General features: G+C 46.2%; 6 protein-coding genes across 19 annotated transcripts in view; 5 read left to right on the plus strand and 1 right to left on the minus strand.

Moving 5' to 3' along the window:
• The first annotated feature begins 2465 nt into the window (after positions 1–2465).
• bcor (BCL6 corepressor) lies at positions 2466–23292 on the plus strand. Of its 3 annotated transcripts, none has more exons than XM_080019359.1 (12): positions 2466–5604; positions 6987–7043; positions 7709–7868; positions 8979–9275; positions 10193–10465; positions 11341–11654; positions 13587–13877; positions 18702–18868; positions 19391–19536; positions 21049–21126; positions 21919–22072; positions 22174–23292. In XM_080019359.1, the coding sequence occupies exons 1-12, from the start codon at positions 2476–2478 to the stop codon at positions 22502–22504; spliced, it is 5397 nt and encodes a 1798-aa protein (XP_079875485.1). In that variant the 5' UTR covers positions 2466–2475; the 3' UTR covers positions 22505–23292. The 3 variants fall into 3 exon arrangements, with proteins under 3 accessions (XP_079875485.1, XP_079875486.1, XP_079875487.1); XM_080019360.1 differs by having other exon boundaries at positions 11344–11654; XM_080019361.1 differs by lacking the exon at positions 6987–7043.
• Positions 23293–25511: 2219 nt separating this feature from the next.
• atp6ap2 (ATPase H+ transporting accessory protein 2) lies at positions 25512–32347 on the plus strand. The gene is made up of 9 exons (XM_080019705.1): positions 25512–25617; positions 27008–27138; positions 27299–27427; positions 27673–27768; positions 28313–28450; positions 29054–29107; positions 29194–29343; positions 31116–31235; positions 31348–32347. The coding sequence occupies exons 1-9, from the start codon at positions 25548–25550 to the stop codon at positions 31540–31542; spliced, it is 1083 nt and encodes a 360-aa protein (XP_079875831.1). The 5' UTR covers positions 25512–25547; the 3' UTR covers positions 31543–32347.
• Positions 32348–38075: 5728 nt separating this feature from the next.
• On the plus strand, positions 38076–60622 carry LOC307244228 (uncharacterized protein). Its single transcript, XM_080019337.1, has 23 exons — positions 38076–38250; positions 39580–39671; positions 39879–39944; positions 40047–40144; positions 43089–43364; positions 43961–44052; positions 44449–44603; positions 45043–45367; positions 45685–45827; positions 46106–46258; positions 46533–46566; positions 47632–47859; positions 50337–50845; positions 55970–56097; positions 56189–56305; positions 56668–56784; positions 56894–56989; positions 57069–57301; positions 57838–57884; positions 57985–58028; positions 59036–59104; positions 59190–59340; positions 59445–60622. The coding sequence occupies exons 2-23, from the start codon at positions 39615–39617 to the stop codon at positions 59568–59570; spliced, it is 3264 nt and encodes a 1087-aa protein (XP_079875463.1). The 5' UTR covers positions 38076–38250; positions 39580–39614; the 3' UTR covers positions 59571–60622.
• Positions 60623–64732: 4110 nt separating this feature from the next.
• On the plus strand, positions 64733–82348 carry impg2a (interphotoreceptor matrix proteoglycan 2a; the record flags this gene model as incomplete). The annotated part of the gene is made up of 18 exons (XM_080019556.1): positions 64733–64811; positions 64892–65122; positions 66085–66251; positions 66358–66383; positions 66508–66540; positions 67689–67863; positions 69966–70024; positions 70177–70197; positions 70459–70497; positions 72280–72488; positions 75018–76033; positions 76401–76688; positions 76787–77006; positions 78300–78510; positions 79800–79988; positions 81027–81228; positions 81681–81760; positions 82271–82348. 18 exons carry the CDS (start codon positions 64733–64735, stop codon positions 82311–82313), a joined length of 3288 nt encoding a protein of 1095 aa, XP_079875682.1. The 3' UTR covers positions 82314–82348.
• A 22017-nt stretch (positions 82349–104365) lies between these two features.
• Positions 104366–132310, plus strand: abi3bpa (ABI family, member 3 (NESH) binding protein a). 11 transcript variants are annotated; one of them, XM_080018654.1, is made up of 23 exons: positions 104366–104857; positions 111693–111872; positions 112302–112370; positions 112496–112628; positions 113999–114177; positions 114428–114474; positions 115246–115294; positions 115763–115828; positions 116056–116133; positions 117587–118360; positions 118623–118700; positions 119207–119395; positions 120377–120442; positions 124432–124506; positions 125020–125145; positions 125401–125490; positions 125588–125797; positions 128940–129045; positions 129954–130033; positions 130460–130489; positions 130609–130767; positions 130879–131001; positions 131094–132310. In XM_080018654.1, exons 1-23 carry the CDS (start codon positions 104758–104760, stop codon positions 131207–131209), a joined length of 3123 nt encoding a protein of 1040 aa, XP_079874780.1. In that variant the 5' UTR covers positions 104366–104757; the 3' UTR covers positions 131210–132310. The 11 variants fall into 11 exon arrangements, with proteins under 11 accessions (XP_079874780.1, XP_079874777.1, XP_079874781.1 ...); XM_080018651.1 differs by having other exon boundaries at positions 104367–104857; positions 120374–120442; XM_080018655.1 differs by lacking the exon at positions 120377–120442 and having other exon boundaries at positions 104367–104857.
• Positions 132311–132740: 430 nt separating this feature from the next.
• tfg (trafficking from ER to golgi regulator) overlaps positions 132741–142877 on the minus strand; it is a 15784-nt gene continuing 5647 nt past the window's right edge. The window contains exons 4-8 of one of the 2 annotated variants that reach the window (XM_080019295.1): positions 140111–140257; positions 139218–139391; positions 138931–139071; positions 134017–134109; positions 132741–133937 (exon numbers count right to left, since the gene is read on the minus strand). In XM_080019295.1, the coding sequence (XP_079875421.1) occupies positions 133531–133937; positions 134017–134109; positions 138931–139071; positions 139218–139391; positions 140111–140257 (962 nt within the window). In that variant the 3' untranslated portion in view covers positions 132741–133530. Of the gene's footprint in view, positions 133941–134016; positions 134110–138930; positions 139072–139217; positions 139392–140110; positions 140258–142877 lie in introns of both variants that reach the window. The other variant, XM_080019294.1, reaches the window with a different exon arrangement.

Genomic DNA, 142877 nt, shown 5'->3' on the forward strand with positions numbered 1-142877 from the left:
ACCACTAAATAGTCCCAAGCTTTCCCATGTGCACAACAACAACGCGCCCTCCCTCCCTCCCTCCCTCTCTCCCCCCAAAGGCTGCAGTTGACGTGTGATTCAGCCTGTCGTTTGTGCTCGTCTGGCCTGTTCGTTTCGTGTAACGACCCGTCTCCGTGCGCGGGGTCGTGTGAGCGGTGCGCCGGGTGCCGACTTTTAACTCAAGATATTCAATGTTTTTTTTTTTTTTTTTTTAATTTCTATTTTATAAAGAAATTAAACAAATGCCGTATTTAAGCTTAGTAAAACTGTTTTTATTATTATTTTTTTTTTTCATGATTATTATGCAATCTTCCCCTCAACATAAGACGTAGCCTGCGAAATTTCCTGGATGTCCCCACCCCGGGTGATTAATAAAGTGATATCTTATCTTAAACCGGGACCCGGTCCTTCCTGTGGGTCCTCTAGCTGCGTGGGGGGTGCTGTGGGACGTTATTGGACGTTTACTCCGTGCGCGCAAACACGCGAGAAGAGCTCGTCTCGGTTCCGTCAGATGCGGATGTTGTTGAGGCAAGCCAAGCCCTAGGGATGGAGGGGGAGGGTGTGTGTGTGTGTGTGTGTGTGTGTGTGTGTGTGCGCGCGCGTGTGGTGGGGGGCAGGGTGGAGCTGCGCTGAGCGGCCGAGAGGGTGATTAATGGGCTGGAGGTCACGGTAATAAAAGTGGCGTGCCAGCGGCGGCAGCAAGGCTCAGGGGCGTTTTTTTTTTTCCGATGATCGAGGAGCCGGGTTTCTGTGCTGCTCTCAGCACTGCCGAGCACCACCAGGCTCCACTTTGACTATATTAGGGACCTTTACCGCGCCGCCTCTCGCCCACCTCATCCTCGCATGGTTTCTTCTGGCAGCGCTGCTTTTTCTCAGCTATACGCTCTGCTAGGCAGGACTTTGACATCCATCGGTTGGTTCGCAGTTAATGGTATAGGCCTACATCCCAAAGATGCACTCATGTGGAATGCACACCTTGGTTATCACCTTTTGGTTCCCAATTTTAATTACAATGAAATTGCTTTGTCGAGGTCTACGTTATTAAGTGTTTGACCTTGAAGAAATCGTGAAATTGCAGTCCAAAACACAACTTTTAATTTTATTACATGGATAAAAGGGGAGATTTGACATTGTTTAAAATGGCACACTTTTTTTGTTTTTACATCAGAAATCAATTTCAAGAATTTATTGTACACATGTCAGTGTTTTGTTGGAGTTCTTGATTTTCTAAGGCAGCCTTTTGTTGAAATCTCTGCAATGTCCTTATTTATGCAAAAAGGCTAAAACATGTTTCAAGATGTTGATTCGTAATTTTTTTTTTTTTTACTCTTAATTAATGTTTTGTTTATTTTTTTTATTTATATTGCACATGTGTGTGCGTGTGTCGGCTCTGTTATGTTTGTTTGCGAGTGTTTGTTGATCCGTGGCCCCGTGTCGGCGGGCGGTAAACGCTCTCCCCACCGTTGCGGCCTCTGATGTATAATCTTCCCTCGCTCTGCTGGCTCAGGCAGCGGAGAGAGCAGGTCAAGGAGGGCACAGAAACCCAGTGTGTTGAGAACGTGACTAAGGAGATATGGCCCCGCTGTGCACGTCTAGCCCACTGAATGGGCGGAGATGGGGGCCGTATGAGATGTTGGCAGGGGGTAGGGGAGGGAGGGAAAGGGTGTTGACGGATGGGGGAGAGCAGGGAAGGGTACACACCCGGTTCTTTTCATCTCTGGCGACTGCTTCAGTCCGGTGGATTGTCAGAGTGAAAGAGCGAGAGGAACAGTATTGATAACAAAACATGCAGGGAGCACTGCAATTGTTCTCCTTCCTTTTTGTCTTCGCCCCATTCCCCATCTTTCTCCTTTTGTATCGGTCTCTCTGGCATTAACACCTCTTACATCATTATATGAATTATTTTAGTTTTCATGCTGAGAATTTAATTGTGTGAGGGACTTTGTGTTCACTCGGCCCCTTCTTTTTCTTGTGCTAAAAGAAATACGTATTTAGGAAAACTGTCATTACAAAAGAGGGTGTGTGTGACAAAGTGTGACAAAACACTGACTGGTAACAGTTTGCTTGTCTCCACAGGGCAACATCTGTTCGTGATGTCGATGCTGAGACGAAGACCAACCTGGAACTGAGACAAGGGAACCAGATCACAGAAAACATGGCAAGTCCTCCTGCTCCTTATCAACCCTGTTTTATATAAACCTCTTATCAGTAGATTGTTGTGTTGTCCATTTCAATAGTGTGCATGTCAATGCCTAATTAATAAGATATATACAACTATACACTGTGCCTTGCAATTTCTAGACAAAGGCACTTTGAGAGTGGTATTACATTTTTTTTGTTCTGGAAGATTGGTGATTGGTTATTGAATCAGAGTAAACTGTTTGGTAGGCTTAGAGTAATGCTTTTCTTTTTATTCCCCTGCAGGTGGATGCGAGGTTAACACCACTGACAGCCATGGGGCTGGACAGAGGCACTCTAATGCGTGATAGCCTTCGCCTCCATGGTGGGGTGGTCTACCCAGGGATCAGAGCGCTGCCCGCTGAAAAGAGTCGGGAGGGGGCAGCTCTGCCCCTCAGTTATGGCAGGGATGGTCTCCCAGAGCTAATCTACAAGCCTGATGCCTCCCTGGATAGTCGCAAACCCACAAATGGATATCTTGGCCTATACAAGGGTGCCCCGCCAGGCTTTCACAAGCCCCTGGTGGTGCCTGGGGCTGGAGCCGAAGGCCTGGGTCTGGAACGCAGAACAGTGGGACCTGGGGAGAAGCCAGCATCAGAGCTCAGCTTGGCAGGCGCCGGTGGCAGCTACCTTCGTCTTCCCTGGCTGAGCCCCTACCCTGAAGCAAATATGTATCCCTTCATGGACTCCTCTAAGTATGCAGCCCTGAGCATGTACAAAGCCTCCCTGCTAAGCCAGCCCAACCCCTATCTGCCCCAGCACCTGGCCTATCAGTCTCTATGTGCTGCCCAGGGAGGCGGTGTGAATCCTGCTGCCTCTGCTGCAGAAAGGCTCTATTATATGCCTCCGTATCCTCCCTCACCTATTTCATCTCCCCTGGTGGCTCCCCCAATGAGGATTCCTGCAGTCACGGTGGCCCCCACTTCACTGGTGCACTGCCAGGACAAGGGTCTAAGTGTTGGTCCTCCGTTTGGACAACAGCTCCATCAACCTCACACTCAACACCACCAGAGTATAACAGATAGAGACAGGTCCCCCAACAGGAGCAGCAAAGTCAGTAGGCCCCCCTCTCGTAAGGGCCCCAATATCAATAACACTAGTGGTGGAGGTGGTACTAGTGGGGGAAATGGTGCTAGTGCTCCTACAGATTCATCTCCTCATGCCTCTACTCTCCTCCCTCACCCCCCCACTGCTATAATTGATGGTTCCCTGGACCTACAGAGGCCAGTTCCTAGAATGGGGCAACCGCCAACCTCTTCCACCTCTTTACTATCTGCTTCCTCCTCTCAGTCCATTCCTAATCCATACTCCTTGAGCAGCATGGCACCGGAGCAACCCTCTCCTGCTCGGCCCAGCCCCCATAAGCCCAGGCCCCGAGATGGCCAAACTGAGCACCACAGAGGTGCAGGTGTGGAGCGGAAACCGAGCAGGTCTCCGTCCAAACCCACTTTTGATCGGGTTGCCCACCACCCTTCAGCTACCAAAGACCCAGCAGAGAAGCCCTTGGACTTGTCTGGAAGGATGCTGGAATTTGGCCTGCCCCCTAATGGGTTTCCTGTTAAGATGGACGCTTTGGCTTCAGGGGCACGTTATGGACTGCCCCCCAGCCGGGAGATCTTAAAGGAGACCCTGTCCCTGTCTCCACCTACACACCCTCACTCTGTTGCCAGCAGCACTTCCTCCAAGGCCTCTGATAGGCCAGAGATAATTAGCACTTTACACTCCTCTTGGGTGGTGCCCACCCCTTCTCCCTCCCATGCACAGCACACACCTGGCTTATCCTCCTCCCCAAGACCTAGCCCAGACCCATGCCCTCCCCAAGCCAAAGGCTCCTCGCCATCCGTCATCAAACACAAAGGACTGGAGAGAGTTCTTCCTCAGCAACGCAGCTCATCCTGTCCAAGAATAGGTGAGCCCAACCACACCATGGCCTCCACTCAACACTCTGGCTCGTCTCTGGTCTCATCTAGGCCAATTTCCCCAAAGCCCAATGGTGATTGGGCCAAACATAGCCCCAACCAATCGGAGCATCCTCCTGTGTTAAGCCAACACAGGGATGGAGCAGACAAGTCCTCCCAAGCCTCCAAGAGAGGTGAGACTGCTCCAGAGGTTTCGTCATATAAAAGACAATGTTTGGAGAATGGTCACCCTGCTGGCCACCTTTACCTTACCCAGAGTGAGGCCTACCTAAACCACAGCTTGGCTTATGCCAATAGATACCTGCACTACTCTATCCCGGATGGCATGGCCCTCCACTCCCTTCCTCTGGCAGGGAAAGGCCCAGTTTATCCTCACCCAGTGTTGTTGGGAAGCAGCAGTCTTTATCCAGCCCACCTGGCAGCCAAGCACCCCATACCTTACCACAACCTCCCAGCTGCTCCTGGAGGGGAGTACCTCACCTATAACTCCCAGGAAATGGCCCATCCCCTAATGCAGCCTCATTCAGATGCCAAACCCCAGGACAGGGGAGATATCTGCCTCAAACCAAGGGTGCAAGAGAAGTCCCGGGGGCCCATTGACGAATGTGGAAGTAACAGAGACCGCTCTGGTGGAATGGATAGGTGTGAAGGGAGCCAAATGAAATCTGAGAGGGGAGCGGGGGAGCAGTGTGCCAGTCACACCAAACTGCCTTCTTCTGCATCCTCTAAAGAAAAGATTGTCTGCATTGACCTTGTTCACTCTGACACAGACATAGATTCGACCCAGACAGTTCGTAAGCAGCCTCATGCTCTCTCAAGCGCTAAGGTCAACCAAAATGAATGTTGTGACAACCAAAATCAGACAAGGACTGAATATGAGCCAAAACACCACCCCCATCCTCATCATTTCCCTCCAAGTCAGTGCCCTACCCTAAAGCCAACCCATGTTGATAGACAGCCAGAAACTGCCTTTGGGAGGAGAGAGAGGATTTCCCAGGATGCAGGCATTGCTAGTGTGGCATCTAGCCTTCCGCTGAGCTCCCCAGGGCAGTCTGGCCGGGGGGAGGAGAGTCCCCAAGAGCGGAGCCCCAGCCCAGATCTGGGAGACCAGGATCAAAGCACCTTGCGCTGTGCCCGAACTTCTGGGGAGCGTGGCTCTGGCAAGGACAAAGGGGAAAGGGAGAGACGAGCGCTTCCACATCTCCCCCATGCCTGCACTGACATGGGGAAACGGGAAGAGCAGGAAAATGTGCGTGACAGAGAATCTGAGCGGGAAGATGGAATTGTGGATCCAGAGGAGTCTCATGGAGAAGGAGAGGAAGAGGACGAAGACGGTTGTCATAACTCATCCAAAAGCTTTCGGAGGTCCAGCTTGGCCAAGAGGATTGCTAACTCCTCCGGCTACGTTGGCGACCGCTTCAAATGCGTCACTACTGAGCTCTATGCGGACTCCAGCAAGTTGAGCCGTGAACAGAGAGCCCTGCAGGTGAGACCATTAACACATGTGACAAGCAAAGCTTGGCTTAAATGCATTTAGGAACATCATATAGACTCTGAGCAGAAATCAAATGTGCAAGGATCCCTCCTCAAAAATTACTATGACTTTTTTTTTCTGAAAAATAAAATATCTGTTTCAAAAACAGTTTGGAATAATTTAGTAACTGTCACAGTACTCTCACAGTTTGTCACATGGCCACAGGCTTGACCTCCCTCTTTTGTTTGACATTGGTTCTGTGAGTTTGTGGGCAGGCAGCTAAAACCCTTTACCAGAAAAGCCAGTTAGCAGGGTGGCAGTTCAGAGGTTAACAAAGGCTGCCGTTTCTGTATGCTGATTAGGGAGCAGTCAGCGTAAAGGTCATTTCCACGTGCGTGCATGTTTTGCCCGTGTGTCTGCATTTGAGTAGCTTGGACCTAAAGTGTGCGTTAGTACTGACTGCGCTAGGGAGCCATACCGTTGGTGTGACTGTGGCAGCCTCATAGTTCACACCGCCTCTGGCTACGCTTAACCTAAAGGTGAGCAGAAGGGGCAGGGGGTAGCAATGTTCAAAAAGGACCGCACCCCCCCCCCCCCCCCCACACACACACACACACCCCCCCCCCACCTCGGCACCTGTCCTCCACAGGCTGGCTGCTCTCCAAGGACGTAAGTTTCTCCATCCCTTGGCTACAAGACTTCAGCTGCACACGCTCAACATTTAACTGACGCACATGCACAGTGACCAACAATTTAGTGTGCCCTTGAACTTAAAGTCCCACACCTCTGGCATACACTATTAAAGCGGTTTATTTAAGGCCAATAGTTGTAGTTCATCTCAAACATTAAACATGGGAAAACACTCAGACACACAAAACGCCTTATACAAGTTTGCCGACTGGCACAGTGGGGGTTATGATAATAGGTTGCATATGTCTGTCTATGTTGTGAACACAGCCCTGAAAACTGTGTTTTGTCTGTGTCATGCTTGCTGATGCAGAGACGCAGCACAAAGCTATCAAACGCCTTAATTCTGGACATCCGCAAATTGGATCTGGATGTTTTAGTTTAACGACAAATTAGACTACTGAAAGTCAATTACTATCGTTCATGATCGGAATTCACAAAATCAATTAAATGTTTTGGGTGTCTTTGGCTCAAATTCACCAATTTGGCTTGGTTGAGGAGTCATTTGATAACTTTGATGCTGTATGAATTGTTGACCTGTTGAATCATTTGATTTGATTGTCTGTTGCTCTGTGGGATTGTTTGGCTTCCTGTTAACTGTGTAAAGATGACTTGTGGAGAAAGACATTTAACATAAATTCATGAAAAAAAAAAAAAAACATGACATGATGGACAGATATATTGAGCCCCCCATTCTAATTGCTTAGATGGAAGTCATATCACGAGAGGAGAGTAATATAAGTCAACCTGCTGCTAACTGGGAGGTCAGTTCTTTACATTTCTTATCACATCTACCCCTCCGACAGGCTTTCTCTCCTCTTTCTATGTATTTCTCTGCACTCTCCCATTTATTTTCCCCCCCTCCACACACAATTCTCCGTACCTCACCCCCTTTTTTTTTTTTTTTTTTACTCCCTCTGCACCCCCCCCGACTCTCTCTCTCTCGTGCTCTCTCTCTCTCTCTCTCTCTCTCTCTCTCTCTCTCTCTCTCTCTCTCTCTCTCTGCCTCAGGGCTTAGCTGTATATGTTTCCTAGCCATGTTCATGTTTCAGGAAGGGAGATGCCAGGGCTAGGCCCCAGAGCGCATGGACTCACAGTGGCTGCAGTAGTCTAACCCATGTCTGGATGCCATGCTTGTGATTTATCTGTCTACCTCTTTGTCCTGTGTGTGTGCGTGAGTGAGCGCAAGTGTATTTTTTTTGTTATACTTGTTTTTGGCATTTTTTTTTTTTTAAAGACAATGTGTTTTCTGATGCAATGTTTGCTTCGGTAGCTGTTGAGACCAGATTGAGGCTTAGAGAGGTGTGTGTGTGCACGCACTGCAGGCAGGCGGTGAGTGGTTTTCATGGCTATCTGTGTGTGTTTTGTGCGTGTTTGCGCGTGTGTGTGTGTGTCTGTGTGTGGCGTGTGTGCACGGGCGTGTGCGCAGCGGGCGATGATGCGGTTCTCGGAGCTGGAGCTGAAGGAGAAGGAGGGCGGCAGTGTGTGTGTGTCTGGCCCGGCAGCAGGACGGGACTTGGCAGAGGGCCAGCGCAGGGAGCGAACGCTGGAACACTGCCAACACACCACCAGGCAGGGGGAGAGGGAGGGTGAGTAACGCGCACGCATGCACACACACACACACACACACACACACACACACACACACAGACGGGCAAAGTAATACGTGCACACCCACACATTTGCGAGCGAACGCTCTGGAAGGGACATGCACACGCACAGACAATGGCTTGCACATACTTGCAGCAAACGCTGAGGCAAGACCGGGTCACTCTCGGAAGACGCTACCCACCCCGCCGCACACGCACACAGAAACTTACACAACAGACGGCGAGAGAGGGTGTTTTTACGAAGCCTTTTGTGCTTATCTGCGCGTAGAGACGATCAGGAGCGGGGGAGAGAGGGAGGGAGCGAGAGAGAGAGAGAGAGAGGGAGGGAGGGAGCGAGCGAGAGAGCGCAATGGAAAGCAGGAGGGAGGGGTTGTGTCGGAGGGAGGGAGGGGGGTTACTTGCGTTGGCTGGGAGCCCAGCTGTGTGTTGGAGCGAGGCCGGGGCTGACGTGTGAGCCTAATTATGGCACGGAGAAAAAGAGAGGGAGAGGGAGCGCGGGCGGTGGGGGGTTGGGTGAGAGTCACGCTCTGTGTGGGAAGGGCGTGATGCGGTCACGCCGCTGGGGGAGGACAGGGGCCGCGGGCGGGGGCCGGGGGTGGTGACATGCGCAAGACGTTTTATCTTTTTTTTTTTTTTTTTCTTCCCCCCCCCCCCTTCCTTCCTCCCGTCCTCCCCCGCTCTGCTCTCCCGGCGCGGAAGAGGGAGCGGCGGCCCCCGGACCTTCACACCGCTGGCCTGGCTCGGCTCGGCTCACATCAGATTAAAAAGTCTTTACCCCATCAAAGTTTTACTGCCTGTCTTTAAAGGAGAATAAAAGCTGGCTGGTGTTTAACTGGTATTCTCCCTGCCCCCCCCCCCCCCCCCCCCCCCCCCCACCCATAATCACCACCCCAATCCCTCGTTTCTGACCCCACTGCTGTTTCTCTCTTCTCTCTCTCTATCTCTCTCTCTCTCCGCTTCGCTCTCTCTCCCCGTCTCGCTCGCTCTCTCTTCCTTTCATCTTCTGCTGCTTGTTTTTCTGCTTTCACCCCCACCCACCCCGCTCCCCCTCTTCCTCCCGCCCCCGCTGGAAACTCCTTCTCTCCTCAGGTGTCCACCCCCCTTACGGTAACAACCGCGTGCCGGTCCTGCAGCGGTGCGGCGGGGGCCACAGGGAGCCTCTGAGCCCGGGACACGGCCCAAGGGAGGGGCCCCGAGGCGTCCTGTGGGACGGAGCCGGGAATGTGACGTGGGACGGCGCGCCCCCTACCTTGGCGCCGGCCAACGGGCACCTTGCGGAGCAGCCCGGCCCTGGCTCGGGTCCAGCCAGGAAACGCCCTCAGGGCCCTGACGAGGATGAGGGTGAGAGGGCGTCCCACCTCGAGAAAAGAGCCAGGCTTTGTACCGGTGAGACATTCTTGAACTCGCGTTTGAAAGGCGTTTCCTTTTTTAATTTATCGCTTCTCTCGCTCGCTCGCTCGCGCCCTCCCTCGCTCGCTCGCTCACTTGCTCCCTCCCTCCCTCTCTGCTCATTCATTTCTTCCTCTGCTGCCGTTCAGTTGTCGTGCTCTCCGCTCCGGCGTATCTCTCATCCCTCTCTCCCGCCGGTCCCACCTCAAACCCCCCGCTGTCGAAACCCCTCGATCTTTGTTCCTCCCCCTGTCCCGTCTCTCCGTCGCTCTGTGTGGCAGCCAGCTCGGAATAGAGAAGTGTTTAATCCTGTCTTTAAGCGGAGCGCACGAGGGAGCGGGGCAGCCATTCTCTCTCTTCTTTCATAGCTGCCGTTCCTCCGCCGCCGCGCTTACCCACCCTCTTCAAAGCTGCTCTTTTCATCTCCTTTCTTTCTTCCCTCATCTGTTTGGGTTTTTTTTTTTTTTCTCTTTTTTCTTCCCTTCCTTCTCTGGCACGAGGTATTGCTTTCGCTCTCCTGGTGCTGGCAGACGAGTCGAATAGCCGTCCCCTGTGAATTTGAGGGGGGAGGAACTCTGTCTGTTTTTCTTTCGTTTTTTCACTTTTTTTTTTCTCCTTTCTTTCTATCCTCGTGTGTGTGTGTGTGTGTGTGTGTGGTGTGTGGTGTGTGGTGTGTGGTGTGTGTGCGTGCGTGCGCGCGCGCCTGGATGGCTCTTTTATGCCCTTTTTATAAAATAATAGATTGGATTCATTATTGTGTTAAACCCATTATTGTCATCTAAACCAAACGGTACTTTCCTTACAAACAACTGTGTGACTGGAAGAGTTTTATTCACATTTTACGTTACTGTATTTGTTATTATTTTCATGGTTGCCTGGGATAGCTTTGTGAACGCCGGCCCTTTTCCCTCCAGACGAACACTCCTGTCCCGCCGAAGATGACGATGACGAAGTGAGGAAGCTCAAGGTCTGCATCGAGCTGAAGGGTCTGCGGCTCAGCAAGCCCGGCGGCGGAGGCGCGTCACCCGACAGGCACCAGGACATCCGGCCATGGCCGCAGCCCCGTGCGGTGGGCCACGCCCCGAGCCTGTGGGAGCGCAAGGTGCGCGCGGCCGAGCTGGACGAGAACGCCTTTGCCCAGAGAGCGGAGCTCCACAGGAGGTGGAACTGCGAGAAGATTGGCAATGGTAAGAACAGCTCTGGAAATGAAGCTAGAGAGCGATGTCTGGTTTGTGGTTTTGTTTATTAAATGTAAGCTGTGGTTTATAAACCCGCTTTCAGGGGCTTCCCAAATAGTCACAGAAAGTAGAGTAGCGGTAAACTTCCTGCCACGGGGGGGGGGGGGCGAGAGGGAGAGACAGAAGTGTGCAGATTTGGGTTTTATGTTTCCGCGGAAACCACAGGGCTTGATTGGCAGTCGAGCCCTGTTTCTTTTTTTGCGCTCACCTTTTTCAAATGAAATCACCTTGGCAACTGCTGTGTTGTAACATGCCGCACATTTTTTTTTTTTATCAGCTTATACTGCATATAGCTACTACATTTGCGCATAATAGCATTAATAACATTTTATTAATATGACTGTATGAAGCACTTTTTAACAAACCGCTAGATTTAATGTTAATATTTATAGATGTATTCTATTCTACATGAAAGCCCATTTCTAAAACAATAAAGTTGAACCTTTATCGATATGGGGTCGTCGCCATGGCGTCCGTTCTTTAACGCCATTTTGACATTGCGGTTTCAAGGGCAATTTTGAATCTCAAGTGTAAACGTGTACCGTCGGAGGCAGAAACTAGAGGCAACCACACTTGTTTAAGGAGATTACTCACAGGAGTGCCCTTGTGGTATTGAATGTGTGTGTGCGCGCGCGTGCGGGTGTTTGCGCGAATCCCTTTCTCCTCCTTTCCTGTGCGAGCCAGCACGCTGCGCTCCCAGACAGCTCTGTGTGCTCATTAATAAACCAACAGAGGGTGAGAGATGGCCTTGCAATACCTTCCCATCCTCCCCTTCCGCTGTGCTTTCACACACACACACTCTGCCTCCCCCTCCCCCACCGCAGGAGCGCCCCCCGCCTCCCCGTTGCACCCCGCTAGCCAGCTGAAGGACAGAGCGCCCCCGACGGGCCCCGTCTCCGGCGACCGAGGCCCCAAGGAGCCCCGGAGGCGGCCCCCCTCGCCGCTCTCCGACCTGTCCGCCGGAGAGTCTCCGCCTGTCAAGCCCCGTCGCCATAGCGACACAGACAAGCCCAAGGGCAAGCGGCCGTGCAAGACCAAGCACACCAGCCAGAGGGAAAGAGAGAGGCGGAAAGAGGCCACGCCCAACGGGACGGGCCAGCGCTGCGCCACCGAGCCGCCGCCGACCGAGGACGACAAGGTGAGCGCTCGTCGTCTGGAGGTTTAGTGGCACCGGCGTAGCTTTCATCATGGCCGCTGGCGCCTCTGATTATGCAGGGGGTTGGAGGGCGGGGGCGGGGGTGTGCGAGAGAGAGTGGGAGGAAGGAAGTATGTTTACAATGTTTAGAGGGCTGCTGGAGCTTTGACCTCTTCCTGCCCTTAGCAGCTCCCTGTGGAGCCCCTTGGGAGGGGGGGGGTGTGTGTGTGTGTGTGTGTGTGTGTGTGTGTGTGTGTGTGTGTGTGTGTGTGTGTGTGTCCTTAATTGGTGAACGTGTGTCATTCTGTGTGTAAGCGAGTTCCAGGACCGTTGGTGTCTGACTGTTTGTGAGCATTCTTTACATAACGAGACAGCCAGGGAGCAATTGCACATTTTACTTGGCGGTGATCACCAAGCCACACACACACATCTTCACTCGCAGAGTGAGGAATGTAGCAGCCGCGGTCGAGTGTCTGAAGTGCCCGAGTTCAAAAGGGAAGGGAGGAGGGGGGGGAAAGCGACCACGGGGAAAAATTTGGGGTGGGGGAGGGTGGGAGGCTGTTTTCCGCCCGCGCTGCCTCTCAGCCTGACAGCTGCTCCGATGCCGAATTCCGCCGAGAGGGCACGCACTTCACACGTGCACTCACACACACGTGATCGTCAGCTTTGCTCGGGGGCCTCAGTTAGTTTAGTGTTTAAAGAAAAGTGACGTGTGTGTGTGTGTGTGTGTGTGTGTGTGTGTGTGTGTGTGTGTGTGTGTGTGTGTGTGTGTGTGTGTGTGTGTGTGTGTGTGTGTGTGTGTGTGTGTGTGTGTGTGTGCGCAAAATTTCAATCGCCCAATCCCGGGGATAGACAATTCGATCGTGGGGGGGGACAGACACAGGCATACGCAATGCAATACGTGGGCGTGGTTGATTCAGACAACATACTTCACAATGGGGTTAGAAGAACACAGTCACATACTACAGGCGATTTGTCCCATTATCAAAATAAGTATAATAAACAAAAAAACATTGATTATTTGTCCAGTACTTGTCTGTTTGAGCATTGTAATTGCCATGTAAAATGTTGAAAATAAAACTATTTTAGCCAAAGGCGAACCTTGGTAGTAAAAGGCAAATTAAGTTGTACTGACGCGACGTGCATCTCCTTCATGCAGTAAAAAAACCTTGTTTTGATGTTGTCATGGCACGGTAGCAGACGGGCAAATGTTGTAATCATCCGCGATCCGTCCAGTGAGTCATTTTAATTTCCCGAAGAAGCGCCACGTTCCTGTTCAACGCTCGCTCCCGTGCTCGCTCCCACGTGCAAATACGGCAAAGCACCGTGACGTGCTGCCTTGAAGTAGTTCCGCCGCCGCTTTGCGACACGAGGGGGACTGTGTGGGCAGCTGTCCGACGACGTGATCGTGATGTGTTTGTCATTGACGGACAGCAGATCCACCCAGTGAGACCGTGATTTCTCCGTCGTCTACACCTGCTCCCGCATGCGGATAACCTAAAATGTTGCCGGAAAGCAGTTCTGCCGCTGATTTGCGACATAGCAAATCAAATGCACCTCTTTAAACATGGACTATGATCGAACACGGTAAACTGCACTTGGACCGCTTCACCTCGACGGGATTTTCATGTGTCATTAGTGTCCTTCGGATATCGATGGAGTCGAGCGGGAATTGACGATTTAATCGTCAATCTGCCCAAGCCGTGTGTGTCTTCAGTACATGTATCCACATACAGGTTCTATATTCATTTCCACTTCAGCGCTGTGTTTTTCCACACAATGCCCTTGTTTATATATGTGTGTGCCCGTGCAGTGGAGTGAGTGTTTATGGCTTGGAAAGTGTGTCCTGCTGGTATTTTAAGTGACCTTCCTCTTTCTTTTTCTCTCCCTCCCTCCTCCTCCTCCTCTTCTCTCTCTCTCTCCGTCTCTTGGCAGAGCGAGCAGCGCGGCGCTGCGAGGAAGCGAGCTGCCTCTCCTAATCATTACCCCGGCTCTCCGGTCAAGCCCTGTGCCCCCGCTGCGCTGCGTCCGCCCCCCCCTCTCCTGCCGCCGCCCCAGGCTAATGCAAAGGGGGGCGTCCTGCTAGAGGGGGGGCCAGGGCCACGCGGGACCCCCCCTGCCGAGCCCCCCGCGGCGCGGCCCATCCCGCCCGAGGCGCGGCGCCTCATCGTCAACAAGAACGCCGGGGAGACGCTGCTGCAGCGGGCTGCGCGGCTCGGCTACGAGGTGAGGATCTCCTGCCGTCGCCCTCTCTCTTCTCTTCTTCACCTCGCTGTCTCACCCCCTCATCCCTCGCCCCTCCTCACCTCCTTTGTTCCTGCCGCGGGAAATCTGGCGAGAGATTGACGTGGTTTTTGATTTATTTTTATTTGTTACTTTTGTCTCTGTGTTCTATTCTCCCTCCATCTGTTCTTTTCTTCCCCTTTCTCCCTCTGTTTTTTTTTTTTTTTTTATCCTGTATCGTTTCCTCCCATTTCACTTTTGCTGGCTTCGCTCTCCCTCCCTCCCTCTCTCGCTCGCTCGCTCGCTCGCTCCCTCCCTCCCTCCCTCCCTCCCTCCCCCCCCCTGGTTTCCGCTCTCTCCCTCCCCCCTCTTTCCTCTCGGCGCTCTCCTCTCTTCCTCTCTTTGTGACTCAGATTGTCGCTGGCAACCCCTCCTCTCCCTGCCTGCCCGCCCGCCCGTACACACACACACACACACACACACACACACACACACACACACACACACACACACACACACACACACACACACAAACCTCCCCTCCTCGCTGCCGCGCGTCGCACTTTCGCATCTCATTAATTTTCTGTGAGGCGAAGTGTGACACGCATGCACGTGCGCGCGCGCGCAGCAGAGTGGTCGGTGGGATCGCTCTATGCAGCCTCTCCCGAGCGTTAGGAGGATTTTAAGTTTAATTTCTTTTTTAAATTTTTTTTATTATTTGATCATTTTACCCTCTTCTTCGTAGACACACACACACACACAACTGAAGAGGGACATTCTGTGTTCTTGCTCTCTCTCTCTCTCTTTCGGCTGTTTCTGAATGCTTTTAATTAACCTTGAATAGCGTGTGGCTGTCGACAGGTGTGTCTGTCTCCGTCCGTCAGTGAAACAAATGAAAAACTGTCGAGTGCGTTGGCGTGTGCGTAAGATCCCTCGCTCTTTTCGTTTCTTTTTTTTTTTGCGCCCGCGGAGGGGTCCTTGTGCCACTGCTAAATAGGTGTGCTTTTGTTGTTCCTGTTGGTGCTCATTAAGTGTGTGTGTGTGTGTGTGTGTGTGTGTGTGTGTGTGTGTGTGTGTGTGTGTGTGTGTGTGTGTGTGTGTGTGTGTGTGTGAGGTAAGCAATGGGAGTATAATCGTGTTCTAATGGCCCTCTAATGTGCCGTGGTGACTGTGGTTAGTGGTGGCGGCGGCGGCTGTTTTTCCCCCTCGCACGCACACACAGACACACACACAGGCAATTAGGCATGCAGGCATATGCGCGCACGCACACACAACGGCAGGGAAGGCAGCGTGCACGCACGGGGTGCAGCGCAACAGCGGGGTTCAGTCAGCCGTGCTAGAGAGAAGCTGGCTCGTCTCTGATTTATGCGTCTTTCTCCCCGAACGTTTTTTTTTTTTTTGCTCGCTCGCTTGCTCCCTCCCCCCTTTTTTTTTTTTTTTTTTTTTTCTTTTCCACCCCCCTCTCGCATTTTTCCCTTCCTTCGCTCCATGTGTGGAGAGAGGGGGAGGGAGGCGGGGGTGTTGTTTGCGCAGCGGTCAGCGCCTTGTTTGTGTAGTCTCAGGTTTTCTCCTCCCTCCCTGCGCTCTCTCTCTCGCTCCATCTCTTGCTCTCTCGCTCTCCCTCTCTCTCTCAGGAAGCGTGTCTCTCGCTGCCTGTGTGTGATAAGCCTGGGGCAGACCCCTGGGGCTCCCACACAGGCGCGCACACACACAGACGGGCACACACATACACAGACCTACACACACACACACACACACACACACACACACACACACACACCCCGACTCGGGCTCACGCGCATGTTACTGTGCCTGCAGCCGCACGGAGCGCTCATCACACAGCGCTGTTCTAGCGCCGCCAGCTCGCCGCTTATCGCACGCAGGCAGAGATACGAGGACTGCGCGTGCACGTGCGCTCGTGCAGGCGCAGCCACCGGGAGAGGTTGCGTGTGTGACCCACTCAGTGCGCCCCTGTATGCCCAGTCTTCATACGCTGCCCCCGCTCTCCACCCACTCGTGTCACCTCCCTACATAGACCTGCACATGCTACCTTGCCCGTGGGTACACACACACACACACACACACACACAAGCATGTCATCCGGCACACTCGTGTGCACAGATTCGGTGCCGTTACCCGGCGCCCGACACTCTGCATATTTCATGTTCGTTTAGTTTTGCGATTCCGTGCCTCTGCACATGAAAGCCCACTCTTTCTCTCTCTGTCTTTCCCTCTTTCCCCTCTTTATTCTCTTCTCGCGCTCTCCGTCGTCTGCCTGGCTCTCTGAGCATTTGAAATGGTAATGAGGAGAGATTCTGCGGATGTCTTCATCCCCCTCTTTTTTCTTTCCCTTTCTTTTGCTACCGTGGCACTGCCCCCACCCCACCCTCGAACACCCCACGCACCCCCTACACCCCCAACCCTCTGAATCTCCTCTACGTTCCTCTTTCCTCTACTCTCTCTACTTTTTTATGTATTGTATGTATTTTTTTCCCCCTATTCTCAAATTCTTGTCGGAAGCAGACAAAATTGGGGGGGGGGGGTTCCGACTTCTGCGGGCCGTTTTGGTTCTTTAAATTCCACCGTGAATTGATTGGTGTGTTTTGCTCGCCACCGGGCACGTAGCTGATGAGCGCAGATATGCTAAGTGGGATATTGATCAGGAACTGAAGTACTGATGGTAAATGTATTATACGTCGTTGAAAATTGTGGTTAACCCTTTTCTGCCCCCAGCTCTGCCCGGTCTGGCGTGTGCGTGTGTGGAGGTTGATTAACCTCTTATCTGCAGTTTAATTATGGGGAGGGGAGCATCTTGTCTCGGGGCGCCGCAAAGGGTCCTTCCTCCAAGCACCGAGGGCCAGGAGGGCTGGGCCGGCGCACACACCCGCTCCGTCGCTGCGCTTCTAATACACAGGCAGGGAGAAGCCCACACATCAGCTGTGCATGTGACGCGCATCAACACGCACGCACTCTCACACATCTGCTGTGCGCTCTGATGGAGGCAGCACTGCAAGGGGTTAAATGTCTGAGTGATGCATTGATTGCAGTCGAGCGCAAGGGAAGCATTCTAGAGAGGGAGATTAGAGGATGGAGGGAGAGAGCGGGAGGGACGGCGGGAGGGGAGGAAAGGGAGGAGGGGAGGGCGTCTCATTTTACTGCGGAGGAGTGCGTGTGTCTGCGTGCGTCTGGCGGGAAGCCGGGTCTCTTCGTGCTAAGCTCCTCGCTCTCTCGCAGCGATATTAAACACGGCTCCGGAGGTTTAGCGCTGTGCCTCCTCCACACGCACAGATAAAACTCCAGAGGTTGTGTGCAATCTCTACGGTCAAATACACACATGCATATCAACATGCTGTGGCCATCAATCTCTTTAGCGGTCTCACTTAATGGCACACGCGCAAACACACACACACACACACACACACACACACACACACGCGCACATTCGCTCACTCGTAGAGAGAGAGCGCGGAATCCCCCAGAGGGAAGCTTCGGCACGCCGCTCCTGAATCTCTCCCCGGCAGCAGACAGTGTTGGCAGCGAACGAGAAAATCAGTTGGAGCACCTTCCCCTCCCTGATCCCTCGCTTGCCTTTTCTTCTCACATATACTCCCTCCCTCCTGACCCACCCATTCACACACGCACGCACACACGCACGCACACACACACACTTCATTGGTCCCTCCTTCCCTCCGAATGGGATGCCCTCTCCATTCCCCAGCTCTCGTCTTGCCGGGGGGGCACCAGCTGAATCCTTCCACAGACGCAGTCCTCTGTCATGTGCTCGGGTGTTGCCCTTTTCTTTTCTGTTTTTCTCTCTTTACGTCCCCGCTCGCCCTCCGCTCATCCCTCTGTCGGCTTGTTTTTCTCTCTCCGTTGCCTGCGTCTGTCTGTCTGTCTGTCCTTCCTTCCTTCCTTCCTTCCTTCCCTCCTTCATCACTTGGTTCATTTCTTCCCCTCTGCCTGGAGAGGGGGAGCGGGTGCTCGATAAACACTCGGAGGAGACGGCAGGCTGGAATTAGCATAGAAATGGAAGTTTGGAGTCATTCCCAAGGTTCAGATGAGCAGCTCCCCTCCCATCGGCGCAGGACTGTTAGCAGGACGGTGTGTGTGGGTGTGTGGGTGTGTGGGTGTGTGGGTGGGTGGGTGTGGGGGTGTGGGGGTGTGGGGGTGTGGGTGTTGTGCAAACGCACTTGTTTGAGGACCGTGCGCGATACCTCTTCTCATCCACGTCACTTTACCACAGCAGGGAAACAAAACATTCACCTCATTCGTAGACCCCAACACACATACACGGCTCTCTCTGTAGTCCAAAGGAAACAGTGGAACAGGAAGCGGCGCTGCGACTGGACTTCCAGCCGTCACTGCCGTGCACCATAGAAAATGCCTCCGTGGCTCCGCCAGACATCTTTGTTCCTGTTCCATTGTGCTGTGTTCCGACTCTAGCCCCAGTCACACTGGCCACCACAGGGCTGTTTGGCGTATACGCACACACACACACACACACATGAACAAAATCTGGCAGACTAGATATGGTTGAGTCATACTTGTAGTCTCCACGCTATAGTGCGACGCCAGCTGCAGAGTTATTACACGTGTATGTGTGTGTTCCTGTCTGTCCTCTCTCTGAGCACACTCAGTCCCTCCTTTTCCTCTTAATTGCTCTCTCATTGGAACTGTAAGGACACACCCTGTTTGCGTGTGCGTCCAGCCGTCCGCTCTGTGTGTTTGGTCTCGAATTTGCTGCCTTGTCGCCACACACCAACTCTAACCATGCCACTTTCTCTCTCTCTCTCTCTCTCTCTCTCTCTCTCTCTCTCCCGCCCACAGGAGGTGGTGTTGTACTGTCTGGAGAACAGAGTGTGTGAGGTGAATCACCGCGACTACGCCGGCTACTGCGCACTGCACGAGGCGTGTGCTCGCGGCTGGCTCACCATTGTGCAGCACCTGCTGGAGCACGGAGCCGACATCAACTGCAGCGCACAGGACGGAACCAGGTCAGCACACACACACACACACACACACACACACACGTCTCGGTTCCTTGTTCAGACACGCATGCACACTCCCACATTCATAAATGCAAACAGAATGCTTAGAAATGTTTAGTTTCCAACTAAACATTTCACAACGCTTCAGTTCAACAAAAACCAAAATGAACTCGCCCCTCCGAGCCTGGGGCCGGCTCGGAGCTGCCAGGACCGTAGTCGTCAACCGTGTCGCTCTAGTTTGCCCATAACAAAATATCCACGGCTGCTCGGTGGGCCAAAACGGTGATTTGCCAGATGAGAATTGGCTTTAAAAGGAAAATCCAGGGCTTTGCTGTGTTAGAATTTTTTTTTTTTTTTTTTTTTTTCACCATTGGTTGGCGGTGAGCCTTTACTTGGCCCCCGCTGTCGGGTACCGATCGTCATGGGTTTTAGTTTTTGGCCTCCTCTCTATAACCAGAGAAAAATTCATCTCTCGGATTAAAAATGCTGCGCTCTGTTGTAACGTGTGCGTGTGTGTGTGTTGTCTAGACCCATCCATGACGCCGTGGAGAACGACCACCTGGATGTGGTGCGGGTGCTACTGTCCTACGGCGCAGACCCCACCCTGGCCACCTACTCGGGTCGCGGCCTGCTGAAGATGACGCACAGCGACAGCATGGAGCGCTTCCTCACAGGTCAGAGGCGCACACATTCCTCCCCTCCCAAACCTCCTTACCACCATAGACTTGCTCCTCTTTCCTGCCCCTGTTATTTTCCCACTCTGACCTATGTGCAACCTGTTGCTGCTCGTCCCCTTTTCTGTAAATCCGTGCACCACCCCCTCCATCCACCCGCCACCGCTCTGCTTTCTAAAGCGCCACAAGACATGTCTGTCTCTGTCGCCGCCGCCCCCCCCCCCCCCCCCCCCCAGACCACCTGTTAGACAGGGAGCCTCAGCCGCCGGGCTGAATGCTGCCTCTGAGCTCCTCTATCTGGTTACTTAGCAACGCTGACTGTGTTTGCTTAGCGGACGTGGGGAAATGGGTTCCGTGCAGCGAGCACTCGCTCCGGCTGGAGCCTCGGCTGTTTGTGTCTCCGAGCGCGTGGTGTGTGTGTGTGTGTGTGTGTGTACAGGGCTGCTGCTGCCAAGTTACTGTAACGTGGTCTGTATTTGTGGGGGTGTGTGTATGTGGTGGGGCGGGGTGTTTTTGGATGGTTCCTATGAATGTTCGTGGGTGAAATGCACAAATAAGCTGCGTGGTGTTTACAGTGGATGAGAGGATGTCCGCTCACACACGTGCACGACTGCTTCCTGTTGCCATTTCTACGTCATTTACCCTCTAAACCAAGTAACCCCAACCCCACCTCCCATTACCTGAGACGGAGGAGAGATGCAGGAGGGAAGATGAGGGATCATACAAACAGGGGGTGTAAAGTCGTGACAGGCAGATGGATGAACAGGTTTAGCGCAAAAGACGGATTTATATATAGAGACGGCTGGAAAAGATGGTGTGGAATTTTGAAAAGGCTAGGGTGGCTAGATCGATTAAGTGGTAGCCTGCCAGCGAGATTGACAGAACGTCCTGGAGAGAGCGAGGGAGAGAGGCAGAGAGAGAGACAGAGCGATCTCTGCCCTCCCTCCACCTGGTCCCACTCATCTGGAGGCCGTTAATCCCTCCAAACACACGCCAGACGCCCCATGCCTCAGCGCTGGCACAGAGCCCGGCCCTCGCTCTGCGTATGTGTTTCCGTGTGCGTGTGAATCCCAGTCCGTGCACTGCTCTCCATGTGTGCACAGCCAGCTGTGTGTGTGTGTGTGTGTGTGTGTGTGTGTGTGTGTGTGTGTGTGTGTGTGTGTGTGTGTGTGTGTGTGTGTGTGTGTGTGTGTGTGTGTGTGTGTGTGTGTGTGTGTGTTGGCAGGCGTCCACCGCCTGGCTCTGAACTGAGCCAGCTCTAACCCAGCGGAGACGAGTCCCTCTCCTCCCCTGTGGTACAGCCACCGGCCCATGACCATCACCCCCCAAAAACATTTCCTCTGTTTGTTCCTCTCCGCTCGCTCTTGACAACCACCCCCGCCCCCTCCCTCCAGATCTTTATCGCTTTTCTTTCTCTCCGGTGTGGTCTCAAAGGGCGGCTCTCTTTGCCTTTTCTCTCCCCTTGGCTCCTTCTCTTGAATGACGCGCTTTGTCCTTCTCGTCTCTCTGTAGATTATTTTGCGGACCTTCAGGGCCGCCTGGATGACGACCCGGGCCTTTATTGGGAATTCTACGGCAGCGCTGTTTGTGGTGAGTTTGTGTGTGTGTGTGTGTGTTATGTTAGGGTCACGCCGCTGGTGACGGAGCTGCAGTGTGAAGCCGAGCAGCCCTCGTCGCGGTACGGCGACAGGGCTTCTCTGCCCCTGGGGTTTTTGGGTGTGTCTGCTCAAAATCGACTCGCTGTTGTGGCCATTTCAAACTCTCCTTTTCCATATTTAATATACCTTATTTTGATAGTTGGTACGGAGTCTACTTATTTTTTATTCAAATGGTGTAGTTTGTCTACTTGGAAAAATAAATAACCCCTTGAAAAGAATTACGGAAATGATCTTGCCATCGGTCCCTTAAAATAAAGAATTGTCCTTGTTGAAGAAACATTAAAATCATGGTTATTATTTTATCGATAGTTTAAGTGACATTTTTAATTTTAAATAATAGTAGCAATGCAGTGGTCCGAGCGTCCATTTTCCAAGGCTCAGCGCCATTGAGAGCGTATCTTCCCTCCCATTGGCTGTCGCCCGACGCTCAGCACTGCTCATTTGCATAAAGTTGAAACCTGCTCAACTTTGCTTGTCGCCGTGAAGCTCGTGGTCGCTCCACCCCCGGGTGAAGCCGAGCTCCCTTTGAAATGCATTGCAGCCTGTGGCTTTGCGGCGCCCGGCCGCCGGTGGTGTGACCGTACAATTACATGAGATTCTATTTTTTTTTTCATCATCTTAAACTGTGTGTGCGCATCTGATAAAACACTTGTGGAAATACGGCTGAATGCCGTTTACAAATCGACACACTCTGAAAATCTCGATTTGACCCTCTCCTTTACAGAGTCTGCCGAGGAGGGAGGGGCCTTCAACATCTTGGCTGACCCCCCCGGGCCGGAGGAAGATGACGAAGAGGACAAGAGGGAACTGTTTGAATTTGAGTTTTCGGACCGGCCTCTGCTGCCTTGTTACAACATCCAGGTGTCCCTCTCCCAAGGGTGCGTATAGAGCTCAAGAAGAGCTCCTTCATGCACGCACACACATCCACCTTTCTCTGCCAGTGTCTTTCTGCAACGTCTCACGGCCGACTGTCTGTTAGGCCCAGGAACTGGCTGCTGCTCTCGGACGTGCTGCGGCGGCTGCGGATGTCTGCTCGTGGCTTCCGGCAGGCCTTCCCCCACATGGAGGTGGTGACGGTGGCCGAGGCGGAGTTCTACCGGCAGGCCTCCCTGTCGCAGCTCTTTTCCTGCCCCGACGAGCTGGAGGGCTTCCAGCCCGACAGCAAGGAGCTGCTGGACCTGGTGGAGGGCAGCGCCGAGCTGGCCGCCCTGCTGGGCTCCACCCTGGAGTGCCTGGACGACCGCTGGGAGCACCCGGGGGACCGGCTCAAGGAAAAGATCAAGGCTATAGGCAGGCTGGGCTCATCGTGACCTCTGACCTCCTTGGAACTCTGACCCCCCCTCCCCCCACCCCCACCCTCAACCCCTTATAGAGACAGCACGTGGGGGTTGTGGTGGTGGTGGTGGTGGTGATATGCCTTCGCCTTAACGCTGGAACGGGACTGGTGCACTGTACAGATGGAGCAACTAGCTGACTGACAAAGCAGCTGGAAGATTTCCCTCCAGCAACTGAGGACTGATGAACAGCTGACTTGTGAAACTTAACAATGGTCTTATTTTTATAAAAGGATTAATATATGTATACAAAAATATATCGAGAGATTTTTTTTTTTTTCATTTGGATGTTACTCACAACTTCAAGGGTTTTGTATGGCAATGGAGCAAACTTTGTTAATGATCAGATAGAGTATGAGTTCTGTACAGTGTAGATTACTAAGGCTGTTCTTTTGAATGTGACATTCGTGTTAATTTAAAACACGTGATGTCCTTTTTCTCTTTAGCGCTTTAGCGCTCGCTTGAGCCTCAGGGGCTTTTTTTTGTTTTTTGTTTTTTCTTTAACCTGTGTTCAAATTTTGCTCTTAATTTAGTCTTTAATTTAACGTGGAAGAACTACAAAGTTCCTTGTATAATAAAGTTTTAAGATGTTGATATTCACTCTTCGTCAAAGAGCCTGTACATAACCGGGAGGCCATTGCAGTAAAGTAATTTTTGGTGTGTCATTTTTTTTTTTTTTTGTTTTAACTTTGTAATTAAAATATCTCATTTGTATTTATATTTTACAAAAAAGTTGCTTTAAAATAAATATACAACTGCAAGAGGAAAAATGTCTGCTCTTATTTTGTCCATTCTGGTGAAGGAATGACATCTGACCAGATATTAGGATTACATTTTTTTTTTTTGTTTTTGTTACTTCTGGACCTAATTGGTCAAACGTTAGGTTTGTTGAAAATAAAACCTTATCCTATGTTGCCATCTAACGGTATTGTCTCAACAGTGTAGGCGGTGGCAATTAATTGCCGCAGCCCTGAAGACCCGCCCCCTTTGGCTACTGTTGCGCAGCGTACAGCGCCCTCTATTGGCCATTAAATGCAGACCTGTAAAAATGATGTCATGGGAACACTTTTATTTATTTATTTATTTTTTTTTTTAGTGCTCGACACTTTAAAACGTTTTGGAAGTACAAACGGGCTGACTCGGACATTAAACGGTATCGAATGTGTTTTTTTTTTTTTCCCCTCACCTATACTACAGTCGATGGCACCGAGGCCTATATAATACACAAATGGAATTTCACGATTTAGTGAGTGGATTTAAAAAAAAACAAAGATTACTCCACGTCAGGACCTTTATGATAAAGCAGCTGGAACAAGTTGGGCTCATCCAGCAGTGTTTTTGGAGGTGAACTGCAAGTCTCTACAGCCCCCTGGCGCTATCTCATTTCAGCCAGCCAGGTAAAGGTCATGGGATAGTCAGTCTGCTAAATTAGATGCTGTATTGGTTTGCCAATGGCCTGAGTTACAGGTGGGTCAGATTAATTTCCTACAGAGCAGGAACAGTGAATTTAATCACCCGATAGCCACCTATCTACTTTACACCGAGTTTACGTCAAGTGGTTATGAACTGGCTGGTTGACATTTCACTGCATATATGTAGGACCGTATGTATATGTATGTGACAAATAACCTCTTGAATCTCAGTTGCTTTTCATCATTGTCTACTTTCCAATTAAATGCTTTTTTTTTTTTTAATTATTTATATAGTGGATGTGCTCATGTGACTGATTCAAATAGATTTTTATTTTGGAATGAACCTATACCAGGTTATTTGCATCATAGAATATCTGTAATACAAAAGTTTGATACCAAGAGCCATTAGATCTATAGATTATATATTTATCATAATGTTCAATTGATTACAATGCGATGAATGTTTTTTGGGGTTTTTTTTGTCATCTGACGTTCAAAGGGCGTAGTTTGATATTTAACTCCATTATATCACCTGCAAAAACGCCGTAGGTATGGCAAAGCCAATTTCTATTTGTCCATTGTTCTCCGATCTTCCGATTCCGAAGCATTTAATTTGGCCCTTGGCCTTGGGCTTAATGTTTTTCCTTTCAGAGTTGGCCTGAAAGGGGGACATCATGAATACACTGCCCACAGAAGCCCCCATACTGTGCCATAGTCAACCAGGAGTCACTTGTTTCGTCACTTGTCTTTGTTGAAAACCATCAGCAGCTCTGGTTTTTATTCCGTCACAGCCGCCGGCTTAAACCTTGACGGGTGCCTTGTACATTTAAGCTTAATAGGAGAAAAAAAAAAGAAGAAAAAAATTAACGAGAGAGAAATATTTTCCAGTCCGCACATATGTTATTGTGCTGACAAAGGAAATTCTAAATATCTTAGGTAGGGTTGCATCCACGGTTTGCAAAATTGAGTTCAGACATAACGTTTTGAGTGATTCAATATTCTGACGGGGAAGAAAAGGCCAACGGCTGCGTTCAAGTCGCATGGGAAATACCGACTGCACGACCTGCTCGCGCCCGGCCATTCGGAAGAGCGCTCCCACTGTTTCAACTCGACCGAACCCGTTTTTGTCGATGTCTTTATCGAATATCACCAGACACCTTTTTACGCCCGTCTACATGGGGCTTAACATAATCGCAGAGGGGAAATAAAAACACGTCGGTATTATTTCAATATATAAGCACGAAGGCCAGTTTACAGATAATCGACGACTTTATTAATCCACGGCGGCACGGGGACGACAAACGCGTGAGTTTAGTTCGATTTGCATAAGTTATACCCTTGCATATATGTATGAGCGACTTAAATGGAATTCCATTGGCTACAGAGCACAGGGTCACATCACGGGGCGAAAGTCGGGGCGCAAAATACTGACGCGGACGCGAGACAGTATTGTTACCTTCCTACGCGGCACCTCGCTCGTTGCCATCTTTCCTCCCCCCCCCCGCGCGTTTGAACGCAGCATGGCACCCATGAGCCTTTGCGGTTTCCTCGTGACGTCCGGGTCAGCTGACGCGAGCGCTGCCGGTGCGGGACGCGGAGAAGAGAAGATGTCGCCGAACAACCGTCGAGGGATGGAGGCCGCGCTCGCCGCCCTGCTCGTCTCCTGCCTCGCCCTGGGTGAGCCCGCGGAGCGAGAGACCCGCGCGTCGGCAGCGAATTTGGTTCCGGGGGGCTCAAAATTCCGCGTGTAGCAGACGCACGAATGACGGCTGCCCGCCGCCGTGGCTGCGCGCTAAACCCCGGCTAGCGTCGCTGCGCCGTTGATTCGCACGGAAACCGGTGCGGAAAGGCTACTTTACGGTTAGCTTCACCCCGTGCAGTGCAGTGCGGCGGCTAAAGGTCACGGATGAACCACGACCAACGATCGAATCATCGTTAACAAATGAATTGTATTAAGTTGAAGTGCGGCGTGACTCACACGGGGGGTGGATCGTCATGTGACCGGGATTCCACCGCGTACTCCCTCTTCACTTCATCACGGGTTGGTTGGTTCCTCCATTCGTGCGTGAGTGTAGTGGTTCTCAATGTGGGGTCCAGCGGTCCTAAAAGAGGCCGGAAAAACGATTTATACTTCTTATACTTCTCCGTTCTTTCGTTGACAAGACGCTAGCACCGCGAGATAATGTACGATAATGGCTGTTTTGATCATATCATATCGATGTAACTATAGTAAACCTCTCAGATTGGCGTCCCAGAGACCCCCCCCCCCATCTTATCAAATGAGCTCTGTTGCCTCATACATTTAAGGGTCATTGATGTCGGGGGGGGGGAATCGTTCCAGTTGTTGTCTTGCTTCTATGTCCAGTGTGTCAGCTCAAAAAAGCTGTGTGTATCAGACCAACACGGCTTTGGAGGAGATTTGTTACAAAATAGAGAACGGAGGAGGATGTTAACCTGGTCACGCTGCTCTTTCTTATGGATGTGGTTCAAAGAAAAGAAGCACACCCCTTATAGTTTGAACATCCATTCGTGGGACACGAGACTTAGGATATTTTTTTGTAAAACCTTTGGCGGGGGTAATTTGGCTTGTTTGAGTGTAATTTACAAATGGCCAACAACATTGCACAGTTGAAGGTTGTTTATATAAGGACAGGACATCATTGGGAACGTGACATGACATGCTTATACTTTGAAAATGCCATTGTAAGGAAACTGACTGTGGTTTGTGGCATCTTGGGTATGAAAATCTACAGTATATAGACTAGATAGGAATATAAAATGTTGCCGGCACTAAACGATTAAAAAAAAAAAAAAAAAATGTAATTTTATTTTGGCGCAAGAAGAAGAAGAAATGATAACTGAAAGCTGATAAACAATGTTGTAAAATTCTGATCCAGTATGTATTTTATTGTAATAATTCAACATTAGTTATCCATGTTCTTATTTAAAGGCGTGTGAAGTCATCCCCTTCCCTTTTTTAGTACCACTCGCTCCAAAGAAAAATGAATTCGAAAGGCCATCTTCCATCTGACCAGTCTACACTTCCTTTTTTTTTTTTTTTCTTCAGGCGTCCGGGGGGACAGCCTAACAGTGTTGCAGGCTCCTGAGTATGTGTCCTTCCAGAAAGGAGATTGGCCAATTTCTGGAGAAAAGGTCCCTGACCTGGTGGCCCTCACCATGGGCTTCTCTGTTCAGGAGGTACTGTTGTTTTTCTAATACCATTTTTGGTCATAAATTAGTAACACATTTATTATTGTATTTCAAACAGTTTCCAAAAATGAGCCAACATATTTATACAATTCTCTGTAAGCTTTTAGACCGCGTCAAAGAAAACACAACATTATGTTTATTTGTCCAGGACTTGGCCTGGCCAGGTCTCCAGGCTGGTCTGTTGTTCCAGCGTCCCAGGGCCAATGTGCTGGTGGTGGTGAGGGGGGTCGACAGCCTGGATCTGCCTCAGAGTGTGGCCTCCTACCCCATGGAAAATGTAGGTCCCAAAAACTTGTCAAAGTGTGCTGCAGAGTGGGAATAAGGGTGTGGCGAAGTTTGGAGGCATACTGGAAGGGCTTTTAAGACACTCAGTTTTTCACAATACCATAGTCATTGTATTTCATTGTTTTTCCTTCTTCAAAATTAGATATTGAAGCAGTAGTATACCGACAGTGAAATTGAAATAGGAATAGACTTGAAATGATGTGTAATTAACCTTGAAGTTGTTGTTGATCCTCTCAGCCCGTGCCCTTCACCCTGGATAGTGTTGCAGAGACAGTCCACTCTTTGTTTGCTGAGGACACTCCTGTGGTGTTGCAGCTGGCCCCCAGTGAAGAGGTAACAAAATCTGAACAGAGTGTAATGGCTATCTGCATACACCTGATTTTAAATATGAGCTGCACCTTGTATAATAATCATTGTGGTATGAAATATAGATCATGCGCATGCCTAATATACATATGGCAAAGGTGTCACCTGAAGCTACATGACGCAGACACTCTCCAGACCGTAGCTACGTCTCAATATCCTGTCCATGTGCAGGATGGTAATGGAGTTTGCCACTGCAAAGGACTGTGTTGTGTCCAGCCTCATTAAAGGTTGCATGTCTTTCGCATTAGTCACAGACTCGCATTGTTCCAGTCTAGCTCCACGAAGAGACTTTTCACTTTGTGCTTGAGTGGAGCCGCCAAGATGAACGGTCCGATACTGTAATGAGGACAAAACACGCACACCACCATGTTAAACATTTCTGGAAGAGCGCGCGCCTTGAAAACATTTGTAACCAGATGTTTCCCTTCTAAAATGTCACATAAATCTCTCCGACAGTCTTTTCCTATATATCATGTTTTGAATAATTCTTCCTTTTACCCATTCATCTCAGAGGCTGTATATGCTCGGCAAGGCCAACGCGGTGTTCGAGGAGCTGCCGGTCACCCTGCAGCAGATCCGCGCTCGTCTTTCCCAGGACGGATCCGTGCTCGGCTCCCTGCCCCTCAACTCCCTGAGCCGCAATGCAGAGGTCTGTCTTTGTTTGTTGTTTCTGGTATTCAGCCACCAATGAATCTGTTAGATTTTTTGTGGCATTAAACTATAGTATTGTAAATCAGAAAGGCATTGATAATATATTGGCGTGTTTGCTGCTTCAAAAATTTTGATTGCTGCAATATCTGGGTATTAGTTTAGTTCAGTGATTCTCAAAGTGGAGTCTGCGGCACTTAGCCAGGGGGTCCGTGAAATAATTCAAAAACTTTAATTTTCCACACTTTCAACATTTTTTTATTATTAGTTTATTTGTTGTGTCGTTTGAAGTTTTTGAAAGGAGCATCTTTTAAGTTTTAGAAATGTAATATTTTTTATGGAATATAAGTATATAATTATCTCCTTTTCGACATTTTATACATTGTTTTTATGTTCTGTATTTTGAAATGGTGTGTGGAAGTGTGAGAAATACGCCATATATCAAATTGCTTTTTTTGGGACATATGTGAGGGGGTCCTTGGTTTATTTTCTCTCATGTAAGGGGTCCATGGTTGAAAAAAGTTTGAGAACCCCTGGTTTAGTTAACAGTGACCTGGTTTGGGGTCTGTTTCTCTCTTCCATCCACCCTTTCTTTTCTTCACAGGCTGATCTGCTCTTCCTGTCTGAGGTTCAGGTTTTGCACGACATCACAGCCCTGGTAAGTCCTCAATAAATCACCATTGTTGTTCAGCTTGAGCCATTATTAGAGGGAGTCCCTAATTTAGTGTCTCGACCCACCTGCAGCTGCAGAGACACCGGCATCTGGCCAAGGACCATTCCCCGGACCTTTACTCCCTGGAGCTTTCCGGCCTGGAGGAACTGAGCCGCCGCTACGGCCAGGACTCCCCCCAGTACCGTGACGCCACCGCCATCCTCTCCTCTGTCCTGAACAAGGTGAAGACCAGGCCAAGTGCATGGAAAAACAAGTTTGAACCACCATTTTGAACCGATGTGATACTAGAAAAACATCGGTTCACGTAAGAATCGCGAGTCCGTCTTCTAAGATTCAAAATCGATTTTCAAATTCCAAAAATCATTTTTTAAATGTAGTTTTTATTGTGATAATGTGGTTTGATGTTCTCCTAAGCAGTGGCGTCACTAGCGTTAAAGTGTCACCCAGTGCGGTAACTCACGGTGCTCATGTCTCGACAAACACTTGTGAAAAGTCCATTTATGTTGTTCATGACATGACAATTGAACTGCATTAGACTCGGGCCGATTGATTTACTCCATCGATTGCAATTGACATTGATGAGAGACGTTTCTTTTCATTTTTTATCCACCAGGAAAAATGTGATAATCGAAACAGTGTACGTGCAGTTTAAACAAAAAATGTAAACACACCTGAGTTAAGGGACTGTCCAAATCCTTACACCGTACTGTTCCAAAAAAAACCTGTGCGTCCCCACTGTCGGGACGCACGTCTCCCCGTTGCTTTCTGTTGCTATGGGACTTAATTTAGGAAAAACTGGATGTTTTGTTTGAATACTTAAATAATAATAAATAATAAATCCTGCACTTCTGGAACGGGGAAACCGCATTTGCCACATTACATTTTGTTCTATGCGTGCGTGAACCCCACCGCCCAGAAGCGTGCTCCCCCGATAAAGTCTTGTATCAGCGGTCGGTGATTGGAATTTCGCACAATCACCCAAGCCTAAACTGCATGCTCACAAAATTAAAATTAATATATTTAACTACATAGTGCCACATTAAAACAATATACAATAAAACAACAATCTTCTCTTTCATTACCACACAGAGCAGGGCATATACCTTCTCTCTGTCTAGGGCGGACTGAGCACAGCAGAGAAATTACATCATGTGTAGTGACAACTTTTACTCTTAAAGGGACAGTGCAGGCTTTTCTCAGTGTTTAGGCATTTAACTCAAAATGATTATCAAGAAGGTTGTTAAAACACAAATTAACAGAGTTTCACGTTGATCTGGATTTGGCGACATTCCAAACAAAAATGAACAAATAAAATAATAATTTTACCTGGGTCAATCAAGGGGCTCCACACGGACAGCAACCAGGAAGCCAGGCAAGCAAACAGCCTGGGAAGAACAGACCGCTAGTGCCGTCACAACTAAATAAACATGTATCAAGAAACATAGCTTTTCCCCCTACTTCATGTTTTAAACTGTTTAATTTCTCTATTTAGTTATCAAAGAGTTATACTATCAATAATTGTTATACATGTAAGTAAATTATCAATTTTAATCATTGAATATGTGATAAATATAAAATAATAATGAAATAATTGCTTAAAACTAATATTTCAAACTATTGTTTTTTTTTTTATTTTTCTACATTGAATTACAAAATGATTAGCTGCAACATTGTTGGTAACTGAACAGAAGCCTTTTTTGATTTTCTTTTTTTTTGTTATCTTTAAATTACTGCTTCATTCTCATAAAAAGGTATTCATATAGGTTGACAAATACTAACTACCACAATATTGTAACTGACAAACCAGAAAACAAACTATCTACTGTAGTCAAATAGGAAAATTATCTAATCCAGAATCGTGACGAACCGAGAGTCTATTTTAATTCGAATCGTGAGATTCCCAAAGATTCCCACCCCTATGTGCTACCTTTTTTTATTATTATTATTATTATTATTATTATTATATTTTTCAACTGTTTATATTGCTATGCAGTTTGCAGAGGATGTGTACGGTCTCTATGGCAACAGCGCAGTGGTGGAGGTTGTCACTGTGAAAAGCTTTGAGGCGCCGCTGACCAGGAAGTCCCGTTCCATCCTGGAGTCCAAGCAGATTGTGAGTCTGATTACATGTACTTTTATTTTTAATATCAAAGCAGCCGTCACTTTTCCCCTCCCGTCTGTTGTGAAATGCTTTTCAATGTTTTTTTTCCCCGTGCGTCCTGCAGAGCAACCCGGACAGCCCCTACAACCTGGCCTATAAGTACAACTTCAACTACTCTGTGATCTTCAACATTGTGCTGTGGCTGATGATCGTGCTGGCCCTCGCCGTCATCGTCACTTCCTACAACCTGTGGAACATGGACCCCGGCTACGACAGCATCATCTACAGGATGACCAACCAGAAGATTAGGATGGACTGAGCGCCTAGCACCATCCCCTCCGGCCGTCCGTCCGCTTAGATCCCTCTTGTGAATGTTTCTCGGGTTTTGTTTTTTTTCTCTGCGAGTCTGTGGATGTCATCGTTTTGTTTTTTTCTTTGTTTTTCTTTTTCCTTTAGAGTGGGGTTGATGGGGATAATCCCATTAATATCAGTCAAAAACAGTTCAAATATGAAGGCACCACATAGATAAATCGCAGGAGTCTTCAGCCTTTGACCTTGCTTAAGACTCAGTTTGCGCTTGATGGTTTAGCTACTACGTACAGACTTTACTGTTATTCCCCAACCTGTGCATGGAGGTGCTGCCTTGCTCCTAGACATCTGTACAGTGAACCGTTCTCGTGTAGATTTACCGTCATCCTTCAACGCCACTACTCATATCATTCACATCTCACTAGCCACACTTATTCCTTTTCCCCTGTTTTGTTTTTGTTTTGTTTTGTGGGGGGAAAAAAAGGTGGACTATTGTGATTTTCTTACAGAATGAAAACTATGTGGCCTGTGTGTGTATGTGTGTGTGTGTTTGGTTTTTGTGCTTGTATTGTTGTATGAAAAACAATTTTAAGTTAAATTAAAATCTATGTGTATATATTGAAAATATAAATATACCTGTATAACACTGCTGTATTTGTCAATGTGAGAAGACTTGTGCAATGTCTGTTTCTTTCGGCTGCAATCTGGTCTAAATGATAATTGTCTGATTTACCCTCAGAATCAATACGGATCAGACTTTGTGTTCAGATTGGAAAACTAAAATGACGCTCTGTGAATTGCAAAATAAATTATCAAACAGATGATGCGTTTTTGTTCTTGGATGTAAGCGACTTTAACACCACTGAGGCTCAGACATCTCGGATACTGTTCATTTAGTACAGGATTTGAAATAAAAAATGTATTTCAGAGCCAGAAATGGAGTTTTGAAACATGTTCCCTATTTTGTTCATATAGTTACAAATGTTATTTGTACATTTTAACAGGTTTAATTTATTTTTAACATTATTGCAAGTGTGTATTCGCTGCATATCTCCTGTTCAGTGTCGTTTTCTGTGACACATTTGCAGGGAGATTAGCAGAGTGCCCCTTGGAGGATTATGTCATTATCTGTGCTTCCATAACTGGGTGCACGTGCTTTGTGTTCACTACAGTATAAACCTGAGATCTCACCAGGAAGAAAACCAAACAAGCCATGGTGTGACTGATAATCAAAGGTAGGTTTTTATTTATATCTGATTACGAACCCACACCATTGTTCTACATCAACGACCTAGAAGAAAAGAGAACGTAAGACCCGTCACCCATTACAGTCTACTGTACCTCTGCCAGAAACTTCTAATCCATTGTTCACCTCTAGTGTTGTGAACATGTGTTTTCTTTCTATAATTTTATTTATGTTCTTTTCCAGCCACCATCTACGTGGTGAGGAGGATCCGGGCATCCATCGCTGAGGGAGAGCCACAGGAGAATCCCATTATAACACCATGTGGGGCTAAAGGTAAATACATTCCTTCCCAAAGACAACTGTCCATGACTGACAGTCCCCGACAACCCATTTAAAAAGGAATGCATCATCGAAATAAGTGTTTCACAATGAATGTTCATCAAGCTTTGACGAACATTAATGGCCCTAAATGGCCATTTGGAAAAACAAATTGCCGTTTTTGCTTTGAGCCTTGAGTGCAATGGTTCTCACCTGTCTTGAGTAATTTATCACGTGAAGATGCCTCCATAGTATAATTGACAGAAACCGGTTGATGCACCCTTTGTAAAACTTTCTTATCCCATGGAATTTTAAGTCACATTACATTGATGAGTGGTCTTTCTATTTATGAGGCCTGGCCATGGTGCTATGGGGCAAACTGTAAAGCCCTGGGATTAAAGAAGTATTTGCGTGTAAGACCTGCTTGTCTTTGAGTGCTATACATGCTGTTGACCTGTGTTTTCTAACTAGCTGAAAGGCGGAATGGTTGCGGGTCCAAAGCCAACTACCCTGCAACCATAACAACCTCTAAACCACATGCCAATCAAACTACAGGCCCAGGGATGTCTTCAGACACAGCTGTACAGAATGGCGGTTCCTGAGGTTAAAGGTCACACTGGAGAATGGGTTAAGAGACAATTGTTATAAGAAAAATACACACCCTTGAATTTGTAGGTTTTTCTAGATTACATTTTCAAATTGCAATAAATACGATAATCTCCCTAAAATGTTCTTGTGTAAGCTAATAACTATTTTTTGATTAGTGCTGCATTAGTTTGTTATGTCCCATTATCCAGTGTAACGGGCAGAAAGTAATCGGTGCCATGGTCACATTCTACCGTGCATGGCCTGCAGTGTTTGATGACTTACTCACCAACCCCTCTCACCAGGGGCCGAGCAAGCCTGATGTCTTTGCTGCAGCCATTATATCAACAAATGACATTAAAAAAATATGAAGAAAAAAAAGGAATTTGTGTTTTTTTTTTTTAAGTATAAAAAATTACAATTTGCTGTTGTTAAAATAATATGGCCCCTCTGGTTGAAAACAGTTCTTTGTGATCCATATGTCTTTTGTGAACAGTCGCGCACATGTTGTTCCTACACGTAGCCGCTTGCGTGCGTGTTGTTCATGTGGGTCTGCACGTAGATAGGACTATATAAGGGTCCAGGGAAGAAGGAGCGGCGCTCAGACTTCGCGAACTGACCCTGCTACATAGCTCTGTAAGGGAAGCAAAGTGCGGACCCAGAGGCTCTATATCTTGTACTTTTTGATTCTGCCTGACAATAAATAACTAACTCCTAAAGTCGTGGTACGTCCCCTGATTGACGCTCCTACCCTTCAACAAGCATGCGGAGAACCTCGAAGGTATTTGTTATCATACTTGAATTGATCAAAAAAATTGAGTAATTGATCAAAACAGGTTTTCTCCAACAACTTGGTGACCCCGACGTGATGGGAAGGAGTTTAAATCAGAGGTCAAGTACAAATTAATAATATTGTAAGTGACGACAATGACATAATTACAATTTGTTTTCCTCGAACGATAAAGAAAAGAAAGTCACGGGGACATTGGAAGTTCCCTCAACAACATCCAGACCTGTCCAGACACCGAGGTGCCTCATAAAAACAAGGTAAGCACAAACCTTTTTAACAGAACTGTGCATATTGACTATATCAAATTATCGATGTCCGGATAAGGAGCAGATGTTTGAAATAAAAGGCAGAATCAAAAATGGCATAAAATTATAGGAACGGCATCGTTCAATTTTAGGTAAATGAGACAGTCTGTACAGGACTGTCATAGTTAGGTAAATGACGCCAGGTGAACGGGTGAAATGATTCAATAAACCAGGTTGTCATAATTAGGTAAATGAGACAGGTATAAATTTTAGGTAAATGAGACAGTCTGTCATAGTTAGGTAAGCCAAGCATTTAAGGGTTAAAGGCCTGACATTATTTTTAGTAAAGAAGCCAAGCATTTAGGGGTTAAAGGCCCGTTCTTAGAGATACCAAATACTAAAGGGTTAAAGGCCCAATTCACGTGACTTAGAGTAAAATAGTATTGCCGGCTGTGTGAGTGAGTGTGTGCGCAACGAGGTACCACGTGTGTGGTTGAAGAGAGGTACCGCATGTGTGTGTAAAGAGAGGTACCGTGCGCGTGTGTGTGCGTGTGTGTGAGAGACTGCGGGCGTGTGTGTGTTTGAGAGAATCTGTGTTTGAGAGAGTCTGTGCATTTGTGATAGGGATTTTGTGTGTGTGAGTACACCGCAGCTAGAGAGGTGTGAAGAGATTTGTGTATTGTTCATGTATATCTATAAATTTTCTCGAAATTCCTCGAGCAATTATTTCTATTAAATAAATCACCGGAGGAATAAAAGGAAAAGTCTGTGTGGGATAACAGTGGGGTGGTGGTAAAATAGACAGACATGTATTAAAACTATTTGTGGGACTGGGATGTAACCCCCAGTAGTCGGCCGCAGTTTTCCCTAAGAATCTGTAGAAGCTTGCCGATTAGGTCCCAAAATAGGGCATTGCGACCATACATTGTCTGTTGATCACGTGTATAAATTTTCTAATTTGTGGCGTATAATCTGTACATAAACAAGCAGTTGATGATTTGGCCCGAGCGAAAAAAAGATCACAAAGATAATAAAAGTTTCGTAAAAATAAAGACAAAAACAGCCTGTGAAAATCGGAAAAAGGAATGCCAATCTGTCACGGTTTACAACTCGCGTGTAACGTGGCCCATAAATGACACAAAATAACGTGCGAGGAGCAGCCCCCCACCATATGCCCCACCTGACCCTGCGTGGGGGGATCCCACGAGAGGAGGAGTACAGATGTACCAAGGCCCATACTGTCCTCGTCCCCCACAGGCGAGCTGGGGTCCTCCACCACAGCAGCCAACCTACTATGGAAGGGGACGGGGATTTAATTTTAATCCGAATAGACGTGGTCGTGGGGGATACGTTGGATGAGGGAGAGGGGGATTTTCTTCCAATCCTCAACCACAGGGATGTTACAACTGTGGGGATAACGGACATTGGGCTCGCAACTGCCCGGTACCATGGCAGTCCCAAGCCCCAGACCACAGAGGACCACCCCCTGCAGCGCAGCAGGGATCACCGCCGCACCAAGCCCCCAACCCACGGGCGGCTCCCCACATGTGGCAGCAGCCCGGCTGGCAGGAATAGGGGTGCCCAGGGGGGTCCCCCGGAGGAGGGACTGGCAGAGCCCCTACTCCCAATGACTGTAGAATCCACACAGCTACCATTCATGGTGGACACGGGAGCACGGTATTCTACCCTTACCTGTGAAGTCCCACGTCTCCAGTTTTCCAAGCGACGGGTTCCAGTGGTGGGGTTCTCGGGTACACCAACTGCGATGCCACTCACTCAACCATTACAGACTCAGTTAGGGAACCAGGTATTCAAGCATGAGTACCTGTACTCCCCCCACTGTCCAGTTAACTTACTGGCCAGAGACATTCTGTGTAAAACAGGCGCGGAAGTGACGTGTCTCCCATCTGGCACCAGAGTCAAGTTCCCGGATGGGAAGGTCATGACGTGTGGGCCTAACGGCCTTACAGTGGCAGCTCAGATGATTCTGTCGCCAGACACTCAACCCGAACCCCCGAACCCCCAAAGCCGATGGATACTAGGGCGGAGTATGCCCAGAGACACTTGAAAAAGGGGGAATACTTTCCGTCCCACCGAAAGACCCATACCACGTCACCCTAAACTACACCCGGACCCCAGATCTTGTTTACCATGACGCTTTCATTGCAAACTTAGAAAACACCAATTGGGCCATTACCTCCCCATGTCTCCTCATGGGGGCGGAAGGGGTGGTGGCTGTGGTGGACTTGACGCCTGACCAACTGAAGTTGTACGCCCTATTTGATTACTCGCGACCACACGACCCGCATCTACTCTCTAGGTCATTAGAAACCTACGTGCAAATGTAAAATTACAGAATAAAGCAAAATAATTAAAATATTATTTAACGTGGCTTGAGAAAACAAGTTGGGGGCGTGTGATGCAAGAAATACTAGTTCTGCCCAAAAACAACTGAAGGAAAGGACCGATTAAAACACATGGTCATTTATATAAGGGAAAGGAAAAGGTTAAAGGTTTTATGGATAGTGAATAATATTTTTTATTCATGCGAGACATTGTTTTGGGCTTGCTTGGTTCCCTCGGTGACAGGGATAACGACAGTAAATGGCACGTTACTTTATGCAGTTTTGTGTTTTGAAATACAAGTCACGTGAATTTTAATTAAATAGGATTGCTCACACAAGTCATTCGTTTTGATACATTTAAAGGGCATACGTTTGTAATTTGTATCTGGATACATTTCAATGTGTTTTTGCCCGTCTCGGGATATATAGTTATAAATATATAAGTATTATTATATATAATATACATATTTACTACTAATGAACTAATGCTGCGTTCCATTACACATGGTAAATCGGAAATTCCAAATCCGTAGCGCTATAAACAGTGTTCCATTCCCCCCGTTCGGGAAAACATGGACGCTCGCTGCAGATTTGTGATTGTTTGACAAAGCATGCGAAATATACAATCATCTACACAGCAACTTAAACCACAGAGTACTTTAGTTTGGCGTCAGACGCCCTTTTCCAAAAAAAAAAGACAACAACAACAAAACAAAACAAACAAACAAAACAATGCAAAGGGACTAACAGTTTCACCGTCGACGCTCTGCCCGGTCACTGCACTGTGACGTCGGCCTTGTCCTCGGGAATTTCGGCCTGGCCCGAAATTCCCACATAAGCGGCCGTTCCTCCCTCGCTCTTCCCAGTTGGAGGTCGGAGGTCTCCGAGCTCCCGCCTCAGCTGAACGCAGCATTGACTTGGGATTTGCGCTTCCCCACTCGCGCGCCTCGCATCGTTGTCCCACAAAGAGAGTTCATTTCCGGCGTCACCGGAAGTTCAAAATAAACCAGGAAGTGTGTGTGCGTGTGTGTGTGTGTGTGTGTGTGTGTGTGTGTGTGTGTGTGGGGAAAAAAAAAAACAAAAAAAAAAAAACCCACCGACAACAATAAACGTGTGTTTATTATGATTCCGCGGTGCTGGTGGGAACGGGTACCGGAACCGGAAAACAGCGACTTCTTTTTCATATCTATGTCCTCCCGTGGATCGTCTCTGATCGAAGACACTCCCGGTCGGCAGGGAGCTGTGCGAGGTGAGCCCGCGAGCGATGGAGCTGGAGCCACTGCGATCCGTCGGCTAGTCCGTTGTAACGCAGGCAACCAGCCGCGCCGCTGCCGTGGCGTGTCGCTCGGATGAAGTTGACTCGGGTGTCGTTCCGCCGCTTAGCGGAGTGAAAGGGCGCCGGCTGACCCGGCCGTCACCAGCATTCGGTTCGGCATAGGAAACAGGCACCGTGCTGCCTTCCACGCTTAGCGGCTTAGCTTAATGGGTTAGCCGCAAACCAGACAGGCAGCCCGCGTCCAAACGACGGGCAATAATAAAAAAAAAACAACAAGGTTAAAATAAAAAAAAGTTAATATGCGATTAACCCCCCCCCCCAAAAAAAATAACTCCAGATAGAAACATGGCTATGATCCCATTTAGTGTAACAGCCGAGGCTTTGTTAAAATGTGATTACTGTTCCAGTGAGAAAACACCAAACAAAACCACAATACAACCCCATGTGCGAGCGAAACGAGCACAATAACGCGTCTTTACTTTTGTGGCCGGAAAATAGAGGAATGGGATGGCGTTTCAGTTGTGAACGTGTACAAGAAAGGGCCGCCACAGTCAAAATCAACTTGATCCCGGTTTCCAACGGCGAAACCCGAAAGCCAGCCGGTGCAGGGTGGCGGCAGGTTCTTCAAAAGTGTCTTTCAACAAATATTAGGCCGTAAAAGTCAGTAATTAGTCATACATTGGAGTTTGAGGTCCATTTCATCATTCACTTGTTCAAGTTCCAAGTTAAGTTCAAGAGATTATTTGTCACATATACATAGGGTGATTCATATATGATTTTATTCCCCTCCACCTCCTGATGTAAAAGCCCAAGTTTGCCGCTGAGCCTAACGCTTACCTTCATACGTACCTGCTACACAGAACCATCTAGTTCATAACCTACCCCATCATTACCCAACACGTACCCCTACCCTGTACCCACTACCTTTATTGAATAAGAGACGATGATTGGATGAAGTCTTTATTTTCGTTAGAATTTGTCTGAAAAAGGTCTCAAATAGTATTAAATTGAACTCGGGGATAGCTTTGGAAACCCCGGATTGATCGTATAAGATTTCGCCTGTGCAACTTGTTGCTTTCCTCTAATTAGACGCCTCAAGACTATCTATCCATACAATATGACTATTATATTTTATTAGTTAATGGCCATGTTGCAACATTAATTGTAATAATAATTTTTCTGGTGTAATGAGTCATAGAAATTCCATATCCATTAGAAAATCCAGGCGAATGGAGGTTACTCTCTGACTTTGAAGAAAAATGCAAAATAATAATTGTATATTATTTATTTCATGTGTCGCAGTTTGTTAAGGACTTTGTCCAACCCAAACTTGGAGCATGATGGCCCACAGAAAATCCAAAACCGTCTCGCATCTTGCTGACAACGATAACTTGGTACGTATAAACCCAATCTGTGAATGCATTCCTTTTTACTCGAAGCAGCTTCATAACATTATTGATCATTTACTGTTCAGAAACAGATTATGTCTCTTAACATCAAAATATCTTGAGTTTTACAAAGTTTCCAGTTATCCACTTTTATGGCTATAAATGTATTTTTATTTACATTAACGCGGTAACGGTTTCCTTTCTTTGTTTTAGATGGGGAACCCACTCAAACTCTCCCGGAAACGTCCCTCGTCGGATCATGGGAAGTTAGAGGCTCAGGTAAGGAAATCCCTCCAAACAAGTAGAAAAGATGTGCTCATTGCAGCGCTAATAGAGCCATAACGGAGGAATCCCCACCACTGTCTCCCTCCCCCAAAACAGTTTCACCTGACCAAGGTTGCAGGATATAAAACCAGATATCCTGATTCCCCGCACAGAAATGGAACGCCGTGGTTTGATCCCAACGAGGCTCACAGCAGGTAGGCCTGAAAAATACATTTCTAGTATTTCTTTTCATATATATATATATATTTTTTTTTTTTACATCATTTTCCAAATATTCAACTGTGTCATGGTTCAGAAATGTGGCATAAAAGAAAAAATCAAATCACTTAAAAACAGTGAACAGTGTTGGGAAAGCTGATTACTGATTAGCCTCTTATGTCAGCATGTCAATAATGTGACCCGATAAGGTTTTTATTTCTTTCTAAAACACTGTACATGAATGTTTCATGTTAAAACATATTCTTTGATGAACCATTATAAACAAATGTAAAAATCTTTCCAGACTCAATTTATTTGTATTATTTTTTTAGCTCAAATCAAGCGTTAGCTCAATCAAATGTGCTTCAAAGATCGGCCGAAATTAGAACTCCCCAGTGCTTGGCAGTAAAACAGGCCCCGGCTATAAAGGATTTAATCCACTATTTATTGTTGCTGTCTGCAAATGAAATTCTCTTTGGTGGACACTAAAGATTGAATTGAATTGCACGACCTGCAGATGCTCCCTCTAATTGGACATGGCATCATTTGAGGCTTTCTGTAATTTTGCAACCTGCTTGTCCACCCAAACTCAGGGAAACACTGACCCCTTTTCATTATAATTTTTTTTTAAATTAGAGATTTAGGTCTTATAAGAGAGGTCGTTTTTATTTTTGATCCATACTTGTATAGATCAAGGATTGCATTGAGAACTATGGTGAAGAGTTACCATAGTTTTCTCTGTAAACAATCATATTCCCATTATTTTTGGAATTTAGTCACAAAACCATTGCATGTATTCCCTTCGTTCACTTAACCTTTTAGACCGAGGGCTTATACTCTTCAATATTCAATAGACTAAATTGAGACTCTTATCACTGTAGTAAATATTAGAGGAATTCACTTAAATGTAGTCTGCCTCATTTAAAACTTTGATTATTTATTGGTGCAATGAGGTTTGAGGGCCTGGGTCTGTTTGAGAAGCATTTCATGCTCAGATGCTTCTACTTTTTGTTGGTTCATCTAATTTAGATATACAAACCTCCATGCTAGAACCCTCAGAAAATTGATATATTGATGCATTTTACGCTCCATCTATCAACTATGAAAATATATTTATAAATATATATAAAAATATTATAAATATATAAGCAATCAAAAAATTATATTTTTTGATTGCTTATCAATAGTGTTAGTGCTGTAGGAGGAAAATGATTATTACTAGTACATGCCCATTCATTATTGTAAAGGCACAGTTTAACAAAATGTCAGTGATTCAGTCCTGCGTTCCACAATGGAAGATGAAACTGCCGCTTAAAGTCTGAAGTCTGAAGCCTGAAGTCTCACCCCCCACCTGCTCGCTGTTCGCTGTTTATTGAAAGTTTATTAATATTACACATGTCGCGTGTCCAAATAGCACCAGCTTCGACACTGCATGTCCTTGGGTGCCCAGCAATACACCTGCCAATTGTGAAGTAGATCGGATAAGCGGTTGTCGAGATAATCAAGGGACATGCATGCATACAGTACATACAGACAGACGGACAGACATACAGAGATTGATATTTGTTTGATTATTTGTTTGGTTATTTATTCATATATTTATGTATCAGAATATTCATTTTTCTATGTATTAACAAATCAATCAACCAATTAATTAATTAATTAATTAATTAATTAATTAATTAATCTATTTATTTATTTATTTATTTATATGGCTTTCTACATAAAGAAAGCTAAGTGAGGCGATACCACAAGAGCAGGCAGAAACATTGCCAAACACAATGTAAACATGGAGTACTGCGGAGGTGCTGAGATCATAATAATTCTATGTCACTGACAATTGACAGTTTGGTCAAGCGTATGTGGGGAAAATAACAGGTTATAATGGCTATTGAGTCTAATCCCTTTTCTCACTCACCTTAGCATTCACCTCACGGTTATCTGTCTCTGAGATTCTGCTTCTCAGATGAAATTCAGATATCTATGAGAAATAAATGCAGAGACCAGATAACCTGGTCTCTTGAGCGTCTTGTCTGGATTTTTCCTGTTCTCCTTTGTCTGTTCTCCCCATGTTTGAAGAGACCTTGAGCAGTCGTCCCTAAAACATTACAACGGATTACATTAAAATTGAACTTAATATTAGTCATAATAATTGACATTATATAGTTGTATTACTTCCATTGAATCGGTCTATCATTAATTGCAAATTGCACCGTTTCGACCATTGATTGCGGTTTCCCAAATGTCCACAAGATGGAGCTCTAACTCTTAGTATTCACTATTTTACATGTTCTGTGTTTAAAGTGCCAAGAAGTTCCAGAATCTACATCAAGGCGGAGGGAGAGTTACCATAAACTTTTTCAATTGACTATTGATTTCTTTATATAAGGATGATCAGTATTTAAGACACATAAAATAGGGCAATTGCACTAGTTGAGTTAGAGTAGGGATTATTTTTTAATGGATAAAAAAACTACCAATGAGCATATCACCCACAAATGAGTGGGAGGAAATTTGCGCTTTGTATGTGGCCCATCCAAACTATTAAGAACACAGTGGACGACCAGAGAACACGAGCATGCAAACCTTCCACCAAAAGGCCCCAAATAGCGAACCCTGACCCCAGTCGAGTTTGAACCTAGGACCTACTGGCAGCCAACAGACCATCTAGTCTTTTCTGTGTAGTCTACATGCCCCTGCTTTGCGATAACAAATAAGTCGCCACCAATTTTCCCGCTTGAACTTATCACGATCACACATATTTGCCCAGGGCTTATCTGCCGCCGTGTATCCTTGCAGTTTCATATAATATCTCCATGTTTGTCCAGCTGATGTAATTTTGTACTTTTGGTCGCATAAGTTTCTTATTGCTCCACGATGAAGACGAGTCGTGAAATGAAGAAATGAAACCAGCGTCTCTACCCTTGCTGCGCTCTGTAGTTTCCCCCGCCTGCGCCTCGAAGATGTCCTGAAGACGGAGCTGGGCCGCGCCTATCTGGACAGGACTAGCCAGAGTCGGCTCATGGAAAATGGCGGACGGGCGGCCGCCTCGCCCAAGCAGAACGGCCAGAGGAGAGAGGGATCCCCGCCCAGGCAGAAGAGCAGACGGACGGACAGAAGGTCGGATCAGAGGGAGGCCAGGAGAGAGGGCTTGGCCCAGAAGAACGGCAGCGCTGCTCCCAAACACAACCAGAGGCCGACTGGCCCAACCACAAGGTCCGGAACGGCAGCAAAAAGTGTTTAATGTTTAACCTTGTGCTCGCATAAAAAAAAAAATTGCATATATCTTTATTTTCCGTTTTATTTGTTCGGGAATTTAAAGGGGGGAGCTACCTTTCTTTCCTACTATATTCTTCATATGTGATGTTCCATATGCCTTACTCACCGAATAGAGCTTTTAATCTTCAACATACACATCGCCTGTGAAAAATGTCTCAATGTAGCCATAAATGCCCTAGGAGGTATTTTCTTTTACTGGAGGTATTTCTGCTGCTGGGTTTAAATGTTTTGAAGAGAAATGACCTTCTTGTTTGGCCTCCAGTGCCCCCTGGTGCTCCCTATTTTCCAGGCAGAAAAAAAAAAGGCAGATCATTCGACTGAAGTCGTGCCACAATGAGGGATTTACAACCCCAGCGATGGCCGTTCTCATCACATAGTGTTTTTTGTTTTAATGGGCCATTTTTGTTTGGGCCATTTTGTAATTAAGTACTTTTTAGGATGTATAAAAAAAAATAAGCAGCGAGCAAAATTCCGCGCTACGTGTGACCGCGTGGCGCGGGGAGTTCTTCCTGATGGTTTTTCCGTCTTCGCAGATTAAGTCACAGGAGCAGGTCGGAGGAGGAATCTGACCAAGAAGTCAGGGAGGTGATCATTGGAGAGGACTACGGGCACTCAGAGGCACCAAGTTTGTACACACGTGTACACACACATACATATATGTATAGACACAGGCACAAAGACGCACACACACACACCCACCCACCCACACACACACACACACACACTAGTGATGGTAGGGATTTTCCAGGCTAGTTTTGGTAACAACAGAATAATTTTGCCCAGTGGATGTGTATCCCCTCTCCTGTCGTCTCCCTTCTCTACAGCTTCTGTTAAGGCCAACCCCACCCCCCCATTCTGTAATGGTCCGTCTAGTTGGAGAGGTTCACTTATACTCCTGGCCTCGTCCCCGGACTTTTATAGCGCCGTGGAAACAAATAGCAGTTGAATATACCCTCAATATTCTGCCCTCACACCTTGAATGTGTGTTTTTCCATTCCATGTGCTACTTTGCCGAGGCTAGTATCACACTGGTTTTCAGCACCGCGGCTGGAGTGTGGCACAGACGGCGACGGGTTGTCAGTGAGCCTGGCGCCCGCAGGGGCCTCGGGCCGAGTCTCTGAAGGAAGCAGCGAGGGCAGAGTAACGGATCCCGGATTTGAAGCAGAACGAGCCACGGTGGGTATCGCAAAGGTCCCAGCTCTGAATGGTCTCAAAAAAAGCATGTTGATTGTTCAGTGGGCGACTACTACGGCAAAGAGATCCCGTAGCATGTAGTGACATGACAAAAAGGAATATCAATGAACAGCGTGAAAATATCCCAAACAAAATGCTCCAGAGTAGCCCCTTGAAGGTCATCATTCAGTTGCTAATGAATTGTATTATGACATTTTGAACCTCAGCATTTGTTTTCAAACAATTGTGTTAAATGTTTAGAGCGAAGCCTTTAACCGCAGGTCACACACAGGATTTCATTCTTGACCGTGGTTAAAAAAAAAATAAAAAATTGGTTGTCTGACCCTGATCTTGAACCGCTTTTCATTTCCATATCGAAGCTCTTTCCAAACCAAAAGAACACCGAAGAAAGTCCCCTCCCCTCTCTCTCTCGTCTAAGCAGAAGAGGGCGAGCGACACCCTAACCAGCCCCTCCAAAGGGGCGCCCTCGCCCAAGAGCCGCAGGAGGAGCGTGCTCCGCCTCCCCGGGGAAGGTAAGAGCGACGCGGAATCCGATCCCGCTAAACGACCTGTTGCGGACGGCGCCGCTAGGGGCAACGCCGAGGACCATGGGCTCACGCAGGTTGCCATGGGGGGAGACCAGGGTGATTCGGCCGGTGGTGGGAGCCTGAGCGCCAGCCAGCCGTCGCCGGGTGTCGGAGAGACTGCGATTAGACCTCAACAGAGTGCGGCCGGTAGCCAGGACGACGCCAGGCTGTCGACACCCAGTGAGTATATGAGCTCTCCATCCATATGCAAGACCAGTAAAATGCCATTAAAAGATGTGTGTGTGTGTGTGTGTGTGTGTGTGTGTGTGTGTGTGTGTGTGTGTGTGTGTGTGTGTGTGTGTGTGTGTGTGTGTGTGTGTGTGTGTGTGTGTGTGTGTGTGTGTGTGTGTGTTGCTCGCCGTGTTCCCCTTGGGCTCTCTCCCGTCTGTCTGCGAGGATCACCGCTGACCTTGGCTCAAATTTGGAAGCCCAAGTTTGATCTTTGCCCTAAAAACACTTTGCGTACATTTCCACGAAAAAATGTCCTTTTATTTCAGTTGTGTTGTCCAGCGACGAAAGTGAAGCGGACAAACCTTCCCCGCCCCGTAGCCCGTCCAGCCCTTCGCTGGTCTGCATGGTGGAGGCGGACCCCCAGGCAACGCCTCCGCGGGAAGACGCCTCGGAGGATACTGACTCGCAGGTGGGGTGAATAATACGATACGCCTTTTGTTGGGGGTTGCATACACTCGGGAAAAGTACTGTTGAGTAACCGAGGGTCTTCGAGTACCCACTTTGTGTTCTCAGTGTACAGAAAGAAGAAAGGAATCCATCCCATCCCATCCGATAGGGGCGTGGCCCAACAAGAGTTAAAACTCAACCTGAACTGTTTTACACGATAATAATGACTAATGCAGTGTGTGTGTGTGTGCCTGCGTGTGTGTGCGCCTGCGTGCCTGCGTGTGTGCGTGCGTGTTGCAGGTAATACCGGTGGTGCTGGACGACTCGCCAGGTGACTTTGCGCCAGACCTCGGCTTGTGCTCCATCTCCACTCCAGACTACTCGTGCATCACCATGCCTTTCTACACGTTGCACTACGCCAGCTACAGGGCGGAGGCTAACGGAGACATCATGGTAACATTTCTAGACATTCTGACAATTATGATATTCGTCAACATGTATTTTGTGAGATACACTAGTTCAGCCCAGTATTTACACTATCTAAGTAAAAAAGTTATAAGTAAATAAAGCTATTGTGAAGCATTGTTCATTACATATTAGTAGCATTTCTAGATCAATATATATCAATTTGACAAACTCTCCATCAACACAGATTTAAATCGCAGTGTTGCTGGTGTTAAATGGGTACAGGATAAGAGCTGTAAGACACTTTCTCTCCCCTTTACAGATAAACGGACAAAGACTCATCTTGCCACTAATAGGTAATGCTGTCAATCCTCAGAAAGTGGTACTATTAGTTGTTGTTATTAGACGCTGTGTTCATATAACTTACTTTAGGGCTGGGCGGTTAGGCAAAATGAAATATCGGGACCTTTTTTTTTTTGACCCATCAATAGCCTTGCGATGTTTTGGAGATGACTACCGTGTATTTGGCCCGGCCGTCTGGGTGTGTTAGGTGTATGTGGATTAGCCCCTCCGAGCTGTCCCTCCCCGTTAATCTTTGACCTCCTGGAAGCCATCTTCAGGGAGCGACAGTAAGGGGCTTAGTGGACGACCTCTGATCTACGGAGGAAAAAAACATGCTTTTCTATTCATGGAAATAAGGCTTGTACTCGTACTTTTAGACTTGTAATACAGTATATTGTAAAATGCGCTAAACCAGAGTATAACAGTAATTCCCTCTAAGCCAGCCCGACTCGGATTCTAAATAAGTGCTCACTCAAACGGCACATGGGACCTTTACTTCCAATTTTTGTAAACCGGTATAAGTGGTTGTACCCAATAAAACACAATCTACTTAGAAAGTCATAAATAAAAGTTTATTTATAGAAAGTAATTTATAATGGGAATGTTCTGACATTGTAAGAAAGAAATACTGAATCCAAATCCAGGTGGCCTTCTTTCATATTTAAAGAAAAAATATTTGGGGTGTAATTAAATTTCAGGTCAGTCGATTCGATATTGACAAGTTGATATATCGACATTTTATACATAATTGAAACATTTAGAATTGCTGCCAACTTTTCAGTATACCATCTAATGTGCAGTACAAAAATGTTTAATTGAACAAATTCGTTCTAATACAGCAATTTGATTTGGCCATTCATTTGTGACTATAGTAGTGTTTGGTTGAAATGGGAACTGGCTGCATAACCTTAAAGAAAGTATTGATCTTACAATTGTCTCGATTCAGAAATGGAATAAAAGCCAATTTATTTGTTCATTTTGAAACCAAGCCCTCGTCCAATGTATCATAACGCAGGTGGATATAACAGCGGTGTGTCATCTGTAACGTCACTGTTAACTCCGTCTCTCTTTGGTGTCAGACGCCACCAGCCTGGTGCAGATGTCCTTTTCCCTGGAGCTCAGAGAGCTGAGGAGATACAGCGTGTGGGAAAAGTACGAGCTGGAGGCTCGGGGACTACACTACGACCGCGACGAGCACCTCCACCCCGCCACTCTCATCCTGCTCCTGGTGTCCGACGCTCAGGCGCAGGCCGTGCGGACCTTCCTCCGCGAGCTTTCAGGGAAAGAGCGCAGAGACACACTCAGTGGTGAGCACACATAATGTAAAAACTGTTTGGACACGTACCGCACATCAAGGTGTCTGCGGGTCCTCGAAATGTCTCAGGAGGTCTTAAATTCTTAAATTCGTTTAAAAAATATTAGGCCTTGAAAGTCATTCAACAACAGTCTGAAGAGTCAAAATGAGTTCAGCAGAAAGTTCTTTTGCACTAAAGATCATAGAATCAACTCCTGTACCAAATATATCATAATTACCTCATTGAATCAGAGAGATTTTTCCAAAAACAATCTTGGTTTTTGTTAAACTTATCTTAAAACGGTCTTAAAAGCTGTTAAAATTAATTCTCTGATACTAGCGTACACTCTGGTAGATGGAGTTGTGACATTCCCCGTATTTTCCTGTGTGCTAAAGATATTTGACAAACACGGATTTATTTGAACATTTTTTGAACGCTTACATGTGAAGCCTGAGTTGCTATTAATACACTGACATTAATCACGTTTGACAGGCATAAAAAATGTGCGCCTTTAAGCAGGGGCCGACTGAAACAATAATTCAGGCCAGGAATTTGACTCCATCCCAGGCCACCCTGTACGCGCAAACCACCAGACCACTAATTTAGTAGGCTAACCACATTTGTTGATGCACCGTGTACCACTAATTATAAATTTGGCCACTATGTTCATCTGGGAGGAAAGTTATCCAGGTTACAAGAACAAACTGACCAAGTATCCCATCTGAATACTGAGTTTTCAAGGTGTGCTATAGCTATGGGTGCACCCTCAAAAACTCACTTGAAGTACACCAATCATTGTACATTTGTGCAAGGCGAGACACACAAAACAATTAGCCTACACTTTTTCCTAAAGAAAATAAGTTAGTTTGCTCCAATGTTCAAATTATTATATTTATATTCAAGTATCAAACATATCAAAAGTATCACAAAGCTTTACACACACGTTCACTGAAATTGAACTTAAGCTACAACAATGTAAGTAAGTCCAAATACAATGTTCACTCGTGTGTGTGTGTGTGTGTGTGTGTGTGTGTGTGTGTGTGTGTGTGTGTGTGTGTGTGTGTGTGTGTGTGTGTGTGTGTGTGTGTGTGCTAGTGTTTTTGCCCCACCGCCTTGCTTGTGGGTGGGGATTCCACATGCAGCTGAGCTTGTATCACTTGACCGTAACCACTCTCAACCGCACAGCGTAACTCTGTACGCCGGCTAACACCTGGCCGCTGTCAAAACAGCCTGTGCCAGTGCTGATGCCATCATGTCGAGACCGTAGAATCTGGTAAACGTGTGTGGGGTAGACCAAGAAGCAGCACCGCACACCTCTTCAACCGAAAACCCTTTGCCTTGTAGGACTTCAGGGAGGAGCACAGGTGGGAAGCTACCAATTCCTCCGGGGGGGGGGGGCATAGCCAGGTATCCCAACTCCGGCTCAGTGTCCAGGGATAGGGGAGCGCATCTTCTGAGGAGCGCCCCAAGACGGCCTTACCTCCTTGGTGAAATCCTCCAGCGCCGGGAGGTGATGCGGTTGGGGAGGCCGAGATGCAGCCCCCTGTAAAATAAGCCCAGCATGGAGGGAGCTGTGGGCTCGGGGTCTGCCCACAGGATCCCCAGCTTCGCCACAGCCCGCTCCAGGAGGCGCAGCAGCTCCTGCTGAAAAGGCCCCTGGGACGGTTTGTGAACAACACCATGTGACTCCCCACCTGGCTCTTCTCCTTCCTCTCCTCCACCTTGGAGCCCCACTGGGCTGCTTGAAAGTCCCGCAACTCCTGGTGTGCGGCCCACTCCTCCTGATCAACCTGGCAAGGATGCTTAGGAAGATCCAGAGAGGCGGGGGAGGGTGGCCTCGAAACAATGACCGAGGACGGGAGAGCCAATCCCCCGCCCCCAAGTCGCTCGTAGGCCTTTCTGCAGCATGGGGGCGACTGGGGAGGGAACCGAAGATGTCGGCCCGTTGGCGGATTAGTTCCAGCGGCAGACTCTAGCAGTCGACGCAAAAGAACGACAGTGCCGCCTCCGTGAGTGCATGGCCCAGACAGCGGACGAGTATCCCTGCGGGTCATGTGCGCGCCACAGCCCTGACGTCTTCAAGTCCGCAGCCGACATAATCATTCCTTAATTTTCCTTTTTCAATTTCCGAAAAGAAGGCTTGCTTCCAACAGCGGAGAGCAGAATAAGCAAAGAAGTATGACAGGCGGTGACCAAGAATATATACCTGGGGGGCGGGCCATATGATGGGTTCCCGAGTGGCCATAGTGGCCCACAGCCTGTTAAGGCCAAATTGAGACTTGGTTGGTTTAAAGGGGCTTTTTCCAGTGGAGCTGTCTAGAGACAGCTCAAGGCATAGTAAGAACTTGAGTTCGAAATGAAGTAAAATTACTCCCAGGCCACGGGAAATGTACAGGTGCTCCCGACGGGCTGTCGGCGTTTACCTTTATGTCAGACTGAAGTTCTATGCTTACGTTTTTTTCAATTTTGTGCTGTCGTTTGCATTGCAGCGGTGCAGGTGAGCCCCTTCGTCCTGGTGAGTCTGCAAGGTCCTCTGGAGGGCGTGGAGATGGCCTTCCTGCGCTCCTGCCTGGACATCGCCTGCTTCAACAACTTGACCGACCAGAAACCCGCCGTGGCCTCCGGTGTGGACGTCCTGAGCGAGCTGGAGGACATCCACTCCTCAGCTATCCCCATAGACCGCAGTCTAGCCTTGATCAGGTGGTCCGGGCTGGACCCACAGCTGCTCTCCCTGCTGGGCCAGGACTGCCGCCGCCTGCAGCCTGACTCGGACCTGGATCCAGACCCGGAACTGGACCCGGACCCGGAACTGGACCTGGACCAGGAACAGAGCGATTCACAATCAGAATCGGAGAGAGAGGCAGACTTGCACGTCAAGCCGACCGATCCGCAGATGGAGCCAGCACCAAAGCCGCAGACGCCGAAGAGAGGCACAGAGTCTCCGCCCGTCTCAGATGGGGCCAAGCTGAAAGAGGAAAACGCTGAGACCTCTGCTCAGGTTAGTAGGGGCCTTAAATGTAACTTTTTGAAGTGCCTTATGGACCTAAATATAAGACGGCCCTGATTATAAAACAACCCCCCTGGCTGTGACAATGACTGCATTACCGGGGTTATGTGACATCACCGTGGTATTGAGCTTATTAATCATCCCAACAAGTGTGTGTGTGTGTGTGTGTGTATGTGTGTGTGTGTGTGTGTGTGTGTGTGTGTGTGTGTGTGTGTGTGTGTGTGTGTGTGTGTGTGTGTGTGTGTGTGTGTATATATGTATGTATGTGTGTATATATATATATATATATATATATATATATATAATGCTTCATTCCTCCTGAAAAGTGACGAAATCAAAAGCAATTTTCCTGCATGCCTTTGGTATGTCATAGAGTATAGCAAAGACACTGTAAAAAAATAGATAAATAATTGCTCAAGAGAACAATTATATTCTAAAATGGCCTGGACAGATTTGTTGGTACCCCTTAGAAAAGATTATAAATAATTGGATTATAGTGATATTTCAAACCACCATCTCCAAGCAGCTTGATGTTCCTGTGACAGTTGAAAATATTATTTAGAAGTTTAAGGTCCATGGGACTGTGGCCAACCTTCCTGGACGCCAGATTGAACAGAAGGATAGTGCGAGTGGTAGAAAAAGAGCCAAGGACAACTTCCAAAGAGATACAAGCTGAACTCCCAAGATCAAGGTACATCAGTGTCTGATCGCACCATCCGTCGCTCTTTGAGTGACAGTGGGCTCCATGGAAGAAAACCCAGGAGGTCTCCACTTTTGAAAGAGAAACATAAAAAATCCAGACTGGAATTTGCTACAATGACAATTTGACAAGCCACAATGCTTCAGGGAGAATATCCTTTGGACAGATGAGCTTCTTGTTCAAAACTGGAGCTTCTTGGAAAGTCACATCAGCTCTATGTTCACAGATTAAAAAAATGACGCTTTCAAGGAAAAGAACACCATACCTACTGTGAAACATGGAGGAGGCTTGATTATGTTTTGGGGCTGCTTTGCTGCGTCTGGCACGGGGTGCATTGAAAGCTCTCTTAGTCGCACGAGGTCATGGGTCCTCCAACAGGATAATGACCAAAAACACACAGCTAAAAGCACCCAAGAATGGATAACAACAAAAGATTGGACTATTCTGAAGTGGCCTTCCCTGATCTGAATCCTATCGAACATCTATGGAAAGAGCTGAAACATGCAGTCTGGAGAAGGCACCCTTCCAAACCTGAGACAGCTGGAGCAGTTTGCTCAGGTAGAGTGGGCCAAACTACCTGTTGACAGGTGCAGAAGTCTCATTGAGAGCTACAGAAAGCGCTTGATTGCAGTGATTGCCTCTAAAGGTTGTCCAACAAAATATTAGGTTAAGCGTCCCATCATTTTTGTCCATGCTATTTTAGAATATAAATTGATCTCTTTAGCAAAAATCAATCTCTTTTTACAGTTTCTTTGCTTGACTCTGACATACCCAAGGCATGCATGAGAAAATTCTTCAGGAGGAGTGAAGCATTGTGTCAATGAGCTGTAAGGGCACCAACAAATTTGTCCACATCTGTATATATATTTATTTATTTTCTATTTGATTTTTCTGCTGGTGGAAGTTACTGGAGACTATGAAATGGGGGGGGGATTTCTTTTTTGTGTGTCCGATTATTATTAATTATTTCTCGGGATGTACCCAAATTGTGTCAGTCTAATCGGATTTGGCTGTTCAATGAGACTATGAACGGGGCACGGCTCATCGGGATCGGAGTGCACGGAGAACCATGCCGCTTATTTATAATTCCTCATTGAAATGTTATCCTGTTATTATAATGTCCACTGACAAAAAAATATATACGTTGCTTTCACCAGGGTAAGAAAAAATTGCATACTGTCACAGCCTTATGTAAGATACATTTTTGGAAAAAGACACTAAAGACCAAATCTTGTTTTCATAAAGAAAATCATTTTATTTGAAAATAATTATAATGCAGAATGCAGTCATAAGGAGTGTGAAGATTGAACGTAATGCGGAACCAAATTTCACAAGCATGAGTTCCACACGGAATGATCGTCTGTCAGTCACACTATGGCGAGTGCAAATGAGTGACACACAGGAGCTGGGACCCGCCTGCTTCTTTTAAATTAGCCTCATGGGAACATATTGGGTTCTCAGTGAAGTACGACAGCAATGGAGAGTGAGTGGTGGATCGGACGAGGACGGTGTGTTTACTAGGGATGTGCGCCTTAGTCGACTAGTCGATTACCAACCCTCACTAGTCAACACGGATACCATCAGACTAGTCAACTGGTCTAAAATAAGTAATCCAGTTGCTGAATCTTCACTCATAGTAGATCTACAAGGCATAATTTAAATGTTTATTTCGACTTTTGCCTGTCGAAGTAAACATTTCGACAGGCGCCATTTCTACGCCTGAAAATAAAATAAAATTATAGCTGCAGGCAGCAATACTCAGGGTCCATCATCATCCCCAAACAACGCACAGGCAACTTGTGGAGTTACGTTGTGAAGTTATATATATATATATAAATAGATTTTTTTTTTATATTGTGACTGACCAGTGTCTTCGCTATCTGGAACAATAACAAAAACTGACTGTAATAACGCTTCATAACGATAATAAAAAAAGAATGAATGAATACATGTTAGTTGAAATTATTAATTTGTTGTATTTTTTCTGTTAATGTACAATCGCAAAATTCTTAACAATAGGGCTGACATGTATCAGGGCAGCAAAGCTGAACGGCTCATTTCACCACATGTTTTCTGAAACAGACGGCTCACAAAAACCTGACTGTGTTGTCTTATTTCACAGTTTGTGTGTAGTTAGTAGTAGGACCATCAGAGACCCTAATGTATGTGCACAAGCACTGAAAAAGTTAGTTTTGCATAATAGGCCCCCTTTAAACTTCCGTTTAAACGTCAGGGGAATTAGTTGTTGGGAATATCCCTAGTGTGGGTGGTACAGTATGAGTGCGGAAACACTCCTAATGCACACGTTTTATTTTTTATTCTTCTACCATATATTGATATTTAAAAGTCTAGACACCGACACCTCGACACCCCTTCTTCACACATATTATGCCCTCTTTAGGCAGGGTTATGCAGCTCCAATCAGAGTGATCTTTTCTCCAAGGCAAATAAATACTGTAGATTTATTTAGTTTACTCAGTTTCCTGCTTCTGCTCTGCTGTGGGGCTGAGCACCCCTGAAAAAAACGTTGCCATGTGTTCTTGCGAGGCGGTGGTTGCACTAGAGAACATTCTGTCCCGTGATGGTCAGGTTTATTTCCCACTTTGATCGCCACATCTGTGGAATTTCTGGACATTCTGGTCAAAGGTGCACTCTCCCTTGTACACACAGTGAAACGCCGGAGGAGAGGGAAACGCCGCGGTACGCTCGTGTCTCCACGGACGTGGCACACCGCTACCGGGAACATTTTTCTCTGATGTGCGTTCACTGTGCAACGAACTGGATGAACTTATATTGAACTTTATTGTTATTATTTTTTCAAATCTTCAAATTCTATTAGAATTGAGTTCCTGCAGCCCTAGTGCCAGGTGGGCAGGTGCAGTGTGTGTTGAGGGATGCGACACAATGGACACCTCTGCGGAGGCCACCGCAGCTCTCCCAACTCCCAACCAAATTTTGTGAATGTCGGTTCGGAGTCACAGGAGCCGTAGTCCACACCCCCAGCTCACACTGCATTTGTTTACTGGCGGGTCTGCTTGTAATTTTGAAGTTCGAAATCGATTTTTCGATTTCGGTGCCAATTAAATGCCTGAGCTACTTTCATCATCATCAGGATAAACACCGCAAAATACTGAAACGCATTGAATAATCATTATAATAATATTATAATCACATATTCCATGTTTATGGCCTCACACATAGAGTTAGCTTGCAGCTCCAGAGCAACGGGTCTGAATCGCGTCCGTTTTTAGTCCCAAAATATAAATAATTTGAGGAAATGCCTCTGAGGGACGCGCAGTTTTTAATCCGTTTGAATGGAACCGTGTTGTTGGGAACTTCCACTTGTGACATCATGAACCGACGTTGTGTAAGTCCACTTTCCGTCTCGGGGTGGTCATTTGCATTCGGAGAGTTGCACTGTGCAGACCGCATACCGGGAGGAGCTGATCTCGTCCTGCGTTTCAGAGAACCCGGAAAACTGAAATACGTACGTAACACGGCTGAACTGGACCCCGTGTATTGCAGCATGCAGCTATATCTAAAATTCTTATGTGCTCTACCTTCCTCCGCAGGTTATCTGGAATTGAAGCGGATAGTATTCAGTGATTTGTAGTTATCCGTTGGATTAGGGCTATGACGATAACCGCATTACCGTGGTCACATGGCGTCACCGCAGGGTCCAGTTCATTACAGTCATCGCTGCAAATAATAACATATGTTTATATATTTTTTTGTATTTAATTTTTTTGCTGGGGAAAGTTACAGGAATGCATACGGTGTGTGATATGTAATATAAACACAATAATCATTGTTTATTATCATCATTGACTGTTTTCCGTTCTATGTTCAAGGGCTTCCGGAGAAACTTTTCAGTTGCTCCGCTCGTCACAAGCAAAGGGGAGGGACAGTCCATTAAACATACGGGGGTTTTATGCGTCCCCGATTATTACAAATAATTTCTAGGGTTGTACCCCACTCAGAATTTTTGTCAGTCTCATTGGATTCGGCTGTTCAATGCGAACGGAGCGCACGGTTCAATGCGAACGGAGCGCACGGAGGAACGGCTCCGTGCCCTGTCCCGGTTCCTCCAAATAAACAACTACAACTACAACAACCACTGTTTTTAGTTGTTTCATTTGGAGGAACGCTGCGCGGCTCTCTGTATTCAGGGTGCACAGAGAGCTGACACAGACGATTTACACATATAAAAATAAGTTTATAATTCCTCATTGAAATGTTAGCCCTGTGCATTTTTGTAAACTATCTATTTTATCCTGTTATTGTAATGCACACTGACTGACAAAAAAAATCGTACCGTCACAGCCGTACGTTAGATATACGTGACAATTTTGGCTTAACTAACTAATTGACATGTATTTTAAAATCAGGAGTTCTATGCAAATGTCTTCCCACAGGAGAGCGGCGTGGAGGCCAGTCCCTTACCCATCCTGCGCCATCGCAGAACAGGAGAATCCTACTCAGTGGAGCTGTTGCTCCCAGACTCCAGCTGGACCAAGTTTAAACACGACAGCCTGGCACGCAGGCGAGTCAGCCGGGACCACCCTCATGTTGAAAACCTGCATAGTACAACGTTCTTGATTAAGGTTTTTTTTTTCTCATTTTCCTCTTCTTAGGCTCATCCAGTTTCCTCCGCCGCCGTCGAAAGGACGCATCACTGTGACCATGGAGGATCTGCGGTGCCTCGACAGCGGCCGATATCTCAATGATGTCATCATTGACTTCTACCTCAAGTGAGCCGAACCCAGTGAATCCATTAGAGCAGGCTCTCAAAGTAAAATGACCTTGGTCTGTATTCTCCCATTGCGGCTGCGATGAACACTACTATGCAATGTCTCTTACAATAGACATAATAATCATAGTCATCATAAAACATCTTGAAAAGTCCCCAAAAATCAAGTAAAATTGCGTGGATTAATTAAGCGCTGTGATGTTGAAGTTGATTTGCGGGCCCTGATTTAACAATATTTGATAAACATGTGCCGATGCCTGCATTGGTCCACATTGTCTTGTGGGCCGGATGCCCCCAACGGGCCTGTGCGTTGAGCCCCCATGAATTGGAGTTGACTGACCCAGCGGGCGCTCCCTTTCTCAGGTACCTGCTGCAGAACGCTCCCGCCGCTGTGGCCGAGCGCTCGCATGTCTTCAGCAGCTTCTTCTACAAGCAGCTGACGCGCCGGGACAACGCCAGCGAGGACACCACCAGCGCCTCGTACGTGCACCTTGATTTGCAGAATGCTGTAGGGTTGAAAACGTTTATTTTTTCAATTATTCTTTTTTTTTGGCCATCTTTTATTTTGTTTCCGTTCTGTGCTCTCCAGCAGTCAGAGGCAGCGACGGCACCAGCGCGTGAAGACGTGGACACGCCACGTGGACATCTTCAACAAGGACTTCCTGTTTGTGCCGGTCAATCAGGAGTGAGTGACATGCCCAAAGGAACGGCACTTATAAGTACCAATACTCAAGTTTGTAAGGGTTTTACCCCGTCTGCTTCAGGGCTCATTGGTATCTAGTCGTCATCTGCTTCCCCGGCCTGGAGGAGCCCTGCCTTCTGAGCCGCACGGGCCTAGACCCCCAGAGGAGAAGGTGGGATGGAGGGTCGAGCCACGCCCGGGTGCCGGAGGAGGCAGAGGAGCCCGAGAAGATCAACGGTGCTATATCCGACGCTCCGACAACACTTCCGCCCACCATCACCACCGGTGCCACTTCCACTTCGGATGCAGCGACTGGTACGTGTGTCAAGCTTGGCCTTACTGTCTGAATCCTAAAGTTTATGCATCTGTTGATATGACTTTCGACACTCCATCGCTATCACGGAGTAGTTTAGATTTAGAAGTTAGAAGTTTAGCTGGTTGGGGCTCAGGGAATAATGATAAAACACATACAGTGTTCAGGGAGAATTGTTCTTTTCACCAAAGTTATCTTATTTTACTTTTATTTTTTTAATCATTATAATTTCTTTTACTGGTTTGAAGTATTCTGCATAGTTATCATGTGTCTAAAGCAGAAAGCAGAAGTCGCTCCTGGAGTTGTATTTCTTATTATTGGAGGTGTTGCTTCTAACTGATATTTATCAGGCTGACCCCAACACCAGTCTCGGTGTCATTTCATCCCTATCAGTTTCTGGACGTGTCTGACTCTGGATAAGATAGGATTAGATCAGCAGCACAGGCTGCTTTTTATTGGTCCGAACAGAGAGAGTGTTTGTCTTATTTCTTTTTTTCTTTTCTGTTTTTCTTTTTTTTCTTCCTCATTTGTGTTTCAGAAAAAGCTCCGGAGGATTCGACAGCCGAGCCCCCACCCGGACCACTGGTAGAAATGCTCTTTCCTCTGCACTAACAATTGACGATCCTTGTTTATTCTCCTATTTTCCTAATTTCAAGGCCATTTTTTTGATTATTTTTTTTTGTAGACCTGCACAGAACAGACTTGTGAGAGCGATACTGTGTGCAAGAGGTGAGTACCAGTCAATAGAGTAGACGGCTTTGTGTAGTGATGTATACAGCCGGATAATATAGACTGTATTATCATGATATACATGATAATTCAAAATGAGCTGAGGTTCATGATATTGTATTACTCTATATGGTGATATGTAAAATATGAGATCTGATCATAATAAATCAATTCTAAATACAACTCCCTCAAACATCTCTGAAATTCAGGGATTATCTTTATATCAAGATTCATTCACATTTCCAAGGTCATAAATTGGTTCTAATACATACTGTAATGAGATAGTTATTACAAAGTAATGATTCATATTTATAATTTATACACTATATATCCATTACAATAATTTATCCTGTGCATTATACTACATTTTGTATAATCTGTAAAAACAATTATTCATTATTCATTATTATTCATTTAATTATTAATTATATATTTGACTATTTCTGTTTTGTCTTTTTTGGGGGGCTGTTTTTATATATTTGTTATTAAGGATCATAACAATTATAATATATCTTTTTATCTTTACTTCACTTTTTATTCAATGTTATTCTTTTTATCCCTTATTTTCTCCACCTCGCAAAGCTGTTAAGCCCCAACAATAGTAGATTATTCCAGTTCCAAACAGCGGTTCCACCGAGGGTCATAATCTTCGTGTGAAAGGGGGGAAAAAAGGAAAGTTCGCTGCGTGGCGCTGTCAGAACACCCGTTGCGGGCCCACAGAGAACTCTAAATGCACAGCTGGAGCCCGGAAAGTACAGAACTTAACACTGTCATGGTTCCATTTTCAACCACTCTCTCTTGCATGGACTCTCCTGAGGCTTGCAACAACAAAATTTGTTTCCTTTCAACGTTCTCCGCTGTGGATTTTTGTCTCCGCTGAATGTAAATGGAAATGGCCTCATAAATCATTAAGTAGTGTTGAGTGCTTAGGGTTAGGAATTCATTGTTAAAAAAAACCCCAGATATATATCCAGTCAAGTCATTAATCCTGACTCTCCTCCATGCAGGCCCTGCATCCTCATCATGGACTCCCTCAAGCTCTCCCTCCACGAGCGGATCTTCAAGCTCCTGCGAGAGTAAGTACCGATCGTCCTTTTCTCCGCCCGTGAGCGTGTCCCCCTGTGTGTCGGAGGCGGCTGACGTCCCCTCGCTGCCCCTCAGGTACCTGCAGTCGGAGTGGGAGGTCCGCCGCTCCTCCACCAGGGACTTCAGCGCCGAGCAGATGAAGAGCTCCCACTGTCGAGTGCCGTTGCAGGATAACTGCACCGACTGCGGCGTCTACCTGCTGCAGTACGTCGAGAGCTTCCTGAAGGTAAAAAGGGACGCGGCAAAGTGAGCCGGGTTTAGTTTTCGGTCGTCCGAAAAAAAAACCAAAAAACCTACAAAAACTGCTGTTTCGCTCTCTCTCTCTCCCAGGACCCCGTGCTGCACTTCGAGCTCCCGCTGCGTCTCGAGCGCTGGTTCCCGCGGCAGCAGGTGCGGCGGAAACGCGACGAGATCCGCGATCTGATTCTTTACCTCCATCGACAGCAGACACGCTAAAACGGGAAGAACTCGCTTTCGCCGTAGCCCTCGCCAAGAACACGGCTCATACTGAGTTCAAAAAAAAAAAAAACACATTTCAGTATCAACTGAGCATATTTCTTAAAAAAAAAAAAAATCCGTTGTCACGTCATGGACTTCATTCGGGTTCGAATGGGACAAAGGAACTATGTCGCAATGCAACAACAAGTCAGTGTTACTTTAAAACAGTGTTGTGAAGACATTGACTTAGTTCTCAGAGGTTTTCCAGGTTCAGTTTTTAGGGCTATCGATGGACGATTTCAGCCGCAGAAACATGATGAATAAAGATTTATGTGAAGGTGTGAACTCAGTGGATGTAGTGAAGTGAAGCTCAATTTAGTGGGATTAAATGTCTCCCCTTGTTTAATCTGGCCCTGACACAAAGACGGACGATGGACCAGCAGCCTCCAGGTCATCTGCGTTTGGCTGCTATCTCCTTTCAATTTCGAGTTTTCCGTCTTTTCTTTCGTGCTCACCGCCCACCCCGGGCCGTTCTTGGATTCCTGTGGAATAAACTAAGATTACGAACCCTAAAAGAATCCACATGGATATCGAAAGGCCTGCTAATGTCAATCCAAATCAAACAAGGGGGTAAAATGCTCTAGGTTAGATCAACTTTTGTTTAAAAGGAAGTTCCTATGTTGCTAGTGTCCAGGGGGTACAACATCTGCACAATTGTAGCCATGTGTAAAAAAAAAAAAAAGTTTTGTTTTAACAATGTCCTATAAACTTACCTGAATGTCTTGATAACACATAGAGGTGTTTCACTGCAAAGAAAGGGACAGAAAAGGGATGAGGTACATTTTTATCAGATCTACATTTGGGGGAAATCCCACTTTCCAGAATCTTCTCCAGAGTTCCCTTAAGCCAGACACAACCGCCGCACCTCTGTTTGGTAGAGCTGTTTACCGCTCTGTCCAGGAGCATCTCTCTCTGACAGTTTTTTTTATACACAGTTCCGGAGAATGTACGCACCACTGACCGACTACGAACTATAGATTTTTGGAGTTATATTAAAATTTTTAGATCGACTTGTGTTTCTTTGCTCTGACATTTTTGTGGACATTCATCGTGAACGAGTCCAAAACTTTATTTATTTATTTTTTTGTCTGTCTTTTCCACCTTGTATATCTGCAGCCGGTGTTTCGGTTTACGAGGCTCAGACTAAAATTGGGAGGTTATGTGCCGTGCGGCCCCAAACTTGCTCCAATCCTTTTTCTATTTATTGATGTATCAGTCTTAAGGCTCCTAATCCTAAAACTGTCTCGTACAGCGTTACATGGTCTGATCAGGTGTATTTACGGACTGGACTGTCTAACAGGTCTGCTGCTGTCCTCCGCTGACCCCGTTTGACCCCCCTAAATTCAATTAAAATTTTGCTTTTTTGGCATGACAAGCATGCTTTACATTACCAAAGCATAACAAGACTTAACAGTTAAAACAATTATGTGTACAAAAATGGACAAGACAAAAAAATACAGTAAAATTGAAGAATTGAAGTAAAGCATCCTTTGGGGCAGGAAGTTTGAGCAACACAGTAACTACCCTATAATGATCAGACAAGTTCCATAAATATTTATATTATTATTTTTTTGTTCATTTAAAGAGAAGTCCTCATGGTCACTTTAGTAGCACTGTTTACTCGTTTTAAGCTAAATGTACAGCAAAGAGGGTACTGCCAAGAACATGGTTTGTTGATTTATGGTCAACAATTCCTATTTAGAACTGGTAAAAAATGCTTGGAAAAAGAATGAGATCTATCTGAAGATGTTGTTCGTGCACCAACTGCTGAAGTTTCTTCAAACTATGCTCCTAATACCGAGTGTGAATGTTCTAATACCAAATATGAACTCGCTGAACATACTTTATAATGTTGTGCCACCTGTTTTCATGAAAATGTATTCATTTTTACCTCTATAATAAGTTTATTAATAAAAGGTTTTTTCATATAAGTGGGACAGTAAATCAGCATTTAACAGGGATTGGTTCTTATTAAGTTTTGAGCTAAGAGTGGAGCGTCAACACAGGTTAATGCACCATGAGGTAATTGTGGTCAATCACATGTTACTTTCACCAAAGGTCTGTTATCTTGGTTATTTACTTCTATCTAATATGATATGTATGATGTGATTTCTGTCTTCTCTGGCTGTCAACAGTCTGGTCTGAGATGAAGTATTGCATTGCCAACCACTGTACGCACAAACAAGAAACTTGGCTCTCCAGGCTTTGTGGGGTTGAATATTTGTTTACAGTCTGTGTAGACTACATAGCAGAAAAGGTGCATAGAATCAGTCGCGCAATCTCCATAAACAAACATTTGCAGTAGGATGTGTGGTACCAAAGAGCTCAGTGACTTTCGATGTGGCACTGTCATAGGATGCCACCTTTCCAACCAAAGCAGCGTATCAAATCTCTTCCCTGCTAGACCTGCTGCCGGTCAACCGTAAGTTAGAAAATGACTTACGTAACTCATCAATATCGTGACGTTGGACCGCCTGGGAGCAACAACCGCTCAACCACGAAGCGGTACAGATGTGACGGAACGGGATCATCCAGCGCTGGCGCGTGCCTCCTCAGTTGCAACACCCGCTACCGAGGTCCAAGCTGCCTCTGGAAGCAACATTGGCACAAGAACTGTTTGTCGGGAGCTTCGTGAACCGCGTTCCTCCCGCCGAGCAGCTGCGCACCGAGCCTAAGATCACCGTGCGCAATGCCAAGCGTCGGCGGGGGTTAGTGTAAAGGTGCCATTGGACTCCGGGGCAGTGGAAACACGTTCTCTGGAATGATGAATCACACTTTACCGTCTGGCGTCATCTGATGGATGAATCTGGGTTTGGCAGATGCGAGTGGGTAGTTACTGGGTTTAGCCGACTGCAAGCCAGGCCCCATCGCCCGACATCGGTGCCCAATCTGACTGGTGCTCTTGTGTCTGAATGGGAGCAAATCCCTGCGCCGTGTTCCAAAGCCTAGTGGAAAGCCTTCCCAAAACAGTTACGACAGCAATGCGTTTCGTTGCATCAGTACTTGTACTCTGCGATGACAATTAGTTGAATCTAATTTGGATGTTTTGTCACATTTGATCATGTAGTGCATAATATCTTAATATTATATATTTTTAGTATTCAATAGCTATACAAATCTGGAGCAATGGTCTGTGGAGAGCATTCCTACCGTACTTCAATGAGGTTTTGGACAATTTCAACATTTAAGAAGCCCTATTGATGAGATCAAATATTGATAGTGTTTTGAATCCCTCTTTTAAAGAGCTAGATAGTTGGGGGTTTGGGGACAAGTGCAAAATGTGGGTCCTGGAATCCTACCGACAAGAGGGAAACTTCCTCAACCAGGTTAGACCTTTTATATGTAGCCGGCGCCGGCGCAAATTGAGACACCGCGGAATGGCCCCTTCAAACTCACATTGTCTCTGACTTGGAACTGATCGGATCGACACTGTGTTTCTGGTGCGACTACCACATTGATTTAGAAAACACTTTGGATAACTCTTCCCACACTAAATCACCTATTTGCCCTGTGGGGCATTGTGGTTTAAGGTTTAAGATATTAAAACAGATTTGACTTAGATAACTAGTACTTGGGTAACTGCTCGGCTCACTTTTGTCCCCTTATTTAGTCTGTTATTTGGAAGACCATTTTTAATAATACTGAATATAATATATATATATATATATATATATATATATATATCGAAAGTGACATTACTTTCATTTTTTTTTTTTGTGCTAGACCCACCTTTGACAGACTCATATAACGACATTTAAAATCAATTCCCTGCCGTAGTCGACCGTCTGAACTCCAGACACCATACGACCTTTCCTCCCCCTCTCCTCCTTTAATTGCTCCTCTTATGTAACTTCCGTCCAGATCTTGGCCAGTGTCACAGTCGCTCTTCCTGTTTAACTTGTGTTTGTGCCTGATCTTGCAATGGTGGAACGAAAAGCCAAATCTAGTAAACGCTGCTTTAATTAAAGCTTGGATTGGATTACACAGAATGCATCCTCAGAAAGTCATTTCATTTCAAATGGGATTTGGACTCTGACTATTAGAAAAGGTCAATGGAGAAAAGAAATGTGAATGGAAATAAATTACAGAAAAAAAAGAGCCATAGGAAGATCATTTGGGGAATCAGAAGGATCTAGCACAGAAACGAGCTGCTTAGTAAAATGACATGGTCGCTCTTACTGTTGAAAAACAGGATACATCTCAGAGGGAGAGTGAGGGGTATACACACTGGATATACACTGAGCGGATTTCAGCCGCGCCCCTCAGATTATGATCTTCGAGCCGCTAGACAAGACACATAGATGCGGGATGGAGATGGAGATGTGCTGTTTTTTGTGTTTGTACTGTGGGGTGCAAAACAATGTTCATGTGCGTTAATAGCTGTTTATTTTTAGATTTGTTTGTCTGTTATAAAACAAGCTCTGACGAGGTGATGGTGTGTGTGTGCATGTGTGTTGGGGAGTTAGATTGGGAACAGAAACATTGTCTTTATCTTCCAGTGGAATGTAGGAAATATACAGAAATGGACTCCCCTCAGTGTCCACCTCGCATGGTTCTGTGGCGCTGAAAGTCCCCAGAATGAAACTCCAGGCCCGTGCCTGCTCAGTGACGGTCTAATGTTGCACTTTCTAGCAGGGGCCATGGGAAAAGACCATTTCTCAACAATAAATGCATTTGAATAATGCATTCCTCTGCTCCAGTTATCTCACCTTGCCTTTAGCCCCCACCCCCCCGTCCACATTTCCACACTAAGCACCCCCCCCCCCCCCCCCTTTCCCAGTATTACTCCACTAATTTATTATGCTACTGGCAAGTTGTTGTCCAGGGCTTAAGACAAACAGGATTAGAGAGCAAAGCAAAAAAAAGTGCCATCTGCTACCTGAGCCAGGAGCTGTTCCCTCAGCACCAGGACACACTCCATCCCGCCTCGAGCCGAGGAACTAGGGGCTGACGCCATGTAAATACAAACATTGTTTCTGTCCGCGTGGTCCCGCCGTTCTGTCCTGCCTGGAGGATTCTGAACTATGCAAACTTGCAAGAGGGCGACAACAATAGGAAATACCTACCTCCTGGACCCTTTTCAAGGCTGTGGATTTTAAAATAAATAGAAGGGATTTAACATGTCGATCTCATCGTGGACCGGTGTTTGGTGCGCTGTCGTCTTTGGTCTGGTGATCGTCATTTTGGACACGAGGACAAGTAAGTATCTGCCGACGCCTGGGACTTGACTACGACCGCCGTGAGGCGGTGTCGGTAACTTTATTTGTTGTCGACGACAGGCGCGGCATTCGAAGGTTCCTCCCTGGGAGACCCCGAGCGAGAGCGGCCGGGTCCGACCGTGAACCAGCCCGACGTGGCCGGCTTGTCTGAGCCGAAAGCGGCCCACCAAGCCCACGGAGCCCTGGCTCGCAAGAAACGCAACACCCTCTTCCCCAGCGGAGTAAAACTCTGTGGCCAAGAGACGGCGCAGCAGGTCGCCGCAAACCACCTCAGCTACTTTCACCTGAGAGGTATGCACCCGGTGGAGTCAAACTCCGTTTGATCAACGGTGAATTTATTGTGGATAGCAGCCGCACCCTTTCCTTTGAGAGATAGGACACAAGCCCCCCGGATTCCGAAATCCTTTTAACTTTCCTTTCCTAATTCCGCTTCCCAGCAGTCTGGCGCCGCTATCTTTGTCCAACGTCCCCACGGATTTGCTTTGCATGGCCACCAACTGTTGGTTCATTCGTTTTCCACAATAAAGTTGGCCAAAGTTAAGCCTGTCTACACACCACACCCCTAAGCTGATGCACATCATAAGTCAATGAAGGTTTAAAGCCCTTTGAAATCTGTCTGGTCAACCGACAATTAGATCAGTGAGTTAACAAGTCAAGGGAGTAAACAGGTTAAGTGCGATAAGCCAATGTGTCCTCACCGCCCTAAAAGATGGCGGTCAAATATTTGACATGTATATGGTCGATGGTTAGGAGTGGAAGGCTTAGATCTTTGGGTTTAGGGTGTATCAATGGGGAGAGCTCACAATGAATTCCTATCGTTGATAAGTCGATTAGTGAGGAAGGTGGGAGCATAACGTCTGTGTGCAGACTCTGGCTGGGTGCCGACTCGGCTGACTCATGGAAGGCATGCCGCAGCGGTGGCGCGGCAAAGGAGGATGAGTGGGAGCTCCGTGTTCCTCCGAACTGCGGGAGCAACATGTTGTTTTGAAAGCCCAACGCCAAAACGTTGTGATATAAATATCGTCTTCATCGTATGTTTGTTGTGACTCTGACCAGTTCTTTCTGTGCCGTTGAACGCTAGGAAAGATGACTCAGGAAGGAACCAGAAGTTTATTTTGTTTTGTCTCCGTTGGTGAGCGTCAGCCTTTTCCAACTAGAATCCAACTTTTGGGAAAAGGCGGAATCGGACTCTATGACGAGTTTGGTTTGCTGGCTGTAAATTGACACACGTCTTCCTCTGGTGTTTGGACCAGTGTGCCAGGAGACGGTATGGGAGGCGTTCAAGATCTTCTGGGACCGCCTGCCCGAGCAGGAGGAGTACCAGAGCTGGATGAACCGATGCCAGGAGGGTGCGGTGACGGCGCAGGGCATGGGCAGCTTTTTCAGCCAATCGCAGGAGCACCAGGCTTTTGTCAAAAAAGTGAGTGATGTTTTTTGTTTTTGTGCTCAAGGGGCTGCTCCTGGGTATAGCATGAAACACTGTACATCTCAATGCCTCTAAATGTGCGTTTTTTTCACATTTGCAGAGAATGTTGTTGCAGGCGGCAAAAAGGTAAAGCCGCCATTCCACCCCATGCAATTTTATCCCAATTTATGACAGGATTTCTGGTGTAAATGTGTGTCATCGTTCCCATTGGCTCTTCTTTTTCTCTCTTCGTCTCCTCCTACGTTCACAGTGAGCCCACCAGGTCCTGGCAGCACATGTGCAGGTGAGGTTGTCCAGACTCTCCAACATTTCACCTGTTCAGATAACCACTGTATATCCACAATCACACGTTAATTTAAAACACTCTTTGTTTGATTTGGACTTTGACACCAAGCTCTGTGTTTTCTATCCAGTGACCCCCATATTGAATACTCTACCCCTCAAACTATTTCAGTACTATTTGCACTCATTGGCTAATTGCAACCAAACCACTCTGCTGAGTAAACGTGTGCTTGTTCCACAGCACACCAACGCCAGAGGAACCAGCGGGGGCAGAGAGTCCTACTGAAGGTCAGTTTCTCTCCACACGCCCAACGTATGGCCTCCTTCCTTTTTTTTTTTTTTTAATTTTCTTTATGTTAAGGTGTCTCTGTGTGTGTGCCGAGCGCGCCGGCTCCAGGCCAGTGAAAAGGTAGAGCTTTGGAGAGTCGTCAGGGTCAGAACGGTGTAATCCAAAAATGAATAGCTGCGAGGAACCGTCTGGCGTTAGCCAAAAGTTTTAGCTCCGTTGCAGTTCACTCGCGAATAACAGTGATAAATCCCCTTTTTGCACCTGCACCCGATATTCTAGCCGGAGCTCCAGCTGGAGGAGAGGATGACGCAGAGAGGGAGGAGGCGGCGGAGGAGGATGAGGATGAAGAGGAACTGGAGGAGGCTGTTGTGGTGACAGACACCAGCACAGTGAGTTCAGGGAAACACACACACACACACACACACACACACGCACACACACACACACGCGCACGCTCACATGCAAAAGGAAACAGACGCATTTGTTGAAACTATCTTGATTGCAGTCTTTGTTTGACATGCACAAAGATTGTGTAAAGAGTAAGCAGTGAATAATTCCAAATAACAGGAAAGGTCTAGGGATGCTCAGGAAGTTCAACCAAATGTTGTGAAGCAAAACAAAAATGTCTCAAAGGTCCACGGAACTCTGCCGTGAAAAAGGTTTATTAAGACGGCCAATTCATGGTGGAGATCAGACGCTATATTTATACATATGAATTTAACAATGAAGTCAGGTCAAGTTCATTTACGAAGCCCTTAATCACAGTGCAGTCTTAAAGGGCTTCTTCAAAAGGCCATATTTTAGATATAAATCAATGGAATGGACATTTCTTGATTCCTTAATTAGCCCCCTTAATCAAGGGTATTTAACTTTCTGCAGCTGGACAACAACATAGCGGTGGAGCCTCCGACGCCCCCGCTGCTGGAGCAGGTGGTGGAAATGAGCATCATGCTGAGCGGAGAGGACTACAGCAAGGAGCTGAGCGACCCGGCCAGCCTGCAGTACCAAGCGCTCAGGAGACGGGTCACTGAGGAGGTTGGTCTCTCTCTCTCCCTCTCTCTCTCTCTCTCTCTCTCTCTCTCTCTCTCTCTCTCTCTCTCCATCTGGCTTAGGGTCTTCTCATCCCCCACTCTAGCCTCAGGCCCATTCAGAGACCTTAAGAGGAGCAGGTGCTCAAAGTGAAAGAAAGGGCAAATGGAAGAAGATTTAAAAATTCTCCAGCACAACCTATATACACTGTATATATACTATATATCATTTGACTGTTATTGGTAATTTGACTTTGATGTGAGCTTCCGACACCAGTTCCGCCGATAAAGACTCATTTGGACTCGACCAATGTGCTACGCACTCACACGCACCTCATGAATTCATATCTTGCCCAGAAAATAAATCCGCTACCTGCTCGTCGTCTGATCTTTCTCTTCTCCTTTTTTCCCACCCGCTAAATAAATGAATTTATTCTGGAATATGCGACTCATTAAAACTCTTATTTGCTACGTTATTCTCCTACCATGATTACAAAAGATTATGTCGGGGAAGGGGATATTGTCCCCACCAAATTGCCCCCACTAAAACTAAACAGCGGCGCTTGCTTAAATATGGCTATAATTTGGGCTTATATTATTCTATTTTATCCAAAGACAATTGATATTCAGATTTTATAAATGGAACACACAAAAAAAACACTCTCGCCTTCCCTTTGCCTTCTGGGAGAAAAGACTAAAACAAGGGTCTGTTGTGTTGCGGATCCCTCTTTTAGTCCATCTATAATACAGCTGTTTCCAATTAATTCTCAATGCCCATTCACGCCAAAAAAAACAAAACAAAACACGGCTGATAAAAAAAAGGGCACCATGGACATCAAGGGGCAAAGGAGCAGGTGCTCGGGTGCCCTCCCCCCTGCACGTGCCTGCTCAGCCTCATCCTATCTCCTCCTTGATGGTCTGTGATGGATGCGTTGCTGGCTCTAACAGCTGGCCCCAGATCAGCAGCAGCAGCAGCTGCAGAAGCAGCAGCGGCAGTGGCAGCAGTTTGATTCAAAACCAGTTGCATTGTATGCCTTGCCGTGTGCCTAAAGCATTGCTTTATGATGTGTATACTTGAATCTCACACATGTACGCACATGATAGCACACACTCACACATTCAACCATATATCTAAGTAAGTAACTGTGGACAACAGCTTTAGTGATTTTCCAGGTCTTGGAAAATGCAATATATCATCCTGTATATTTTAGTTTTTTCACTCTGTCTTGGCAGAGATGTTGACATATGACTGTAGGGAAGAAGCACACACACACAACAAAACAATTTATTATGCAGTACGTGTGTGTGTGTGTGTGTGTGTTTGTGTGAGCGTGCGCGCACATGTTGAGCTGAATGGTGAAAAGCTTGTTTCCAAATCTCTGACCTCCTTGTAAATTCTCTTTTGAGATCTTCCAGGTATCTGAAGTCTGGATGCCTTCACAAAATACTCCTTAAACCACACGCACACACGCACGCGCGCACGCACGCACGCATGCACGTACGCACTCTCACACACACACACACACACACACGCACACACACACACACACACACACACACACACACACACACACACACACACACACACACTCATGGCATATTCCTCCTGTATTGTACAGTGGGTAATGAAGCGGCAGCAGAGGGGAAGACAGGGTTTGGACAGAATGGGTTTGGATAATTGGAGGTGGGGGAGAAAGGAGGACAGGGAGATAGCAGGAGGAGGAGGATGCCAGATCTGGGTACTCTTCCTGACCTGGAGATGATAAAGTGGGTCAGTGTGTCATCAGCGCAACAATTTTGCGCTGTTTCCAAGTGAGTAGCTCCCGCCAGTAGCGAGGAGCCAGACTATCTCAAAGAGGCGGTCTGGTCTTGGCAGGTCCGAGTGCCGAACCCCTGTGCCGAACCACTGTGCGAGAAATGCCAATTCCCGCGGCTACTTTTAAATAAGCTTAGCACAGTTGGAACCAGAGATTGTGCCCATTCTGCCAAACCGGTTTATTGTTAATTCCCCTAAAATTTTTATTTTCATTTTTATTTGTTGTAAAAAAAAAAAAATCACCTCCCGGTGTTTATGACGGGGCTTAATACAAAGCTGTTTTCTGGTTCCAGATCGCGGGTGCTATGGAGGAGCTGCCCGGCTTCAAGAGCGTCACTGTGGTGGACTTCAGGTCAGTGATGATGCAGCTCTGGGCCTTTGGCAGAACACAGAGAACCGGCGCTTTTAATGTGAACCACCGGTATATTATATAAGCAATAAGAGACCCAGGGTGTTGTTTTCACGCATATCTCTAAATTGTGTTTTTCTCCGCGTCTGTTGCAGGCCTCAGAAAGATGGCGGAGGGTGAGTAGTAGAGCTTGGGTGCTTGTTGGGATGGTAGACCTTTCTGCTTTCCGTCCTTCTTGTCCTGGCGTTGTACAGATAAGCACGCACACCTCGGCGATAGGTTTCCTACCAAACGCTCCCCTTGCCCGTCACCTGCATGCCTTCGTCTGCAGATGCGTGTGTGTGGGCGTGGTGTGTGTGTGTGTGTGTGTGTGTGTGTGTGTGTGTGTGTGTGTGTGCGTGCTCTCGTGCTCACCTCACGCTTTGTTTTACGTGCAGGTGTGGGCACGTGTGCCGGGGTGACGGTGGGTGTCCGCGGTAATTGCCTTAGCGCGGTCGCTCACCTGCTAAGTTGGATCAGGCCGTTTCAGGGCGAGCAGGTGCTTCGCCTACAGAGGCGATTATTGGGGCTTTGTGACCGATCATCCTCTGGACGAGGGGAGGAGAGAGACGACGAGGAAAAGGGAGGGAAGAGGACGGAGAGGGAGCAAAGGTGAAGGGCAGTGGCAAAGAGAGATCCTGGGGGAGAGAACGAGAAGGAGAGGCGAGAGGAGTGGGAAGGATCAGAATAGGTTTTATTCGACCGAGTATAATTTCATGTAAGAGGAATCTGACTTGGTGTTGATCGGTGAACTGTTTTACAAAATCCGACAGACGGTAAAAGTAACAAAAAGGCTGCGACAGGGGATCAGCGGCAGTGTAGCTGCTACAATACTTAATGTAGGCATAAATATATTTGGTGAATAGCTGCATTGTCATCATCCTTGTATTAAATTAAATTAAATAGGAACTTGGAGGGATTTCACGCTCGGCACATTGTTAATGTTCTCCCTCATTTTCTTGTCAACCGCATTCTACCTCCATAACCGTGCACATGCAGGCAGACAGTAGTGCCGAAATTCACATCTGGACTCACTTATGCTCCAGGTAGTGATCCCAGCGTGGAGCCCAGCGTGCAGCGGGGGGTAAATCTGAACATACATGCGTTTGTCTCTATGTGTGTGTGTGTGTGTGTCTAGCTATATGAGAGAAATTATTTTAGCTTCCAAATCGGTGCCAATTATAGGGCCGGTATGTGCCGAGCCCGTCGCCAGAGCCACACAAACTAGGTCAGAGTGGAGGACTCCCAGTAGTCAAATGAAGTCTGATATATGGCTTTTTCCGAAGCCTGGAGTCTCTTGTAGAGCTCCGATGTTTATTATTATGATATTGATCACAGTGCTGACTGGGATGTTTTGGACTGGGATGGCGCACTGCGGTCCAGGCTGGAGTAAATCAGGCAAGACATCAGTCATCTGTGAGAGCTCTACAACTTTTTTTGCACATTGGATCTTAAATCTAAGTGACGCCCGAGCAATTATAATCCTCCAAGTAATCGCATGCATCGAGAAGACACTAAAAAGTGGTTCATGGTTAATGTGCTTTGATGAAATACATTAATAGTAGTGATTGAAATGTAAAAAACGCACAAATTGTACTGTACTGCACTGCAATGCACATCAGGGAGCTCTATGTGTGTGGAACGTGAACGAGGAACCCCCTCCTTTCGCCGCCAAAGTGCCCATGAGCACCATAGCAGAACCAAACTGGCCACAGGCTCCAGCTGGGCTGTTCAGCGGCCAGTAGCAAAGGACTTGTTGTACTGGGCAGCACCCAGGAGTAAATGTGGGTTTGGCAGTTGTGAAAAAGCACTCTCTGTATGCACCCTTCATTTAATACTGTCATTATTTTGTATTATAATCAGTATTGGAAATCTGCAATTGTTCTGATTCACTTGGTGTTGTGGTCCATAGCAAAATGCATTGGAATTTTTGTTCAACCTTTTGAACTGGAGAACAAGGACAAAGATCAGATAATGCATTCATGATGAGGCGTGCTTATAAGGATAATTTGCATCATGAATCAAGTTTAATGTAGCACTAACACAAATACACTGTGGTTATCAATTGGGCGGTCAATGTTGCGATTCAAGAACAGTACGGAATGAAATGGTGATATTTAAGGAAATCAGTTTTTTTCTTCCATCGCAACTTCTACCTTAATCTGTGCTGTGTCTGTGTGTCTGTGTGTGTGTGTGTGTGTGTGTGTGTGTGTGTCCAGGCTGGACGGCGTGGTAGTGGACTACACCGTCACGGTGGTGGTGGATGGGACGGGCGTGAGCCACGACCAGCTGAACTACCTGACTCTGCAGTCCAACCGGGTGGAGACCTCCTACCGGGGGGTGGCGGAGCCCCCCACGATGGTGTACGGCCCGGGCGAAGTCAGGAGCTACGTCACCGAAGCTCTTCACAAGGAGGACGGGTTCGGGGGTGAGAGAACGGCTGCGAGTTTTTGTCTCCCACCCCCGCGCTCTCCCCGGATCACAGCCATGCCCCCGTCATCGTTTTCTGTCTTTTTAATCCGCGTGCAAATTCAGCGCGAGATTCCAAAACGTCACATCGAATGGAGATGTGTGGAGTCTGACCGCGATATTACGACACGCTCTCACCCGCTTGACAAAACATTCCACGGTCACGATCGTCTCATCTGTTTGTTATTCGTCTGCGCGCTCGTCAGGGAGGACACCATATTTAGAGGACATTTAAGCTGGAAAGTGGGCCATTTTTAATGAACAAATTACACAGTCATCAGTTATAGGGACTGTGTATTTATTCAGCGTGGCAGTTAAATCCTCATCATTAGAAAGCCTTTGTAATAGAACTCAGCCAAGAGGGTTCGAGGAATTCAGGCCCTCACCTTTTTCGCCTCAGCTAATCTGTCGCCTTCGCTCACATGCAGTGAATTGTGCTGCTTTGCTTTTAACGCACGGCCGTCACCGCGATGGAGGCATCACTCCTACCTGTCATCTTTGTCGCCGTCACTCACATGTCTTTAAATGCGTCTCTCATCTCTCTCTCTCTCTAACACACAGACGCATACGGTATACGCACGCATGTACGCATGCACACATGCACGCACGCACACGCACACGCACACACACACACGCACACACACACACACACACACACGCACACACACACACACACACACACACACACCTACAGCACATACCAATCACAATATTTGCTCGATTTTGCCAGACAGTAAGTAGGTTAGCTGGCTCCAACTTCTGGCCAGGGAACTTTTCCAGCACACGGAACAAAGTGGAGGCGGTAATAATGACTATACCATTCCCTCCATCTGTACGATTTCTCCTCCTCTGAATTTGTTTTCGAGAGAATGGGTGCCATTAGTTTACTGGATTAGCGAGCCACTCTGAAGATGAATGCCATCTGAAGCCCACATTAGTTATGGGCCCGGACATGTGATAGGAGGGCTAAACAATCTCATATGGTCGCTTGGCATGTCAGCCCAGAGACTTACAGGCACAGCTTGGCGTCATCCTTCAGCTTTGGTGGTAATGCAGTAATAGTTTTGGCCCACAGTGGCAGATGTTGGGGCCAGATCGGAGTGCTGATTGGTGGGGTTCCCCTAAGGTAAATGCACAGTCAGCAGGACAACTGTCACTGCTGCTGACTGGCCGAGGTAGTCTGGCAGTTTAAACGCTCTCTAGTCTATTATAGCTGATAAAATAGAAGGATCCTGGAGCCAGTCGGACATATTGTACTGTTTAGAATAGGGGTCTGCAGTGTGTCACATTGTACTAATGTTTGTATCTCAAACTGTTCCACAGCACCTAAATCCTCGGAGTCAGCCCATATCATTAATGTACATCCGGTAAGTCACAGGTCATCTCCATGGCAACATTCATAATCAGGAATCCAGCCTTTCAGTATGATCCTTGAATTTGATCCTCACTAATATGATGAATAAAATCAGCTATGGTTTTGCTTTTTTTTTTTTTTGCTCTGTTTGGTTTTGGTTTGGCTATTGGTTTAGATTTTGTTAGTACTTTGTTAGTTTGAGGTCGTACTATATCACAGTGCTGGTAGGAAATAGGTGATTGGTGAGGTGCAGTTATCCCCAGTTTACCAGTACAGGTAGAGGGATGAGCTCACCAGTACAGGTAAAGGATAAAGAAAGGCTTTGGGGATTAGTTTGGCATTTGCTATAATAATCCACTGCTATTCTGGCGCAAGGGTTACAGCGCAACACAGAAAGTCGAGAGCAGAGACGAGTATCTGCCTCTCTGCATACTGGAGCCTTTAATCCGTCCAGATCATTTCACATCTATATTTGTTCTGTCTAGAGGGCTGAGTTTGCCCTTTGCTGGTAATCACAGTTAGAGTTCTAACGAGGTCTGCTAGTTCACTTTACAACTCAGCCCCCAGCGTGATTAATTTGAGTCATTACAAGAAGTCGGAAGGTTTGGCAAACTACTTGTCAGGAATTGATTAACAAGGCAAGGGCAAACGGCTACTGTGGCATATAATATTGGGTCACATTGTTATTCCATGTGGACTTGGTTGAACATGGAGCCTGCACATTTTAGTATATATAAACTTAAATCTGTTGATGCAGGCCAATATCCTGGCTAATGAGACAGCAGACGTTCATGCTCTGGAAGGGGACTCTGAGGACACAGACGCTGATTGGGAAGACCTTCTTTTTGAACCTGCTGAAGATGCAGAAATGACGGCGGGGGAAAGTGACGTTATAATTCTGGAGGAGAGTGCAACCGAATCTCCAGCTCCCGCTCCCACGACGGCGCCCATCGCTGAAGGTGGGATTAAAATATACATTTGCAAACACACACACATACACACACACACACACACACACACACACAACATACACACAAACATACACTTTCTCTACGCACCTGCACCTGCAAACCCGTTTTCCTGAGATTATGATTTATGCACGCAATGAAAGTCTTTGACACTGTCTTATTCTAGGTATTGAGGAGGAAGGCCTTATACTGGGAGATGTTGTGCCAATTCCCAACACAGAGAGCCCCCCACCAGAAGAACTCCCTGCCGAGCCTGCCTCCCCTGAGGAGCTGGATGTGGTCACGCTTCCGGAGCCACCAATAGAAACGGAAGCGTCCGGTGCAGGCACAGAGCACCTGGAAGATGAACTATTTACAGTAGACGAAGAAACCTCTTTAGAGAACACTGACACAGAGGATGGCGTACTCGGTAGCAAAGAAGAAGCACCAGAGGAGAACGCCATCGCTGAAAATGTTCCCACAGGAGAAGACATTGGGACGGGAGAACAGCCCACTGTTGACGATGCATTGGCTTCAGAAGTGCCAGTGGTGGACAAAGATGAAGCTGTTCTCGTTGCGGAGGAGATTCCACCGACGCTGGAGATCGCTACCGTCATGATAGAAACCATTGAAGAGGAAGACTTGCCTGCTCAGGTCATTCCTGCCCCCGAAGTTGTGGCTGCGACCCCAAATACGGGGGACGCCAGTGAAGCCTCAGAGCCTGAGCCAGCAGAGGTAGATCTGCCTCCATCCAGCGAAGATTCACTCGAGGTCCTGGTAGAAGACCTCAATGTCCCAGAGGTTCCACCTGCCGTTGAGGAGGCTCCCCCTGAAGAGGACGAGCCAGACATTGATGTGGTGGTAGAAAATGAAGAGGTAGGAAAGCAAGAGAAGCCGGTGGTCGAGGTGGGTATGGCGGAGGACGTGATGGCGCAGGAGAAGGAAGAAGCGCAGGAGGAGGCCGTACCTGATGTTGTAGAGGAAGGTGCCCAGGAAGTCCCGGGGATCTTAGAGGAGGACCTTTCACTGGACGAGGTCTTATTGGTTGACAAAAATGTGCCGGAGCCACCACTCACAGATTCCCAAAGCCCCGCCCAACCAACCACTCTGTCTCCAGAGAGGGAGTCACCTTTCACTCGTATCTCTGACATTGTGCCCACTGTGGAAGAGCAGCCTGACATGGACCTATCAATCACGATGGAGGTGAAAAAAAACAATCCCCCTACTACATTATAGTAGTAAATGAAATTTTCTATGAATAAATTATAAGACACTATCAACATACACAATTAGATACATACATTGATCCAGCAATTATACAGAAAACATAAGTACATACAATCTCATAATAAAGCAAAGCAAGTGTACTTTTTCTCCATTTCCAGGCTGTTAAAATAAAAACCAAAATCAAATATAAGAATGAATAAGCTATCTTAGCAACGCCATCATTTTACTATTTACATTGTGACCCAGGGTTGTTGGAGCCAATTAGATATCCTGTATAACCTTTTACTTCTTCCTCCAGTTACTTCCAACTAGATACTACCAAGCACTTTGTGTTTCACTGCAGCTCCACACCACGGATCTGGGCTTGGCTGAAGTCACGGACAGAGACCCCGGCTACGATGTGATCCACTACGGTTACGGAGTGACGAACCACACAGAGGAAGGCAGCAGCGAATTCCCGTCGGGCGTGGTTCACGGCATGGATCAGGCCAGCATTGCCATGCCCATGAATCCCAGGCGAGCGCTGATGGTGTTCTTCAGCCTGAGGGTGACCAACATGATCTTCTCAGAGGACCTCTTCAATAAAAGCTCCCCAGAGTACAAGGCCTTGGAGCAACGCTTCCTGGAACTGGTAAATGACACCACCTCACATCACTGCATGGACTTTGTATTTTCCTTATGAGTTACATGATGTTTTTACATCCTTCGATCCTATCCTCCGTTCCACAGCTTGTTCCCTATCTGCAGTCCAACCTGAGTAACTTCCAGAACTTGGAGATCCTTAACTTCAGGAATGGAAGCATCGTGGTCAACAGCAGAATGAAGTTCGGCAAGCCGGTGCCTCACGGCGTCACCACGGCCGTCTATCTGATCCTGGAAGACTTCTGTAACACAGCCTACCAGACCATGAACCTGGCCATTGATAAGTACTCGCTGGACGTCGAATCAGGTGTGTGTCCTGTTCTTGCGCTGCAATCGAGTGGGAAGGTAGCAAAAATTACGTTGGGTGGCAAGGTTTCTGGAAGTAAAAAATACATGCATTTTTCCCTGACATTGTTATAGGATGCGGCCAACCTGCCAGAGCACCCGCCCCTTTGCCCCATGGTCTCCCTTTGGTTCAGGCGCGTTTATTTTTTAAGCGCGAATGGGCATTGAGGTGCGCGATCCGCACAGCGGAGCACAGATCACAGGCGCACCGCTGTGCCGCTCTGTTTCCTTTAGGAACCAAACAAAACACTGTGCGTAATGGGAACGGTTTCTCACTCACTCTCTTACCCCTTACCTCGTCGACAGATTGCTAAGAGCGGCAAAATGTGCCTGTCTCCACGTGCCTGCCGAATAGTCTTATTTTAATGAACCAGGGTTCTTTCAACGCAATTGCCAGTAGTTTTTGCTGATGATTGATGATTCAAACGGGAGCATTTATACCCATCAAGTGTTGGAAAATGTCATGGCACAGAGTTCCTTGAATGCTCCCACCAAGGTATTAATCCCTTGACTGTGCATGAGTGTATCAGATGGGCAGCGGTTTGTCAATGATTCATACTTGTGTTTAATAACTGAGCTGTCATAATCTGTCTGAGCCCAGACACACTAATTGTAGCATGCCACCATGGATATCCACCATGGATCCTGTGTGTTAAGGGGAGAACGTGTTTTCCCAAATGGTTGAAAATATCATAAAAAGCCGCTCTCCATGTGTGTTTGTAATCCTCAAACATTTTAACTGATACGATGGAGTTTAATGCATTGACATTTGATGAAACCGTCATGAGGAGCTTATGAAGAGAAAGAATGGTGGAACTTCATGGAATATTGACTGCATTTCCCATTAGCTCCATTGTCCCTCGTCAAAGATGAAGAGACTAAGAGATACTTTGGCATTCTGGTGGCATCGATTTGTCTTGAAGGCAGGAGTTAGCGGACGGTGGAAAGTGGGAAAAACAGCTCTGTGCAAGATGTGTAGCAGTTTGTTAATGTATCAGTTGTTGCTATGTAGTTGTGGCTCTTTTGGCCATGAATTGCTCTGTCATTTGGAGGGAAACCGAACAGGTGGCAAGCATTTGGAACATTTGATATCATTGCAGAGAGATCCAATTCAGAGCCAGATTCTCCCCGATGGTCTCAATTGTTCATGTCTGTTATATTGATGTAAAAAACAATTTTGATACTGATTGGAGAATAGTGATAAACTCCCTTTCAGAGGAATTTTTAACGGGAACCCTTTTTTCTCCATTTCCAGGTGACCAGGCAGACCCCTGTAAGTTCCAGGCATGTAACGAGTATGCAGAGTGTAAGGTGAACCGGTGGTCGGGTGAGGCCGAGTGTGTGTGTAATGCCGGGTACTTCAGCGTGGACGGTCTGCCCTGCCAGAGCATCTGCGACCTGAAGACAGACTTCTGCCTCAACGATGGCAAGTGCGACATCATCCCCGGCCAGGGCGCAATCTGCAGGTGGGTGTGTGGGTGTTGGTGTGTATGTGTCTGTGTGTGTGTGTGTGTGTGTGTGTTTGTAAGTCCTGCGCAGAGATGTTAAGAGGGGCAGGTGCTCAAAAAAGGTGCACAGCGGACCGCAGATCACGGGCGTCTGCGATGGTGCGCATCTGGGGCACAAAAACGCACAGGATGAAAAGGCCACTATGGGGCCCATGGGTTATCAAGGGGCAAAGGGGCAAGTTCTCGGGCACCCTCGGTATCCCCCCCTGCACATGCCTGGTGTCTGTGTTTTACTTTGTAAGTCAATGTGTTCTTCTGACACATCACACATTAACTCAGGCTTCATTACAACTATACCCAGCTGGCACATTTCATTTCATTTTCACCTCTGCCAAAACATAATTGACGAATGCTTTTTGACTTAGAAATCTGTTTTCTTTTGTGCGTACAGACTCATAAAAGTGAGTCTGTACAAATGTACAGTGGTGGTCCATTTTTATAGATCTGCCTTGAAAAAAAGTCAAAAGGCAGAAATTTGGATTCTTTTTTTGTCTAAAGCCCCAAGCTGTTGTCGGTATAAATACCCGCAACAGCCAGGGGCTTTGTTGGTTTAATGTTGTACACATATACAATCTCTTGTCTTTAAAGGTATAGAAAAGGTCACATCAGGATTGCCCAAAAAAAACAAAAAACTGACTCATTGCTTTTCTTAGTGTATTATGTGCAAAAAAAATAAATAATCGTACCAATGGCCCCACGTGCGTATTCAGATAACTTAATAGATTCCAGCTGAGCATTTGTACCCTTTAAGGCGCATTCCTGCACCTTGTTTTCAGCGAGTGCACACATGCTTGTGCAGCCACGGTGGAGAATGCACGTGAGTGTGCGTTTGGATAACCATTTGCACTTGTTCGCGGAATGCCTAAATCTGCGCTCGTATGTCGGAGTGTCGACACATCGAATCAAGGAAAACGATTCTCCAGCCGCTCCTCGGGCAGCGCAGTTTTTTAGCTGAAATAATTATCAACAGGCACATAAACATTAGCGTGCGCCAAGACGAGCGCTGGACCCGCTGGTTCACACTCAGCATCACATCATAAAATAAGCAGGCAGCTCCAGATGCCGTTGTTTACTCCACACCGTCCAAAGACATTAACACCCTCTGTGGGGAATGGAAATTAATTTCTGAATTTCATCCCAAAACGAGATGGATGTCATTTCAATAAAATCAAAAAGTAGTCGGTACAATACGGTACAATCAAGAGGAATGTTGTCTCTGGTTCTGATAACTTCCACCGGGGCTCTAGGTGTCGCGTCGGGGAGAACTGGTGGTACCGGGGGGAGCACTGTGAGGAGTACGTGTCCGAGCCGCTGGTGGTCGGCATAGCGATCGCCTCCGTCGCCGGGTTCCTGCTGGTGGCATCGGGGGTCATCTTCTTCCTGGCGAGAACGCTACGGGACCAGTACGACAAGGACGAGGCCGAGGACCCCATACGGTGAGACCTCCACCCAGACTCCTCGGCCTCATGGAGCCGGTTCCACTGAAAAGCTTCCTGGTTGAAACACAAACCTTTTAAGTACTCACTCACTGAATCACTAATAACGACCCTTTAAACTCATTCTTATGAAGTATTTAATCATATGAAAGTAGTTTTAGGAGTAATTAGTAGTTTCAGTTTTCAGTTGTGAGACTTGAAATTTCCTTCCTCGGAAACTTCCTTTGCATAATCTCTATCCCAGAGTCTTCATTTGCGTTACTGTATATTTACATTCAAGGTCTTACTTTTTAAAGGTTTTCAAATGAACAATGACATTAGCAATGAGATTTTCAGCTGAACATCTGCACAGTTTCTGCGTTTTTGCACAGACAGCTTTAGATTACAGGCGAGGCGCTCTGGGTATTTTCTCAGGGACGGAGGGGTAGAATTAGCCGAGACACATCCTGTGACAGCATCCCCCAGCAGTCGGCCAAAACGGGGCCGCAGCGCCGTCGCCTCTCCTATAGCGCAGCATATCTTCAAAGCCGCCCTCCTCCGCTCCCTAATCTTGTGCCTTTGACGTGCCCGCCCGCACGTCCGTGCACGCGAAAATACGCACGGAGCCCGGTATCGCGTCCCCTGAACGCCGTCCCGCTTTGGCGGGTCTCCAGGCCTCGGTTCTCTGAGAGAGGCTTGCGCTGCCCACAAGGTGATTAACCCGTCAGCTATGGTGTTGATCTCTATCCACGCAGCCTGAGCTCTCAACACAACAGGCTTCCTGATGGTGTGAGTTCCTCTCTCTGGCCGGTGTAAGCAAAAGGAAATCATCCGAGGTAATAAAGGTTAACAAACGCTTACGGCCTTAGCGCAACCACATCTTTAATGAAATTAGTCGGCGCCCAGAGGCGGCTCCTCTTATCCAGCCAACGCCACATGGCCCGCGCGGCGTCGCCGACTCCCCATCCACGGGGTTTCTCTGACGTCGCCCGCGGTTGTATCGCGTGTCCACCGGCCGTCCTCTGCTCCGCTGACTTGTCGCTGTGTGGTCTGCCGCAGGCGAGCGGAGAGTGTTCCGTCCTTGGAGAGGGCGACCAAGTACAACCCCATGTACGAGAGCGAGGCCACCACCGGCTACAGCCACTACTACCGCCGCTACCCGGAGGCGCCGGTCTACAGCAGCGCCAGCGCAGAGGCCTCCACCGACTTCAGCAGCGAGGAGATACGACACATTTATGAGAACAGCGAACTGACCAAAGAGGTGTGTGTCTGTGTGTGTGTGTGTGTGTGTGTGTGTGTGTGTGTGTGTGTCTGTGTGTGTGTGTGTGTGTGTGTGTGTGTGTGTGTGTGTGTGTGTGTGTCTGTATTGCTGACCATTTACATAACTTTACATAAGCAATTCTTACACATTAAAGTACCTTGTCGATTTAGTTTTTTTTGGGGGGGGGCTTCCTATGCTACTTCTACTTTGTTTCATGTTATTACTGGAAGAATTGGGGGTAGTGGGGCTAAGTGGTTTGCCTAAAAGTTTACAGACACATAGAAACACACCTAATTTTTCCCAGCTGGTGGTTTATTTGTTGACCCTCAGACCTCACAAGCTTATAAATATTATTATATATTTGTTGAACTTGTTGAACTTATTCGATATATCTTTCTGTGAGTGGTGTCGGTATGGTCATTTCCTTTGCTTGTTTTCTTGTCCTTTTGCAGGAAATCCAGGACAGAATACACATCATTGAGCTCTACGCCAAGGACCGGCAGTTCGCAGACTTCGTCCGGCAGCATCAAACGTGAGCTTCCTGCCCATACCCGAATAAGATAACCGACTGGACGGCCTTCAAACCAAAAATCGACCGGGGAAAAGGATAGTCCGAGATAGAGAAAAGGGGGCGTGCTGGAAAGAAAGCGAGAATGGTTTGTTGAGAGTTGGAGGCAACAAGGAACAACGGGCTGTGCCAAACCAGTGCGGAGACAGATATCCCATTTCCAAACACTCAGCAGGCCTGAGGCTGACATGGTGAGACAGGAAACATTAGAAGACACAGACAGCGCTCATGGCGGTCAATAGCTGTCTGTCTAGCTTCAGCGGGACTGACCCGATTAGGCTGGCGCATGGCGGCTGACGGACCCGTGCCGCGCCGCACAGTTCAGGCAGTTACGGGGGGGTCATTGGGGTGATTCGAGTTGGCATGACCAAGTGACACCGCCACGTCTGCGCCGCTAAGTCTAACCGAGGCTTTGTGTGTGTGTGTTTGTGTGTGTGTGTGTGTTTGTGTGTGTTTGTCCATAATGTGTTCTAGCACCGTGGATACACGTAGAGAGAGCACCTCTGCACAGACATGAAAGTCCCTCCACTTGGTCCACGTGCGAAGCAAGGTACCTTCAAAGTTCTCAAAGTTCCCGTTCCAGAATGTACCGTATTTCCTTCTACTCTGTTTGAAATGTACATTTTTGTCTGGGACAAACCGCAGATGAGCAAGCCTTAGTCGCACAAAAGTGAAGTAGAGAGCCAATGGCCCGGGCCTTTGTCGCCCAAGATTGACTTTCCGAAAGGCGGAGGCCGTCCATTCACCTGGATAATTGTTATTTCCTTTGGCAGGTACAAGATGGACGCACCCACCCCTGCGCTCACCCCTGTGATGTGGTTCCCCGTTGCAGCAGTTCCTGGCCCTTCCTCATCCACGCGTCCGCCCTGCGACCCGCCATGAGAACGTTACGTTCCGCTCTTCCCTCCTTCCTCCCTCAGTGCCTTCTCTCAACCGGGTGAGCTTCAGCTCAACAGGGATACGATGTTACGTTTTTAACCCCCTCCGGTCCGCTCGACGAGTCTCGACTCCTTTTGGGCGAAACCAAACTCTTTTTTTTTTTTTTTTTTTTTTTCCCCTCCCCTTCGCGTTCCTTGAAATGTTGACAGGGAATAACAATCACCGTGCTGTCTACGATGTCTGCTTTTACTATCATGTCTGTTTTTCTTATTTCTTATTTCTTATTACTATTATTGAATAGGTGTAAATGCTGGGATGTGGGTTAGTCAAGCTGTGAATTTAGCTGTTTTCTCTGCTTTTGATGTGTCCACTCTTTCTCTAGAGGTCTTAACATGTGCTCTTCAGATCGGACCATATCGGCTTTGGGCTTCTCAATGCAATACCTTTTTTTCCGACCGGGGCGGGGGCGGGGTTAATGAAGAAGGCTGCTACCGTTTCTGGTCATTGGTGCTACCGGCTAATATTGATTATTGGCTATTGACAACATCAACTCTTTCTCTTTCTCTCTCTCGCATTGCTGCAAAAACCTTTCCGGAATCAGAACCCTTAAAAGGTGATTCCACTTGATATTTATGACAGGAAGGTGATACCTCTGCCTTTTTAAGACACCCTTTATCAGAAACGTTGGAGTTTGCTTGCAAAACGTAGGGTCTGAGAGTTGTAAGAGAGTGAGAAAACAAATTGGGATAGGAGGAGGAGAAGGAGGAGGAGGATGAGGAGGAGGAGGAGGAGGAGGAAGAGGAAGAAAGCGCAAAGAGCCCTCTCCAGCCCTGGGATCCAGAAGTAAGTAAAAACACATTTTCGGGTGGAAAACTTTTTCTTGGGAAAACAGCCCAGGGATTTGATCAAGTGGTCGACTTACAAATGTAATATGTATCAGGACCGAAAACATTAAATGAGGAACGAAAACCCAGAAAATCTAAGTTGGTAAACAACATGAGATTTTTGGATAAGTAAGTTGAAGAGAGCATCTGTCCTGGGATAAACAAGATTTGGATCCTTTTTTTTTTTGTTTAACAAAAAACAAATAATAATAAAATAAAATGTACTCCGCGTCAGTCAACATCCAGTGATTCTGAGATTTCCACGCCGTCCTCGGCGCGTCGCTTGACCCCGTGTCTTGACTCGACCCTCGCGTGCACAGGTCCTCGTCCTCCTTCTGCTCCTCTGCAATCCTATGCAAGGGAAATGCCTTCACTATCTGTCCTCCTTTTGTTTTTTATATTGCTCATTTTCATCTCCATTAACTGTCCTCAACCCACCTCCACCTGGATATATTCTGTAATATACTGTATATAAACATGTATACATAGAGTGAATAAGTTATCTGTACCAACTGCATCGTAATAAGAGATGTTTTAATGTACAAGGATGCATTTCTTTTTTGTACTACTGGATGTTTTATTATTTTAACTATGTAACACCACCATGCAACTGTGTCAACAACTGCCACCAATAAAATTAGTTTTTATACAACATTCCGGCTACTGTCGCCGTTCAGGACTCTGAGGTGAGAGCGAGTGGGAGATATTTTTCGAGCGGTTCCTACGCCGGCTTTTTTCTGTGCCACTCCACCAGGTGTTTCGCGACTCGAGCTAATCCAAAAACCCGATTAGTCTTAACCAGGATGGATTAGGCGAGCTCGTGTCCATGGCAGCTTCCAAGCGAGGGCGTGCCAGTAATCACCCTGCGTCACACGTTCACTCTTTACCGGGAGCCGGCCGCTTAATTCGACACCTACCGGTACGCACGACACGATACGCACACTGTAGAACAGAAACGCTTTTTTTGCACTACTGTCACCGTGCGAGTGAAGAGATCTAGAAAAGGGGGGAAAAAAATTGGTGACCAGGGTTTGTAATTTCAGTGCTCCTCGTGGCTTTTTAGTGAGACTGCGTTTGTGGTGTGGTTTGGTGAGATCAGAGTGTGCGCCGGTGGCCCGTTGATTTTGCGACTTAATTCTCCTTGATGCTAATTGGAACAGGCAGGTCGAATAAGAAGAGAGAAAAAAAAAGAAAAAAAAAAGCAATTGACTGCGGATGATCCGACGATCGGGCGGCGTCTGTGTTTAGTCTCGTTTCACTGGGCGCCGGTGACGGATGAGAAGCGACAGGCCGCCTCAGACGGCGGAGTGCGATGTCACCGCCGCCGCGTCGTCGTCGCGCTGAATTGGCCGGGCTGGAAGACGCAAGCACCAAGGGAAGAAGCTCGACTATGAATACAGTGGCTCCCTCTGTGATGCCATGTGTTTGTGCTGGATGATAATGAGTGGACAGACAAATGGTCAAAAGCACCGGCTCATTCACACCGGGTGAATTGCCGTGCGTACGTACACACTGCAGGGGCATCTGGCTCCGGCTGCCGGACCTCTGCCAGCTTCTTGTCCACATAATATACGAACGCGCGTTCCCTTATACTACCAGGCTCAGGAAAAAATATTTGATATGAAAGGAGTTTTTCTGGAGAGTCGTCCCTGGAAGCGACAACGGCGGTGACTCACTTTGATCAAGAAAATAAATTCAACTGATCGCAATTCAAAGACGTCATCCCTCTCTCTCCTCTCTCCTTCTTCACCCTGGGACAGTCTGCCTGTGTCTATCTCCGCGGTGTATCCCTCTGTTTTGGTTGGGTCTGTTAGTGTCTGCTGTCATCTCATTAATGAAATTAGGCTTTAATCCACAAAACAAGTGTTGTTGTTGTGTTTGTCGTCATGGCTACCGCCCGCGAACACGACCTGCACTCTCAATTAGTAGATCTGAGCTCAGCCAGACCCCCCTGAGGCCGCCCCGAAGAACCTCATATGACCGGAGACACCCCTTCCTCTTCTCTTCTCTTCTCTTCTCCTCTTTTCTTCTCCCCTCTCCTCTCCTCTCTTCACTTCTTTTCTCCTCTCTTCTCCCTCCTCTCTTCTCAACTCCCCCTCCCATCCTATTTTCTCATTTCCTTTCCTCTCCCCATCCCCTCCTTTCCTTTCCTCTCTTTTCTCCTCTTCTCTTCCCTCCGTTCCTCTCCTCCCCTCTGGTTTCCTTGTTCCATCTGTTTTCCGGGGCAGCCACTAGAGGGCTGTGTCACTTTACCTCCACGCTCGGGGAATAAAAACCGTGACCTAATCTCAGGTTTTGTGTGATGATCTGAAGCCTAGACACTATAATGTCCACCACGTGCTACATTCAGGATATTATTTCAAAGACTCAAAGCCTCCAAGAGATGTTTTATACCTTTTTTTTTTTTGGCGGGGGGTATAAATGTGAAACAGCTGGGGTGTCCGCTGGAGGTAACAGTGGTGTTTGGAGGAGATCCAAAAGCTATTAGAATGGGATTAGCCTCATGATGGATGTGGGTTGTAGAACACCAGCAAACTGCAGTTGATTAATTCTCTGCGTGGCTGCAGGACCGGGGTTTGACCAACGTTTTGACACAGACACGGCGAACAAATCAAGCGGGAAACTGGCGCCCGGAGGCCCAGGTTTCCTCGACTGAGCGGGGACACCCTATCAGCAAAGTCAAAGGTCTTTCTCCCTAAATCAACCTTTCCATCTCTCTCTCTCTCTTACTGACTCAGTATCAGTGTGTAATTACACTGACTATGACTAAAAGTACACCAAACAATACCACAGGGGTGTTGTTTGAGGACTTGGTATCTCTGCAGCTTGCTCCCTGGTAAACGGGCTGGCTCTCCTGTGGTGTCGAAAAACGGTTCCTGATTTAGGAGCAGATAAGTCGGGCTGAAGCACAACCCCGGCCCTCGCGTGTTGGATCGGGAACGCCGCGCAGGAATTAGGGGGGGGGGGGGGGGGTAGAAGCCAATATGGGTACCTGTGCAGCGTAGGAAAAAATGATGACCCGCAATGATAATCTCCGCAGATGACCCTGTCAAGACAAGCGCCAGGAAGAGTTTCTGGTCGATTCCAGGTGTTTATGTCACGTTCGCCGTCGTGATGGCACGAGGCGGCGACTTTCCCAAACACACTTGACTTTACTGGTCGTCCAGGAAGCCCTCTCTTATTGGAGTACTCGGAGGGGTTTCCAGTAAGAGCGCTGAGGAATGTCTTCTTTGACAATGGAAGCGGTTTATTGTCCAATTAAGTGTCACGGCCGTGTCACAGCTGTAGACAGAAACGCGGCGAGACCCAGATGTGATTACGAGGGGTTTCGGATCGGTCACGATTTGAAGTCGCCGCGTTTTCCCCCCCTTTCTCTTCCCGAGCTTTCGCCCCTTTAAAAGTGCTCCTCACCTCTCCCTTCGGTTTCTGTCCTCCAGTTGTTTCTTTTTACATCCTATCACTATTTATTTTCTCACTAAAGCCTGATGTGGACCTGTTAATGTCTCCAGTGTGGTTTCTTCTGTGCAGTTTGCCCGAGAGGCGGAGATGTGTAAGGGAAAGAGGGGGAGAGAGAGAGAGAGGGAGAAATCGAGAGGGAGGGAAACGAAGGCACGTGGCCTGACGACTGTTCTCGCTTTTGGCCCACGTGCTCCATCGGCAGTTTGGTCCATGGTTAACGGTCAGATCGGGTTCAGCAGCTCCTGGGACAACTTTGGTCTGAGGGTGCTTTCCCTCAAGTTCCACTGCCCTCGCAGACATTGCCGCTGGCTCACGTCTGCCCATGTTTGGGCTGCGGCAACTAAAGCCAGAACCAAGGCCTTTGAAGAAATAAGTCTTAGCATATTTCATGGGCAACAGATGAGATGAGGTAGAGCTCATAAATGAATTGTTTATTGCTTAGAAGCCTTATAGCAAGTCATATGACACAAAGCATGTACAGTAGCGTCTAAACCACATGGATTTACGTCCTTGAGATGCCGCGTTTCTCTTGAGGTATATCCAGGGGGATAGAGGTGTTGATGTCAATTTGCTGCTCTGTTCTCCAGCTCTCTTCCACCTTTTGCGCCAAGCCCCCGTACCGCCCTTGACATTATTTCACCGGTTTGGCAATTAAAATCGATTCATTGCACTTAATGACACTTGAAATCCCATGTTTGGCTCGGCGTCTCTGCTAGGGGCTCCGCTCGCTGTCACTCTGAGGACCCGGTGGTCGGTGAGGTAACCTCCCCCCGTCCCTGATTTATGCCGTACAGATGTTATGTGATGAACGGTGGAGGGGTGGGATGCCGTTGGTTCTAATGAAGGCCTGTCCTCAACAGTTTTGCCAGGGGAAACCCTGACAAATCCATGGCACGGGGATTAAAAGAGCTCTCTCCTTCTGTTCCCTGTCCAACAGCGTGGGGCTCTGGCGGGATCCCACTCAGCTACAGCAATTACACATTTTCTAATCATTTATCCAATCATCTATCACGACAGATTTAACAGGCACCACAATCACGTTTGGGATACGGTTCCTACCTGCAACGTTTTGTTTGCGACTACTATTGTTCAGGTATGCTCAGGGATTTGTATTCCTACAGAGAGACGGAGTCATAGATAAGGACTGTGCTTTCCTTGGAGCTGGAGCGTCGGCTGCAGCTGGAAGTCAGAAACACTTCTTGTTATCATCCCTCTTTAATCAGGAATATATTCAGACCAGGCTCCTTGGCGGCCACCGCAGCTACAGTCAGCCATATATCAGCGGGGATCAGTTGGGTGCTTGGCATCGCAGAATCCCACTGTTTTGGTGATTGTTGTTTTGTTGTAGAAACTTATTCAGCGACACAGGCACGTCCCTGCAAAGAAAGAAACCCTGCAAAATAAATTATTTTGATGCAATAAAACGTCTGTCCTTGCAGACTTAAAGAATGTAAAATGAATATTAGTTTCCCCTCTGTTAAAAAAGAAAAAGAAGAAATGTTGCTTTAATATGGCTCCTCGGCAATTATGTGGGTGTGATGGAGCGTTAAATCCCTGACTTATTTACAACTCCGCTGGGACTCCGCTGACATCCAGAGTGTGAAAAACACAATCTGCCGCCTCCCCGGCCAAGCCCAGCTGTCAGCGGGGGTCCCAGCGGTGACGTGAGGGGGGGAGACGGCTCGCCGGCGGGGAAAGGACGCAGCAGGGGAAGCCTCCTCCGGTTTATCGACAGCCAGGCTGTGCGGTCGGTGGAAAGAAACAGGTAGATTCTTCCTGGATTGCAGAAGCAACATAGACACCGAGTATGTGGAGTGTTTCGCCTCAGCTGTCTCACAGAGTTATGGGTGAGTTTCTGCTTTGACAACAAGGAAAAGTGAGACAAAAGAGGGACGCTTTCCTTCCCATTTCCACCCCCCTTCCTCCAAAGGGGGGTGGAACCATGGTTGTTGTTGTTTTGGTTTTTTTTAGCTTGCGCTTTTGCAGTCCAGCTTTTGTGACCTCACATTTATCCTTTGGACCCATTTCTTTGTTTTTGTTTTTGTTTCATAACAGCCTTCTTCATCTTTTTAATGTTGTTGTTACTATGGAAAGAGAACAAGAGGCTGTTCAGGGTCATAACAGAAAGATCCAAAATAAAAATTTTCAAGAGACGTCATAAGCAAGAGGGATATAGATACATTTCTTTAATCTTTGCCGTAAGGACGTCACACTTGTTCTTCGCAAAGAATTCATATCACATCACAAACATTTTTTTTTTAAGTTCCGTCAGGAATTGTGCCCGTTTCTCCATAGGTGGCCTTCTGCCCCCATTCATTTGTAGGCCAGGTCATCAGAGGGAAATTAGATTGCTGGTTAAACTAAAGGTAAAATAAAGTAAATAAAAACAACATCTCAAGAACTTGGGTAACACCGCTTTCTCCCCCCAGAGCCTCCCTTCCTGCTGTTCAGTTTTGACTCATCTACACCGCCGTTGAGCCGTCCACCGGAGCAGGCTCGTGGTCTTCTCAGGTCAAACTTCTCCAGGAAGCTCCTGCACCTCGCAGCACGACGCCCACGTCCTCCTCTCCACCGCTCATCAATCACGTCTTCCCTTTTTTCCCTCTTCACACGTTTATGTTTTCTCTTTGGCTGTAAATGCATATTCATATTCCTTGACGCTCTGTTATAGATTTTGTGTGGAGAGAGAGAGATTGATATTTCACTGCATATACTGTATGCATGCTGTTATGTATATGTATGTTATAAATAAACATCTTGAATCTGAAGAGAGAGAGAGAGAAAGAGAGAGAGAGATAGAGAGAGAGCGATAGAGAGAGAGAGTGCTGTGTCCATCCCTCCTTCCTCGGGGAAGAAGGAGAGATGGAGGGATGGAGGGATGGATGGAGGGATGGATGCAGACGGACACGGTGCGCAGATGCTCCGGCCCTGACGACCTCGGCTTGTCCGTTCGTGTGAGAGTGAGACGCAGACGGAGCGTCTGGAATGTCGAACCGAGCCGGAGCCAGGACTTCCAGAGAGTTTTCTGCTGGAAACAACGACAGTATCGACACTTTTATAACCGTTTGCTGCCGGGCTGTAGGAGCGGGGGTATGACTTATTATATAAGAGGTGGGCATACTCTGTATATACCACTGCATGAATGACTAATTATCAAACATAAATTTTATTTCCACCGGGGTTTTCACATCATCATGACCACTGGTACAGTATCATCAGCCAATGAATGTTGATTGATTGTGTTTCATTTCTATTATTATTAAAATGCAATACTACAGCTGCTCCATTTTTAAGTTCTCCACACTTTTGAAAAGTTTCCCTAAATTGGTTTTCTATTCAGCAGAAACAACTTTATCACCATAAATAAGCAGTGGAACTAACTCAGACGTCATTCTGCTTTCTGCTTTTTTCTGTTGATTGTCTTTCTGTAAGCTTTTGCTTCAATTAAAAAGTGATCCGCTATACGGGCGCTGCACTTAAAGCACGGAGACGCCGGGGTCTTGGTAAAATAATAAACCTCCCCCAACGGCAATAGTGGAGCCGTTTTGAGAAGAAATCACGCACGCACGCACGCACACACGCACACACACACACACACACACACACATTGTCTGACTGAAGTAGTCCAATATAGCAAAAGCAGTATGGACTTTTACTGATGAAAAATTAATGATCAATTTGTAATCCACAGCTTTTCACTGTGGATACTGTTTCACGAGACTTCCAAATGATTATTTAAAGTGCTCGTAACATATGCATGCACATTTCAAACCAAAGTGTTGAGTAGACGTATCGCAATCTACTATGATAGACAAAGGAAATTGTGAGGGGTGAGCCATTCAAGCGGAGGAAAGCTTAAACAATCCTCTCCCCGCTGTTCCTGTTTCGCACTTTGTTTTTCTTGGTCCTCCTCCTCCTCCTCCGCCTGCTGCTCCTCGTTGCAGTATATTTGTGGCGACCATGGTGTTGTTTTTAGTTACATGGTGCCGTCCTGCGGAAAACCAAAGTAAAGTGGGAGCAGTGCGACGGGATCAACCAGTTTCCTGCTTTTGGTCGTGAAGACCTGCCCTGCATCCAATTCTCCAATTAAGTCGTATTTTTTCCCCTCTCAATCTCGCTTATATCTTGAGAAGCCTTATCCTCCGGCCGCTTTTGTCTTCTTTCTATCTCTGTGTCTTTCAAATGATTTTTGGTCCAAGGCTTCTCTTCCGTCGAATTTTGAGCTTTTTCGATGTTTTTTCTGTGACTCTCCGCGCCCTTGCTGCGGAGGATCCGCGAGCAGAGCGGACTGATTAGAGCTGTGATAACATCTTGCCATGTGCTTGGAAGGGAATCGGGGGGGGGGGGGGGGGAGTTTATGGAGGATCAAACGCGTCTCCGTTCGCCAAGAGGAAAATTTGATTTACTCTGGAGCTTCCTGATGTTGAATTTGATTTAAAAAATGACACGGTTTTGACAACGCCGAATTTCGACCGAGATATATTGTACGTATTGCAAAAAGATCCACCGACGCATGTCATGTGACCTTGATCAAAACACTGGTATCTGCCGGTGGAATCAAAATGGGTTTGGTTATTTCTGACGCTGCCCTTAATATTCTTTTCCAGTATTTCTCTAATGTTGTTTGTTAAATTTCTATTAATTTGTTTGAAAAAAAAAAGAAAGAAAAAAATGGCTTGGCGGGGAGGTGACTTAAATCTTCAATCTGGATGGGTCGATGCGCGGAGCGACAGACCACTCTTATCACGATGGTGGTGGTGGTGGTAAGAGCAATGGTGGGGTTGCTGCGCAGTGCGGAACATGTATTTCTTGAAAGCGAGCCAAACATAAAACCCAAAATACACCCCCTCGATGTAACAGCGCTCGCATGAAGCATCCATCTGTGTGTCACGGCTTACACAGATCACAGGGCTCTAGGTTCTTTTCAGGAAGCGCTGAGGCCCGTCGGCCAATCGCTTATCTGCGCAAAGCTGATATTCTTTGGTTCTCGGCCAATAGGGAGAGTTGTTTCTGACAAAACATGTGGAACCCAGATGGTTCTCAGCAAACAAATCGCTTCGGCCTCTAAAACGCTGCGTGTGTGTATGTGTGTGTGTGTGTGTGCGTGTGTGGGTGTGTGTGTCTGCGTAATCAAATGATTGTGGCTTAAATACAAACCTGTAACCTGAAGCTAAACTGTACTGAAATAGTTTTTGTTTGTTTGTGTGTGAGTGCACTCTGTTTTTTATAGGTGCATTTATCTGTGCATTTATTTGTGTGTGTGTGTGTGTGTGTGTGTGTGTGTGTGTGTGTGTGTGTGTGTGTGTGTGTGTGTGTGTGTGTGTGTATTTATTTATATATATATTTTTTGTGCAGTGTGTCTGAATAATACTCTGTGGTCACTGTGGAGGAAACATCGTTCGTTGCCATCGTCGAGCCATCGCCTTGCGCTGTATCACACATTTTACTCAGCGGTGCTCGGAGCTGGGCATCAATTAGGCATATAATGCAATCGAGACAAAAGATTTGGGTGTTTGTGAACATGTACGCTTGCAGTGTGTGTCTGCGTATGTGTATGTGTGTGTGTGTGTGTGTTTGTGTGAATCAAGTGTATAATGTGTGTGTGTATTTCTGTATTGTGTGTTATATGTGTTTGAAGCCCGCTGGATTGATGAAGGAATGTTATGGAAAATAAAATGGTTCTCATAATGAACTGGGCTGGTCGGGGAGCGAGTGGGGGTGGATGAGTGTGTGTGTGTGTGTGTGTGTGTGTGTGTGTGTGTGTGTGTGTGTGTGTGTGTGTGTGTGTGTGTGTGTGTGTGTGTGTGTGTGTGTGTATGGGGTAGGGGTGGGGGGGTTGTGGCAGTTGGAAACAGCCACAGAGTTTTTCAGATTTTTCCACCGTGAGGCCTTGCAGGTCACCTGCTCACAATTAGACCTGGTTGTCTCTCCGCCGCGTTCTCCTCCGACGGCCTCTTGCAATCAGCGCCTCGCTGTGGAACACACACGTCAAGGCCTCAAAGCAAGGAGGTGATGCTGAGCAGAGCTCCCTGCCGCCATGTCATTCTAATGTGAGTGTTGTCGTTTCGCCATTTCTAACGATTTTGGAACATTTTCTTTTCCCTGACTGGCCTCCAACCCCTTCCAGCCTGTTTGGTTTGAAATTGAAGCTTGAAGTTCTGATGTGTCGCATATAAAATTGACATTAGGAATGACAAATTGGAACGCTAATTTAGTTTAATTAATTTTGGTTTCTTTTGGTACAGGCGCTGAAAATCAAGCTTTTATTTACCGTTTTGTCTCTTGATTATAAAAACAGAAAGCACTATCAACCTCCTGAAACATGACGCTGATACTTTGAAAGCATTTTCATTTTAAGATTTATTTGTCTTGAAGGGGACCTGTTATGCTTCTTTTCAACAAGTTAATATACTGTTCATCTCTGAGGTCCCCAAAAAATGTTTTTTAAGTTTTTTTTTGCTGAAAATACCACTCAGATTATGCATTCTAGATATTATAACATGACTCTAAACCATCCTGTTGCAGGACACTCTGTTTAGTGGGTGGCACCACCCTCCTGAGGCCCCTAGTTCTGCGAGCCAGTCGGGTTTGTGCTTCACTCTCGGGTTCCGTAGTATTTTCCCTTGTATCTTGCATTGATCATCAGTGAAAGTTTACCAAATCAATCCACCAAAATATGTTTTTTGAACAAATTTGCGGCGAGAAATAAGCAGTCCAGTTGCTGAATCTTCACTCATTAGTGAAGATCTACAAGGCCTCATTTAAAAGTTTGTTCTGACTTTCGTTGCCCTGCCACAAGCTTGTGGGGGACACCGCAAGCGGGGATTTTTTGTTTTATGTAAATGACGCAAAATCAAATCAAATAAATACAATTTGTGTGTTGTTTTAATGGTTTTGTTTGGACAAACGCCCGGCGGATCGCTAGCAGCAGCCTACAGTCTATCTGCCGCATACTTTTTTTATTTAGAAAGAAATACATAGCAGAATTATTTTTAAAATACTTGCATTTCCATCGTCTGCGGTATCTTCACGGACAGTTGTTATTAAATCCTCTTTCTTTTAAATGATTTGTGCTGGTCTGTAAGCCAACAGAGCATTTCCCAGTGGCACTTGTTATTCTCCAGCTGTGGGTGGAGTTACTCTACTGAGGCATCAAGTGACGTAGGCAGGAGCGGCAAATCTGAACGGCTTAACCATATGTTTTATGAAATAGACCGTTTATTTCACAGTTTGTGTGTTAGTAGGCTCATCAGCGAGCTAAATGTATGTGCACACGCGCTGAAAAAGTGTGTTTTTCATAATAGGTCCCCTTTAAGTACAAAAAAACACAAATGAACAGAATGGACCTTTCATGGGTAAGTGGGGTGGAGATGTCTCGGCCCTATTCCAGCCCCAGTGATGGAACCAGGGGTTTAGAGTTCAACTCAGCTGTCTGGCGAGTGCCGGAGCAAGTGCTACCTGAGGCTGGCTGTTTCAAATCCTATTTTCTCGGGCTGGAAAGTATTTTAATGGGAAACACAGGTGCGGATAATAAAGGAAGAGAGGTAGAGGGTCCCCATTCTCCAGGTCCAATTAGATGGGGGAGCTGTTTTTCTTAGCAATCCTTCCTTAGTGTTTTTCAGGGAATCCTGCTACATTGCATAAGTGCAATCCCCTCACTGACGCCTTGCCCCATGGAAACACTGATCCCCCTGTGAGTGATAGATGGATATGATGGACGGATAGATAGATAGATAGATAGATAGATAGATAGATAGATAGATAGATAGATAGATAGATAGATAGATAGATAGATAGATAGATAGATAGATAGATAGATAGATAGATAGATAGATAGATGGATAGATACTGTAGATAGTAGTGAGATATAATGGTTGAAAAAACTCTCCATTTAAGATTGACATTCATGCGTCATAAATTGAAGTGCCTGATAGGTTTTGCTGATAATATGGGATATTATGCAACAATTGTTCCTGGTAAATGACACGATAACGTACTCATTTGTAGGTGATTAAATGCATCAGGCATTAGCATGATCATCAGAGATCTGACCCAGATTTCCGCCATGAATAGTAACACCTGCAAGCCGCACGTGGTTGCAGGTTCATCGGCACTTTCATCACATTCATGATAGGCATCTATCAGGCATTGATCCATTCAGATTCCTCAGATTCCTTCAGGTACTGTTCTGTTTTTTGGAGCGTATGCAGTGCAATCGGACAAAAGGTGCCCCGTCGAGCAACATCTAGGAATCCTCACTGGTTTTCAGTTTTCTCCCATCTTCATGTTCTCGTCCTTTGTGAGCAGGGGCTGGGTATCATTAGTATTTCGTCCATTCTGATGTCATTTTCATGTTCTTTCTTCTTGATTTGATCCTTAATGTATTCTGCCCTGTATTAATCATCTGTGCTAATATTAGGAATTACAAATGTCACAGCTGGTGAGCAGCAAGAATACGAATCATTAGTGTGGCTGCTTAGCATTTGTGGTGAAGTAAGCAACTTGGATGGAAAAATCAGCATTTGAACCTGTGACTGTTTTAGACTTAAATCTAAAACCCATTTTGGGTATTGTGTTGATTTATCTTGTGTAATGAATTCAGACACGATACGTACACTTGGTCTGTTCTGTTATAGGCATGGACTAAAATAAAAAAAACTAACAGTTTTTCAGGGATTTGTGGTTGCGATCCAGCTAATAAGGCAGAGAGGGAAGCCGATCCAGCTCACCCAGCATCCACAGATGCATTGTGGGTGTGTGAGAACAACACCATCATGCCACCAGGACACCGTCACCCCTGTTCTCCAGGCGCTTTCAAAGCTCACTTGGCATCGAGTCCTTATACCCTGGCTTATCTCTTTGAGCCACCAAGTCGTACTAAGTGTGGTCATCTCCTCCTCCTGATTAAAGTAACCTCAGCAGTGGCTTGGATGGAAAACTCAGGACCATCAAACCACAGTCCTGCTGGTTTTCAGCTTCTCTCAGATGATCCTCACTGGTTTCTCTCGACGTGAGGGTTACTATTAAAGATGAAGTCACAACCTGGTACATCTGCTTTAAAGGATCTGGATCCCACAAGGGATGTGTTGAGTAAAGTATGTAGATCAATATACACGTCAATTTACAAGTCCCCTCCAGACTCAGCCCTGTCCCCGTGCTGCTGGCTTTCAAAAACACACTTGGCTTCGATGCTGCAAGACCCAGTTTGGGAATTGCTGCTCTAGAGGGCACTTTGGACTGTTTTCTCTCCCCCCCTATGCACACCACTGACTTCCCGCCCTAACCCCCTTTTGGATTCATACGGATATAATATAATGAATCCAATTCATATGCTGTAGTTTCAGTCGATATCTCCATGACCAAATGCCTAAGATTAAGTAGGAGGAGAGTAGGAGCCTAAGATCAGACTCTTCCTTAACAATCTGCATTGAGTCCTGAGAATGCGTGCAGACACAATTTCATACATTTTGCATCCCAAACGGGGACAGATTTACTGAAAGATGACCATCATGGGATCGCCGTACATGAGGTGCGAAGCTTTCTATGAAAGCCCCGATGACGGATGGCTGGGTTCTGAGGCCCATTGATATGTGGAACCCTGATCCTTGATCCTGTACTTATTCTTCTTTGATACTCAAGGACTTCACTCACATGTCCCATGACACTGTATCGTCCTAACCGAGTCCAGCTACGCGGGAGTGAGAATCTTTCTGCACCATCATCGGCAGCGTCCGAGAGTGGGATCAGATGCTGTGACTATAGCTCTAATAAATGACTGCAAAATCATTTAAAAAAAAAGGCTCCTTAATCCCATTCTTCCATTTACATTCTGGAAATTGTTATGCCGGGTAATGATTTTCTGCTGTTGTTATTATGCGCTACAGAGACTGCGGAGTAGAATTTCAGCACTGAAGCCACCCAAAACCCATCCACAGCTTAACCCATCCACATCCCAACCTGCTAGACCTGAGGCCAATGGTTGTAGGCGAGGCAATTTCAATCTCTCTTTTAAAAAATACGCTTTGAAAACTTTTTTTCTCCCCCTCCAATTTAATTCGCAAGAATCCTGAATTCCTGGAGGGACTGACCTGCAGTCCGTCCAGATTTGATCAACAAGATTATAATTTTTTTTTTAACTTTGAGCCAACCCACGCATCTCGAGGAAGTTTCCAGAGGCGTGGACGGTATCCATCCCTTCTGAAGCCCTGCGAAGAAAACAACACTTCTACCTCTTAGCCTAGAAAGCATAAAATGAGAACTCCATCTGCGTCAATTTCAGCGGGAATTAAGTATTATTACCACTCTATGCAAACAGTAAATCTAAGAAAGAGAAAGAGAGACCATTCCTCCCCTGCCAATGTCCAGCTCAACCCTTCTCTCTGGCTCCGCTCCTGTTCCTCCCGAGCAGGAATGCTATATCGATGAAGGGTTTACCTTTCTTTCCCTCTGCAGCGGCTCATCGGAATTTAATCAATGTAATCTCGCTTCCCGTTTGAGGAGGAGCGGCTGGCTCAATTTGTGAGGTCGTCCCTAAATATTGAATATTGCTCATTAACACGTCGTCTACCACTGCACGATCTCGCTTGGCACCCGGCCACAATATTCCTCAAACCAAAGGAGCAAATGTGACGGCCCATATGGTTTACTAGAGAGTTTGAGTTTGAGTCAGAGTTTACCGGAGACTTCCACGGGCACTCTGCTTGGCAAGTGAACCGTGACGTGATGAAGCTCGAGTGATTATTTTCCACTTTCTGGTGGACTGGCCTCCTTCATTTTCACCTAGCGCTCTTTCCGCCGCGCGGAATACCTCCGTCCAAATCTCTCCTGTCTTCCTCCGTTGAGTCTTCCAGAGCCCTGTCTCGTTTTGATCCCCGGGTTTATTTATCTTAATCACAGAGACGATCAAAGCGGGGCGCAGAGGCCAGAGACGGCTTAATATGACCGTAGCCGCAGGCCAGGAAAACAAACCCAATTCAATCAGAAATTATCTCTCCATCATTTATTTCTGTCTGGCCACCTTTCTCGCTAAAATACGTTGTTTTTTTTCCTCTGTGGATATTTATATTTCTTTTGTAAAGTGACAGATTTTTGGAGTTTTTCGAGATGGCTCTAATTTGTTATCTTGACTGGGCTACACTGATGCGACCGCAGAGAAATATTAATTATCCGAGCCTGTTTTGTCACCACCAGTATTTCATTACCTTACGAACCCTTTTTTGACACTTTATGGTTCTCGTTTTGTCATGTAATCCTTCTTTCAGCGGAGTGCAGATAGCCCATTTTCTTTCTTATCCCTCCCCTCATCATCAACAACTGTGAGCATTGTTTTTGGACACAGATTCTTTCACAGGAAAAAAAAAAGTGACGCAATGTTAACAAATTTCCCAATAATGGAGACGACTTGGAGTTATGGAGCTAGGCAAACAGTGTACAAACACGTTCTCCTTCTGAATGGTTTCCGTGTGTTTCCAGGGTGGACGGCAACTGACCGGGGCCGTGTGTTCCGCAGAGAAAAGGTGGCGAACCCGCCTCGTTGCTGACGTCCAGGTGAGCGATTTCCAATGTGGCTCGGAAATGAGTTCATGGTGTTTCGTATCTGCTGCATGATTTCACTGGCCGCGCGTTACATAAAGTATCGCTGGTTTAGCGATCGTCAGGACGGCCCGCTTGAAAACCTCAACAAAAGTCCACAATACGTTAAAACTACAATAACTTATAATTGTAATCACGGACCGCGTCGGTAACGTGACCCTTTGACCTTTCGTTTTATATTCCGAAATGATGTCCTATTCTGTTTCAAATAGGAAGCTTGGAAAAAGGTTGCCTGTGTGGGGGGACAAAGAGTGCAGTAGCCGGGTGGTGTGTAAGAAGTGGGACTTTTACAATGTGCATTGGAACATGTGCGTTTGTGTACCGACGTGTCTGAGCCGGACTGTGATTTTACAGCCTCTGGATTTGTCTGTGATCGCCTCCTCTATCAGCCCTGGGTTGGGGATCCTCTGATCCTCTCGTTAATATGGATATTTATCATTAAGATGTGCGATTGCTCCCGACAAGCGCAATCACATGCAGAGGGTTGACTCAAATGCACATAAAAACTACTCACAAAGGCTAATACGCAAGCACACGCACACAGACACACACGCACACACACACACACACACACACAAACACACACACACACACACACACACACACACAGATACGCATTCGCGCATGCAGCCACACAATGGAAAACACATTGAGCTCCGCTCTGCTGCTCTCCGAAAAACACCGAGGGCTGGTGAATTATATTTGTCTTTTCTGCTCTCTCGTTTCTCTCTTCTCTCTTTTCGGTCCAAATCCCTCCTCTCCCTGCGTCCTAACGCCGCCGTTCCCCTATAGTTTTCCCGTAAAGATTCGCTGATCTCATCATTGTAGTTGGCAAAAATAAACCGGCCTGTCTCTCACAGGGGGCTCGCCAGTCAGAGTGACGTTCGTTTTACAGTATTATTTTGCGGCGGAAGGGGAAACCAGGCACCGTATTGTGGCTTGGTGGTAGTATGCGCTGGCACCCCCATCATGTGATCCAGTGGGGGAATCTCTGGCACATGGCTGCATTGAACCAAAGCATTTCCAGTGTTTCAGTGTTGTGTAACCCTACCATTCAACACTTAGATACGCTTTACATAGATAAACAGCATTATCACACAGATACATATACTTCACACAGATGCGCTTTACTTAGGTACACTAAGATGTACAGATACGCACAGATGTTCATCTCCCGTTTTGCGTAGACGGTTGTGTGAGCAAGCCCAGTTTGATGTGGTAATTGTGTGATTCAACTGTGACAGAGTGATTCAATTATTCATGTAGTCATCTTTCGGTAACACATCACAGCGAATCATCTTATTAAGGAGATTATGAAATTTTCAGTTGAATACTGGCGTCAACAACATGACAGCTATTCCAATGAAACATCTGCATGTTTCTTAAATGTGATTTTGTGTGCATGCATGCATGCATGTGTGTGCAATGTGGAAAAGGGCACGCCTTTCCATGAATGTGCTTTTTTTGTGTGTGCAAGTGTATTAAAATGTGTGCCTCAGTATTGTATGAAAGCGAGCTGGCACAAATTTGTGTGTGGTTCTTGCCTTTTGTACAAAGTGTAAATATTTGGAGGAACATTCCATACATCATATTTTCCACTTTGCTACAGTATAAAGAGCCACCCGACGGCCCATTGGAGAGCTAAACATGTTCATCTGGCGGGAAAACGAGACAGCCTGACAGGCACATAATAAATTTCCAAGGGCAGCGCTGGGTCAGAAGTCACTCCTCAAACGAATGCGGGGATGAAAACAAGTTTTGAGCATGAAAGCAGTGACATGGTAAAAGGAGCAACCTGGCCCAGTGGCCTGATGCCCGCAGGGGTAGAGAACCCCCCCGGTGTAAAATACCTCTTTCATATCCGATATCCTCTTTGATAAGTCCGATGGCCCTGTCCTAGAAGTCCACTCACCTGGTGTGGAACACTGGAACCTAATAAGCCATTCCATTCATGGCATCAGCAGATGAAACAGCCTTTGGAAAAAGTGGGTGGAAAATAAGAGATTATTTTCTTTTTCCATACTCCAAAAATCAAAACCAGTTCCAAGTAGAGAAACTCGCAAACTCGGCTGAGTGGCGAAGGACCTTTTTCTGCTCTTGGCCACAGGCTGCGCTCCTTTTCCAATTCTCTACACCTACGAAAAAATGTCATGACCTTAAAAACGTTTAAATCCAACATTATACCGGATACTATATAACCATATAACCAGGCCTTGGCTGATCCTGTTGTGGCCATTGCCATGTGGGTCATTGAGGGCTGCAAAGCGTTTTCCCACCTGATTAGAGTGGACCCTTCTCCAGGCCCGCTAGGCCATTAATCTTTGGAGCAAGGAAAGAATGGTCTTTTGTTTCCTCTACACTGCCACAGTTACGGGCAGCTGAAATGCGTTGCAAGTTGCCTGAACACGTAAATGGATGTGCAAGTGCGTAAGCACCTAAGCCCCCGCCCCCCTCCTTCATCGTATATACCCATCCCCATTCGGCACAGTTTTCTGGCCACTTGGCAATTGTTGGCAGGTGGGGCCGATGATGTGTTGAAAGGTCGTAAAATGGAGGAATAGGAACGACCAATCGGTGATGACTAAAGCAGAGTGAGCGCGGTGTGTCGGAGTGGTGCTGTTCTCTGTCTTTGTCCTTCACACAAACCAGAGGTTAGGGAGGACGAAAGAATAGGAAGAGAACCAGGGAGAGCATGGCCTTCTCTCCCTGGTTGTTCTTTCATCATCTCTGGACAGGGAGACAAGCCATGCTGAGGGGAAAATAACAGATAGATAGATAGATAGATAGATAGATAGACAGACAGACAGACAGATAGACAGATAGATAGACAGACAGACAGACAGACAGATAGATAGATAGATAGATAGATAGATAGATAGATAGATAGATAGATAGATAGATAGATAGATAGACAGACAGACAGACAGATAGACAGATAGATAGATAGATAGATAGATAGATAGATAGATAGACAGATAGATAGATAGATAGATAGATAGATAGATAGATAGATAGATAGATAGATAGATAGATAGATAGATAGATAGATAGATAGATAGATAGATAGATAGATAGATAGAGAGATAGATAGATAGATTTGGTGAGCTGAAAGAAGGTAGGGGAGAACCAGGAATGAGAGGGGAGTCATTTAAAAGCATGCCTGTGGCCAGCATCGTGAAAGGGGTTGGTCTTTTTTGGCCAAAAAGTTGACCTTTGATTGTCCGTATATGGTATGTTATTTAAGGCCTTTGGCGTACTACCATGGCGCACTGTTTACCCACTTTTGATAGGAACCAATTTTCCAAGACTCATTGAATTACAGTGTAGTTCTCAAAATATGCCTATACACTGGCCCTCTCTGAGAATTCCTTATGATAGATATAAAATATGAGTGCATGAATAAACATAAAACGAATATTCACACAGTGGTGTCCCTTTTTTATTTTGTCTCGCTGTGAAAGCAGCTGGACTTAATAGTGAGTCTCGCGAGTTAACGGACTATAATTGTCCAAAGATTTATTTCAGTCACTTACACACATTATGAAGCCCTCTGGCAACCGGCAAGAAAAGAGTCTGTGAAAAAGAGAGGTGAGGGAGGACAGACTCAATCGGAATGATCTCAATCAGACCTTCATTTGAATCAGGGAGACTTGTGTGCTTTCCCCCGATTACAACAGCGAAGCCTAGTGCAGCTGGTAAGTCATGCTGGCAGCGTCATCCCATGAATCCCACACTTCTCGCCTGCTCATTTCTCAACTAATGTGGTAATGCCTTCATCATGTTGTTTGACTGCAACGAAGGGTGATGTATTTCTTGAGAATGGAACTTGATATAATGGGCCTACAGGGATCAGAATTGAGCTGATTGTTGAGGGACTTCCTCAAAGGCCACAAGTTGTTCTGGTGCAGCGACGTTTCCTGTCACGTGTTTTGCCTTGTGGGACACAATCATCTGTATTTAAGGGTGGACCTCTTTGAACACATGCACGCACGCACATGCACAACCATGCGTACATTCATAAAATCACTCATACCTTGTCCCGCAGGACCATGTTCTGGCAGAGTCGCGGCTATCCTTGACCAGTCTTGGCTCCAGCACATTCCCACATACAGTCGGACTGGACCCAGTGGTGGTAAACAATGATGTCATAACTTGGAATTCTGATTAATTTCATGATGCAACAGCATCAGCATGTATTGCTGCGACACAATGCCTTTTTAAAGACATGTTCGTGGCATGTGTAGGGTAGGGAGCCAACAGCACGTGCTCATGAGGAGGACCTCAGCATTCGATGATGCACGTGTAGCTACAGTAATGTGTTTCTCGCTATTGGCAGAGTGTGTGTTTACAGATGAGGATATAATTTCCCCATTCAGTACATTAAATCCCAAACTCTTGTAGTTCTTTCTTTCCTTACTAGTTCTTTAGTCAGGGGAAAATCTGCGGAGGTGTGTGTGGGTTTTGGCGCAACTGCGTGTGTTTTCTGTGTTGCGTGCTGTGTCTGTGTGTTTTTTTTAATTGTGTGTATGTACTTGTATGGCTGTTTGCGCAAGTCTGCAAAGAAGGGAATAAAGCATTGTGATGAACACACAGATTGGCAGTGTGATGAGGTTTATTACAGTATCAATCTTAAAAAGTCTCCATAGATTGACAGATCATAAAATCCAGCATCTACAATGAGAAACCTCACATTTCTGTCAGAATAAGACAGAAAGGGAGAAACAGTTTAAAAATGAATTAAAGAGAGGTTTGGATGAAAATCATCAAGTGGGCCCCCGTTCTCTGTGAATGGAAAATTGTATTGGTGGGGACAACCAACACGAACAGACCCTTCACGTGCGTCATTGCCAAAACGCTAGACATAGTGTTGAGCCTTTCATTTCCTGTAGAGAGAGCGTTGACAGCCAACCTGGCTGCCATGCTGGCCCGGCGCAGAGCACCTCTCAAGTTATATGCTACAACATCCAAACTTCAAATAGTTTCAACTTTGACCCAGCCAAGGCTGAAGTGCAGCCAGTCCTGATCTATCATTTTACCAGTCGCAAAGACGAACAAACACGAACCTAAGGTATGTTGAATTAGATATGGATTATAATCAATCCACTCGCAAATATAATGATGCTCAGAGGTGTCGTTAGGGGTGGGTGTCCAGGGCTTCAGCTCTGAATGTGTTATGTATAATCCCCGATCTAAGATGGCCCCGCAGGGCCGGCTCTGCGCCCCGATCACTCCCTCTCTGACGGTGCCCATGGCGTGTCAGCGATTTTGATTATTTTGTGTCACTCCGTTTCCTTACAAAACGAAACAATCGCCATGCGTAATGGGGACACACCCCTCCGTCAACAAGATTGTTAGACAGCCCGTTTGGTCTATCTGAGATTGATGGGATATATTTTTATATTTTATCGCCTGGCTCTAACCTCCGGGTCCGACGCTCAGCTAGCACCTCACTTCTTGTTGAACACAAAGCTTGATTCTTGTCATGTGCGGACGGCTCAAGATAGTGAAAAAAAAAGAAAAAAAAAAAAGAGAAAAGACGAAAAAATAACCCTAGTGGGAGAGCGAGAGAGAGGTCTGGACACTGAGATGAGAAAGGGAGAGAGGAGAGTGGGAGAAGAAGGAGGGAGAGGAATGGAGCGTAAGCAGTGGGTGTGCCTTGCCTCTCGCTGTCCCCTCCCTCTGCCATGGAGGTATAGATGGGGCGGAGCAGCCCGCTGCATCCACAAGCCCGGTCCTGTGAGCTGCACTAGTCCTGAGAGCCACCGCCTCAGTGAAGTAGTCCAGCCACTGCAGATTGCCAAACCACACAACACACACGCACACACACACACCACACACACACACACACACACACATACACACACACACACACACACACACACACACACACACACACACACACACACACACACACACACACACACACACACACACACACACACACAGACACCCACAGCCTCTTTGAGGAGCATCCTGGTGCTCATGCTCTTTAGTTAAGGTCACCACAGCCCTGCACCATCGAGTCTTTACCCTTTGCCTTCTGTAAAGTTTGTCCGAGACCTCGGGAACTGACCCCAAGCTCCCTCGAGGCCACGCAACGCTTTACACCTGAGACCAGCTCCAAAGCCGAGTAGAGCAGCGGTGACGATGACGATGCAGCGCTCACACACCGTCCTTCTACTTCTCTTCGGGGTCCTCATCGCGGGGACGGCGCTGGCCGGCCCTTCTGCCCCCCGCAGGAGCAGAGGTAGGTGTAGGCTAGCACCTAAAACACCTTGGTGGATTGGATTGTGTTGTTGCATGCGATGCATGAGATGCAGTGCAGCCGATGAGGATGAACCTGTGATTTTGAATGTCAGATGTTATGATTCTGCTGTGGTTAGTTGGGTGAAGTACATTTTTTTCCATGAATGAAATGTCCATGATGTCACAGCTGTGCAGTGGCATGCCTGCTGAACAGCTTTTCTTTCTAAACCTTCTCAAAAAATGGCAGTGATTTTGCACTTCTTGCCCCCCCCGTGATTTAACACTACCCCCCCCCCCCCCCCCCCCCCCCCCCCAGTTTTGCAAGTGTTTCCTGGCAAACCGAGCAATCTCTGTCCAATCACTGCTTGGTACAATACTCCTTAAGGTTCAATTCAGGGCTCAATGTTTGTCCGCCACATCCTTACGTGAAAATGATGGAAACTTGGATTTTGAGCTCTGCAAACACTTTTTTTTATGATCCGTGTGAGTTATGACCACTTCCCTGAAATGATGCGAGCAAGCGCGGCTGCCGGTCACAGCGTCTAATGAAAGAGCTTCCAGGGTTAGGGGTCAGGAGTTACGGTTTTAGACAAGCTGGTGGGACTGCTTTCCCAGAACTGGGCCCACATCGCCCTGGCAGGAGGGCAATTTGTCTGGTTTAGAAGTCGATTAATTACTCTCATTCATTGCTTGTGGCAAGTGGATTTTTATTGTCTCCATTAAGACTTATAGTAGAGCCCATCGAGCATTTACGGAAACCCAAAGGGAATTTTGACATTTTTTCATTTGTCAAAAATGATCTCACTTTACAATATATGAAGATATAGCACTCCCATTCTGGCAGATTTTTGCATTGCCATTTATAATGTGACTGCAAATGTATTGCTCCTGAACCCCTTTCTCTCCCTCCAAGTGCTTTGTTTTACAAACATGCCATAAAACAACTATAAAAGGGGGTTTGCTTTATTACTCGGATTAGACTGTATTAAGTCTCCTTGCTGATTAGAATTCTCACGAGAGCTCTGGAAAACACCAGATTTTCCACCGGCCGTTTCCATATTGTCTCATTATCCTACTGCTGTGTGAGGCACACACACACACACACACACACACACACACACACACACACACACACACACACACACACACACACACACACATACACACACACACACACACACACACACACACACACACACACACACACACACACACACACACACACACACACACACACACACTCAATTTCTGGCTGTACTTTGCAGCTATGTACTTTTCTTGAGTTAAAGTTCACTTTATAGACGTTAAAATAAATAAAAGTGCATGGACGTGAAAAGAGGGAGTGGAAGTGGTGAAAAAGACTATAAAGTTGGCTCCAAACAGCTTCCATTGTGTTGCTGTGTTGGATTTGAAGACCAGGCTGGGGTCCATACTGCTCCTTTCTTGAGTCAGCTGCTGTTTTGATATCAATAAATATTGTGCAGCAGGACCAGCATTGCAGTGATTTTAAATACTGTTTGAGTTTGGCTATTTGTTTGGTTTTTGACATGTGAGATTTGTTTTTTTTTTACATTTCCGTTTCCTTTTGGGCCACCTCAGAATAATTATTCACCAAATTATTACCAAGTTGCACATTGTTGTGCCAGTCAAAAGTTGTCCCCGTGTCATGTATGTAAAAACTAAGCAGAGGGAAGAGAGGGATAGAGAAATGGCCCCAAGGTAGCGGAGGACAGGGGCGATGGATTTGGGGGATTTGGCTAATGCTGAAAGAGGGTTAGCAGGTTGGAAAGATGGCAGGAGACCGACATAGGACAGGGGGAGATTGAGTGGAGGAACGGGAGAAGCATGGGATGGAGTAGCGCCACGAGGGAAGAGAGAACAGCTGTTGTGCAGTCAACTCTGACGTGGGGAGATATAGTGTGAGAGCGGAGGGACCGGCCTGGAACCATGCAGCCAAGGCAGAGGAGAACGGGGAAGTCTCATCCCGAGCGAGACGTCTTCCAGCTGGGGCTCAAGGTAAGCCCCCCCCACCCCAACTCCACCACCACACACCCAACCTCCCTTAGGTTGGGTGGTTCCAGTGGAACAATGGATGAGAGAGGCTCCCAGCTGGGCTAGAATGGATATCAGGTACCCTGGGCTGGAAGCCGTGTTTTCCTATGTTGGCTGATGCAGAACTGCTCTGTTATTCCACTAATGGATTCTGGAAGGCTTCCCCACTGGTTTTACCTTCACCTCTGGTGTTGGCGTCACGCTTATAGAGTTTTTTTTACACTTCATTGAGTGAAATTATAGCGACTGTGCAGCTAAAACAATCCCCTCACAGGACAGCAACCTGGCAGAGCTGCACTCTCACTCTCAAAGCCTTGTGCAGGTGTGCATAAGTGTGCATGTGTGGGTGTACTATAAGCTGAATACTGTTAGTCTATAGAGCCACACAGTAGGTGGTGTTCAATTTATATTTAATATTGTGGCAGTTCCGCCTGCAACACGCCACCCGAGTGACGTTTTCAGGGCCCTCCGACACAGAGACTGAGGCAGAGATGTAACAACCGGGAGCAGATGGACACATGTCACATGTCATGTCTGTGTGTGTGTGGGGACGGGTGATTTACCTGTTGCTCGTCGATTGCTCTAACGAGCAAAGGCGTACAGCCACCTCTGATCCCTGGCCCAATTACCGAGACCCAAGACAGGTGTGGCTGCTTAAACCACACCAACCCCACACCACAAATATAATTGATGTTACTTACATTGGCCAAAAGACAGCCCCATTAAGCTAGCTTGACACAAAAGTAAAAGCTCTTTTCCCCTCTGATGCAATTAAAAACAAAGTGAGCCTTTCTGTTATTCCTTCCAAAGCCTTTTTTTGCCCAGGATATTTATAGTTCACTGGTCCGCAAAACCTTAATAGTTTTAAAATGATATCACTTGTATTTATTTGCAGAGCACCGCTTGCTTCCAGACAGTCCTCCCCATTTCCAGAGGAAAAACACTGTCAGAGACAATCTACTCGGCGTACGTGCACACCGATACAAACGGGCTCACACATGTGCACATAGGGCTTCTGATGTCATTTGGCATCGTTGTGATGCAGGATTCCTCCTGTCAAACACACTCATATGCTGTGCATAAATGAAGTGCCCCCCCTCCAAAAAACACACTTCCACACACATCTCACATTCTGACAACCCCATTAACGTTGTCCTGTTCCTGGAGGACAATCCATTACTTCTGATGAGCCAAGATGGCTTCTCCCGGACTCTGTTGTATTTTGTATGCTTGTATTTCCATTTCGTCCTTCCAGTGAGTTAATTTATTTGAGGTCCTGAGATTTTTTTTTGCTGTTTTCCAAATAGAGCAAATGCAATGTTTATTGAATTAAGTTGTTTAATCTGTCTTGTTATTGTCAGACCGCCGGTATGCTGGTACTATAATCGCTGTTTTAGTCCTATTTCTGTCACGCCGTAAAGAAGGATGCATAATGCATTATGCAGGATAAAGACCGCTCTTTGACTAATGCTGTCAACATTCTACCGTCAATTCGCAAAAGAGGAATGGGAATAGTCTTTTACATGTAACATTTATTCGGAGCCCTATCATCATGCTTTTGCGGAGTAAACAGATTGATTCGCAGGCTATTTCATTATATACTCAGCACTCCAAGATGACCTCAATAGAAATGACACCATCGGCTGTTGAAAGCATCAATGTGCAACCAGCCTCCAAATAATTAAAAGTAATGATAGAAGACGTAGCGGGAAATAAGCAAAGCCCAAACACGCAACTTAGAAGAATTAATTGCACTAAAGACTCCTTGTGTGATTGATTGTTTGAGCCGTAGAGTCAGTTCTAGTTACATGTTCTGTGAAGTCATTATTCTTGACTAACAGCACCGTTTTGACAAGGTTAAGTCCCAGGGTAAAACTAAACACCAACAGACCGGTGGTCTCCAACATTCCTTCCTGCGGCTTTACCTTCCAGCCACGTGATGGAGTGAGAATAGATGACTGCTCTTATGGAGAAGAATCACACACGATTGTTACGTCTTCTGCATTAAGAGGGTTAGGGTTAGTAATGTGATCAAACATTTGCTGTCAAATAATAAAAACAACTGATACATGATAACACAGATAGCACAAAAGTCTGTGGCTACGTTTACACTGTTTTGAACCTTTATTCAGATTTATTGCTCAGATCCAATTTTTTGGACTCGCTGTTCACATTATTTTTAAATGTGGCCAAAATCAGATTCCAGTGTGAACTGGTCATGGTCCTGAACTGAAAGAACAATAACAAAGATGTCACGCGCAGCACGCTGTGGTATGGAAGTAAACACGACCCCGTTCGACCATTTGTTTTCGATATGTTATCCAGCACAGACTGGTTACAATATGACCCCTCAAGCTTGGACAGTATGCATTGCATAAACTTACAGTATGAGGTCTAACCATAGGTGCCAAATTATGTTATCTGCTGGTGGGTGCCTAAAATAAACACAATGTTTTTATTTTCTTTGTTTAGAGTCACGTGAGACGCAATCACCCCGATTGCTCCCTCTCCAACGTCTCCATTACGCATGGAGAGGGAGACAGGGGCACAAATTGTGCAGCAATCGTTCCCTCAGAGGACACATGCACACACACACACACACACACACACACACACACACACACACACACACACACACACACACACACACACACACACACACACACACACGATTTGGGTCTATTCAATTAATTAATCAATTAACAAAGCAATCAATTAATCAATTTATCAATTTACCAGCTGATTGATTAATTAATTAATTACTTAACTAATTTATTTGTTAGTTAGTTATATACCATTAGATAAAGTATAAAATAGGGATGATCTCAAAAGGAGGACAAATAAGCATCTGGCTCAAGGCTGACAAAACCAGACTTCAAAACCGGACTGGCCGAGTTAAAACTGGACGGATGGCCACCCTAGCCAGCACCCAAGGGGTCGGCGCCTGTCCCTCCACTGACTACCTCCATTGCAGCTGTCTTCCATGTCCATATTGATGAGTGACTTCCACCAGCCCAGAATTGTCTCGAATGCTGGTCTAGTGACGTGAAAGCTTCACCAATTCCGATTCAACTGTTCAGACTGAGGTCGCATTTCAAAAAAATCAGACCTGTATCTGATTTAGAATCACATATGAAAGGGGCACAAATCCGAACTGAAAAGATCGGATTCCATGTGATTTGTGCTGTTCACACTATTATAAACAAAACAAACAGATCTGTGTCACATATGAGCAAAAAAATCGGATTTGGGCCACTTTGCCTGCAGTGTGAACGTAGCCTATGTGAACACGTGCACGCACACGTGTGAAATGGTGATTTCACGACTTAACAATCCTTTCGGCTTAGCTGGCTGTCGATACTTTTTCCGTTATAGCTGATTGATTATTGGGGTGGTGGATCTGTTTCTGGATCTGTTTCTAAATGCCTTTTCATTTCTCTCTGGAAACACTGATAAGTCTAACAGTCCCCGAGCGGCGCGGGGGCTTTGAGAGGGGTGGTTGTTATGGGACCGAGTCAGTGTTTGCTTGTAATGGAGTTTAAAAAGCGTTGCCAGAAGTTTCCAAATGTATCATAGTCCCACTATTGTTTTATAAGAAATGTTGAAGAGAGAAACAAAACAAACATACTTTTGACAGGAAACACACATCTGGAGAAGCATCAGACTGTTTTTCAACTCCAGGGCTTTCCCCCTCTTCCTCCATCTCTCTGTGGCTACTCTTGGCTCTAGCTGCTGGCGCACTGTCTGAAACTAAGTTCCACTATTTCATTTCACAACCACGCTAAGCCAAAATTACATGTAGAAATACAGAAAGCATTGATAATCAAATGAAGAGTAATGCTATTTGTTGTATACTAAAATGTATAATAAACGATTTAAACCATTTAAAAATGCATACTTCAAATACACTTAAACACTATGTAACTGTAACAGTAAACTAATATTTACATAGTGCATCTGTAAACACGAGATGAACATGTCATAGCTGAGCGCCCTGGGAGGCTGAAGGGCTCTTACCACCTCCCGACCTCCATTGCACGGGTCCTCGTTTCACCTCTGTCCCCGAGTGCTGGTTATTGGGACTTGGGTTCTGATGCTCTGAAGCCATTCGTTCTGGCAGGGATCACGCAGACACTTGGCAGGGGGTATAATGTTTTTGTGTGTTTGCCTACCTGGACTTTCTGAATGTGTGCGTATCCACATTCATTTTTTAATGCTTTTTTATGCGGTGCAGACAACTCAATTTGAGTTGTCTGCACCAGTTATTTTCCTATCCAGCGTTACACCAGTGGGAAGTCCAATTCAAAGCTAGTTTTGAGCCGACTAACACCTCATAGAAGGGGGAAGACAGACTGTATATGATGCTTGAAAGTGTTAGTGTTAATATTATTTCTGTCCGTGAAAGTAGAGTTCTCACCTAGTAAATTAATACACAGTAATGCCTGTTAATGGGGATTTCACCTCCAGTTATGCAGCCTTAACAAAATCTCCACTATAAGGAATTCAATAACCCCAAAAGGCTGTTTAAACAATCAGCAAACCTTCCATCAAGATCTGCTTTTACTATAAATTCCCAGCTTTAGTACTGGTGAGTGTGGTCAAAGAAGTGATACGACGTGAAGCGTTTTTTGTGAGCGTTATGGAGCCATGGATGCATATCTGTGATGGATTGTTCCTGCAGATGTACCTGCCAAACCCCCTCATTGGGTTTCACGAGCAAAGCAAAAATGCATCGATTTTTTGAAGTGAACCATTTGTCCTTGGTCTTTTCCTCCACTGCCCAGTGAGACGGCAGAACATGAAGGTGCGTATCAACGCCACCGGCGACACTATCGTGATGAAGTTCCTGCGCCCCAACGCCGACACCAAGCTGGAGGGCTACATCCTGGGCTACGGCAGCAGCATGTTCTCCAAGCAGTTCATCCAGCTGCCGGAGAACGGAGAGCCCTACGAGACCGAGATCGGTAAATAAATTCCCCACCTGTGCATTTCTGTGACAAGATATATTAGAACTCAAAAGTTGAACGAGACAAGCGTGACAGACCAGAGGATGTGCGGAGCGCCACCACACATGTGTGTTGCATTTCGACCCTTTTAGTCATGGCTTCAATTCTGAGGGACGACAGCGAATCTGTGGAGCCTCAGGATGGACTGCTCCCAGTTTGGACGCACATACGCAAACGTGTATCGGAGCTCAGTTCCTTGTGCATTCTCTTCCCTCTGGCCATGCTCTCTAGTGCCCTTTGACCTGAACATACGGTCTCATCTACGGGTCATGGACATCTCCCCTCTGTCTGACAGAGAATGGATTTCCAGAGAGGGAGATAATGGTGTCTTTACCTTCAGATGAGGTATTGACCAATAACCAATAACCGTGGCTTGGCCTCTTTCAGATGCTGAACCTAAATACCTCATCGCTGTCCAGCCCATCCCAGCCAATGACGTGAAGAAACACTGCACGGGTATGACACTGTTGCATTCCTAGTAATAAAACCCATTCCAAAAGTTAATCGTGTGTACAGCGTCCACACGTTGAGCTTTGAGACGGACATGAACTTTCTGAAATATGCCGTTCTTCTTCTTTCAGGTAAAGTGGAACTGGAAAAGCCTCTGCACCTGGTGATTGGTTCTGTGACCCCCACCTCAGTGCTACTGTCCTGGGGGACTCTGCTGAAGACGCCCTACGAGGGCAACATCATGAACGACTGCATGGAGGACGGGTGAGTCAGCGCACCTGATGCCTTCAAACCGTACATAAAACAACACCCGACCCGGCAGGCAGTCCGTGGCTGCGGAGTGAAGGTCGCGGCAGGTTTGGAGGGGGTTTTGCGAAAGACCTTAATCACGACAGTCACACCGTCACGCTCGTTTCCCAGAGCCCCAGAACACCGCGGAGCGACAGCGTGGTAGGGATGCACAGCCGAGCCAGAAGTGTAACCACAGCATGAAGATTCATTTCCATCTTTTTGAAATTAGATACACAAAATGGACGTTTGTTTGACTTTGCATAATAGAAGACAGATGAGTAACACATGCTGGTCACATGATCCTATACACAAGCATGCAACAGCGAAACACACACGCACACAGATCTGGTTAAATAGGCTTAATAAACCACACCCCCCTTCAGAACAAATACTTTAAAATCCCTGTAGTTCAATAGGATTCATATAGAAGGATTCTATAGGAAATATCCTAAAATATCCTATACTATAGGTATATAGTATTTCCCTAAAAGGGCCATCTTTTCATATCATTAAACAATTGAGGATGTCCGTGTGTAGGCCATTTGGGGTCACATTCACTCGGCACATCTGACACACTTTCTCTCACTTTCTGAAATCCCCCTGTATTCTGCTTATAAAAGCAGTTGTGGAAAAAAAATGCTGGAAAACTTGACCTCACCCTGCTCTGACTCCAAGCTCAAATCCTCAGTATGTTCTAATGTTAGTTTCATCTGTGTGTCCTGAGCTAGTGATCAGAAACTTTCTCTTGCAGTAATGAGCAGCGGTTCAGTTGGGGAACACTCGGTCACAGCCACATGTTCACACACTCACCAATCACGATACCGCCTGGCAACAAGAAAATGGATTTGCCTTTGCTGCTCGGACAAGTGATGCTGCATGATGAAAGTGACCTCACCAATTGGCAGAGATAAGCTATTCCCAATCAGCGAGGGTCAGGATACTACATTGGTGCAGTTTAATTCATTGCCAGAACAAGGATGTATTATAAAATTCTAATTGTTGGATACAACCGGTGGATTTCTGCTACTGCTACATAAGAGGTTTTCCACAACACCAGAAGCATTATATTGACCCGGATGCTATGCTTCATTTCTGCACTAATAAAAATTTGTGCATTTTAAATTGTGCACTGCAAATTTCTCTCCTTCAGTGTTCATATAATCATCATATTAAATCGTCATAATTGTCAAGGCAGAGGCGCAAACGACAACCCTTCACCTTGATGACATAACAAATGAGTTATATCATTCTGAAAGTACAGTCATTGCAATTATAAAACAATGAATAATAGTTTTGTCTATAAAGCTATTTGTATGTTTCTGCTTGCACTACCTCTGCCTCAGACACTATACGGTGCGCTACCGTGAGCGGAGCAGGAAGTGGAACTACCAAACTTGCCCCACCAGTGACACGGTCGTGGACAACCTCAAGCCCAACACGCCCTACGAATTTGAAGTTCAACCCAACGCCAAGGGGGGCAGTGGAGTGTGGAGCAAGCCCGTCATTCACACCAACATGGGAGGTAGGCGACCTTGACGTTTTCCAGTAAATATTGTGAAAATTGTGGGCAGCGCAATAAACTGACACCGAATCAATCTGTTTACTGTGCGAGACTTCTCCGGCAAGGCCCGGTCGTCTTGTTCCAAAACAAATCACTCTCCACATCTTGACTGAAGTTTGTTTGAAACGTTGTGCTTTTGATTAGTTCCAATTCTTTCCATTAGTTCCACTGTACTAATTTGTTTAATGTCTTTGTGTGTTGTGTTTTTCAGAAAAAACGATCCAAAAACCCTTTAAACCCCGTCCTGTGAAGCCTGTGGTATGTGTAGGACACGTTCATTTTCAATTTCTCTGAAAAACACTTTGACCGTTTATCATTTCGTAGTCTAAAGGCTTCTTTATGTGAACTGGGAAGACAGGAAATTGTGACGGTATACTCACACGGTACTCAACCAAAGGAAGACAAAAACAGGCAAAGGTGTAAAAACCCCTGCACAGGTGCGCTTCTTCAACCTTCCCAAAGTTAACGCCCTCAGGGAACCGGACTGAGTATTTGGCTCAGACAGTGTGAGGCTTCAGAGGCTGTGTTGTGATTTGGAGTGAGTGTAATATGGTCTCAAGGTTGTTGGGGATCATTAATTTTCCATCCAACTGCTGAATGGAAACAGCGTCAGCGCCGCCAGGACCGGCCGAGCCGCGGACACAGCTCAAACCGCTAAGGCTGCCTGCAGCAAAATGAGAGACGAGAAAGAGAGAGAATGTGGGGGAAAGGGTGTGGAGAGCAGTTCAAGAAAGAGAAGATAGAGGCTGTGCCCGTCTGAGCAACGTGGTTCGGGTCACGTGCCCGCGGCCTCCATGCGCCAGCTGCAAAGCGTCAGTCACAGAGCTGGGGGAAACCAGGGGGAAACTTGGAATAGATACGTTTCCCACCGGGGAGAGGAAGGCCGCAGGGTTATGTAAGAGGGAAGAGGCACAAAGGACCGAATGTCAGTTTAGTCTCGGTTTGTTTATTGAACGACTTGTTGTGAACCGTTTAACTAAAGCATCCTTTGACGAATCACAAACTCCTCGTATTGTCTTTTCCTGACAGAAACCCTTCATGGCAGGTCCGCGCTCCTTCCCCTTCCCTGCTCAACACGGTAAGCCAATAGAGACGCATTCCCAGCGCCGGTCAAACCCACTGAACCCTGTTTTTACAGGCCACTGATTCATCGCCGTTCAGAAACGTCTGTTTCAGCCCTTCTCACTGACCCGCGCCTTAAGTTTAACTGAGAGAATTTTAACTAGATTTTAGATTTATTGTTTTATAGACACTGCCTCATCCGAAGCAGGGTTCCAGTGTAATTGCACAATTTTTGTTTCACAATCTTAAACTCCTAATGTTCTTGCATGGCGTCTATGAACCCCGAGAGATGGAAGGCCACAGGCTGTTTTAGAAAATAAGATGTCTTCCCTTTGAAAAGTTTTAAATCTAAAACTACATGCAGACCCATATAGTGGAAATATCATAACTTAACAGGCACTTTTTTTCCAGGACTCCGCAGGGCCGGCATAAGGAGAGAACTACTGACTTGAATGGAATGTAATCTCACCTTTTTACTTCTCAGTTCTCCATAACAGGACCCAGGGCCGACTGCCCTTCTTCCGGAACGTAGCCCCAAAGACAACCTTGGGTAATGATATTTTTTACCTAGAACTAGGGTCAGAGATTTTTCCGGTGTACTTAAAGCTTTTAACCTGACCTCTGACCTTCCACTTTGATTTGTCATCTCTCTCTCTTTTTTCATCTCCTCGCTAAATCTTATTCTCCAGGAAATATTACCACATTGTTTATTCAAACCCATGTTTTTTTCCAGTGTGTTCCAAGGGGCATACTCATAATGTACATTATATTTCTCAGCTCCAATCCACACTACTAAACAGGATTCTTTGTCAACCCCGAGACCTGCAATCCCACTGGTCAAGAAACAGCCAATCGGTAAACTGCAAATTACGGTATTCTGCTTAGAAGCACATCATCGGCGTGGCTGCTTAGAATCACAGGCTTGGCAAATGGTATTCCATACTTTTACTTTGTTGTCAAAAACTGCATGAGCAAGATTGGCATGCTATCAGTAAGAGGACAGGTCCTCCCTGTGATGTCAGCTGGTTGCATCAGATGTGCTGCTCATAACAAAGCTAAGGGCGGTGTCCTTTGCTGCACAGTGTTTTGTGGCCAAATAATTAAGTTTGGAATAATCTTTAGAGATTGAGGTTTTGATATTTGTTCCTATTGTTTCTTCCCTGAACTAACAATTCTAGATATTATCCACATGACCGAATAAACCCCCCTTCTCTGCAAATTATTTGAGGTGTACTTAAGTCTCAGGTTGTGCTGACAAATAACCTGTTGGGCATTGGATGACATTCAGCTCAGTTTTAATTATCTGGGCTTTATAATGAAGGCTTTAAATCCAACCTTTTATTGGACACCGAGGTAATCAGTGGCATAATAACCAGGACTTCAGTGTTTAAAAATCAAAAGAATATGATCCCTATATTTATCTGATTCCCTGCATCCATTTAAAATATATTCATCTTTTTATGAAATTTCCACTGATATATTATACTACTTTACAATATGCGCTGTTTCATTTGCCTTCTCTGTCCGCACATAATATATCTCTATGGTCGGCCAGTCTCCTGAAACCAGCATGTTTGCAATATTCCATACGTGAACATGATGGTATGTTGTTAATCGTTGTTACGTAACTCAACCACCACAATCCAACGGACATTATCGTTTTCCCAAACCCAGTAACAGAGATTGTTTAAATATTACAGGGCCATAAAGAATGAGTAGGGCTGGAATGCTCTGTTGCCTGCGCTACTTTCCTGTTCTCTTTCTCGCTCCAAACACCACTTCCCTTGATTTTATCCACTTTCTGAGGAAAACATCTGATCAGATTGAACAATCTGCAATGGGCCATCAGAATCCCACGGCAGATGATCAATCAGCAGCCATTAAACCTCATGTCTCAAAGCCTCCTAGAGGCACAGCCAATGGATTTGGATGCCCTTCATTCACAAGCATCCTGGGGCCGGAAGCTGTGTCTGGGTATAGTAACATGGTTGTTACACTACAAACAGCTCCATATGAGCTGCTGGCCTTTGAAATTGGACCCCCACTATCAGACTCACGCCATATAGAATTCATGGTTTGGTCCAGGAAAAGCTCTTCGAGATGTAGAGCCAGAAACCCTTAGCGAGCATATTGTTATCCTAAGTTTCGGCTGTGCTTCCATCTTTATTTATTTTCCCCTTTTATCTTTTCAGGATAATAAAATCCTTCAATTGTCAAATCTATCTTACCGAATACTGTATTTGATATAGCACTTTACTGTCGAGTATCTTGCCATCACGGCTATATTTTTCTCTTTTGCACAACCCAGGAGAAGACCAGTCCAGATCCATCTTTTCTTCTTTCCAGGATGTTCTTCCAGCTCCCAAGGTCCTTCCTAACCTTCCTCTCCCATCTGCCACTGTCTTGGCAGCAGACACCAAATCAAATGGAGAGACAAAATGGGGACATGCTCAGCCTCAGCACCATCAAAAGCTTCAACCACAACCTCAGCCAAAGAGCAATTCTCAGGGCGCACCCCAACGTTTTACCCAACCCACTCCTCATGACAAAACCATTCCTAGGCGCCGGCTACAACCGCAGCTAAACACCAATCCCCAGTCCCGACCTGAACTTGTAACTCAGCCTAACCCTCGAGCTAACCCTCTGCCGTGGCTCCAAGCCCAGCCAAAGACCAAGTCTCAGTCCCAACCCCAACCCCAACCCCAACAGGTACCATTGTCTAACCCTCAGCTTAGGCCCCCGCCCCAATCTCAACCCAAAACCACACCTCGGCCCCGGCTCCGACCCGTACCCAAGCCTAACAGGCAAAATAATCCTCTGCCACTGCCAAGAATACAATCACAACCAAAGACCACACCCAAATCCTTACCACAAGTACCCGTGTCCAAGCCTCAGTCTAGCCACAAATACCAACTAAACACCAAATCCAAATCCCAACACAAGCCTTTGACCCAAACAAAACCTCAGACTAACCCTCAGTTTAGGCCCCACCCACAGCCTCAACCTATACCTGAGTCAGAGCCACAGACCAGGACACACACTCTACCTACCAGGGTCAAACCAAGACTGGCACTCCCAACGGGTAAAGACCAAAATCTTTGATCTGAACCACCATCAGTGATCTCAATTGCTGTTCTAATTGCAGAGATTGTATGGTAACTGCCTACCAAGCAGAATTCACCATTGTGTCTTTTCAATAATAATAAGTAATTCAAATGTATTGTAGAGATACTCTTCAAAGATACATTATATTGATATAAAAATAGAACAACCCTTTAAAATGAAATAATTATATATAGAGATGGATAGAATTTCAGATAAAAAGCAAGTTTTCTTCCACACAGCACCTAGTCAACCAGAAGTGGGCAAGCCTCTGCCAAGACCAGCCCTGGCTGCAGAGAGAGACACTAGTAACAACCAGGGTAAACATGATGACAAATCTGTCCCATTACCCTCTCTGTTGTCATCCGTCCACATGGAACCCAATGATTTCATTGGTCCTTCCAGCCCTCCATCACATCATTGGATGGTGTCACTGCTTCCCCCATTATTCCACCCTCCGCAGTACATTGTCCCCAACCCATTCCACCCCAACCATTCCTCCTGTCTCCATTCCTTTCTCTACTTTCAGCCCAAGAACCTTCACCGCACTCCTGACCATTCGCAGCTACAGCAGTCTAGCTGACCATGTCTTGGGTTGTTGTTGTTGTTGTTGTTGTTGTTGTTGTTGTTGTTGTTGTTTCCCGAACAAAATCACACATTTCATTCTCTATTTCATTCTTACTTTTCTCCTGCATTCTTCAGTGTTCTGCATCAGTGTACCCTGTTGTGGTTTTATTCCAACTAAGCTGGACAGAACTGTGCTGTTTGGGCGTGAACAGATCTCCTTACCTCCACCTCTCACCTCCCCGTGTCTCTGTTCATCTAGGTACTGGCGTCAAGAGACCATCGACCGCAGCTGTCCCTCGCACCTCCATAAGCTCAACCGTTACTCCTGCAGCCAGAAACGCAACTCTGTCTCGCGCCAGGGCCCCTTCTAACACCGTCCTTAACCGCCACAGGCCACTCTCTCCATCCAGGGTCTACAACTCCTCCCACGGCTCCGTCACACTCGGGGGTAATGGAGCACTCACCTCCAGTTCCACCATTAAATCACTACCTCACATTGTCTTTTCTCTCCCAGCCTCCATCTTGCTCCATCTCTTGCTCTATTTTCCCTTTTCGACGTGTTCCTGCACACCTGAGCGCACACAGATGGAGACACGGAAAAGCGCACAGAGGGAATGCCTGCCCAGAGAAACACAAACACATAAGCACAAAAACACACACTTGGGATGACAGGCCACTAGACCAAGAGCTCAAAGCAAGACTGGCACAAGAAAATGGAACACGTGCCAGTGAATTTGTTGCATGCTGTGTTTTGGAATCTGCGGGGATTTAAAGTGACCATCAAACGGTTGAGAGACTCTCTTCCTCCCTCACACTTTCTCTCAAACTTTCCCGTTAGTCCCAGAAGTCTCTCATGAATGACCACATGTGCTCCCTAAGGCCTTTTGTATGAAGTGTGTTTATCACACCTTTACCTTGAGAAACAGTGGCGTGTCCTGGGTCAGGATTATTAACATGATTTATATTCTGGATGGGATGTCTGGCAGCAGCGCTGGCCAGCACATGCCACATTTAGACCTGCCACGCCAAGCCAAGCATAACGCAACCAGCACCACCACCACCACAACCTCAACACTCACTCCGTCTAACTTACACGGAAAGGCACACAAATAGTGTTAAAGGAATATGGAGGACGAGGGAAAGTCAAAAGATAGACGTTACGCTCTTGAGTCATGCCAGTTCCACTTGGATTTTCGAAACATCTGTATAACTGGGCGGTTGAAAACACAAACAACTGTCCAGCTGTATTTTTCCTGACAAAACGTTGAACTCTGGGGAAGACATAAAGCAATTATTTTCGCTTCTTTGACTTCCCTCTCAGCAGATGAATCCTATTAAGCACAAATTTCACTCTCCTGTCTTGTCGTATTAGTATGTGTTTGGCATGTTGACATGCCTTTTATAACGGACCCTGTTCTCCCTCCAGCAGCCGATGGGGAGCTTCATAAGGGCCATGCTCTTTCCAAGCCTGTGCTGTGGTCCAAAGATAAACTGGGTAAAGACAAACTAACAAATCGTCCTCCCTGGGTGTCCCTCATGCACTAACCTTTCCCTCTGAGGGGCACTTCAGTGTTCAGCAAGACTGCTGAACATTTTGTGCTCTGCGATTTAGCGTCTTGTCCAATCATCAGCGCTCTTGTCCATTCCAGTGGTTTCATGTTGTGTATTTACGTATAGCGTCGTGATGCTATACTTGACTGTGACTGAAGCCAAATGTTTACCTCTCTGTCACCACGATGTTTGACAGACACACGTGCACGGAACAATATTAAAGGGATTATCAAGTTTTTTGGGAAATTGGGAAATAGATATATGGAAAGAGCTACTGGAAGCTGTATTTCCCAAATTTTCGAAGGTGCTAGGCTAGTTGATCTCCTTCGGAGACTTGCATTAAGCTAACATAGTTAGCATGCAGCCCGTCAATATCTTGGTACTGGACCCACTGCGATGAAATTGGTATTGACCTTCTGAATCTGGGTGAGATTCCCAAAAAACTGGAGTATCCCTTTAAGCCTACAGGAGAAATGTCAATGTTCATTGCCCCTTTTAGCCAATTGTACTGTTCTGATAGTGCCAATGGGGCTTCAGTTAATAGCAGAAAATTGAATCAATATTTAAAAGTGATACAACCCATTTTTGGATCATATGTAATCCTGGTGACAACGCTTCAGTCCCATGTCACAGCTGGTGTGTGTTATTTCTGGAAACTTGGACGGTTTCAGAGGTCTTCAAGGAGCTGCAAGGCTCCCTGGAAGCAGCTCTACAGAATAATAATCAAAAATTATATATACAGTATAAATATATATACATATATATATATATATATATATATATATATATATATATATACATACACACACACCGGCAGCCACAACATTAAAACCACCACAAATAACCACTAATATTGTGTAGGTCCCCTCTTGCTGCCAAAACAGCTCTGACCCTTTGAGGCATTGACTCCACAAGACCTCTGAAGGTGTCCTGTGGTATCTGACATCAAGACGTTAGCAGCAGATCCTTTAAGTCCTGTAAGTTGCGAGGTGGAGCCCCCATTGATTGGGCTTGTTGTTCCAGCATGTCCCACAGATGCTCCATCGGATTCGACCCTAACCCCGGCCTACACATGATGTAGAAGGAAACGTGATTCATTAGACCAGGCCACCTTCTTCCATTGCTCCATGGTCTAGTTCTGACGCTTACATGCCCATTGTAGGAGCTTTAGGTGGTGGACAGGGGTCAGCATGGACACTCTGACCGCTCTTCGGCTACCCAGCCCCATATGCAGCAAGCTGTGATGCACTGTGTGGTCTGACACCTTTCAATCATAGTCAGCATTAACTTGTTCAGCAATTTGTGCTACAGTAGATCGTCTGTGGGATAGAACCAGACAAGCGGGAGACTTCGCTCCCCACATGCATCAATGAGCCTTGTGCGTCCATGACCCTGTCACCGGTTCATCAGTTGTCCTTCCTTGGGCCACTTTTGGTAGGTACTAACCACTGCATACTTGGAACACCCCACAAGACCTGCTGTTTTGGAGATGCTCTGACCCAGTGGTCTATCCATCACTATTTGGCCCTTGTCAAAATTGCTCAGATCCTTATGTTTGCCCATTTTTCCTGCTACTAACACATCAACTTCAAGAACTGACTGTTCACTTGCCGCCTAATACATCCCACCACTTGACAGGTGCCATTGAAACAAGTTGAGCAATATTATTCACTTCACCTGTCAGTGGTTTTAATGTTGTGGCTGATCGGTGTATATTTATACTCATCTTGCCAGCCACCCTGCACAGACTTTCAAATCTGAAACTCACAGTGACTTATTAGGATGACTCAATGCACACACAAAATAAGAACACATAAATCAAATAAATGAACCATTTTTATGAGAGGACTTAAGACTCAGCACACAGAGGGAATATACTACAGTAGTACCCCGAGTGAAGGATATGGATAAAGTCAATTATCCATGTATTTATTATTATTATAATCTCATTTACTCAACAGGGTTTCTACTAGTCTGCATACTGCACAAAACTGCAAAAGTTGAAGTAAATTGTCTCTGAGCACTTTGCATTGCATTGGCAGTTTTCTTGGATATTATATCTAAGCTTTGCTTCCAGAGGACTTCAGGTGTGTCATGTGCAGTTTTCATCCATGAAATCCATCTGTGACTTTCCAAGTGTAGTGTTGCAAAAACAAAAACCAACCCAAAACAATCTCAATGATGGGAAACAGTGGCGTGTATTTCCCTGGCAGTGTTTTTCTAGCTCAGTGTTGTGACGTTTAGTTTCATGGCTTCTTGGGACGCGAGTCTTTGACAGAAAGCGATCCTGCCCTCGGGCCTGCAGCCCCCGGGCCCTCAGAGCTGCCTTGATCTGCAGCAGCGAGAGAGAGAGTGAAGGGTAATGGCACCCGAGCGGCCGTCTCGGGTGACAGATTTCAACAAACACTTCCTAGGGTCGGGACAGATAAACGCTAACCAGATCACCGGGATGCAAACCACGCATCCCATCTGATCTCGTTTCCCCGTCCAGCTCTGCCTAACGTCAGGTCTTTGGAACATCTTCCGAGGTTGCTGCTTGTTCACGCCTCGCTGACTCCCATTGATTGTATCCTGAAAAGTTAAAAAATAAGTTCCTATAGAGCTATAATGTGAAACATCTTCTTCTTTTTTGGTTAGCATATGTTCGCCATTAATGGAAAATTACTCCTTGTGTGATTCCGAACCGTGCTTCAAACGTCTGCTTGGCGATAAACACCGAGACCTGCTGGCAGACGCCCGTCCGACTTTGTCTCGATATCGTCGGCTCATCGCTCTCTCGGGCTTCCACGCCAGAAATCACTGATTTATGGTTCCTAAAGTGGAAGGCACGGTGGCCATGTCCAGCGGGATCCAGGGCTCAGAGATGCCAAGGAAAATATTTTATCATCCGTCTCTTCTTGACTTAAATGGCTTTGGGCAATTACAGGGTTCAGAGGAGGGAACGACCGCTGATTAATCTTTGAGATAAGACAAAATGACCAATGACTGCTTCTCTCACTCCTGGGATCGTATGAGCCGAAACAATCCTTCGTCACCTTGGATTCAAAATCTCCGGTGTCAAACCGCTCAAGATGTCTCCACCTTTCTTTGGAAGGAACCTACAACAACAGAGGTTTAAAGAGATTACCCTTGTCAAAATCCCCATTAAATCAGAGGAGGCTCCACACATGTAGGATTCCGAGATCGACAGTTTGCAGCTCGAGCACCTTTCTTACCAAGCCTCGCGTTTCCTCGTGTATGGATGTATATGTTTCCCAAAGCCCAAAGCTCATTCTTTGGCTGTGACGGAGAAGCAGTAAAGGGTATAATTGAGCCTGTCTCTGTCTCTGTCTCAGTGTTTTGGTTGGATGTACCGATCCTTGTGGTATCAGGAACAATACATCAATTGTGAAAATGTCTCGGTCGTATCAGAGAATTAATGTTCTCTTTAAAGATAAATCATTAAAGACGTTCAATAAAAGGTTTCCCTGTTTTCCTGCCTTGTTTTCGGGGGCAGCAAGGATTTTTAAGGAAACGTTGACTGCCGTCTTTTGGAAGGGTTTTATAGTCAAATTTGAAAGGAGTGGTTTTATGGTTTTCAAGGTTATTAAAAATGACCCTGGTTTTCATTAGTCATAGACCATGGCACTGCACCACAGCGGCACAAGCACCAATAGACTCCACCATTCCACATCGAACTTCTCTGGCTTTTTCTTTTTTTTTAAATGCACTTTATTGTTTGCTTGCATTTGTGTTCGCATACGTGTCCTCATTTGTCAGCTCCCAGTTCCACGCCGGGTTTCCTTGCCTTCACACATGAATCCGAATAACTTCACATTCAGTAACAAATGTGTAACAACTTTACTTTTCAGTTTTGTGTCTCTCAGTAGCGACCGCCCGTGCTTTGTTTCCAGCGGTAGATTCCTAACCTTGCCATGGACTCTTGTTTCCCAGGGTCCCCCGCGATTCTGCACCCCTCTCTTCCAGTCAACAAGAGACCCAACCTGGTGGGGAAACCCAAAGACCATGGTGAGGGCCACAGTGTCTGCTGCACTGAAAAACCTAACACCGCCGTACCCCGTTTCTTTGTTTGTTAGGAAAGACTTTGTTGCACTACAATGAATTATGACTCGCCTCGTTGTTTGTTTAAGCGTGCATACACTGCAGTGTTCACAAGCTAAAAACTGCTATTGTGAACCCATCATCCTTGCTCTTCTCTGCAGGCTTCTTATGCCAGAACTTTCGCATGTGTGTCAATATGCATGTGTGTGCGTGCGTGTGTGTGTGCTTGCGTGCGTGCGTCTGTGTATGGTTTTGAACATCTGTGGGTTTGCCGCTGCGGGTCAATGTGTCCTGGCCAAACTCCTCTCTGCCTTTTAAGAGCACAAAAGGTGTTACGCAACAAGTGATCTCTGATCTTTCAGCCACCAGGAAGAGTTTGCTGAGCTGAGGGCCAGAGCAGATGGAGAGCAACTGCACGTAGAGACAAAAACCGGCAGCCCCAGCTGATCTCTCCTCATCGCTGTCCTCCTCTGTCCGTAGATAAACCCATGGATCTGAAACAGGGAGAGAAGGAGTCCATCCTGAAGCCGTTCCCTCTGGTCACGGCGAAGCCCAAGCAGGAGCGCAAGCGCACGACCACCTCCGCCCCGGCGCTGAACAGCACAAGTAAGCGTCGAACCCCAGTAGATGTTGAGGTTCAAAGTCATCCCCGGTGGTGCGCATAAATGTGTGTCAGAAAGATGGAATGCAAGGGACAGGTATGGTTGAAAGTGGGTGAAAGCGCGATCGGAGGCCAGAACAGATGCCGATTGTCCACTGCTCGGTGCCAAAGCTATAAAAGCAGAGTACTGAGAGAGCTGCCAGGAAATCCTGGCACCACCTTCTTACCCTGACGTATCTCTCCCGCTTCCTCCCTCGCAGGCAGCCTCTTCGACATGTTCGAAAACTCCTCCATATTCAGCTCCTTGCCCGCGTCCGACCTGGACTCCGTGGGCAGGAAGCGTTTCGTAGGTGAGTCGGGTGAAGGTTCAAACCCACGGTGAATCCTAGTGAGTGAGTAACAAAATAATCAATGATGTCATTTCTGTCCATTCCCGTTCGTCCCCAGCTCCCCACGTGATCTACAAGACCGATAAGAAGCCAGACGAGCCGTGCTCCATCACCAATTCGCTGGCGTACTTCCCCGAGGAGGAGGCGATGGAGCAGAACATCACCGCCCCCCCCCGGCTTCCCCCCTCCAACCTCACCGTCATGACGGTGGAGGGATGCCCATCCTTCGTCATCCTGGGCTGGAAGAAACAGGACAACGACACCAAAGGTACATGGGGTGCAAATTGAAGTCTAGGTGAAATGGGATAAGATAGGGTAAGGAAGATAAGATAAGATAAGACAGTACTTTATATATTTTTTGGCATTACAGTGGGGACAGGGATACCGTGAGGACAGAAAGAAAAATGTGTACACCAAGTTACATAAAAGAAAAAAAAGTAATAGACAAGCTCAAGAAAGTCGTAGAATTTACAATCAAATATATATTTTTATTTTTTTATATAAAGCCATGTGCAATTTACCACGTGGCAATAATAATAGTGATGATAATACTAATAATGCTACTACTAATAAAAATAACAAATGCAGCTGCAGGCAGCAATACACGGGATCTAGGGTAGTCGGCCCTTAGTTAAAGTGCAATGGGCGAGCCGGCCCTGGCTATCTAAAGTCATAATGTTCAGCAGTATAACAGAACGCTTTTTTTCTTGGCAATTCTGTTATTGCAATATAATCTCTTCCGAGAACATTATCTTTTATAAGACCAGATGTTTTATGTCTTGATGAAGGCTAGTTCCTTTGATCAAGCTTTCAGAGAGTATTTGTCTTTAATTGTCATTAATGGAATACACCCTTATGTTATAATGGCAACACATCTGGCTTTGACTATCAAGTATAACATTTATATTACAGTGGAATGTGGCATAATATCTAAGTACTTATCTAAACATATGCTCTGATATGCAGGTAAATATAGACATAGAGGCGTAGTTCCTCTGATCTCTAAACTCAGAATTGTTTTTAGTGTTTTTAGTTAGATATAATTTTCCACCCAAATATAATAATCCTACAAACTGTAAACAGCAATGTCTGCATGGTTTCCAGGGCTTATTACAATCACATTCTTGACTTGCACCGAGTAGATGAAAGGAAGGCGTAACTCATCCAGGCCCTCTTTGCTGCTCCACATCTTGGTTCTCCTCGCAGCAGGGTGGGGCAGTTTGACTTTGTGCCTGTAGAGCATGCGGGGGGTCAGGTGGAGCGTGACGGGCTCGGAGTTGCCCCAGCGCAGACGGGGAAACGGCGTGATACGATGGCATGAACACGCTGTTCCCCAGATATAGAATACCTGGCTTTGAAACGCAGACCATTTTTTAGTACATCGCACTGGAAATGAGTGAGGAAAAGGAGGGGGCAGGGAAGAGTTTAAGTCCAAAAACACACATTTGGCAAGGCGCTTACATACATTGTATTAGTCCTTAGATATTAAGCCAAATTCCAAATGAATGGTAGTCTACAATAAATGTATTTTTATTTTTCGGAGGCGAGGGACCTCGAAGGCAACATGTTCTGGAGCTTCTTTGCTGCCTTTGAGTGTGGGCTTCTTTGAGGCATCTGGAACACAAAAACACAGCAGACACAATTAATACATGTTTCTTGCACTGTGTAATTGCTTATGTTTATTGTTACAACTAACTACAATTGAGGAAGATTGTATACATTGATATTTCTGGAATGTCTATAAATTCTCAATGTTATTGCGCGTCAGTTGTCCTCGGAAGGGTATATGTTTATGGCGCCTAATACGCTGCGCTTTGTTTAATCCAATTGTCTTCTACTTTAACCTAATTCTTTGCAAACGTATACAAGGTTAATAGTAATAAAGTAATCCCTCCAATCGAATAGTCCACTGAGCAGGTTAAATATGTGGAGTAGTTACAAATGGCAGATTTAAAGTCAGGCAGTCGTTGTGTGCCACCCTTTTGCAGGTGCGCAAAGGGATTACATGTGACCACTGACGCAATGACACGCTTGTCTGTGACCAATCAGAGCTCTTATATACATACATACATACATGTATGCTCGTATATATGTGACAAATACACATTTTGAATTTTGAATCTTAAAAACGTGAACGTTGCGGAGATGAGAAACGCATCTCTTACACAAATCGACCGATTTGGATCGAACTTGGAGGACGGCATGTCAGAATTGCCCCGAATCCAAATTTTATTTGTCATATCCATGGGTACGTCGGTTCCATGAAATCCCTACGCCACTGACGTCAATCTTTCATGAACAAAAACAATATGGGTCTCCTGGACACCTAAAAAGTAATGTCTATATTTGTGGAGGTGTACAGAAGAAATCAGTGTTTTACATTGTTTTACATTAAGTTTGACAGTGATGGTTGGTATTTAGTTGTATGCTATGGTATTTTTGACTATGGCGAAGAAACACAACATATGTGACCCACCGCAGACTTTAGGTACATTTGTCGGCCTTTGACTTTTTATATTATTATTTTTAAAGCTATGACTTGTTAATGACAAGGGTATGGCAAACTGCGTTTCTGAGATAATCACCTTCAAAGTTTTCCCCTATACTTGGCTTCATTCAGCCAGCTCCCAGAATGCAAATGTTTTGGAGGACCAACAGAGCCGCATGGCTACTTCTCACATGGCCACTTGACACCCTGCTGAATGGGGACTTGACACCCTGCTCAATGGGGCAATCTCTTTATGTTCTTGTGTTTTGAGGGAATGTTGAACAATAAGAATATGCCTGTTTCATAAAAGTTTTATAAAAATCGAGTTTTCCTTCTAGAAAGGTTTTTTCAACTTATTTGGCTGCTCCTGGTGATTTTATAAACGTGCAACAATGCGGGTTTTGCTGCGGTGGGTCACATATTCACACTTACTGGCCATTGGTGACTCAAAAATGGCCTAAACTGAACAGTGATAGCACACTTTAGTCAAAATCAAAACTTTTGACCAAGATACAAGTTTTTGGACAGTGCACGGCAGGCCATGACGGCGCTCCAGACCAATTACGACAACATGAGGATCTCATCAGATGCAGAGACTCGAGAGAGTCTGTGATGTATTAGGGAGCATGCGCCATCTGTCCATATAACAATAACATGTAGTCGAGGAGGCGGCCGCATGTTGTGATGCTCGAGGCAAAAAGTCTTTCAAGGGGAACCTGGTCGGACCCACCTGAAAGCCGTGCTCAGCCAAATGTTCCTGTCCTGCTGAGACCAGTCGTTTTTTAAAATGACTTTTCTGCATTCTCGCATCCCATCTGTATGATGATCTATGGGGGTCGTTAAAATGCCGTCGCCCATACTTAAATCATGAAAATGTTTGTATTCTTGAGTACACATTGTTTTTTGGGGGTTTTGTCGCCAGAATACGAGGTCAAATCTATCAAAAGAGGAGAGAACGGAGAAGAGGTGTCCATACTGACGACCAACCAGACGCACACAGCCGTGGAAAACCTCAAACCTGAGACCAAGTACGTAATCTGATTAATAACAGGAAAATCTGAGCCCGCCCGTCATCGTTTCGCGCCGGTGCATATAAAACGCGGTAAATCGTGTCTATGGGATTTGTTATTTCAGTTTATTTGAGAGTTGAGCACAACACACACTGAGGTGTGAACGTCAACTCTGCTTTCTAACACTGTGGACAGGAGATTTTTAGGAGACAAGGATGGGATATTTCTTACACGTATGACCGACACATCTTAACAAAATCATACATGTAGTTGTGAACTAAGAACGGCGACACCAGCAGAAAGTCATAGTAAATCCGGGTGGAGTCGTAATGTAACTGGGTTTTTAATTAGGTGCAGTCAAGAATTACCATGTGGAGTCTCAAAATTCACCAAAACCTTCTTTCTGGGACCGGTTCAAATGCACATTTGAACACAGCACATGGAAAAGTCATTAGTGCGCACAACGTGTGTGTGTGTGTGTCTGTGCCCATGTGTGTGTGTATATGCGCGCGTGTGTGCGTATGTGTGTGTGTGTGTGTGTGTGTGTGTGTGTGTGTGTGTGTGTGTGTGTGTGTGTGTGTGTGTGTGTGTGTGTGTGTGTGTGTGCACGTGCTGAACCACACTCATGACTGTCTAGAGAAGATTAAAAAAATACAAGCTCCTCACTTCATGGGATGGGAGGAACACAAAGTTATAATAAGCCAGCAAAAGGTTATGATAATGGAAAATGACAGAGGGTTTTTTTCTATTTAACACTTTTTTTTAAATGTTTTTCTATTTCTCCATTGAACTATCAATGACTGAAACTCATATTCCTACTGTATTAGCCAAGAGAACCTCAGATCACAATCACATTTCTGGGAAAAAAAAAAAATCGCTCAAATGACCCGAGGTTGTTCCGTTTTTGCCTGTTTTACCCCCTTCAGTTATGAATTCAAGGTGACGCCGAAGAACGAGCTCGGGTCGGGACCCCCCACCGAGCCTGTGTCTTTCAGCACCGAGTCAGGTAAGACCCCCCTCGCCCGCCCCCAAGATCCCCTTTTTCTGATCCAATTCCCCATCGCAAACCTTCACTAGTTACGGCGAGAGACTAATTCACCGCCTGTATGTCAGCGGCGGTTTAGCCTCTGTGTGCGTTGCTACGGTAATTACCAGGCTCTGATTGTCGTGGCTCGGAGTATCTGGAGGGTTCTGCCGTTGTTCTAATGATTTCAACATGGGCCCCGTCGTTTTGAAAAAGCTTGGCCGCCACTGGGGCCTGACTGATTATGACCCAGGGGTCCCGTCGGCTCGGTAAACATCTCCTCTGGCTCTATTCGGACGCGTGCACGTGCGGCCTCGCAGGGTTGGCATTCCCTGAGAACTCCTTCAAGACGAATGCGACTAATGTGCGTCATGTTCATGTTCTGTCTCTCCGTCTTCTCATCCCCAGCGGATCCACGGGTGAGTGAGAACGTTTCAGGTGAGCGGCCTTATTTATTTATTTTTTTCTAGTTTTATTACCATTCCCCATCGTAGGCGAAGAGCTCTCTCCCATCAAAGCTCACAGATGGAATAAGCCTTTGCCTCTCGTCTGTTCAGGTAAAGACGCCATCTGGACCCAGTTCCCGTTCAAAGCCGACGCCTACTCAGAGTGCAACGGGAAACAGTACGTGAAGAGGACCTGGTACCGCAAGTTTGTGGGCATCCAGCTGTGCAACTCGCTGAGATACAAGATCTACCTGAGTGACTCCCTCAACGGTATGGGTTTTACCTCAACGGCGCTTCTAAAACGTGTCGTTTTCCACCATGGCGACATGTCACTGATTTAAAGTCCGACAGTAACTTCGCCGTGTCTTTCCGTCGACGCAGGAAAGTTCTACAACATCGGCGACCAGGCGGGACACGGCGAGGACCACTGCCAGTTCGTGGACTCCTTCCTGGATGGGCGGACTGGCACCCAGCTGCAGGGCGACCAGCTCTCCAGCAGATCAGGTGACCTGGTTGATTATTACCTCCTTCTTCTCCTTTTTTTTTAATTCACTCAGTTTATCACTCTTACGCTTCCCTCTGAACCCCTTCACCAGGCTTCTACAGGGCAATGCGGCAGGAGCCTGTTCACTTTGGAGAGATAGGGGGAAACACACGCACCACCTATGTAGGGTGGTACGAGTGCGGCACGCCCATCCCTGGAAAGTGGTAACCACCTCCGAAGGGACTTTTGTTTTTATTTTTTATTTTTAGAAAGCTGGAGGTGAGGATGACCTCACTTAGGGGAGAGGAAAGGAAAGAGTGCTTCAGAAGCCCCAACCTGGCCCAAAGGGAAGGCGGGCCCCTCATTCTTGCTACGATGAATGCTGTGGAGGCCGTAGATCTGTCCGTTAAAAGTCAACCTACTCTCCGGTGTATAAACCTGTACAGGACCATTAGGTGTCACAGAACTGTTTGGTGCATTTCGTTATACCACACGTCTTCATTTCGCTATTTATCAAACACATGATGTCAGGATACAAGTGGAAACGGCTCCAAGTGGAGTTTCCAAGTGAATCAAAATATCGGATATGATCAGAGAGAGAATGTTGGGAAGCTGGCTCCCAAAATGTAATAACTTGTATGATGTTATTTATCAAATGATTACTATTAAATATTCCATGTGTGTTTTGCCTTTTCAGACAAAACAACCTAAAATGCTCCCCCGTTGCAGTCAGAGATTTACACGGGCATTTGTACTGAAAATGAAAATGTCATTCACATATTGACTGTAAATGTAAACATGTAGGTATGAGCTCATGCATAATTGACCTAATTTCTATTGTATCTTCGAGGATACCTTCTGCTGGCCCTTTGGAATTATTAGCATTTGCAGTTTGCGCATTGCAGAACTATCGTTCATTTGTGTATATTGTGTGATAAGTGAACCAGGGACAAAGGCTGCAAGGAAACTCAAGCACTATTAATAGTTGCTGAAACCAAATCACAGGTAACTTAAGACTACAGAGCCAAACTGTTCCCTGGGATCGCTTGCAATAAAGAACATGGTATGTATATTTTAAGGATTCTTCACCAGTCAATTCAACACAGCAAGTGGAAACGGACATTTTTGCAATGTGGATATGTATAATTAGGCACATGCTTTTTTAAATGTCTTTTTATGCAAAGTGTACATAAAGTTTGAGATCAATGGGCTATGGACTGCCAAAGAAATTGTTGCTATTTCTTATAGATTGCATTTGGAAATTTGTTTTTGATATACACTTCTATTTTCAACATTAAAAACCAAGAATAAAATGTTTCAGGATTGGCATTCATTTTATATATATGGACTGTGTTGGATATCGACAATGATCTAAATGAATACACTGCGTGGTGCTAAGAAATAGAACTACATACTAAACAAGACACGGTTTGTGGTTCACAGAACATGCAATGCACCCGTCTCCAAGTGATCTTTTAATAAATCCTTTGTGCCGTTGTTCTCACTCAGTGAGACAGCTCGACATGATAGACCAACCACACTCTCACTTGCCGCACACACCCCAGCCAACCACAACCCTCAGTCAAGAAAACAAATAGCAATACCAGCATTACCACAGTTTTTCCAAATCTGGGTGGAGGAGCGAGAGGGAGAACTCACTGCAAGCCAAGTTCAACACAGAGACATGAACTCAGAAACCACAATGTGAGGGAGGTGCGGACAGGCAGAAAGAAAGGCCAAACAGTGAAGCAAAGATGACTTGGGTCTCAATAGTTTATTAGGTTCCAGAGAAAAATGTTACAATTTATACATAATCTAATATTAATGGAACGTGGAATTTCTTTTTGATATATTAGTAAAAACCAGTGATGAGAGAGTGAAACAGCGAAAAAGAAAGGAAGTCATGGTAATAAGTGGAGGTGATCTAACAAGGTTAATCATCGTAGGATCCATCTGAATGCCGGCTTTTAAAGCTCGACATAATCTGTCACTCGGCTAGTGTTTTGGGGCAGTTTCAAAGACACAAAATTAATACAGACACGGTGGTGACAATGATCAGAGAAAAAACATAAACGAAAAAAACAAAACAGAAAGGCGTAACATTTCACTCTGTCTTGTAAAAGCATCCGAGCAACAAGCTTTGAAGCTTCCAGTGTTGACTTCAGCGTCTGTCGACGGGTGTGATATAGATGGACATTTCAAAATGAAACGTTACAGTGAGCAGAGGAAGCCTGTTTTGGACCTCCCAGGTGTGTGCATATAGACCTTACATCTTCACAACGACAGACACTGGGGGTGGTGGGGGCTGAAAAAAAAACAAATACAAACTGAGTCATAGGCCAGAACAGTGTGGTGTGCCGCACAGACAGCATAGAATCAGAAAATCAGACACGGGGGTGGGGTGGGGCTGCTTGTTACGTAGTTTCACTTGGCAGAGGGATGTGGGGAATTAATATCATGGTAACAGCACCCATATTGTGAGGAAAAACCACTGCTGCACATGGTCGGGGTTGAATTTGGATAAGAATCATCGGCATCGGCATTCTGTTTTATCGGTACCCGGGGCCCGGCTGGGTGTAGCCCTGGCCGTACGGGGGGCGGTTACGGGCGTAGGGATTAGCCGCCCCTGGTGGTGGGGTGACGGTGCTGCCTGGAGGTGGGGTGTACGCCGGGCGGGGCTGGTAACCCGGGCCAGGCTGGGAGCTGGGGGGCAGGCTGTAGTTGGCCGGCTGGGAGGCCTGGGAGGTGTAGTTTTGCGGAGGGAAAGCTCCCGGGGGATACGGCTGGGGACCCTGGGGAGGAGGGGGCTGCTGCTGCTGCTGCTGTCCGCCCTGGAATCCCGGGGCCGGGGCCTGGCTGGGTGCGGGAGCCTGGGAGGACGGAGGTGCGTAGCCCTGGTACTGCTGCTGTGGCTGCGGGGGTCCGGGCTGGGGGGCTCCAGGCTGGGTGGTGTAGCCTGCTGGGAGAGAAGGCTGCTTCTGTCACTTCCCATCAAGCAGCAGGAACAGTTTACTGTGCTCAAGTTTAATTCTTACCTGTGTACTGCAAGCCGTACTGCTGCTGTGGAGGGGCAGGTGGCTGCTGGGGAGGGTAACCACCTGGAGCCTGGTACTGCTGATAAACCTGACCTGAAACACAGACACAGTCAGCACACAGGCACCAACAAATATACATAGAGTATGTTAACCGCACATATGCATACAGTACAACAACAGTCTATGCTACAAATGTCATCTACAGGATACCTCATCACTACATCTACAGGTGCAAGGCAAGACGGAAACCACAATGCAGAAAGAGAAAAACTAATATTCCCACACTGGCTCATAACTGACACACAATGTAAACCGTGCATGAGTCAGGGTGCAGCTGCTGCCCCTGCAAATAGCTCCAATAGTCTCCAAATGGCAGCTTCCTCCTGTTAATTTAACCATGACTTCACCGTTCATCGTGCCCCATAACAGCCGCACTTCGACTGCTCGAGAATTGAAGTCGGCCCAGTCTGAAACCTTAAACTACTAACATTGGAGTAGCTTTATTACCAATCAATACACTCTCGCTTGGCAAAGACACAACTCTGGCTCCTTCTTGTGTTTAGAGAACATGGAAACTTTGTGTGGTGGACAGCTTTCCAGTGAACGTCTCCATGTTCAGCAAATGTGTTTTATTTTATGTTTTTTTACAAGGCCTGAATAACACTAGAAACTGTGTTGCCTGGCACACAAAGCAGCACAACGACACATAAAAACATTTTAAAAAAATAGAGCGCCGCATAGAGGTTCACCGTTTTTTCGTGTGCCAGTAAAACCCAGAGAATTTGTTTTCCACTCTTTAAGATTACAGATAATTGAGTGGCAGAGACAGAGGGATGGACAGACGGAGGGATTGAGACAGGGGCCTGCGGGGACCATAAGCTCCTGTGAAATTGGAACGTCAGTGATGACGACATATGGCTAAGAAAAACTCATTGAATTTTGAATTATTTAGAAGCGTGGTACGGACCTGAAAGGAAGGTATTGAGCATATTAAAATACTGCAATACCATACCATTAACCGACATGAAGTAAATGATGCATTATGCAACACAACCATACACCCGGAATACTGAATTCCAATTCATTAAGCAGCAAAAAAAACAAACAGAAAACGAAAAAGCCCTTCTTTGTTGCAGGGACAAGAAAAATGTGGCAGCCATCTGTTAGCCTGTTGATCACCAACATGAGTACCATAGATTGGACTGTGTGCGGAGGCATGTGTGTGCGAAAATTGCACGCCTCTCATTTTGGTCCAGTTTGCTATCCATCATGTGTTACGTATCAGTGAAGGAAGGATGCGCCGCAGTCAGGCCCTGTTGGACCGCCTGACTCCAGGGAAGCCAAAAGGCCCTAACCCTAAGTGACCAGGAGTTTTATGGGGATGAAGGCCACCTCAGAGATAGCTTGCACAAAGTCGGCAAAAGTGATTCATTAGTAAAAGGTTGTTTGAGTGCAATGCTGACACTCCCATGGGAATATATCTGAAGTGCGTCACAAAAATAGCCCAAAAAAACATGGCAGTGATTTCGAGACACAAAAATCTTCACGCCAAGTTGCTTATCCGATGCACCTCATGCAACCGCCGGGGCTGATACAACTGCTAAAATTCATCGGCGAAAGAACGTGTGGAGAAAAAAATCCCCAACATTTATGGATCTCGTTAGTGGCATTCTTGTGGCAACCAGTAACCTGCGTCGAAAAAGAAAATTGCCCCTGAGGCTACCTTTTAAAATTCCACATATGTTCATTTGGCACTGAACCAAATGCATTTGTATACACAAAGTCAATGCAGAGACGGCCCTGCCATTTTCATTTGACCGCTTCCTGGCTTGTCGAATGGCGAAGAGGACGTCCAGACACGAGAACGGCACTAGAATGCGACAAAGTGGCGGTGATGAGCAGGGAGGGAGTGTGTCGCGGGAATGGTTACTGGGAGTAACGTGTCCTCATGGCTGCGGCCGCGTGCAGACCATCTGCAGCCTTGGAAGGAAGGACAGAAAGGAGGGAGGGAGGACGACGAACTGTTTGGAGCTTTCCCGGAGAGTCCGCCACGTTGTGCTTTCAAAAATAAAACCCAACGTCCGGCCAACGTGTGATGATAGTTAATTTAATTTCCATGAGGGAATTCTCTGTTTGTCATCAACGTCCCTCCACAGGGAGGTCAGAATGAAGTAGGAGGAGTGCTGTAGGACACTTCTGTGGGCTATTTCCCGAGACGTTGGCTGGAACCATGGTCCTCCCGTCTTGAAGGATAATCTACATACTACGCTTCAAAAGACGAGAGAAAGAAAAACCAGAATAGGGGAATTACAATGGGTTGTGTAATAGATTTCCTGGACCCTTCATGAGAACTGCTTGAATAGCGGGGAATACAGTGTCTGTATGCGTGACAAATTCTTCCAAAGAAACTCAACCCTAACCCTGTGGACACAGGCCTGCAGCCTTGATAGAGCCAAACCACTACCTCCTGGTTAGGGTTGGGGGGTGTCACAGGTCAGGTCTCAGTGCTGTCTGGAACCGCCCTGGGTCAAAACGGTAGGCTCAATATTCAGCACAATGGTCGATCAATCTGCAATCCCCATCCAAAAAACCCTAATCAAGACTGCTTCATCTGTCTGAGCCTCTCCCCATATAAGAGGAAAACAATGGAGGTAAACCTGATGGCAAAGAAATGAACTTATCATGGGCCTCCCGCCCCTCACCCAACCAGATCCCTGCAGTGAATTTTTCATTTTTTATTTCTTTACTTCTTGCCCAATAAGGAACATTGTGTGACTCCTTAATCGTTTCTCTCATTCTCCAAGCCAGTATTTCCGTTATCCGGTAATTGCCGGTTTTTGACCGGGAAAATCTGTTGAAGCCCGACAAATTTAATTCTCTCCGGTCATATTGTCCGGTAAGAATAATTACCTCCAAGTACAATCTGAATTAGTGCTGGGTGGATCATTTAAATAAAAAAAGTCCACAGAACCGTTAATTTCCACCTTCTGCAAGTTGCAACGGGGGCCAATCAGTACATCCATAGTTTGGCAGTTTTTTTGGGGATATTTAAATTCTGAACCAAAGCAGACGGTAAATATTCATTGTGTAAAATATGTTGACGGGACGTCCCGACAAAGACGGACACCACCACAAACTTGATTTTTTATTTAGACCTACATGCCATATTTATTTTGTGTTTGATTTGATCAAAATTTTATTTTAGTGAAATGTTAATTAAAGCGTCTGCACTTGTTACTTATTGCTCACGAACGGAAATTATTTGATTTCATGTAGAAATATTCCTATTTATTTATTTTTAAAATGCCGTTTACTGACGGGACTTATTTTACTTTTAATATTCAATAAAAAAATATATATAATACATCTACATGCCTTGATGATGTCATTCTCTATACAGACTGCTTAACAAATGTTTTTAAGCTCAATAAACAGATAGTATTTGACCGGAATCTCTCCCATTTGTCCGGGAAATTGAAATTTCCAGGACACGTGGACCGGCACCATTTTTTTTTTTCTCTAACGGACACTCTGCTCCGGGCACTATTCTGCCTTGGGTCAGAAAAGACATGTCTGCGATAACAAAAGGAATCGGAGGACTGATAGTTCTGTTACTGATCTAAGATGAATGCTGGATCTGTGTGTGCATGTTTATAAAAACGATTATATAAATAAACTAAACTATAATAAACTCTTCATTTGATGAGAAGGGCTGTGCTGGGCCTAAATGTGTTTCTCATGGCTGAATTCAATCGTATTGTGACTTCTTTGATCAAAGCACAACAGTCGGTCAATTGGCTTAATCACAGGCAAAGGTAATTGCTTCAAGAGTAGGCAACTTGGGGCAAGATACAGCATGAAATCACATCCCAAAGCAGACGACAGGCAGACTGACCATGAGTGACATTGTGGCTTGCGAGGACATTCAATAAAGCAGTCTACGCCACTTATATCACGGCTGCACGCATTCCCAGAGTTAATGCTTTAGTCACAGAAGAAGGAACCCTGTGTTCCTACAATAATACCGGGCCACACTCCTCTTCATGCACAATAATCAAAATTCCATTTAGTCAGTAATTCCATGACACTGGAGTCACATGAAAAATGGAGATTCAATTATTTTTGACACTAAATGACTAACATAAGTGTTTGGGGGTTGGGGGGCCGTGAGGGGAAGAAAAACAAGGCTGGGTGGCGGGCCGTGACATCAATGGCAAGATTCAACACTATAGAGCAAAGCGCTTCGTCCACATGCCAAATTAACCCGAGAGAAGATTCCAGGGTAAGATTACAGTGGACGGTGTTTTTCTCTGGAACCGGTGTTAAGAAATCAGATAATGCGCCCGCTCTGACCCTGCGTTATTAGATCATAAAAACAACTGTGCTTTGGGGAAAAGATCTTGAATCTATGTTGAAGAAATAACACATTCCAGGGGCGAGAATGTTATTGAGGCCCGTTTGGCCACCATTATGGAAGTGCACAGTGAGTAAGTAGCAAGCACAGCAAAAAAAAAAACCCAGTAAAACCACATGTGTTAAATTAAAATGGCAATATTAATAAAACAACACACTCAATAACAGGTCTTTATGGGCCTCTTGCATTTGCAACTAATCAGTGCTGTGAAACCACACACACCGATGGATATTCTACTCTCTGACGTCTTGCAGACAATATTAAATGATATTTCTACTTAGATCAATGTCATCCTCTTTTAATGTATGTTATTCATGAGTTGATTATTTTAAATGTATATTCATCACCTTAGTCACTCAGCAACCTCAGATAAAAAAAAAAAAAAAAAAAAATCCACACCAACTCAAGTAACAGGTCTGAAGGCATATTTCGGAGAAAGAAAGTGATTGAATCAAATTCAAGGACAATCGACCCAACACTTGTGTGTAAGCTGGTCTCACCATCCATGGTTGCAGGGGTTCCCTGCTGCACCCCTGCATATGGAGCCTGCTGGGGGACGGCTGGTTGGACAGCTGCTGAGGAGGACGAGGCAATGCTGTCGGGAGTTCCTGAACGCTCCTCAGCCACGACCCCGGGCGGAGCTGGAGAGGTCAGAGAGACATATTTTAGGACTACCACTTCACATGGATCACAGACCATTGAATCGGCTCTGACTACTAACCAACACTATTTTTTGACACAATTTTCTAACACGGCATCTACTCTGTAATGGCTCTTTCCTGCGCACCTGGAGCCTGATCCTCACTCAAGCCAAAAGCTGAGATGACGTTCTTGTTGACCTCGTCCTGGTTCTTCAGCGGGTCGAAGGCTGACATGCTGGCTGCGCTGACAGGGGTGGCGTGCTTCACTGCTGGGTCCGCCGCTAATGCTGCCTTCCCCTCACTGCGACCGTCCACTGATTCTGGGGATGGGGGGTGAGAAATGTTTTGAATGGAGCCCTAATTGACAAGAAAACTCAGCACAGCATTCCAACAGCTACTATTTCAAATGACACTTAAATGCGGACGATTTAAATAATAAGCAATGCTAATGTGGTTAGAGCCGGAGAAAGACTTGGAGCTTTATCCGTCATGACCCATGAGGGAGTTTTGGGAGTGAGCACAACAGATACTTTCAAGATGAGATGGATTGTAGTCTTTCCAGAACGCTAAGGAAAGAAAAACCCACTTGTGTGCCTTAGCCACAAGTCAGATCGCATACAAATCACTCCCAATACCAATCATAAGATTCTGGATGTGAGTATCTGAAGTAAGAAATACAGCAAAAATAAAACCAGCCCAAGTGAAATATGTGTGTGCATATGTCACTGTCCTAAAAAGAAGCTCTCCTGTGGAGCGTACAAGGTATTTCTGTGTCCATGTGCCCTAGTTGCTGATAATCAATAATGCAGTTGCTAAAAAGAAACATCTGGACTCATGTTCAATATTAGATTGTAAAACCAGATCCCAATAACTGTCATATTGATTTGATGGGAGAGTAGAAGATTTAAGCCACAGGCCAAAGGGATGGAAGTGCTCAAGCCTGGTGTGTGATTATTGCTCTCCTGAGCCGCATAATCTCAGCATGACTCAGGAAAAAACAAAGTCAGATTTGCAAGTGCATGTGCGGGCATGTGTTTACCGCTGTCCGGCGCTGTGGCGGCGAGGCCTGGTTCTGTGGGGGGCTCCAGGCTATCCAGGAGACTGTTGACTTTGTTCCGGAGCTCAATGAGCTCCCTGCGCAAATACTTCACCTGACTGGACTCCAGGGGCCGCGGCTGGCCATTTACTGGGGGGGGGGGGGGGGGGGGGTCAGAGTTAGAAAATAGTTCATTCTACTTGGTGAAATTATTTCTCCCAACTCTGCCCAATAACCTCGGCATGTGGTTATTGGGCCTCAGATTTTGTTAATTGCAGCAGCATGCTAACTTTCCCATCAAAGACAAAAAAAACATTGAACACTAAAAGAAATAGCGATCTGGGATAGAGTTGATGAACTAATGATATCCCTGTCTGGCACATTTCAAACAAGAGATAGGCCTATTAACTATGAGTATCCATTTTGAAACATTCCTTTACCAACCAGCTGATCCATTACTTTTACTGAACAGTACAGACCAACACCTGTTTGCACCCAAGAAAGTAAAGACTTTTCGTCGTGTTAGACAGACTTAAAGACTATCAAAAATGCAAAAGCTAGTGTTTAGAAATACTATTTATCATCTGCTGGAGCAAAATAATTATTAAGTATGGCAGTCAAGCAGATTGACAGCTTCATAAGCACACCCTTTCAGATGAAAGGGTGTGAAGTCAAGTGGATAATGACACCAAGAGAGGATGGGTAAGAGGTTTCAAATAGCCCACATGCTGTGCATTCTCCTATACGCCTTTGGCGCAAAGGCATTTTGAGCGTGGGTTCAGAGCCGGTCCCTAATCTGGAACCAGATCTTTGTGCTTCAACAGCAAAAGAAATGGCTCTGGAACCGGAAAACTGTTACTTTCAGTAGTACGGAATTCATGGACATAAAATGTGGAGCTCAAGTGGACATATTGTAAAATATATCTATATATTGAGTCGGAGCATAAACCGGGACAATTTGGTAGTGAATGTTGAAAACTGGGGGCAGAATGGGCTCGAACTCCGGCAGTCCGTGGAGCACAGAGCTCCAGCAGCCAGCCAGAGTAGCTCGCAAGCTCTGGACACGGTGGACTGCTAAGTTTGAGCCTGCTCCGCCCCTGGTTTTCAACATTCACCACTAAATTGTTCCAGTTTTCACCACAATTAAAATAATAATAATATTATACTTGTTTTCAGCGCTTATGTTTATTATGTTGTGTTACCTAATCCAATAAAAACAAACAATGCACCAATAAACATAAGCGATAATAAAAACAGATATAGCTGCAGGCAGCAACACATTTATTATTATTGACACCAACTACAATTTTTTGAGTTCCCATGGACCGTAGCATCAGTTTGCGCTGGGGCTGCTCTTTATATCAGCATTACATCTAAAACAAGTAACAATTTTCTGAATTTCCATTGAGTTTTTCCGAGTCGTGGTGACACGCAAAATTACTACTACAAGTCGATACACTTGTTGCATGTGATTTTATCCTTAAAAATTTGAAGATGGCTGTCTACCTGTAGTCCACAGAGTCGTGTCTCATGGTGTCTCTGTGAAAGGAAATCACTCTGTGTGGAAGTTCCCAAGTCCAAGGCGATACACATACATGCTCACTAGGGATGTAATGGTATGAAATTTCAAAGTACAGTACAGTATCTACCAAACTACCGCAGTATACAATATTTCACGGTATTAATGTTTCCTTCTTTGTTTTTGATATTCAACTAGCAAATATTTTATACTAAGAAAGAAAGAGACATGGTAAAGCCTCTGTGATGCAGCATGGGAAGTGCTCGGGGCTTTCAAATTCACAGGAGGCAAAATAAATAACATACATATCAAAATCTGACTTCTTCGCAAAGTCGAAGACGGAAACTTTAATTCACCTCACCTCAAGTTGACGCTGCATGGTAACAGATGGAATTATCTTGTAATAATCCATTCAATGAGTAATTTCCCGAAGCACCACATTCCGTCATGTTTGTTTTTTAAATTGCTCTACACTTGCGCGCGCAAATAACGTAAAGCACTATGTCGTCAAATATTGGTGTAAATCAGTTCTTCGTGTAAATAAAAAAGGCGGAACAAGGCGCTTGGGGAAGTAACTTATCAACATAATTCTGTAGATTCATGATTTTTCATGTCTCAGTTTTTCGATTGGTTAAGATTCCATGAAACCAGTTGACGCTTTTGCGTGATTATTTACAATTTTCAGGGTACTACTTTTCCGATTCATTCCGAGAATATGAACTCATTGTGGACTCGCCGATTTCCTCGAATCCTGCGAAGTAAGGCGGACCACAATGCCGCATATAATACATGGTTAGATTGGAATATAATGTCTTAATTTACAAAAAGACCAAAGAGATAAAATATCAATCGAACAGCAGACATCAACCAGGTGAAACGGTACATAAACACACACACCTAGTTTGTAATCTCTCAAATTTTACACGATTCAAATGGATGTTCTGAACCACATCGTGTATATAGCAAATTGGATGATGACAAAATTTCTTACTCTAAAACTCGTCTTATTCCATTCCCCGATTGAAAGTTTTCCAACGTTGGCGTGTCGGTGAAGTACGGAGGTTTGGCCACTTTTGGTAAAATTGTGTCGGTTTTTCATTATTTTCTGCTCGGTATGTGGATGGATTGGGATGAAACTTAAACCACAAGATAACTGCGAAGTCCCTGTTCTAATGACATTTCCACCGCGTTCATCGCTCCAGCAGTTGTTCTATTCACAACACTTTTAGCCCAAAATATTTCCGAGGATAA

The sequence above is a fragment of the Zeus faber genome (genome assembly GCF_960531495.2).
Source record: "Zeus faber genome assembly, chromosome: 18".
Classification (NCBI taxonomy): domain Eukaryota; kingdom Metazoa; phylum Chordata; class Actinopteri; order Zeiformes; family Zeidae; genus Zeus; species Zeus faber.

Bases quoted from the DNA above. Each gene is read 5' to 3' on its own strand.
- LOC307244228 (XM_080019337.1), top strand. From the start codon at position 39,615: ATGATGGCCCACAGAAAATCCAAAACCGTCTCGCATCTTGCTGACAAC. The intron at 47,860-50,336 runs GTGAGCACACAT...TTTGCATTGCAG, and splicing joins GCGCAGAGACACACTCAGTG to CGGTGCAGGTGAGCCCCTTC. The intron at 56,098-56,188 runs GCGAGTCAGCCG...TCCTCTTCTTAG, and splicing joins CACGACAGCCTGGCACGCAG to GCTCATCCAGTTTCCTCCGC.
- atp6ap2 (XM_080019705.1), top strand. From the start codon at position 25,548: ATGTCGCCGAACAACCGTCGAGGGATGGAGGCCGCGCTCGCCGCCCTG. The intron at 27,139-27,298 runs GTACTGTTGTTT...TTATTTGTCCAG, and splicing joins TGGGCTTCTCTGTTCAGGAG to GACTTGGCCTGGCCAGGTCT. The intron at 27,428-27,672 runs GTAGGTCCCAAA...TGATCCTCTCAG, and splicing joins CCTCCTACCCCATGGAAAAT to CCCGTGCCCTTCACCCTGGA.
- abi3bpa (XM_080018651.1), top strand. From the start codon at position 104,758: ATGACGATGCAGCGCTCACACACCGTCCTTCTACTTCTCTTCGGGGTC. The intron at 118,701-119,206 runs GTAAACATGATG...CTGTTCATCTAG, and splicing joins AGACACTAGTAACAACCAGG to GTACTGGCGTCAAGAGACCA. The intron at 130,034-130,459 runs GTAAGACCCCCC...TCTCATCCCCAG, and splicing joins GTCTTTCAGCACCGAGTCAG to CGGATCCACGGGTGAGTGAG.
- bcor (XM_080019359.1), top strand. From the start codon at position 2,476: ATGGGGCTGGACAGAGGCACTCTAATGCGTGATAGCCTTCGCCTCCAT. The intron at 9,276-10,192 runs GTGAGACATTCT...TTTTCCCTCCAG, and splicing joins AAGAGCCAGGCTTTGTACCG to ACGAACACTCCTGTCCCGCC. The intron at 13,878-18,701 runs GTGAGGATCTCC...TCCCGCCCACAG, and splicing joins CTGCGCGGCTCGGCTACGAG to GAGGTGGTGTTGTACTGTCT.